A 126,327-nucleotide genomic window follows, 5' to 3' on the forward strand; every position below is an offset into this window, starting at 1 on the left:
GGACTGTGCTGGTCTTTAAGCTACTGTCAGATAACTGTAAACACTGTGGGACATAAGGGACGTGTTTGTAATATACTGTATGCCAATTTGACTTTCTTCTTCTCCCAAGGACAGACTACCACCTGCTGAAAAAAAAAAATCCTATTTTATGCATGTTTATAGACACCTGGACTCAGGAGACAAGACTGATTGATGGCTGAGAGCACTAGGGAAAATGCCGCCCTACCCACAGACACGCCTCTGGATCCATTTATCACAATCACTCACAGAAAGATGGAGGCATAGGCAAAAAAAAAGTGAGACAGTGCTCTACGGACAAAACTGTGACCGGTCGGCAGGAGTGCATCACAGAGGGAGGCTGAGAGATAATTGGACAGTTGGTGGGAGAGAACACTCCATCGGAGAGACAGTTTGGACAGGGAACACGGATGGACAGATGGATGGAGAGGAAACTAGCAGACGAAGAGTATCAGAAAGCCTGCGACGAGTCTCTGTTATTTTGGGTGATCACTGCCATTTCTCATTTCTCTTTCTCGTGTTCAGATGTCACTTATCAAGGTGAGCCAAACACTCTCTGACGCATCTGAGCGTTTTGATAGTTTCATCTCTTGGACATCCCGATCGTTTGAAATGCCATTATGCTAATGGAAGTGGAGTTGAGGGTCAGCGCGGCACTACTCCACAAATGCTCTTCACCCTTGGAATAATGAGGCTTAAAAGCATACCATCCCCGGTCTTTATTAGATGTGAGGTGGACAGTTAGCAAGGCCCATGTTGAACAGAGAGCTTTTGAAAATGTTTACCAGTTTACCAGGTGTATATGGGGTGACACAGATACACACTGTACAAAATAAAGGTTCCAAAAGGGGTTTTCAGTGATGCAATAGAACCATTTTTGGTTCCTCAAAGAACCTTTCAATGAACAGTTCTTAAAATAAAATTTTTTTCTAAATGTGAAGTACATTGGGAGCAACACAACTACCAAATTCAAGATCCAGAACGGTAGGAAAAACATCATTAAAGTGCTCCATGTGACTCCAGTGGTTTAACCTAAATTTAGAGCGTAACTGGACATATGAAGAGTAAATGTTTGTTTTGAGCCCTGAAAGTGTGTACATTCTCCACCACTAGTGCCACATGTTTTCAAATATTCCCACCTCAAGCTTCACATTTAATGTTTCCTCCTAAACATCCGAAACTCCGTTCATGTTTTCCTTCTAAAGTTCACATATAATACTAAGTAAGGTTCCATGCACAAGAACAGTTGTAATTTAGCATTACTTGACCATTTCCCACAGATACCAACATGGTCCAGCTTATTTTGGCCAGAGTTATTATAATATTATAATTTTTTTATTTGCATTTTATTTTCATTTAACATAAGTATTAGATTTCACTCTGCCATTATTATTGTTAGTTTTAGTTTACTTTTCCACAACTTTCTAGCTGCAGTTTATGTAGTTATTATTTCAGTATTTTAGGCTGCCAAAATACACTGAAACCACTAATCACAATATTTAATTTGCCTTAAATTTCTCAGCACATATTAGTGTTACTATCATGTTTAATGCAGGTAGATTAAAAATGTTTCACATTTCATCTTAACACTTCTATATGTAAATGGACTTTTTTATGCATGGCTGTCCCAATTTGTCTGTGAAATGAACAACACCCTCATTATAACACATGGATTTTATTTCTAACTGGTCAATATACAATGCCACAGTCTAATTATAGAATTTAAATTTTTCTATTTTTTTCAGTTGTTGAGCTCCAATAATGTTCATGCATTGCTGGTTTCTCTGTTTTTATAACCTGCTTTATCTTGTGGTTCAAGTAATTAGCTACAGTAAGTGCGAGAGAACAAATATTTACTCGCATTTCAGTGCTCTGCCTGTCTGTGGCACAGTTCGGCTGTGCTGAGCATCACAAAATACTCTGAGTGTCAGTTCTTTAGAGATTAGCCATAGCCTTCCTCTACATTACTCACACATCTAAAGTAGAGGAACCGGCCCCCTTAGGGGCCCACTGTGCTCACACAGCGATAATTAGCTTCAAGTGTTCTATTCTGGGATAATAGAGCAGCGTGTCACACCAGACAAACCTCGACAGCCAGCCAAAACCGCACCCCATCGCTGTTTGAGTCCTAGCTTAAATAAATATATACAAAAAACAAAGCAGCCTTCGATCTATCTCCATCCATCTTTTTCCTCCCTGCTAAGTCAACTGAGGTCGATTCTGAAATAATGTTTAATTGTTCACCGCCGAAGGATGTTAATTAAGGAATTTAATTTGATATGATATCCACAACCCTGAAAGCAGGCTAAAAGTGGAAGGAATGTGGATTTTCCTGCTAGAGAAGCCAGTTACGGCGTATAGCACGATCAGATCGAACGGCATTCTAATGAAGCCTGAAAACGCAGATGGTGACAATTAAAAGACAGCGCTAGCTTTTGTCATCGTATCAACTGCCTGACAAGACAAGGTTTTCACAGAGTACTGTAGTGTTGAGCTGAAGTGCATGGAGGAAGATGGTGTGCCCTCAGTCAAGCTCTTTTGTTCGGTGGACCAGGCACGTGCACAGGTAGGGCTCAACCTGTGCAGAGCACATGCCCTTTTTGCCCTTACACTCCGAAGTGCCCTTTTTTTGGTGTTTTTTTTTTTTTTAATCAATGCTATTGGTCACCCTTTACGTCTGTCTGTCTGTCTGTTTTTAGCAAATATTTAGCAAATGAAAGTTCTTAAAACGAGCTTGTGTAAATCTTATTCGATCCTCAAGCTGTCAGTAAGCTGATAACTCCACCCCCTCTATATTCATTGAATCAACTGAAGTTCCACAGCAGCCGCACAGTAGACAACAGCTGAGCTTTTGCTAAGGGTAAATAAATATCTTGTTGTTTGAATAAGTACTACTAACAATATGTCTATAAAGGCTAATATTTTATTTATTTGATGTCTGACTGACTCACTGACTGAGACATGTGGGACGTCGCCTGAGAGAGAGGGCTAGCATTTGCCATCTAGTCATAGCCAATACATAGCCAACACTTAAATAGCCTGTGCATACAGTAGCATTTCATCATTTATAAAATGCGATTTTGGCCAAATGCATTTTACCACAGGAAAAACTGAGCACTCCGTCTATATAGCTACAAAAACCAGTTTAGATGAAAATGTAATGTGAGGCACCGTCGCCGTTTTAATGACGGACAAAAAAACTAAATTCACATTTGCACACATTCGCTGGTCAAAAACTATATATTGATAAGTAATACAACAACATATAATTTGTTTTTTACCATCGGAAAATCATAACAGGTGCGCCCCCGCGCTTTTTCGTACTGGAACTTACACAAAGCGATGAGTGATCCTCGTCACCTAGATAACATATATAAGAAATTTCTTCTTTGATTTATGATTGCTGATACACTTAATTTATTAACATTTAGGCTAATCATGTTATGGTATACTCTCCGCTCGTCCTCACATGTATAAAATGTAGTAAAACATGGTTTTGCTACAGTAATGTAGTAGTAACTAAAAAAAATTACAGAAGATCACTGTGAAATCTTTGTATTTTATCATGCAGAATGTAATTCATGATTCATTCCAAGGCTTCATTTATTTGATCCAAAATACAGCAAAAACAGTAATATTGTGTAATATTTTTACAATTTTAAATAACTCTTTTCTATTTGAATATATTTTAAAATGTAATTTATTTTTGTGATCAAAGCTGAATTTTCAGCATCATTACTCCAGTTCAGTACTCTTCAGTGTCACGTGATCCTTCAGAAATGCTTTTCACTGCAACTGTACTTTCCACACTATTTTTATTTATCTTTTCATTGCTGGCTTATTTTGGGGAAAGTGTAGTGAATAAGAAACCTTCAAGAGACCAACATCCCTGGTCCACCACAGTATCAAATTTTTTGCCAGGTAGGCGGATACATGTTGGATATGTTATAGTAACGGTATGGCTATAGTTTCTTATAATCTGGAATTGAGTTGGACATAATTAATAAAAATAAATATAAAAAATATAATTGTCAAAAATACTTGACTCATTGCTCACCTTCCCCTCTTCTCAATGTCATTCATAATCATGTTAACCAAATAATACAAATTAGCTTATAAAAAAACCAAACAGAATAGCTAAAAAAGAGAATATATATAATTTTTTTCTTTCAAAAATTCATAAAAAATACAAAAAAGTTCAATAAAAAAAGATTTTGGTTTCTGTTTGGTTTTATAAGCTAATTTGTATTATTTGGTTAACATGTTTATGTATGAGTCAAGTATTTTTTTTCTCTATAAATGCAATTTAAAAAAAGAGGGAGTACACAAGAGCAATTCACAAACACAGGACCCTACAAATAATACTGACAAAAAAAACTTTTTTTGCACTTACATAAATTTTGATTACTTGGTGGTTGCAGTGCAATGCCCCGTAAAGAGAGAAATAAGAAAAAGAAGGAGAGGGAGCGACAGCAGGCAGCCAAGGGTAGCAGCTCACTTACTTCATGGATCAGGCCAGTTTGTAGCAGGGAAGAAGAAAAGGAAGGAAGTAGTAATTCAGATGTAGAGAGTGAAGCGATAGATGATGTACAAGAATTTGGTGGTGAACAAGATACAGGAGCCTCTGCAGGAGAGTTACCAGAAGGAGATGCAAGAGAAGAAAGCCAGTATGGAACTTGCTAGTGTAGATCAAGAGAATGTGATGGAGACCGGTGCGGGGGGGGAATTACCTCCAGTCGAAACAAGAGAAGAAAGCCAGTATGGAACTGCTGCAAATAAAGAGGATGTAATTGCAAAACTAGTGGCTTTGAATTGCCCTACAGATCCTGCCCACATGCAGACATTTAATATTAATTATAGTGACAGATATATTCAAATGTGTGAGAAAGTCGGACCTTGCCAGCCTGTTATGACATTCCCAAAAAACACAGATGGACGTTCTTTCCAGAGAAGATGGTACACGGATCGCCCATGGTTGGAGTATTCAGCCAAAAATGATGCCATGTACTGTTTTAGCTGTCGCATTTTTCTAAGAGAAGAAAAATTCAAGAACAAAACAGCCTGGAAGACAGTAGGCATAGATACATGGAGGAGTGCCACTGGAAAAATTAAAGAGCATGCCAGCACAGAGGCCCATATGATGAGTATGGTGAGATGGAACATATACTCCAAAAAAGCTCTACAAGCTGCTTTTGATACATCGGATATTCAGGGGAGAGCAACACGAGAGAGAGAAAGACAAAGGAACAGGGAAATCCTAACACGTTTGATTGATATTACCTTGTATCTGGCACGACAGGGGCAAGCTTTTAGAGGAGATGATGAGTCGAACTCAAGTGCAAACCAAGGCAACTTTCTTGAACTTGTGAAAAACATTGGCCCTGTATGATAGCGTAATGAAGCTGCATTTGGATGCCATCCAGGAAAAAAAAAGCCTCCATGAAAAGACCCCAAGTGTCCCTTCTCTCAAACAGGAGCCAGAATGACATTATAGCGTCCTTAGGTACCTTCATTAGGAGGGAAATACAGAATGAAATCAAAGATGCTCAAATCTTCTCCATCCTTCTAGATGAGACCACAGATGTCTCTCACAAAGAGCAAGTTTCCTTTGTAGTTCGCTACGTAAGTGACATGGAAATTAAGGAGCGTTTTCTCCAGGTCTGCACTGTTGAGTCCACAACAGGAAAAGAGTTGGAAAAAGTTGTCATCTCTCTCCTTCAGGAAAATGGACTTGACTTGAAGAACATCAGGGGCCAAGGATATGATGGGGCTGCAAACATGAGTGGAATGTACAAAGGTCTACAATCCCGGATACGTACACTCAATGAAAAGGCTCTGTATGTTCATTGCCAGGCACACTGCTTGAATCTGGTCCTGGTTGAGAGTGCAAAGTCAAATGTTCACTTTGTGACATTTTTCTCCTTGGTGGAAAAACTGTATGTTTTCTGCACCGGCTCCACAAAGAGGCATGCAGCATTTTTAAAATGCCAGCAGTCCTTGTATCCTGGTCAGCGTGTTGTTGAGCTGCAGAAGTTGTCTGACACTCGGTGGGCCTGCCGAGAAAGATCCCTGACAGCCCTCAGTAAAGTTCTGAAAGCTTTAATCAAGCTGCTGACAGACATCATGGAGTCAGACCCACCTGACACAGCTGCTGGAGATGCAAAGATGTACCTGAAGGCTATCGACTTTGAATTCCTTGTTTGCTTAGAAATCACCACCCCCGTATTCCAGGTAACTGGAGTGGCCTCTGATGCTCTGCAACAAAAAGATCTGGATCTCTCCACTGCCTACACAGTAACTGATGGTGTGCTGGACACAGTTAAGAATCTGAGGTCTGAGGAGGAATTTAAAACCATATTCCAGAAAGCCATTGAAAAGGCAGAAGATGCAGGTATCGACATTCCCACAGTACCTCCTGGCCAGGAAAGGAAAAGGAAAGTGCCAGCACGATACCTGCATAGTACCACAGCTGCTCAAGACAGCCATACTTTCCAAACTGTTGAGGAGTTCTACCGGGCCAAGGTGTTCTTCACTTTCCTGGATACAATCACAGAGGAACTCAGAAGAAGATTTAAAGTAGATGGGACGATGCCAACAGGGAAAAATACTGCAGTCATTCCACAGCCTGACAGTTCATGACAACTGGGTGGGCACACCAAACCCAGAGGCTGTCCAAGCCATACACACACTGTGTGACTTTTATGGTGTTGAGGAGGAGCAGCAACTGAAGACAGAGCTGAAGGTTTACCATACCACCTTCAAGTCAAGTGGCATGAAGAGTATGCTTTCCACTCTAAAAGAAACCAGTGGCCAGCACATTTTCCCTACACTGGTAGAAATGCTTAAAGTATATGCCACCCTACCTGTATCAACTGCAACTGTGGAGAGATCCTTTTCAAAAATGAGGTTAATTAAGAACAAACTCCGAAGCCTCTGCTCAGAGGAGAGACTCTCAGATCTTCTCCTCATAGCCATAGAGAGGGACATCCCAGTGGATCACAGTGAAGTCATAAACATCTTCAAGCACATGGCTCACAGAAGGTTGCTGTTGTAATTAGGTTTAGAGAAGCCCTTTAAAACCCTGTTTATCTATATTATCTAATTATCTAATATTATTATTATGGTTGTTATTAATCGTGAATAAATCTAAAGCTTTTGAGACTATTATTTTGTGTTATTGAATTTGTCATGAAGATGTGACCATTTCTTCCTTTTATGCAGGCTTACTAAATAATCTTGCTATAAAAAAAGGGAGGGGGGTGCCCTTTTTCAGTTTCAGCACATGCCCCTCAAAAGGTCTGTGCACTGTGTGTGTGGATATATATATACCAGCACACAGCAGCCCACTGCACAATGCAGCTGTTAAAGGAACAGAAATCCTACTTAGTTATGAATTAGTTACTATGGTGGCCGAGAGAGCTCAACGTGCTGCAACTTCAAAAAACACGTGCAAATAGAAAAAGCACCAGCAAATCAAGAAAACATCTTCATCAGTTTGACAGCAGGTGCTGCATTTGCATTTGTTGTCAAATTGATTAAGTTGTTTTCTTAATTTGCAGGTGCTTTTTTCTATTTGCAGTGCACTGAGCTCTCTCTCGGCCGCCGTAAGTTACCCCCAAATGGTGTGACTGGACTGCAGCTGCTAAAGTTCTCTGTAGAGGTTTGCTGTAGGTGTCCTTGTTTTGCCAGATCGATCGGGGTCAGGCTATACCCGGCGTCAAGCCTTCCCAAGCAGGCACGTGCACAGGTAGGGCTCAACCTGTGCAGAGCACATGCCCTTTTTGCCCTTACACTCCGAAGTGCCCTTTTTTTGGTGTTTTTTTTTTTTAAATCAATGCTATTGGTCACCCTTTACGTCTGTCTCTCTGTCTGTTTTTAGCAAATATTTAGCAAATGAAAGTTCTTAAAACGAGCTTGTGTAAATCTTATTCGATCCTCAAGCTGTCAGTAAGCTGATAACTCCGCCCCCTCTATATTCATTGAATCAACTGAAGTTCCACAGCAGCCGCACAGTAGACAACAGCTGAGCTTTTGCTAAGGGTAAATAAATATCTTGTTGTTTGAATAAGTACTACTAAACACTATGTCTATAAAGGCTAATATTTTATTTATTTGATGTCTGACTGACTCACTGACTGAGACATGTGGGACGTCGCCTGAGAGAGAGGGCTAGCATTTGCCATCTAGTCATAGCCAATACATAGCCAACACTTAAATAGCCTGTGCATACAGTAGCATTTCATCATTTATAAAATGCGATTTTGGCCAAATGCATTTTACCACAGGAAAAAAACTGAGCACTCCGTCTATATAGCTACAAAAACCAGTTTAGATGAAAATGTAATGTGAGGCACCGTCGCCGTTTTAATGACGGACAAAAAAAAACTAAATTCACATTTGCACACATTCGCTGGTCAAAAACTATATATTGATAAGTAATACAACAACATATAATTTGTTTTTACCATCGGAAAATCATAACAGGTGCGCCCCCGCGCTTTTTCGTACTGGAACTTACACAAAGCGATGAGTGATCCTCGTCACCTAGATAACATATATAAGAAATTTCTTCTTTGATTTATGATTGCTGATACACTTAATTTATTAACATTTAGGCTAATCATGTTATGGTATACTCTCCGCTCGTCCTCACATGTATAAAATGTAGTAAAACATGGTTTTGCTACAGTAATGTAGTAGTAACTAAAAAAAAAAATTACAGAAGATCACTGTGAAATCTTTGTATTTTATCATGCAGAATGTAATTCATGATTCATTCCAAGGCTTCATTTATTTGATCCAAAATACAGCAAAAACAGTAATATTGTGTAATATTTTTACAATTTTAAATAACTCTTTTCTATTTGAATATATTTTAAAATGTAATTTATTTTTGTGATCAAAGCTGAATTTTCAGCATCATTACTCCAGTTCAGTACTCTTCAGTGTCACGTGATCCTTCAGAAATGCTTTTCACTGCAACTGTACTTTCCACACTATTTTTATTTATCTTTTCATTGCTGGCTTATTTTGGGGAAAGTGTAGTGAATAAGAAACCTTCAAGAGACCAACATCCCTGGTCCACCACAGTATCAAATTTTTGCCAGGTAGGCGGATACATGTTGGATATGTTATAGCAACGGTAGGGCTATAGTTTCTTATAATCTGGAATTGAGTTGGACATAATTACTTAAATTATATTTCAAAAAAGTTTGTCAAAAATACTTGACTCATTGCTCACCTTCCCCTCTTCTCAATGTCATTCATAATCATGTTAACCAAATAATACAAATTAGCTTATAAAACCAAACAGAATAGCTAAAAAAAGAGAATATATATAATTTTTTTCTTTGCAAAGTTCATAAAAAAAAGTCCATAAAGTTCAATAAAAAAAAGATTTTGGTTTCTGTTTTTGTTTTATAAGCTAATTTGTATTATTTGGTTAACATGTTTATGTATGAGTCAAGTATTTTTTTTTCTCTATAAATGCAATTTAAAAAAAAAGGGGAGTACACAAGAGCAATTCACAAACACAGGACCCTACAAATAATACTGACAAAAAAAAACTTTTTTTGCACTTACATAAATTTTGATTACTTGGTGGTTGCAGTGCAATGCCCCGTAAAGAGAGAAATAAGAAAAAGAAGGAGAGGGAGCGACAGCAGGCAGCCAAGGGTAGCAGCTCACTTACTTCATGGATCAGGCCAGTTTGTAGCAGGGAAGAAGAAAAGGAAGGAAGTAGTAATTCAGATGTAGAGAGTGAAGCGATAGATGATGTACAAGAATTTGGTGGTGAACAAGATACAGGAGCCTCTGCAGGAGAGTTACCAGAAGGAGATGCAAGAGAAGAAAGCCAGTATGGAACTGCTAGTGTAGATCAAGAGAATGTGATGGAGACCGGTGCGGGGGAATTACCTCCAGACGAAACAAGAGAAGAAAGCCAGTATGGAACTGCTGCAAATAAAGAGGATGTAATTGCAAAACTAGTGGCTTTGAATTGCCCTACAGATCCTGCCCACATGCAGACATTTAATATTAATTATAGTGACAGATATATTCAAATGTGTGAGAAAGTCGGACCTTGCCAGCCTGTTATGACATTCCCAAAAAACACAGATGGACGTTCTTTCCAGAGAAGATGGTACACGGATCGCCCATGGTTGGAGTATTCAGCCAAAAATGATGCCATGTACTGTTTTAGCTGTCGCATTTTTCTAAGAGAAGAAAAATTCAAGAACAAAACAGCCTGGAAGACAGTAGGCATAGATACATGGAGGAGTGCCACTGGAAAAATTAAAGAGCATGCCAGCACAGAGGCCCATATGATGAGTATGGTGAGATGGAACATATACTCCAAAAAAGCTCTACAAGCTGCTTTTGATACATCGGATATTCAGGGGAGAGCAACACGAGAGAGAGAAAGACAAAGGAACAGGGAAATCCTAACACGTTTGATTGATATTACCTTATATCTGGCACGACAGGGGCAAGCTTTTAGAGGAGATGATGAGTCGAACTCAAGTGCAAACCAAGGCAACTTTCTTGAACTTGTGAAAACATTGGCCCTGTATGATAGCGTAATGAAGCTGCATTTGGATGCCATCCAGGAAAAACAAGCCTCCATGAAAAGACCCCAAGTGTCCCTTCTCTCAAACAGGAGCCAGAATGACATTATAGCGTCCTTAGGTACCTTCATTAGGAGGGAAATACAGAATGAAATCAAAGATGCTCAAATCTTCTCCATCCTTCTAGATGAGACCACAGATGTCTCTCACAAAGAGCAAGTTTCCTTTGTAGTTCGCTACGTAAGTGACATGGAAATTAAGGAGCGTTTTCTCCAGGTCTGCACTGTTGAGTCCACAACAGGAAAAGAGTTGGAAAAAGTTGTCATCTCTCTCCTTCAGGAAAATGGACTTGACTTGAAGAACATCAGGGGCCAAGGATATGATGGGGCTGCAAACATGAGTGGAATGTACAAAGGTCTACAATCCCGGATACGTACACTCAATGAAAAGGCTCTGTATGTTCATTGCCAGGCACACTGCTTGAATCTGGTCCTGGTTGAGAGTGCAAAGTCAAATGTTCACTTTGTGACATTTTTCTCCTTGGTGGAAAAACTGTATGTTTTCTGCACCGGCTCCACAAAGAGGCATGCAGCATTTTTAAAATGCCAGCAGTCCTTGTATCCTGGTCAGCGTGTTGTTGAGCTGCAGAAGTTGCCTGACACTCGGTGGGCCTGCCGAGAAAGATCCCTGACAGCCCTCAGTAAAGTTCTGAAAGCTTTAATCAAGCTGCTGACAGACATCATGGAGTCAGACCCACCTGACACAGCTGCTGGAGATGCAAAGATGTACCTGAAGGCTATCGACTTTGAATTCCTTGTTTGCTTAGAAATCACCACCCCAGTATTCCAGGTAACTGGAGTGGCCTCTGATGCTCTGCAACAAAAAGATCTGGATCTCTCCACAGCCTACACAGTAACTGATGGTGTGCTGGACACAGTTAAGAATCTGAGGTCTGAGGAGGAATTTAAAAACCATATTCCAGAAAGCCATTGAAAAGGCAGAAGATGCAGGTATTGACATTCCCACAGTACCTCCTGGCCAGGAAAGGAAAAAGGAAAGTGCCAGCACGATACCTGCATAGTACCACAGCTGCTCAAGACAGCCATACTTTCCAAACTGTTGAGGAGTTCTACCGGGCCAAGGTGTTCTTCACTTTCCTGGATACAATCACAGAGGAACTCAGAAGAAGATTTAAAGTAGATGGGACGATGCCAACAGGGAAAATACTGCAGTCATTCCACAGCCTGACAGTTCATGACAACTGGGTGGGCACACCAAACCCAGAGGCTGTCCAAGCCATACACACACTGTGTGACTTTTATGGTGTTGAGGAGGAGCAGCAACTGAAGACAGAGCTGAAGGTTTACCATACCACCTTCAAGTCAAGTGGCATGAAGAGTATGCTTTCCACTCTAAAAGAAACCAGTGGCCAGCACATTTTCCCTACACTGGTAGAAATGCTTAAAGTATATGCCACCCTACCTGTATCAACTGCAACTGTGGAGAGATCCTTTTCAAAAATGAGGTTAATTAAGAACAAACTCCGAAGCCTCTGCTCAGAGGAGAGACTCTCAGATCTTCTCCTCATAGCCATAGAGAGGGACATCCCAGTGGATCACAGTGAAGTCATAAACATCTTCAAGCACATGGCTCACAGAAGGTTGCTGTTGTAATTAGGTTTAAAGAAGCCCTTAAAACCCTGTTTATCTATATTATCTAATTATCTAATATTATTATTATGGTTGTTATTAATCGTGAATAAATCTAAAGCTTTTGAGACTATTATTTTGTGTTATTGAATTTGTCATGAAGATGTGACCATTTCTTCCTTTTATGCAGGCTTACTAAATAATCTTGCTATAAAAAAAGGGAGGGGGGTGCCCTTTTTCAGTTTCAGCACATGCCCCTCAATCTATAGGTTTTACAAAAAGAGGTGGACCGAAAGCATAATGCCATCTGGAGATGAGAGGACTAATAATTTGGCAGGCCAAAGCATAATCAGGAGAATGATGATGATGCTTCAGTAGGTCACACACAGTCTGGCTTCACAACAGGGTCTTAGTTTCATTAGATAGTTCCTCCAATCAAAAAATCTGATTATCTAAAATATTTGAATATGTTTTGGGGGTATTTTTTATAATAATGGGTAGACTAACATTTTAAAATTATATAATATTACATTTAATAATAATAATATATTATTATTATACTAAGAATATGAAGTAATACAGTTTTAATTCATTGTAATAATTTAATTATTATTGTTGTCACCATCATTATTAATAATTTTTATTATTATTACATAGATTGATGTAAAATAAATATTTTTACTTTGTAAGATTTATTTTTCAAATAATTAATTTAATGTTCTGTTTATTTAATTTACTAGACACCGTGTCTACACTGCAAGCGAGTGGTACATCGAAAGATAACTCCCATTCTACTGAATGAAGCTGTCTACACAGCAAGCGACATGGCGTCTTTAGAGGTTTTGTCATTGCATGTTAATTATGTTGGTAAACAAATGCTTGTCAACACCAAAAAAATAAAAAATACAACAACTTTGAATTAAAATACTTTTGAAGAGAGCGTTTTGGAAGAGAGGAAATGTGATAGTCAGAAAACAATATGAAAGTAACTAATGTGTCACTTTCTATTAAACCCACCAACACAATATAATTACTCTCAATTATATTAAATGGTAAGTATGTCAAATTATAATTAAAATGATAAATTGACATGCATACTATAAATGTTTCCTCAGTTTTTACAAGCACGCTCTTTCAGAGGCACCACCAGCCATAACGTTAAGGACATTGGAAGGACATCTCAAAACTTAATTCTCAGTTTATGGCACTCATTTCTTGATCCTCTCCCTTCCTCTCTCCCTTTGTATTTTATATATAGTTTCATGTACTCCTTAGTAAAGACTGTTAGATGTGATCTAGCAGTTCAAGAGTGAAGCCCAGATAAAATCTTATTAGCGCAGTTGTCCTCACTTTACCCTCAATAGAAGTGACATTGCTGAAAGGAAGTGAAACATGGGTCAGTATCCCGCAGCAGGAATTGGCCATTAATCCTCAGCAGCCAATGAGAAACGCCAATAAAGCAGCTTAACTTTACAAGACTCAAGCTAACTTTTACACTCGCTGACTAGGAGGAGCTAATGAGATCCAGAAACTTGTGTAACTGCAAAGGATACTTAACTCGATTTCATTTGACGTCACTTTCATCTGTCCGTTCTGCTAGGCTTGGTTTGCTGATGTGAGGTTTAATGTTGTGGGTGGCAGGACAAATTGCTAGCATTTGTGCAATGTGAGAAATGAGTTATCTTTCATTTTGCTTTGATTAAATCGCCCCTGTGTTCATTTAATTTGGGCTAAAGTAGCTAGTTAAATTACATGTCTTCAGTATGTGCACTTACAGCAGCTGTGAGCATCTTCTCATATGTAATTATTGTGCTAATAATTTATCATTTACATGAGTTGTCACTCTGGAGGTTATTGAATATGCATTGACCAGGTTGTGTATTAAAGTCTAAAATTAATTTGAGATAATATTTGGCTCCAGAAGTAAAACATTGTTATTGTATGGGAGTAGCATTGTGGGGGGGGGGGGGGGGTTCATGGGTGTAAACTTTAATGGAAAATTCTACTTTATCATTTTGAAAACATATGTGCAACATTTCAAAAAGACGAATGTCCAACTAAAATGTTTCAGAAATAAAATGCTCCATAAATAATGTGTAAATACTGTTTTTGAGAACATTATTAAAGAACAAATAACGTTCTATTACTTGAGTAATTTTTTTTTTTTTTTTTATAATTTTGAGAGAACATTGCCAGAATGTTACCCAAAGTTCTGAGAATGTTCCATGTTAGCATAAGTCTGCTTCATGATTCTTCTATGGCTTTGTTGCGAAATCCCCCTTTTGGAACTTTTATTAGATGTGAAACGAAGCCGGTTGGGAGAAGCAGATGGAATTGAACTCTTGTTTGGAACGAGCAAACTAGTGCGAATTTACCAGACACTCTTTTGGGACTGGAAGGAACGATTTCCCTTTGCAGTAGACATATGAGGGGTATTATGGCCATGACGTCCCAGGTCAGGCTGAGGGCAAGGCGGTCACCCAGGGAAGGATTTAGCCTCGAGCACTCTCCAGCCTGCCAAGAGCCAATGGGACTTCAATATTGGGCTTCAGCACAGCTGCAGAGAGCTGAATGGCCTTTGAGAGCCCCCAAACACTAATCCTGACGAAATCTCACTATATGCAGACAGATAAATATTCCGTAATTTAATACACACAGAGAACATGACTGTACGAGGCCATTTAACCATGACTGATTGTTATGTTTCCGTGTCAAGCGCCATTTTCTTGTGTTACCTCCTTTATTATGTTTATAGTGAGGTAATGGACACTTGATTGCATTCGACATGGCATCATCAACACGCAATATTACATCTGACATGCCGTAAATCAGAACCAACCTCCAACAAATGATGGCCATTTCTCCATCTCCTGAACCTCCATCTCCATCTCATCAGCAATGATGAGTACGTTTAATTACTGTGATTTACAACGCAGTGTAACTCAGTCGTCATCGCGGGGTGTAAAGTCGTTAGAGGCGAAGCCGTTTGGAATGAGCTGTGACCGGCTCAAGTGTTAAAACATAAACTGGCAATTAGAAAAAGATAACATATGGCTCACGGGGAGCGCCAGGGAAGTCTCCAGCCATCTGGGACAAATGGAGCATCCGGAGAATGGCCGCTGAGTTTGTGCTAAGTCTAAAATGGAGCCCTCTGGGTTTTTTGCTGGATTAGAATGGTTTGTTGTTGAAGGGAAGCACCAGGCATGCGGTGTGTCTGGAGAAATGTGTATTTCATCTGATAAAGTGTTTTTACCGGATTGCATTAGTAATGCACTGTTGCTCATGCACTTTGGTACTGGAGAATACAAACTCTCAGCTTGGAGGAATGAAAACGTTTTTCATGCACGGAGGCAAATCACGGCTTAAGCTTGATAGAATTCAGCAGTTTAAAGCTGTACTCTTTTTTTTAGATTTCAAAATCACTTCCCAATTCTGCCATTGTTCAAACAAACACGTAGTCTCACGCCAAACAGACAATAATGCTTCTGTAGCTAACAATGCTGCTAATAGCAGCATACGAATCAGTAATCTTTCTTTCCACTAGATTATTGACTCCGTAAATTGAATTTGCAACATCATTTTATCATAAAGTGTGATTCTTCCACACATACTGTACATTTACTATTTTGCATAGACAGTATAACATGCAAAGTGAGTTACTGACAGTATTTAAATGTAAATCATTTACGTTTGAACGACTTTACAGACACTGTACACAGTTTCCTTATTTATAAATATTGAATTCATGGAATTATTTGCTTTGATACTATTGTATTTGATAATTGAGTTGTTGTTTTTCTTCAGCTGAAGTTGTTTAACACAGTTGATTTATTTACTTTGCTATACTGAAATTATAGCACGTTAAACAAAACCACTTTAAAACCTTAAAATTAATAACTTCTCTGTAATCATTTAACCATTACTTTCATGCGATTTTTATGATCCATGATATTGCTTTTTTTATGAGAAAAAGAACCAAATTCAAGCCTTTCTTCATCTCTGTTCATTCAGCAGTGACCACAATAGCAATAATGTTTCCATTTGAGATGTTGTCAATAATGCATCCATATTGTACGTCTTAGTATCTATCCAAACATACCAAAAAGTAGCCTATGTTTTTGCCAGGTAATGTTAGGACAACCAGAATTTGATAACCGGAGCAGCCTGATTTATGAATGATTCATTCAGAATTGTTTTGTGAACCAGATCAAATGAGACATTGAAAAGATCTGACTTAAAATAATAATTCACAAATCTGACATTGAATGCATAAGTCACATGGACCGCTTTAATGATGCTTTGATCCTTTTGTGAAGGCTTTTTTTATGTACCTCATGAAAATAGACTTCAGAATTTGGAAATGTAAGCACATAAATTATTTATTTGAAGGGTAACAGTTTCTTTAAGATGGACTAGAATAACATGACCACCATTATACTGGATGTAGCCTTGCTAGCAAGCTTCTTATGAAAGTTTTAAGAAAGGAAGTCCACATCGAATTAAAAATCAAGCGCCATGTAGTCAGAGAAATAAACGCAAAAACTAAGAAGAGAGATGTAGCAGCAAGCACTTTGATTTGCACAACTAGCATGTAGCACGTAGCTGATGAACTCTTCCAGCCGTGTTCGAAGCTACTGGGATTATCTTCACAGCTATTCTCTTTAAAGGAACCTCTCACAATCTGATTTCCCATGTGTAGCTGCTTAGTATTCCATCTGAGAAAGCCGCAGAATGTTAATAAAGGTGCATAGACCTATCCGAGCCTGCAAGCGTAATTTCTTTTTTTATGTATCAATGGGTTTTTTAAAAAGTCAGTCTGTCGCGTCTTAATAGCTGCGGCTCCACTTCAGAGGTCCTTCCGCAAAACCTTCTAAAACCTCTTAAGTCCCTTTTCCCTAGTGTTGGTTTTTAACCATTGTTTCTATCTTTGAGCGAGTTCCATAGATGTCGAATTGATGGGATGAAAGGCCAAAACCTCAGAGAAGAGTGCTGTCTCATCCTTCAGCCCTGCAGCGATGGCTCAAAGGGGATAGTATCATTCATCTCCTAGACTTGACAACATTAATTTATCTGTCAGTCGTTCCAGGAGCCCAAGCCACTTTGATAAACCCCTGAGTCTCAAATCATTAAGGCAGTGTCTCACTAAACTTTGCAGCATTTAGTGCATAACAAGACCACATCTCTAAAGTAATTATCCTGGACAATGGCACTTTATCATGCCTTTGTGCAATTACACTTTCAAAAACACTTTGAGGGGGCATCCCCTCCACGCTCACCTTTCACTCATGTTGTACAGCAAATAAATCAAACATATTGTATTTGAGTACTAGAAATTCAGAACTAGATTATTACGTTGCTCTTGTCAGAATGTTGCTATGTGTTTTTGGTGTTGTAAGTTGTTTTGCCATGCAGTTGCTAGGTAATTGCATACTACCATCTTGCAGAAAACTACAAATATTTAAATATTAAATATATAAGTCAATAAATATAGCTGTTACACTCTTAAAAATAAAGGTTCTTTACTGGTTCCATGAAAAATCTTTTAACATTCACAGAAACCTTCCATTCCACAAAAGAATCTTTATAGTGCAGTCTGATTCATGAATGAACCATTTAGAATTGTTTTGTGAACTCATTGAAAAGATCTGACTATGAAAGAATGAATCGTTTATGTTGTACATTACTTGCATGAATCATATGGACCACTTTTATGGTGCTTTTGCATCCTTTTATGATTTGAATGCTTTGTTCCCCATTTGATGTGTTGCAATGTAAAATAGTCTTCAGAACTTTAGTGGTTCCATGAAGTACCTCCATGGAACCTTTCCATTCTACAAAAGGTCTTTATAGTGCAAAATGGTTCTTAACATTCTTAAAAATCAAATCAAAGCAACTTGCATTGCATTCACGGTATACATTTTATCTGTTCATGTATTGCCTGGGAATCGACCCATGACCTTGGCGTACAGTCATGCTTTACTGTTTGAGCTACAGAAATGCTTTGCAATACTCTATGTACAGTGGGTATAGAAAAGAATCACACCCTTTAAAATAATCACATGTTGTTGCTTTGCAACCTGAAATGGAGACGGACACAATTTTTGTTTTATAATGCTGTTTTTACACATAGCAACTTATAACATCCAAGTGAAAGATATAACATTAACATGTCAGAAAAAAAAAATCTAAATAAAACACCAGAATCACTGAGTTAGAAAAAGGATCACCCCCTTGTGTCAATATTTTGTTGAACCACCTTTTGCTTTAATTACAGCCTTCAGTCTGTTGGTATATGTCTCTACTAACTTTGCACATCAATATTTACCCTCTCTTCTTTGCGGAACTGCTCAAGTTCAGTTCAATTTGATGGTGACTGTTTGTGGACTAAATATTAATGGCTAAATATTGGCTAAATATTACTAAATATAACTATAACTTTCTTAATTTTCACATTCATGAATGCTATGCTGTTCACTTGCATCAGTCAATGAAAAAAGGGGGGGAAGTGTAAAACTGCAGTGTGTCTCCATAAAAATGACTTGGCATGAAAATTGGGCTCCATTCCTCAAGGGCTCTGGCCTGTTTTAGATGATAATTGAAAATGATGTAAAAATAGTGGTCTGCTGCAGACCAAAGGTCATATCTCAGAGGAAAGGGTTGGCATTTGGCCTCTTGTTTGAATTTCTGTATAATTAACTAGACTTTTACATTTCCTAGCCAAAATATAATTGGCGCTTGCCTGCACAAATCTCTCCGCCACAGTGTTGGTGTTGGCAGGGAATTGCTTTGTGGTCGCGAAGGTGTTCTGAATATTTTTTTGCAATTAGCTATAGGTTGCTAGGGTGTTCTTGGTGGGTTTTAGATAACTGGGAGTTAAGCATCAATATTTGATAGGTAGTGTTAGTTAACTCAAAATCTGACCTTTAGTAAACATCACTAATTTCATTAGAATTTAATGTAGCATATTAAAAGATGTCTTAAAATGTTTTGCCATGTTCGGGAAACCGTCTTCACCTCAAGTGAATGCATTTATAACCTGTGAGGAGGACTCATAATTTTTCAGTGCGGTGAAAACTGACAGCTGATGTTTTCCTTCCACTTCACTGATGATAATCAATTCTCAGGTTCAAATCATGAGAGGAGTAAACGCAACATCAGAGCGCTATCACCAATCAGCTGTCAGCGCCGCAGTAGATCCTACGATGTGCTTGGTTGCCATGGACACAAGAGGAGAGTGCACCGGTATGACACATGTCAAAGCTGGAGCAGACTGACTGTAACGGGACTCCTCTCAGACATGCATCAGTCATTGTTTTACACGACTGTTCTTTTAAATATTTCTTAAACAGACCCCTGATCCTTCGCGTAAGGCCACAGAAAGACAAGTCAGCTTTGATTTTTGAAGTGATCGCGGCAAGGTGATTGTATCAGCGCTTGTTGGGATTAGTGGTAATGAAGAGGATCAACAAGCATGTAATCTTCTCTGTGTTGTAATTCAGCTGCAAGGAAACACTTGATACTGGGCTGTTGGGTTAAAGATGCAATTAACATCATATGACAGTCAGTAAAATTTGAAGTGAGTTTTTTTGCTCAGAGGTTTTTCTTTCATAGCTCAGGAGTTGTTATGTGATTTCTAGTTATGTTCCGTTCAGTGGGATAGTTCTTCTAAAAACTGCCCAAATTTACTCACAAATATAACTGATATTAAAAATGTCTCAGTGTCAGTCCATGCTATGAATGTCAATGGGGTCCAATGTTGTTTTGAACTCCATTGACTTCCATTGTGTGACAAAAACTGTTGAAACATTCTTCAGTATCTTGTTATTGTGTTTCAGAGATGAACAAAAAATAATAAAATTTCTCCAAAATTTCAAATGAGACGGTTGACATATTAAGAATGTATAAATATAAAATTTCTACTTCTGTTCTTTGGCATTGTGGCATACAGCATTCATGATTCTATACAACATCACTGCCTCGTGGGAGTTTGAATCAAACTATACACTGGCAAAATCGTATCATTTTGCTGTTGTTTGTGAGTTCTGCCGTCTGCTCATAATTGTTATCATCAAAGATGAGATGTTTGATCACGTGGGAACGCTTCAAAAGAAAAGAAGGTGCAAAACCACCTGAGACCTTACAGCCGGACCAATACTCTGGTGTTTCAGGAGCTTTTGAAAGTTTTTTAACAGGATGATTTCAATGCTGCCTGCAAGATCAGTCAAACTTTGATGTCGGAATAAAGTATCACATCAACAAGCTCTGTAATCTCCAAATAAAACAGCTGAGGCTAACTGGGGATAAAGCCAGAAGGAATTTCTCGAGCGACTCCCATTTGTCAGTCCACGCACAGTGCTGGTCGCAGCAGGGACGCCCATCGAAGAGAAGCTTGTAGACAGGAAACAGAGGGTTCAAACCACATGAATCAGAATGATTATTTTCTCTGGCTCTTACTTAATACAAACTTCAAAATTATTCACCTCACCCTCAAGGGGCTTTCACTCTCATTCTGCGGTAAACTGAGTGAAATGGCAACCGCAAATGTTCTCAGAAGAGATTCAGTTAGATGAAGTGACCTTCCTGGATCCAAACGTACTCGGCCAACGTCTCAATAGAAGTTAAGGTCAACATTGCATCACTTAAGAGTTTTCTATTGACAGAAGCAGCCTTAATGTCCAAATGCAATAAAATAGCCCTTTAATTCTCAGTTAACCTGTGGGATTGGGTTATTTATTACGAGCCATTTAACCAAGCACTGAGGCCTCATCTATCTACAGATCATTTGATTCTGCAGTCGCTCATTAATTTGAACGTATAGCATTGTAAGCAAGTCCAACTGCGTGTGAAGCTCAGTAAATGTGATTATGGCTTGCGGGGAATGCAGTGATAGCTCTTTATTTTTTATGCTCCATAACACAGAATTATGTGCTGCTTACTGAAATCATTCACCAGGATATGAGAACATCATCTCGACTCGAGCTGTCTCTGTTTCTTATTATTAAAGCAAAGGTCAGAGCTGGAGCCGGAAAATTGTGACAATGCTGAGAAAGTACACACGTGTATGTGTGTGTGTGGTGAGCTATTGGATTTAAGAGTGTGCTTTCGAACTGTTTGCTGCGTGTGCTGATATGAACCGCAAACACTCGTCAGGCCTGGAGAGGCACAAATCAGAGATGTTGGGGAGACAGTTTTACTGCTGCAGTAAGTCGCACACATCAAGCATGAAGCCAGACCACAGCGCACAAGTTGCTAGGCAACACCTTGAGGTCGCTTCCCACAGCTGCTGTCCTGATTAGTTAATTGTGTAAGTGATCAAAATGTTGAGTAAAATCACCAAAATCACCATCCTGCACTAAAAAATCAGGCAAATGGTACAAGCACCTGGCACCACAAACCCATTTCTGGTAGTGAGGAGCGGTACAGTAAAATGTCTTCATTAAAAAGTAGTTGAAACCATTCTGAAGTTGTTTGATTGGTTTAGGTGGTTAAAGCCGGTCCAGCTGGTCTTCTAAGGTGACCAACTGAAAAGTGCCCAAAACCTCTGTAAAATCAGAGACTGTTTGCATTGTCCAATTTTCTTTCATGTAATATGTTACATATTTAATGACTTATTGACTTATTTGTGATTCCCTTCATTTGCTTTTTTTCCATTTTAATTTTTAATTTTTTTTTACTGTAATGCATCTTTCTTTCTCATTTATTTATTTGTGTATGTTTTTTGTTGTTGTAGTTGTTTTTAGTCCTTCCTTCCTTTCTTTTTATTTATGATTCCCTTTACTTTCCCTTTTGCTACCACAAACACTTTGCTATTTATTAATACTTCACAATTTAAATAATTTGCTTAATTTAATATAATAATTCATTTAATATAATAGACTATATAAATAAAAAAATAGATTTATTTTCCTTTTTTTAATTTTCCTTTTTTTGTGACAATTTATGTGAATTTTCGTCCCAAAATCCTCATTACTGTAATGCTTCTTTCATATTTATTCATTAATTCATTCAATAATTTATTTATGTCACCCACCCATCCCCCCAATCCTCTGCCCAATCTCATCAGCACTCATTGTTTGCACCTGTGTCTCATTAGTATAGTTAGGTCACCCTATAAAAGCCTGATTATCTTTGTCAAACTTCAGTCACTCAAAGTTGAGGTGCTGCCCACAAAGACTCTTGACAGGTTTTCTACATTGTCAGATTACACTTAGTCTATTCAGACCAATAATTTCATGGCCGGTGTTAGAAGAGCATAATATCCTTGTAATTTGAATGAAGAAGCTTTCAGCTGGTGGCAGCCAACAGTCCACTGTAATTTCACCTGCTAAAGGTCTTGCCTGTACTGCAGCGTGGCTCCCTTGAGGAGGTTCTCCATAGCAACCGGCCTTTGTAACTCGCAGACATGTAACAGTTCACAATGAGAGCAAATGAGGAATATTCAAACAGCAAAACAAGGCCGGCGACAGCTCGCCGTTATCTGATGTTCACTCTCCGAGTAAAACTCCCGTTAGTGTGACTGAATCAGAGCGCTGTGGTAAGAATAACTAATGGCCAGATGGAGCAGTGTTGATCATCGCAGTCTGTTCGCTTCCCATCATAAAGACAAACTCAGAGCTTTCAAGTATAAATGCATTAATCACATGCAAGACAAATGCTGTCGATGGCGATGTCTTCATATACCATTTCTTGATTATATCGCAGCAGGATGGCGCTAATGAAAGCCGTGTCTCAAAGTTTCTCATGTGTGTAAGACATTACGCCTGCTGTTTGTTTGATGTTATTTATATATTTGTGTTGCTGCAGATATATGTCGTAATTTTACCTTACTGTAAGATGGACCTTTCATAGCAGGATGTTAAACCTGACATATTAATAATATGGACCACATTCGTGACGCAGTTACATGGGAACTATTGACAATTGAAGCAGTTACCCTCCCAGTTTATCTGCATCTGTGGTTCCATGAGATATGTCTGCATTTTCAGATATATATATAGATTGTGAGATAACATTTAAGATGAAGCTAGATAAATAGTGTGATGACAAATGTTGATGTTAGCTTGACAAAACCAGGTCTGAACGTTTAAAGTAGCTTTGAAAAGCTGTAAGTTTGAAGGTATTACTCAGAGAAGTCATAGAAAGTAAATAACATGTTTTAGCAGATACTTTAGTCTGATTTAGCACTTTGCTAGCATGATTTAATACATTACAAGCATGTTGCTAGCATGATAAATACAAAGCTACCATCTTTTAGTGAGTTGCTACAAAGATTTAGCACATTTGCTAACATGATTTTCCATGTTGCTAGCATGTTTTAACATGTTGTTAGAATAATTTAAGTTTTAAGTTTGTTTAATTAACCATGGTTAAATTGCATAAGGGTAACATTACTAAGATGAATTAGGATGTTGCTAGTATGTTTCTATGTCGCTATTGTGTTTTAACACTGTTAGCATGTTTAACATGTTGCTAGCATGAGTTAGCTTGTTTTTTTAATATTTTTAGCATTTTTATAATGTTTTAACATGTTGGTAGTATATATTTCTAACATCTTTTAGCACATAGCTATCATTTTTATCAATCTTAAATAGTATTTTGATCAGTTTTGAGATATAAAGACTCCTTTTGGCATTTAAAGTCACTATCGCAAGAAATTTGAAACGTGAAATTGTAATTGCGAGATATGACGTTCACAGTCACAAGTTTTTTTCAATATCTATCTATTGTTCTTACAGAAATAAAACTACTTTTCCTGAAATCCATTTACATTTAATATAACATTTCGTCCTGTGTACTGTAGATGTGACAGTGCTTGGTATGAAACCAAATATCTGTCAAAGTGTCTTGACACATGACCTTCCTGGTGGTCAGGCATGATTTGGACATGAAATTAACATGAGAGTGATTTATCACTTGATATTTTATTGTGACACGCCTAGTTAGAACACGTGAGAATGACAAATCGACATAGTGCTCATTAGACTCCATCATGTTGAATTTTTTTGTTTTGTTTTTTGAATTTCGTTTTATGCTCTTCTGTGTCCTTAGAACTGCTATAACACTCATGGATCCGAGACCAGTGTTTTATTTAGCACAAGATCAGTGATGGACGGACAGACTCCAGCAAGACAGATGGGCAGATGTGGCTTCACAGCAGTATGTTCATTTTGTTCTATATTTCAGTTGAAATTAGCTTTTCATGTTGTTGTTGTTGTTTTTTTGTAGATTTTTTTCAATCTTACTTTTTGAAACTGTGTCTGAGCTTCACATCTGCTGTGAGAACTTGAGAATATTCAGATTCCTTATAGAACAGACCCAGGCACTCGGATTCTGCTGTTCGCTTTCAGGCTTTGAGATATACACAGCACAATGCTTAGATTAAAGTCAATATCGTCTAAATTACTTTATAAAGAGTACAGAGTAAGTTAGAGCCAGAATGAAATTGCTTACGACAGTATTTCATAATCTGCACGCATTTTCTAAAGATGAGGTGCGGGAAACTGAGTTAATGTGATTTGTTTTTTCTTTGACAGTTCTTTCATCAAAGCAGCATATCTAACAAAGCGTAGAGGAGGACGTATGCGTAAATTAGCTTAGCGGATGTTTGCATAAACGGCTCTGTCCTCTCTCTGCCTCTTTCACACTTATATCTGTAGTTGTATTTTGGCCAAAGACTATTCCTGTCTGCCTGGACTTTAACTTTAGAAATGTCCATTTCACCTTTGAAGGGACATCTTGCTCTCATATAAGGGACAATTGTGACTATAATCCTGTGTTGACCTTTTGTACATAGATTGTCTCTATCTCTAATTCATTTTTTTTTCACTCTGTGGTGGAGTTACTGGGGGCAGGGGGTTGGTGTGGGTTCATGGCCAGTGAATATGGTATATAAACCAACTGAAATGGAGAACAAAAATGGAGAAATTGTTTTATAGGTTTTATATACAGTGCAACTATGTAACCATGACTTTAAAGAAACGATCTAGTTTCAATAAAAGTTTAGCTCAACTGACAGCACTTGTTGCATAATGTTTAATAAAATATAATGTATTATAATATAATATAGATTTTATTTTGACTATTTGCTTTAGTGTGTGTGTGTGTGTGTGTGTGTGTGTAGACATAATATTGATTTTATTTTAATTTAATTAGATTTTTTGATTATTTAAACTTTATTTTATTGTGTGTGTGTGTGTGTGTGTGTGTGTGTGTGTGTGTGTGTGTGTGTGTGTGTGTGTGTGTGTGTGTGTGTGTGTGTGTGTGTGTGGTCATATATTAATGATATTTAATCTCAAGACTATAATTTACTTATAATACATATTATTATATTATAATTTAATATGATGTAATATAAGTATAATGTTAGTATTTTGTATTTTGTGTATAAATGTATACACACAATTGTCTCATGTGAACACTAACAGTATATAATATTTAATCATATTTAATGTAATATTTAATCTTGAGACTCTCATGGTAATGCTTAAATATATAATATTTAATCTTGAGGCCATAATGCATATAATATATAATATAACATTTAATCTTGACAGTAATTTATTTATTATAAACAATATTTATAATAATATAATATAATGTAATATTAATTTTAATATGTTATATTTTGTGTGTCTATGTATATATCTCATGCTAACGCTTAAAGTATATAATATTTAATCTTGAGGCTATTTATTTATTTATTTTATTAAGCAACAAGACATTATTTTCTAATTCAACATTGTGCTACAAGTGCATTCAGTTGAGCTCAGTTTGCATTAACGTGCCTTTAATATGCTTGAATTCAACACTTTATTTTCTTCAGTCACTTCAGATTGTTTTAACAATGTTTGACTTGCGTTCCAGTTCACTGTTTCACCCCCAAATTGTTTTTCTACTGCAAATGACAGGCAGAACAAACTGTTCTTACTCTCGCCAAGCTCAGCTGGAGGGATGTCGCTGATACCCATGATGCTTTAGGTTACTACTGAGTGACAGATGCTGTAACACTTGCAGAGGTTCAATGAATTGGAATAGCATTAAGGACATTCGAAGCTTCCTCCTCTGTTTTAATTAACAGCAACCTCTGATAAGTATTTCAAAACCCCTGGCAATGACAGTAAGCTCACAAGGAGATGCAATAAACTTGTGCACCATAATGTTACACTGGCTATAGGGTAAACTTGCACACATGAAAACAAAATGTGTTTACTGACTGACTGTCTGATCTCAGATCTCAAATGTAGGATCCGTAGGCTCTGCTTATGCTGTTTTACTCTGCCACATCTGAACTCAAGCACGTCGATGGGTCAAAAGGTGCAGCAGAACCAAGCACACAAACTGTCAGCCGTGAGAAACATGCCGAACGCTTCCTCACCTCCTCAACACTCTCGGAGAGTTTCAACATCTGTATTCTGTGTTAATTAACTGATTAATCCGAATTGAGAAAGGAGATCTCGTCTTAACGCTTACCATGGTGCCAACTGTCAGCGCCGCTAGTCAAATGGGCGCTGGAGATGTTTGGACTCTCTGTCACTGTTGAAGCTTGAGTGGATTTTAATTAGCACAAGGATGATTGTACTGATTATGACATGGGTGAGAAAAATCGCTTTTCGCTTTTATTGTCATAGAAATTGTAGTGAGATAAAACAATAATTGGCAGATCCCCTAAAATGTTAATGTAGGACAATGTGAAGATCAAAAATCATAGTCAAATCTCCTGCTGTTGTAAAATGTTAATGGGTAGTTGATATGGACATGAACTTTTTGTATTTATATTTATATTTATTTATAGTTATATATGTATTTATATATATATATATATATATATATATATATATATATATAGTGTATTTATATTTATTTTAAATTGTGTTTGTTTTTATTTTTATTTACATTTACAATTTTAAATTGAAATATATAATAGAGCTGTCAAATTGATTAATCACATCCAAAATAAAACTTTATGTTTATGTAATATATGTATGTGTACTGTGTATATTTATATGTATACATAAATACACACACATACGTGTGTGTGTGTGTATATATATATATATATATATATATATATATATATATATATAAATAAATATATATATGTGTATATGTATATATATATATATATATATATATATATATATATATATATATATATATATATGTGTGTGTGTCTGTGTGTGTGTGTGTGTGGTATTCATATTTAGAAATGATTTATATATATATACATATATATATATACATATATATATATACATATATATATAATATATATATATATATATATATATATATATATATATATATATATTAGGGGCTGTCAAATGATTAATCACGATTAATCACATCCAAAATAAAAGTTTTGTTTACATAATATATGTGTGCATACTGTGTATATTTATTATGTATATATAAATACACACACATGCATGTATATATTTAAGAAGAATATGTTATGTTTATATATTAAATATATTTATATATAATATAAAATATAAGAATATAAATATATAAATGTATATACATGTAAATATTTTCTAAATATATAATTTATGTGTGTGTATTTATATATACATAATAAATATACCCTGTACACATACATATATTATGTAAACAAAACTTTTATTTTGGATGTGATTAATCGCAATTAATTGATTTAACAGAATTTATGAACATAGGATCTGTATATTTAAGGGACTTGAATATGGGGATTATTTTTTAGGCAACATACATACTGTGCATTAAAGCATCTGTCAAATGCTTAAATGTAACATTTTTCTGTTTTATTAATGCATATAGTTTTTATTTAATTTTAGTTCACACCAGAATTTTAAATTAAAATAAACAGAAGAGGTCACAATTTTTAGTCATGTGTTCCATTTCCAGGATTTTTCTCTATTTTTCTCTATTATCCCTCTATTTTCTCTCTCTTTTTTCCTGTATTCTATCTCTATTATTTGTTTTATCTAAGATTATATTTAGATAATAAATACATTATGTATTTATTTATTTACTTATTTATTTGTTTGTTTTATTTTAAGATAATTTATTTTAATTAATTTAATATTTATTTATTATTTCTTAAGTGATGTTATTTTTTATTTATTGCTGTTATTATTATGTGCTAAAATATGGTCACTATTTTTAGTCATGTGTTTAGTTTCAAGACAACACCTATTTTAAATCACCTTATAAATTTTTTGTAGTTCATAATTACTCCTTTAGTGTGACAAATTAATTTAAATGAATTGTCTGTAGCACAAATTTTTCATGTAGACCTTCAATTAATATGAGGTCATAAAAAAGCATGAATAATAATAAATAAATAAACATTAAATAGGGTGAATTTGGTTATATTGTGCCACCTTTTGAATGAGATGATTGTCTAAAAGTTTCCTAATTTACCTAAATTCACTCTAATAAAAAAAAGAAACAAAAGAAAAGAAATGTCACTGCTTGGAATTGCAAAGTTAATTCTCTTAATACAAACCCACACACAAAAATCTTATGCACGTAGAGTACCAGTCTAGAAATTCCTATTCTGAAACCTGATAAATCTGAAAACCAGGCACTATTAGTATTATGCACTGAATTTTAAGCTCACACATTAACCGTCAGTCACTCTTCCATTATAATGCAGGTCCACACTTCCCCTTAATCTAACTGAGAAATGAAACCATGTTTACTTTGGCTTAAAAACTAACTTAGTCATTTTTTGTTCCCACTCATTAGTGATGGCAATTTCCTTTGTGCAGATGAGAGTGAGAGAGGATTGATTAAATTCTGCATTAAAAATGAAAAGTGTGTGAAAAGAAGGTCACAGAGTGACTTAACCTGCTCTGAAGGGCTTTATAACTTTGTACAGTAAGAAGATAGAATTCTGTGCATGTACATACAGTACCATCATATAAATCAAACAACTCTTGCTTGATTTCTCCCATGATGAAAGACTATGAATAAAATAAATCTGTCATTGGATATCCATCATCATACTGTCTAATCAAGTTTATTGGGTTAACAAAACTTAAATTAATCATACAGTATCTCTACAGAGATATCTTATTCCATCTCTATATCTAGAGAAAGTCTCTACAGAATTAATCATATCTTTATCCTAAAGCACCAGATGTTACATAAGTGAAAAAAGCACTGGCATCTGTAGACAGACTTGAGGAGAAAGCATCCTGGGAATCTGGCAAATTTAGAAATCTGAGCTTTGCTTTTATCACATTTCTCCTGCTATACTCAAGTCTTCTCTCTAAGCATGTTAACATGATTATCGCGGCGCACACATGAGTGATCTGTCTTTATTCAGGATGTCTCTCGGCAAGGTAATTCCCTCGAGTTTCCCGTGATATCGTGACATTTGTCCACTCTCCTTTCAGGAATGACCAATCATTTCCTGTTGTGACAGGCATTTAGATGAATGTGATCTTGTGCTTTGGTGATATGTCACCCCGCTCGAACGGAGTCACAGTAATCATTGTGCTCTGGGGAACTTGATGTATCATCAACAGGACTCTTGATATGCTGTGAAGATGCACCCTGCATATAGAAGCTGAGGTCAGGCCATTAAAAAAGCATCCAAAATGTGTATTAAGACAAGTTTGGGCTTTGCTATACACATGTTGCTTAGGCAGTCAATTATCTTAGGGTCACAGGAGTCTAATTCAGCATTTAATTGTAGAAAGTGCAAAAACCCTGATTTTTCCTTTGAGATGACTGAAGATTTTACTTGTTTTACTTGTTTTAGTCATTGCACCAACACTGTTTATCCTCCAGAATTGAATTTCAATAGTTCCATGCCTCTGGCGTGGCAGCAGCTAATTTGCCACAAAAACACATTGTGGTCTTTGTCTGTGATCCTGTTTTGTTTCTTTTAACTTGTGGTTTTGTTTTCCTGTTTTGCAGGATGAATTCATCTGATGAACCTGTCCACAGCAGCATTTGTCTACATTGACTATAGGCTCTGCCTTGTAATAAATTTGTTTGCACCAGAAATGCAGCCTTTGACTTCAACAGGAAAAAAATGGAGAGCATCCTCCACTGTTAAAGCTAGTAAGTCTATTTAATTTGTTATCATTACCATGCATGGTTATACAGCTAGTTACAATTTATTATTAGCGTTTAGCATCGTTTTTCCCCCTGCTGTCCAGAATACTTGCGACTTACTACTTTTTTGGGATTAATATAAAATAAATTAGCATTTTTGTATTTTGGTGATAAATGCTTAAATAAATTAATTAATAATAAATGCAATATAAGCATGTAAAATAAAATATAATCCATGCAAGATTATATGGCATTTTATTATTAGCATTGGGTTTTTTCCCACTGCTGTCCTAAACCTCTCTCTCTCTCTCTCAAACACTAACTCTAAACATTAGTATTTTCACCAACCAAAAAAAGAGGATTTTACAGAGCAAGCTGGCCAGCAAAGTGAGGTGAGTATTCAAGCTCAACTCTTTGAAGGAGCCATCCGACATCTCGACTGAAAAGAGTAACTTTAAACGCTAAGCCCGTCCAGGAGGCCTCAGAGCCCACCTTCTAAATCCCACCATTAATGTACACGGATAAAGGTAACAATGATTCACGCTAGAGCCGATAGCATCAATCGGCAGCATTCGTCACCGGTGGCAGTTGGCTGTCAGCGCAGGTGATTCATTATGCTCAGATTATTTTAATTAGCTTTCCTGCCACACAGCTAATTGGTCGCGGATTGTAAGCAGAAAAGAATCTGTGCCTCGAGGCGAGGTGTTAAGACGACGAGAGTGCTTATATCAAATCTTATTTAAGTAATAAGCATTTTCAAAAGGCCAGCTGGCTATCAGTGCCAGGTACATGTCATGTGACCTTTTTAAAAGGCATGCACAGAAATGTAGCAGTGAGGCAATAAAGCATGTGTTAGCGAACGCTGTTCTAGCTCCCTGTGTACCTCATTTCTGTTGCCTCAACTCTTCTCTTCCATGAATTCAGATGAGCTAGATTTAGCTTTTATTGTGAGAAGAAAGCAATATCAGATCAGAGGCTTCTGACAGCTTCAGGAAGGCGAGTTATTTGTGAGTATTTTATCAGCAGCTGTGGCAGCAGACGTATGGCATGACTTTATCTGTGACAAAGGAAGGAATCATGCACAAACACACACAAACAGACACATGACGGAGGAGGGTCTCGCACTCTTCAGACTTCAGTGCTTCAAACACGTGTGCGCCTTCATATGCCGCGTCTGCCACACGTATCACCGCTTGGATCTGTTTACTTACAGGAGAACATGGAAGGAGGAAAAATGCTCAGATCTTAATTTTGAGCGCAAACGTGTTTGTTACAAATAGCAGTTTGTTCGTAGCTTTTAAAATTCCAAATGGCTCAAGACTGTGCTCAAAACCTGACTTTTTGCATGTCTACACATCATTTGATGTGTCACACACTTTATTGTCCAGCACTGCATATAGTAATGGAAATGCATACAGTATTGCTCAGAGATTGCTTTTTCATAGCTGAGGGATCATCATGAATAAAAAATAGTAATAAATAGAAAAAAAATTGTTGGTATAGTACAAGGACAGGCCAAATGCTAGGTTTATGCAGTGTTGTGCTGAGTAGCCCTGCTCACGGTGAAATCTCACTGGTCCAATATCTCACTCCACATAGGTGTTGATATTAAAAAGATCTCAAATAGTGAGTTTGCCTGAGATGCTTTGCTCGAAGCATTTTCAACAAAACTATCGGTGTGCTTTTAAATCGTATAGCCCTGGATATCGCTTGCACCATTTACACAGCGGTACAAAACTAGAGACTAGCTGTGGGTGTCAGACTCGCCTTCAGCCTGTCTGCTGTCCCTGCCTACGTAGCTCCGAGAGATGGCAGGCGGAGTAAATTGAACTGATCTGTGTTGATTAAGGTTGAACTGAGGGCAGAAGAGAGCAGGGATGCGAAGGTCACCCCCTTTATCTATAATCACATCACTGCGGAGCTCTGCTGGTGGATCAGCGTCTCATAATTACTCATTATTCATGAGTTGGTCAGAGAGACATTCACATTATGTACGGGTCCCTTGCGATCCTGAAATGGCAGCTACAGGAGATGTTTAGTTAGAATAATGACATAAATGTTAATCCTGATGTTCAGATGGGTAATGAACCACCTGTGTTTGTTCCCCGCAAAACATGGTGAACTAAAATGCAGAGATTAAAGGTTAAAAATATCCTTGCTCATCAAAACATGTTCGGCTTGTCCTGTGGCCTCTTTTCTATGTTTGCCGGATCATGCGGTTTTAGGGGATCAATATCCAATCCTTCTTATTACAGATTAATCTCTGAATATCCCAGCTTCATTAAAACTATATCTGACTGTTGCTATGTTCAGAATGCAATGCTTTTTTATAGTGCAGTAAAATACTCTGCATTCTGAACTAACCATAAAACAGTTGCATGCAATTCAGCGAGTGGCATCTCTAAAAATAAATAGAGATATTTTGTCAGTCTAAGCACATAATAAAATATGGTGACTCTTGTAGCCATGCAAGAACCAATGAGGTTTAGTTGTTGATGTTCCGCCAAATTTGAATTCTCTAGATGGTGCAGGCTGATGTGTTTTTTTATATGTAATTTGTGACATGGCAGTCCTGGCATTGTGTATTACAAGTATTGTTTGCTTTGTTTCTCTTTTGTAAGTCCCTTTGGATAAAACACCAGTTAAACGCATAAATGTAAATATGCTAGCAGTCATACCATTTACTACATGGCACAAGCTGATTGGCCTCTGCTGATTCTGCAGCCAACGAGCTTGCTTGATTAATGTTTAAATAGTCTGGTTCAGTGTTTGTGGTAAGTTTCTCTGAAACCCTCCACCTCCTCCAGCACCACCTGTCTAGTTCTGCTACAGGATTTGTTTATTGTCTGTTCATGCAGCAGCACCATGTTTTACATGCTCACAGCAGCATGTCTGTGTATCTGTTTTTGCAGTAGCAAGTCCACCCAGCAGCAGCAAATATATCTAGTCCCTCAAAACCAAATATATTAACATGCTATTCCAAGAGTTGTCATAATTGAAATGATTTCAAAGTTTTGATTTGTTTTGCAAGTGATAACCTCTTATATTTTGCTTAGTTCATCATGAAGTAATCGCGTTATTATTCTGGAACGTCATCAGGGTGAGTAAATAGACAGAATTTTTATTTTTGGGTCTGTCCTTGTAAATCTTTTTTGTTGTACAGTACATTTTTATAAGGGATATTAATATTATATCAGTTCATTGAACATGCTTATCTTATGATGTGAAGTATCATCTGAATGAGCTTTCAGTGTGGAAATAACCCCAAGGAATTCTTCTTTGTACAACCGATTTTGTCAGTGTTTCCCACACTATGGTCCATTATGAGACCCGATTCTCACTGCAAAAGAGACAAACCAAAAGACCACAATTAAAAAAAATAAATAAAAAAGAGTCCTATTTATCCTTTGATAAATCCTGTCTCTTTCAATCAGGACAGCCAGATAGCAGTCAAATTCATCATCGCTCATATCTCATATAGAGTTCTGCTACAGTGCACAGAGTTTATTACAATGCCTCATGAAGCTGTCTCCTCAAAGTGTTCAGAGAGAATGAAGCTCATTCAAATGGCTTTGATGCCGATCTGAAATTCAATTGCATTGTGTCAAAGAAGAGCCAAATCCCAAGATGCCCGCTGCTTGAAACACCATCCTTCTTTGTCGTTTTTTTCTCAAACCGTTTAAGTACTATAGTTAGCTACTGGGAGCAAAAACAGTTTTCATTCCTGAAAAAAAGGAGGTAATATGGAGGTTAACACAACATTGCACTTAGTTTAATGAAGAACAGACAGAGAAACGGCACATTATGTCACTGCTCCAGATTCGTGTTGCTCACCCACCTTAAGCGTAGCTCTTTTAGAGAAAGCAGAAGATAAAGGTGACAGCTAAAGATATACATTGGTGTGATAAAAAAGTTAAGTCGTCTTCTTCTAAGACACATTTCCTTTGGCACCGTGGCCCAGACTGTGGAACCAAGGCAGTCATTATGGGTGAAAAACTGTCCCGGTTCAGGGCCCTGACTTTATTGGAATTGCTCGCAAGTGTCACTACGTCACACTTGTCCCCTGAGGTGTATTTCTCCATGGTGAAATAAGTGCTGGGTGATAAAAGAAAATGCTCTATAAGACGTATCGATGCCAGAGGGAGCCCGCAAATGCAGAAACGGCACTGCACAGCTGTACGGACAATATATTGGCAGAAATAAAACTGGCTTTGAGCAAGCCCGAGGAACACAGGTTCTCTGATCAGATAATGTTTGAGTTTATGATTTTTATCAACTACATACAGTGCAACCTGTGTAGTCCGATTCCCTGAATGAATGATTCTTTTGCACCAATTCTTTTTAGTGATTAAAAATCAAACCGCATAACTAGTCTCATGAATAATTCTAATGAGTTGGTTCTTTTTTAGTTTATCAAACACATATAGCTTACAGCTTACTATGTTAAATGGTTGATCATATGACAAATGAGCTTTTTCAGTAATAGGCTGTTTATACAAAAAATAAATCAATTAATGTTTTGTTCGTACAGTATTGGTAAAATCATAGGTAAGGCCTATTATTGCTCTTTGTTTTTGCTGCCTCCAAACAAAACTGTCTGAAAACATCTGTTTAAACAGATTTTGCAAGAATTGTTTTAAATGTATTTATCATTGAAAGAATTGTTCATTATTTGTTGATGTTAACAAAAGGAACCTTATTATAAAGTGTTAACATGAGGACAATTTTTTTTTTTTTTTTTAGTAACCTGCTTTTAAGGGGGGTTCTGTATTGTGAAATAGGAAGAGTCAGAATTTGTCCCATGAGTTTTGTGAACATGGAACTTTCTTGGCTTTAATAAAACAGTGTTTGGAGTTTCTTCTCTGACAGGTTGAAGGAGACAAATGAGGAGATTCGCAGCCCACCTGAAGCCCTGGAGAACGCTGCCCGAGCAGGCATGCCAGCGGAGGCCCCTACTAATTATCAGGCCTCCTCATGACTGACATCTGCCTCCTACCCCTCTATTAGGACATCACCAGCAGCTTGAAGGGGGGGAAAAAAACATGGAGAACCCACACAACAACGAGGGCTACATGCTATGTAAGCACGACAATGTGACTTTGTGAAGGCGGTATCTGATTTTATTTTACACGATTATTGATGTATTTTTAGTGCCTAAAATCTGTTGTGGGTTTATGGGGTGATAACTAAAGGTCCATCTGATGATAGATGCAGTCTGGTTTATGATTAGAAGCTTTCTAATCAGCGAGATCAATGCAGAAAGTAATTTATTCAGGGTCATAAGCTAATTGGTGCCAATTTAACCCTTTCTTGATGATATAGGAATTTCCCAAATATGCTTTCAGATTTGTTTCTAAAAAAAATTAATTCTGTTAGAACATTCTGTTTTTGTGTTATTTAAAAAAATACAAAACCTTGTGCAAAACTGTGTTTTGTATTTTTTTTATCTCTTAGTAATAACAAAATATGAATTGAAATCCAAGTTCAGCTTATTTAATTATTTATAATTATTATTTAATTCAATTATTTCAGCAAGGTGCCTAAACAGGTGATTAAGTCTACATTTTCTGGCCTCCTGTTGTGAGAAGTAATACTGATGTCGACTCTGGAGAATGGAGGCATGGTGAAGGTTCCTCTGGTGAGCGCCTGCCCTTTGGTGACCTTGTCCATCTGAGGCATCTGCGGCTCAGTGGAGCGTTTCCTGGCCGTCTCATGCTCTATCAGTCCCAATGAAGGAACACAGCACCAGACCGGACCCGCATGGCAATAAGGGGTGCTGGAGTCAACCCGATCCGACAGCCTAGCTCACCCCTCTGGTCTAAGGGTCAACGCTGGGGTCATTCAGCACCTAGAGTCACCCTGGGTAATTCTGGATGCACTCATGATATGAAGACTCCCTTGATGTCCTTTCGATTGGCATTATATGCAAGGACAGGTTTAATCAAAAGGTAATGCAAAATATCCATTGAAATCCAAAAAAGTAGTGCATACTATTTTAAGCACAAATTAAATAGCAATACATGCTACTTGTTGTGCATTCTTGAAAGTATGCATTCTTAAATATATTGTGTATATACTTACGTATATACACTGAATATACTTTCAGTGTTTCATACTAGTTATATACAGCACATAGTAGATATTAGTACATATGCATGCTACAATGATACTAAAGCATGCATTCAAAATGGTGTATGCAGTACATGGATATTCTACTAAGGATGTGAATGTGTGAATGTAAGTGCGGTTTCTTTGACATCTCCTAAATGTTTTGCAGTGCAGGGAACAGGAGTCATTCTGCCCTCGGTTCCTGCTGAAGACAGCCATCAGACACAACAGGGTGATGCTGGGTACAGTTGCCATGGAAATCCAAGTTCGTAGACCACATGCCACAAGGTTCAGTGGCTCAAAAAATCTCAAATGAACTGATGCAACAATCTGCACACAATTAACTCTCACACTGCTTTTTCAGCTGTTTGCTTTGTAAATGAATGCCTTCTATTTCAGTTCTGTTCCCCCTAGTTTACTATATACTTTTCTAAACTACTATTCTTGAGGCATACAGCTGCATTTTATGTTACTGTACACTAAATCTTGGTTATATACAGATGTTATTTTAGTTGAACTGTTTCTTTTTTCACTGAGGTATCAGTGTTCGGCTGATGAGCTGGTATGTAGATGTCCACAGCCAAAAGTAGCCATGCATTCTTAAAATATTAAATATTTTGCCCAGTAAACATATAAATCATTATTTCTTTATACTTTAGTAGATGACTTATATTTGACGTCACAGCTCAGGATAGTTGCTAGTGAAGGGCTTGGGATGAGACTGAGATAAATGGGAATGTTATACTGTAGATATACAGTATAGAGGTTTTATTATAGAAGTTGTTGTCCTCAGTGCACAGTTGTGCAAATATGTCAAACTCTGCCCCCTAGTGGTGGACTGTGATATGGGTGTTAATGTTTGAGAAGAGGGATGGTTCACTTTCACTGCTGTAATATGTTATGTAATTTAAAACACTTCGATTGATCGATTGACTTCGACTAATTGCTCTAAAAGACAAACCTTGAGACTGTATTGCTTTCGGTGATCATTTGTGCTTTTTGATTTGTTTGATGTTTATTTCCGCAAACTCCATGCAATATTTTTGCACAGTGAGGTCAGGCCCTAATTATTAGAGTGAACAAATGTTATGGTGACCATATAAAAAAAAAAAAAAAGGAAATCTTGGACATTTCCTATTCGGTGGTCAAAATATCAAAATGCACTTTTGTATGTATTGTATTTAATATTTTCAATTTCACACACTAAATACACTGTAAAAATGATATGATCAATAAGTCATGGTAACATTTTTTTTTCTCCAATACTTTAACTCATTAAAATAATTTAACCAATTTCAACTTCATTTTTTAAGTTACAAGGAATTAAACTCAATTGTTTTAAGTAAGTTTAATATAATTTAAGTTTAAATGACTTCTGTGGCCAATTTGATTATACTTTGATTATACTATTGAAGGTGGCACCTTTTTAAGTTGAAGTAGGTTGGATTGTTTTTTCAGTGTACAGGTTTTTTTTATTTATCATTTATTTATTTATTTTGCTTTTGTAAATGGATCTTTATTAACCCTGATTAGACTTTTTTTTCAGGCTCATTTTGAGATTACGTTTGTTTAGAGAAGTATAAACACATATACCATAGTTCAGTACAGTACTACATTTACCATTTTCATTTTAGAAATCAAGTCACCAAACTTCAGTTCATAAGGTATAACGCTCCCACTTATAATAAAAAGCCATTGAAGAAGACTTGATTTGTATTTGCAGATATCGTAAGGTAAAAGTAAATTTTCTATCCACATTTTTCTCAAAGCTACTCTCCGGAGCAGCAGTGAATCAAGGGCAGATGTTTCTCTCCATAGCTCACATCCCTTTAGCATAATGATCAAGTGCGGCTCCAGCTAAATATTTGATAGTCGGGCCCAGTGCATATAAATGTGTGTGCTTGATGTTTGTTTGGTCCTGTCACACTGGGGCTGTTTGAGGTCAGATAAAGGCTGTTCCTGATTCCACAGGGGGGAAAACACAACCCCGGATGCTCCTCACGATAAGCTGGGAGATTGTTTGAAAAAGCCCCAGTTCAGATAAACACCCTGAATATGAGTTACAAAAAAAAAAAGCATGTCAAAACACAGCAACAAGTTCTCGCTTCTGTCTCCTATCAAGAAAAACATGTTCTCTCTGCCCCAGGAACGGGTGCTCTCATCCGTGTTAAACAGTCGACTCCCTCCTGAGAGCTGGGGTGAAGACAGAAACCGAGCGAGTATCCTGAAGGATAACCACTCGCTCGCGTCCCGCAGAGCAACGACGCCATCCGCAGCTGCTGAAGCTTTCTCTGATCATTCGAGCGTAATGCAATGGATCTCGCTAACCATAACCCATTTTTCAGCAGCGCTCCTGAGTTAAGTGATACCACCGGGTGGCTTTCCCTTGGCCGAATGCTCACCTTGGGTGTTTGATATGCATATTGACTCACTGCTGTTCGGATGTTTCACCCACTGTGTTTGGAAAAAGCACATTTTAGCTACATAGCCTACTATACATACTGGAAAGTATAAGTTTTATCCTTTAAAAAAACCATGGTTGTAGTCAATATTTGTCAATATTAGTCAATAAGTCAATGTTTGTCTGTATTAGTCAATAAGTCAATATTAGTCCAAATAGCTACATACTATACATTCTAGTATAAAAGTGTAAGTTGTTTCCTATGGAAACCAACTTAAAACAAAAATGCTACATTTGAAAATGTAGTGCACACTATATTTAGCGCACACTAAATAGCAGTTATGCTGGTTATAGTACCAGTTGTTTTTTTTTTTTTTTTTTTGTATCATTCAGATACTATTATAGTTTTTATTGATATTTTGAAATTGTTTTTCTTTTTAGATTTTGTTTTCGTTTTAGTAATTGTGTTGTTGTTGTTTTTTATGATTTTTTTTAAAAATATATATTGTTGTTTGTTTATTTTTATTTTTTATTTCAGTTTTTAGTCATTTTAGTATGTTAAACTAAGTGAACATGTTGCTTTGGCAACTAACTGAAATAAAACAAATTTAGATTTTATTTTATTTCGGTAACAGTGTTGATTTAGTAACGTTGAGATACTATTACAATTTTTATTAATATTTGTTTTTATAATTTCCTTTTTTATTTTAATTTTGGTTTTAGTTTAGTAATTGTGCATTTTTGTCATTTTTTTAAAATGTGTCTATATAGTTTTTATTAATTTTCAGTTTTAGTAATTTTAGTGTTTCACAAAAAACTAAATGAAAATGAGAAATTTTGCCTTGGAAAATAGCTAAAATAAAATAAGTTACTTTTAATATTTTATTTTATTTCAGTTAATGTTTAGTTTATAATGACTTTTTATGGTTTTAGTTATAGTTTTATTTAATTATACTGTGTAATACATGATAAGTAGTCAGTAATTTTAACTTATAAATTGCTAGTAAATATCACAAATAATTACAAAGAAACTGCAAATAACACATTGAGTTAAAAAGACTAATATTTTCTTCTAAAATGCACTCTAGTAATCTTTATTTTACTTAAAACTTTGCAAAAAAAATCTTTTTATACTGTATAGACACTACTGGCTGGCATTTCCTTGGCAGAAGGCCAGACTCGGGTATTTAATATGCAAGCCTATGGACTCGCTGCTGTTGCTATGATTTACAGGCTGTTCAGGATTTTGCAAACGATTTGTAAAGGCACACGCATTAGAAGTGGATTTATCAAGACCTCCTGCATGCTGACATTTTGGAGCATGAAAACCCTCCTGTCCCATCCACATCTAAACCTGTTCACTTACAAGTGATTAGCGACTTCATTACCCATGAGCCACTCCATCACTCTGGATAGGCGTGTTTTCGGCAAGTTGATGCCGGCTGTGATGGACGGGGAGTGACGTCAGCCTCGTTGCTAATAAGGTGGGCATTTGAGAGCAATTTTCCCAATCTGTGTAGGGTCACTGGGGAATTGCTTACTGGGAAATCGTTATGCAAATCCAGTGTAATTAAAATGGAAACCACATGACTCAGAACCTAGTGTGTGTGTGTGTGTGTGTGTGTGTGTGTGTGTGTGTGTGTGTGTGTGTGTGTGTGTGAGAGAGAGAGAGAGAGAGAGAGAGAGAGTGGGTGTTAATTTACATCATTAAGCAGGCAAATTAGCAGTAGCCGGAATGAGCAACTGATTATTTTAGGTTCATGTCTGATAATGTGTTGGTAGGGGTAAAAAGGGCCATAACAATTCCAGGACATTCAAGCTTAACATTATTCGTGAAATATACTTGGCAGCGAAAGGGCCCTTATTTTGGAATCACTTAAAAGAGAATTATTTCATGCATTAATGATAGTTTGGATGGGTTATTATGCTGTTGGTTAAGAAGCCACGCACAAAATGATCATAATGAGGGGGCAATCCCACAGTGGGCTTGTATTGACATTATTACACAAACCAAGAGTAAGAAATCACTTTAATGCACCGTAACAACATTTCCTGGAGCACAATATTGTTTCTGCTGCAGATCCGGTCACTGCTGAGGTTTTCTGTTGTTTGTAAATGAAAAACACAATGGCTTTTGCGAAAAGTAAAATCCGGGAAAATGCATATAAGAGCGAATAAATGAATGTAAACAGATCTGAGGTATGCTATCTACATTAATTTTACAACTCTATATTCTGACTGTATATTTTAGCTCTTCTAAGAAATTGATACTTATTGATACTTATAAAAACATTCACAAGTTTAGGGTCAGTAAGATTACTAATGTTTATGTTATGAAAGAAGTCTCTTATTTTTACCAAGTCAGCATTTATTCGATCAAAAAAAAAACTGTAAAAACAGTGATGTTGTGAAATATTATAACAAGTTAAAATAACTTTTTCTATTTTAAAATATTTGAACATGTAATTTATTCCTGTGATCAAAGCTGAATTTTCAGCATCATTACTCCAGTCTTCAGTGTCACATGATTCTTCAGAAATCATTCTAATAGGCTGAGTTGCTGCTCAAGAAACATTTCTCACTATTATCAATGTTAAAAACAGATTTTGAAGAAAAACATTCATTTGAAATAGCATTTTTATGGCACTCAGCGGGTGTTGCATTGCTTCAGTCCAAAAGATGTAAAATAAAAAGCGCCCATCCATAAAAAGTTCAGCAGTTCCGGGGGAATGACGTATGAGTTCGGCTTTGCGCATGCGCCGCTCAGAAGTGACGCATGCGGAAACGCAGGGGACAGATCAAAACAAAACAATGGTCACTAATACATTTACATTTACATTTACATTTAATCATTTAGCAGACACTTTTATCCAAAGAGACTTACAAATGAGAACAGTAGAAACAATCAGATCAACAAGAGAACAACAATGGTATGACAAGTCTCAGTTAGTCTAGCACAGAACACGTAGCCAGGGTTTTTTTTTTTTTTTTTTTTTTTTTTTTAAATGAATATTATAGACAAGAAAAAGAAAAGGTAAGTACTAGTATTAGTTGGTTAAGTGCAGGCGAAAAAGATGAGTCTTTAGATGTTTTTTGAAAAAGTGTAAAGACACAGCTGTTCGAATTGAGATCGGGAAATAATAAGAAGTACAAAATGAGGATTTGTAAAGAAGAATTTCAGAAGAGTTCAATATAAGCCAAGAGGAGACTGGTTTTCCTTTGCTAAAGTAAGGAAACTTTGCTTGCTTTTGATCGTTAAACAAATGTTGGTTTTCACAAGACTCACCGGCATGTGCCCAACGCTGACCTCATACGTCATGCTCCCGGAACTGCACAGTTTACAACAGTGATCACAAGCTAAATTAAAGTGATTATTATGCTTTGAATATGGATATTTTTCTTACAAAAATGCATCGATTCACTACAAAAGGCCTTTGTTCACCCTCTGGAGCTGTGTGAGACCATTTTTAATGGATGGGCGCTTTTTATTTAACTTCTTTTGGACTGATTAACTGAAACACCCCTTTGAGTGCCATTTAAAATTTAAATTAAATTAAATTTATGCATTTAGCAGACGCTTTTATCCAAAGCGACTTACAGTGCATTCAGGCTATCAATTGTTACCTATCATTTAATAGCTTGAAAGATCAAAGACAATTTTTAAAGTCACTCCGACTGGATTTGTCTGAAAGAAGAAAGTCATATACACCTAGGATGCCTCTGGGGTGAGTAAAACACAGCCTAATTTTCATTTTTGGGTGAACTAACCCTTTAAGAAGTTTCTGTCATACAGCCAGCTTCTGAGTCATACTATTCTCCTCTGGGTTTGTTTAGAAATTAATTCAATATAAAGCAGTAGAACTGATGACTGTAAATGAGTGCATTTCTAGCAGGAGCTCAGAACACCTTAGCAACCGCCTAGAAATTCCATAGCAACCATCCAGACCACTTTAACAACCACCCAGCCGCTACAACTACAACTTAACTAAGGCCCTGTTTACACCTGGTTTTAAAATGCATTTTTGTCAATCTGATCACGAGTCCAATCAAGGCTTTGAAGCCAACATTCAAACTATGTTTTGACATTCTTATTTTCTGGATTATTAGCTCAATTCTTGCATTGTCAATCTTTCAGTTGCCAGCTTAGGTCATTAACCTGTATTATCCTCGAGAGTTTCAGGGCTGGGGTCGTGTTATCAGTGATGACAGTGAAGAGCATGATAGCTTTGAGTGAAAACCAGTCCTCCTAAAAATAAACGCGATCAGAGGCTTCACTACACCGCAGACAAAAGCACATGAGTGATGTGTCATGGGACGCTTGTGTTCACTCCATCTCTCAGTGCCTGTCGACAGCTGCCACTTTCATACTCCAGATTCCACTAAAGGTGGATGTCCTTCCACCGTCCCCTCTTTATGTACACAAAAGCCAAACCAGGTTTGCCACGTAGTCTGTTGCTGAACCATAAAAACCTTTTTCAATGCATTATGGGGTCATGTGTTTATCGATCTGAGGCTTTTAGACCAAAAGTTGCCCTCTGAACCTGCCTCAAACCCGATATGGAGATAAATGTTTTCAGTGTGCCTCTTTCCCCCGTTTTTATGACTTAAATGCTATGATCCATTTTCACATTTTTCCCAGCAGTCTCGAGGTGATATTCACCTGTAATTAATGCTACACTCGACTGAACACTAGGACTCTCTTTAGAAATTCAGGCCTCCGAGCATTGGTGAATTATAGCATGAGACTATAAAATGCTCAATTAAACAATTATGTGCATTTATATTTGACCGTAGGACACCCGGAGCACTTTGTTGTCTTTGGGGTGGCCGTGAGAATCTTAATCACCTGAATATATGAATTACAAGTCATGGGAATTTTTAAAACCCGAAAAAGCATTTTCTGTGCTAGATCAGCCATTAATTTCATTTGTCCAATTCCGGAACAATGGTGTAGCAAAAGCTGGCATTCATGGGAGGCGCTGGGCTGAGTTATTTTGGTTGGCCATTCACATGTGAGAGGAGAGGCATGGATCAATCATTGAAAATCACACTACACCGTCTCTCTCTGTACCATCACTCCTCTTTTCACGCTCCTGGTCTCCTCTTCAAAGGTAAGAGCCCTGTATCGATGCTCTTTTTTTATCATGTCTAACAGTCTGCCGTGGAAATCAAAGGTCCACTTCAGAGGTCTTTTAAGTTAGAGAGCAAAGAGCGGTTTAAGAGTCTTTTGATTTGAGCAAATGGAAGGGTTGTTCACTTCCTTTGCTTGAGTGTTTGTTTATTTTTGCATGTTTTCGGCATGATTAATGACACTAGGGGATGCAGTCTAATAGTATACCGTGAGGTGAATGACAGGGTATGTTTAGTCATGACTGGAATGACATTCTGGATGGACTTGTTGGTAACTATATATTGTTTGAGATGCTGCCAGTGTATCTTCCCATTTGTCTTTTAGAAATAACCAAGTGTTGAGGCTTTACACCATCACAAACTTGCTTGTTTACTTATTTATTGTTAGACAAGATGCTAATTTGTATTTAATTTTTTTAATATTATTATTATTAAATTATTTAATGCCGTATATTTTGGCAGGGATGTCTAAATAAAAAGTGAAGGTATTATTCAATATATTTCTTAAATGTATTTATTAATTATTTACTTAATGTATTTACTCATTTAAAAATGAACTTAAAACGTATTATTAGAATTATTTTAATGCATATATTGTCAGGGGTGCCTATATAAAAAGTGAAACTAGTTAATAAATGTATTATGAATTCTAAATTCTAAATTAATAAATTACTAATTAAAATTAAAATGACAGTTGTGGTGACTTACCATAGTGGTGGCCAGTTACACTTATTTTCTTATTTAAGGGGTCTTTATAAAAAATCAATAATATAAAAATAATTTTAAAAAAAGTTAGGCAAAATGTAAATATATGTATGCATTTATTTATTTTTTACAAATCCTCCAATTTTATTCCATTTATTTTAATGCAGGATGTATTGTCAGAGCTGTCTAAATAAAAAGTGAAGGTAGTAAAATTCAAATTCAAATCTGCGGTGAGTGATGAAACTGACCATAATGGTGGCTAATTACGTTTCACATTGGAATGGACTTAGTTTAAAATTAATTTTAAGTAAAATTCATAGGAACATCATTTGACTTATAATCCAAGTAAGTATTGTAGGAGGAAAAATTTAAGACACGGCGACCAGATTTCTGATTTGTAGTTCAAAATGAAATCCCCCCCCAAGCAAATGCTAAAGTACTGTTCACTCCAGTGTATTGTCATACATAAGTCCTGAAGAATGACAAACAGAAATGTCAGGTCAATGACTCAACTGTTTCTTTCCAAAGTCATGGCAGTTATATCAAGGACGTTAACATTAGCAGGACCCAAGCCAACAATCTGTTGAGTGTTTGTCATTTACTGCCCGTATTCCAAGTGCCTTTGTTCCCCAGCAGATTATATAATTTAGATGACATATTTCACTTTGAAAGTGAAATCCAGATTTGCTGGATCCTTCTTGATTGTATTGCATCTGATTCATTCCATGCACTTTGTGAGTGGGTAAAGTTGTGCCAGATTTATCCTCACTAGATGATAGTTTTCAGACTTTGTGTTGTCAGTGTTTCCCATAACAGGGTTGAATTCACATTAAAACAGTGTGTTTTGTCCACACTTCCTATCCACCTCTAAATGTCATCCCTCATCACCATTTTTCCAGAGGAACCCCATTAACCCCTGCTCACAGCATTTAGTGAGACTGTCAAGGTCACTGTTTCTCCACGGGCCCAAAATGTCGAGACCCCGATCTCTTTGAACTGCAAGCTGTAATGAATGTATCTTTGAAGACGCTGAGAAAAATGGTTGATCCACACAGAGAGATGGTTTATTATATTGTCAGTGTAAAGGTCATCATTTTTCCATGTTAGAGTCGCTGCGTTGATCGGTATTAAAGCCAAACCCAATGTCCGGTAACTATGAATGCCACAGCGTGGTGTACCGTCTGCATATTGGCATTGCATTAGTGGATCTGTAGCTTTTGATGTCAATGGACGGTGGGTTTATTTAATGCATTTAAACGCTTTTTTAAGAGCAACCCTTGACTGTGGCATAACTCTTAATCCATGACAGTTGTTTGGCATTTGACTAGTGATGCCTGACATGTGCAGAAATGAATGATGAAGTGCTGAATAGTGACTACAATTATTTTGGCTCTCTTTCAGGTCACATAGTGTATTGCAGCCATGTCTGAAGGGTAAGTGTTATCTTTATTAGACTTTTGACCCTGTCAATGTCATACTCATCCAAAATGGCTTATTTACACAAGGTTATTATTATAAACTGTGAGTCAGAGTTATTATAGTTAACTAATACTAAACTGAGAAATTAAAAATTAAAACCATAAAAAATTTTACTTAAATGATAACTGAAATAAAATAAGATATAAAACAACTTATTTCACCTAGATGCCAAGGCAACATTTCTCATTTTAATTCAGTTGATGTACTAAAATTACTGAAACTAAAACTGAAAAAAAAACTATATAGACATATTTAGAAAACTGTAAATACTTAAAAAAAAAACTGTTTAAAAATGACAAAAACACAACAAAACTACTAAAAATGTAACTAAAATGAAAATGGGAAATATAAAAATAAAATATAAATATAAAACTGATTTAAAATCTATTTTTAAAAAAACAGTACAATTTTTCAGTTTTTCTGTTATTTTTCCTAGAATTGAAATCTTTCTAGTCTTTCTTAAACTCATAATTAATATAAATAATGCTCATTTCTTTCATATTACAACCTTATTTATTTATTTATTTACAATGGAATACTATTTGCTGCTTGTTTATATAATTTCTAAAAATGTAATTAAATTTAATGAAATTAATAAAACACCAAATTATGATGAATAATCAGTTTGTTTTTTATTCTTTTTTAAATACTATGTAGCAACTGAACATTTGTGCCCTGGCAACCACTCAAAACACCCTAGAATGCCATAGCAACTGCATAGCAATGTGATAAAAAAAAACATTGCATAAACACTCTGCAACTGCATAATAAAGCCCTGGCAACATCTAAAATTAATTTTAAGCAACACTCACATTTTCTGTAAAATACACAAGTCTAGTTGCTGTTTAATAGTTGTTATTTTTTTTATATATATATATATATATACATGCAATGACGTCGTCACAGACCGGTAAGTGTATTCCCATTGCATTTGTCATGAGAGTTTTATAATATGTCTCGCTTTGCTCCTAATTGTTTCCCTTTTTAATAGTTTACTTAATGATTAGCAACAATTGAAAGTACCAGTGTATGTGGTGGCGTCTCTATATATTAAAGTCCAGTGACTGCTGGAATCGATGACCCTAATCCAGCTCTAAATGGTTCTGAGTTGCTCAGTAATTCTGTAAGGACACCGAACAGCATGTTAAAAACTAATCTGCACTGTACGTTTGCTCTGCTCTGCTTAAAACTACACTGAGCCACTGAGCCCTAAATTTGGAAATTCCAACAGTAATCAGGTCAGGCAGTTAATGCATGCACCACGGCGCGTGTAGATCAGACCCACGCGCAGCACAAGCACTGTCTTAACAGGACTGCAGACTATAATGAGCTCGGCTTACCTCTTACTGTTCTTGCAGAAAAAGGCCAGATCCAAGTACTCAGCAACACGCAGACTTCTGCTGAAGGTGGGTCAGAAACAAAGCTGAACTTTCCAGTATGAACTAAAACGGTAGAAAAAAAAAAAAAACTAACTGTTAACTGAAACAAAATAAAAAAAAAAAAAAAAAAAAAATTAATGTTTTATTTCAGAGCTTAACTTGATGTACTAATATAACTAAAACTGAAATAAAAATAATAAAAACTATATAGAGATATATTTAAAAGAACTAGTACTAAATAAAATGACAAACACAATGAGAACAAAAAAAATACAAAAATGAAAACCAATGTTCAATATACTGTATATATACTATGTACTGTAAATAACAATTGTGCCTCTGAACTGGTTTTATGTGTGCTTTTGTGCCATCATTAGGGATTTGCATTAGTGAATCAGGTGCTAAAATAACTCTGAAATCGTGTGCAAATATTCTGTGTGTCAGTGGACACAAGTGAAGAATGCTGTATTTTGTACTTAGCTGACACGTCTCTGACCCTCAGAGCAAACTGCTGAAAAAGGCAGAAAGCTTGCTGGTGAAAGAAAAAGAGGAGAAAGAACTGGAGAGAGAAAACATCCTGAGGGAGAGAGCGCCGCCCCTCAACCTCTCAGGCCTGTCTGCCCAAGAAGTGAAGGTGCAACACTTTACTATGACAGATGTTTATATTAGGAGCTGTTTCTGCAGCCAGATGGGCGCATCCCAAAACATCTCTCAACATACAGTATCATAAGCACTCGTGTTCATGCCATTTGAGTTGATGTATCATCATCGGTCTTTGCAGGAGATTTGTAGAGATTTGCACCAAAAGATTGACATTGTGGATGAAGCACGATATGACCTCAATATAAAAGTCGCCAGAAATGATTCAGAGGTATGTAAATGAAAAACAAGGTACTGTATGAAAAAATTCTATACTATTCAAAATAATGGGGTCGGAAGGGGGGTTTTATTTTATTTTATTTTCCCAGATTTGAAATCTTTCTAGTTTTAGACCTTTTAGTCTTTCTTAAACTCATAAATAATTCTTACCTTTTATTTATTCATTTATTTATGTTTTAATTGATGTTTGTTTGTTGGTTGGTACCATATTTTTTATGTTTTTGAAAGCAGTCTGTCTGCATTTCATCAAAAATACAATAAAAATGGCAATATTGTGAAATATTATTACAATAAAAAAGCTGTTTTCTATTTGAATATATTGTAAAATGTAATTTATTCATGTGATCAAAGCTGAATTTTCAGCATCATTACTGCAGTCTTCAGTGTCACATGATCCTTCAGAAGTCATTCTAATATGCTGATTCGCTACTCACGAAACATTTCTGATTATTATCAATTTTGAAAACTTTTATTTGAAATAGAATTCTTTTGTAACTTTATAAATATTTTTACTATCACTTTTGGTCAATTTAATGTGCCCTTTGCTGAATAAAAGTATTAATTAATTTAAAAAATAAATAAAAATCTTATCCCAAACATTTGAAAAATAGTGTATACTTAAGAAAATTAAAAAAAAAATTAACAAAAGCATGATATATTTGTTCATTTCCAGATTCTCTCATTAACCCAGAAGATCTATGAACTGAAAGGAAAAATGAAACGGCCGAACTTGAGAAGGGTGAAGAAGTCGGCAGATACCATGCTGGGATCGGTCACAGACACCAGAGTCGACTTCAAAGCCAAACTCAAAACTGTTAAAAAGGAAGAAGAAAAGGTAACACTCCAGCTCGATGCTTTAACAAGTGTGTTTGAGACACCAGGAGCCCGTCTGGCTGTTTTCAGCTCATTTGCTCAGATGTGCTGTGTCTGAAATCAAGTGATTTCTTTAAAGGCCCCGGTGCTGATGAAATGCTGGCATTTAAACCGCCCCGTCTGTCTGTCTGATGCGTGTTGCCACGGTCCACCGCGGCTGTGCAACCATTTGAGTTGCTCTCATCTCTGTCTTTCTGTCTCACTGAAGCATTTTCTCTCCATCAGAAGGAGGAGGTTACAGACTGGAGGAAAAACGTAGAGGCCATGTCAGGCATGGAGGGCAGGAAGAAGCTTTTCGATGCCGGACAGTAGACAGCAGCGAGTGTTTCCAGCTGAAAAGAGGTTGCAAAGGATAAAGGGTTATTGTGATGCAAAGCTCATGTTGCTTGTTTGAATTTAAACACCGTCAACATTTTATGGTGAATTACTCACCATCAGGCATCCAAGGTAGATGAGTTTGTTTCTTCATCAGAACAAATGTAGCATGATGTTACATCACTTTCTCACCAATGGATGCTCTGCAGTGAATGGGTGCCGTCAGAATGAGAGTCCAAACAGCTGATAAAAACATCACAATAATCCCCACGTCTCCAGTACAAGTGATGTAATGCTAAATTTCTCCAAATCTGTTCTGATGAAGAAACAAACTCATCTACAAATTTTTTGCCACATTTTCATTTCTTGGGTGAACTCTTTCTATAAAAAGCGATTTGCCAATCAAAAATTTGGCGTTGGTACAATTCTTTAAATGCTTTTCAAAAGAAGTCTCTTATGCTCACTAAGGCTGCATTTATTTGATCAAAAATGCAGTAAAAATATTAAATTTAAAATAACTGTTTTATATTTGAATATATATTTTAAAATGATAAAGGGGCATCTTGATCCAAATCTCATGTTTGTTTGTTTAAATTTGAATCATCTTGAACATTATTTTATGGTTAATTATTCATTGATTTTGTCAGCCAGCTGTGGCTCGCACGTGATGTTAAATTGTGATTTGCTGCGATTAAAATGTGTAAGCGCTCTGCTGTCCATAGAGAGGGATTAAATAATAGAGCAACCTCATATTCATATCATATCAACTGTGTAAATATTTGCTTCATAGTCAGTGTTGATTGAAACCAATAAAGCTATTGAAGAGCTTTATTATTTTATTTCCTGTTTGTAGTTTACAAACAGAAAATAGTTTAATTTTTAATAAAAGCTTATTGAGTGAATAAGAAAGTTTGAGTCCTTCATTAAAATAATCAAATATTTGATTAAAACAAGCTGTAATGTCAATGGCACAGGAACTGCTTGTCGAATACCCAGTTTAAAGCAGTTTTAGGTGTTGACCTACAGATGGCGCTCTGCATTTATACTACATTGAATGATCTGGCATTAAATCAACACCAGGGGGAGACAAAGTCACACAGGCGTCTCAGCAGGCCTCAAAATGGAGCCTTAAATCAGTCACAAGAATATCATTATATAAAAAGATATGCGTCAGCTGTTATACTTTTTATCTGAAATGCAATATTTTGTGTGTGAACAGATGTGGTGGTGTTTAGAGGAGGAAGTACAGGGAGGTAAAGGGAAGGAATTTGGGTGGCACTGTTTCCTCTATTACCAGAAAGATGGCAAACCGGAACAGATGTAACATCAGTCATCAGACATGAGTCAGCACGTCCACTTCAACACAGCAAAAATATTTAGGTCATAACAGACTCTTTAAATCAGCAGAGCAATGCAAATCTGTGAATTCTGCTGAACTAGATCAATGAATCGATAAGTGTGGATTCTGTAACATCCTTAGATCATAGTTGATAACAGAGATGCTGCATACTTCTTCTGCATATTAAAATCAACAGGTGATACCTTGTACAGTTCATTATTTATAGCCCAAAATGTAAAAGTGTCTTACTTGGTAAGTTACTGCAGTTTAAATCCTCAGTATCCATAATCACGAGGCCATTGGAGATGAATAGTCATGTGAAATCACATCCTGAAAGATATAAAGCAGAGCAGATATTAGCACCCCGGGGTTCACCTACAATTCTCTGTGATGTTAAACTCTCTATGCTTCAGATGTCCTGGTTAAATCAAGTTCATGTACTCCCATAGAGAGAGACGATCTTTAGATATTCCCTTTCTTAGAGCAAGTTAAGGCAAGCGGCTAATATTTTCAGGAACTCATATGAATATCTGAGGTCAGCTGAGGTCTTCCCTGATGTTAAAAACCAAAGCACATTATAAAAGTAAACATCTGAGATCCTCAGGCAAATATAGTGCAGGCAAAGCCCTCGGATCAAAAGGCCGAAAATGTCTGGCAGCTTCTACTGTGTTACCAAATTACAGGCAAATGATCGACATTTGACTGCTCTCAGTTTCCAGTTCATGGGAAAATACTATAGGAGATATTTTGCTCGCAATTTGAGGTGAAGCACTTGAGCACTTCTGTTTCACTGGAGTCATATATGTTGAACAAATAAATCCTTGTTTTCCTTCGATGGTGTTTGCTTGATTTATTTGCCAGAGTTCAAGAACGCAATTTTCAGCCATTCTTTTTAATGTTGCCAAGACACACATAAACACACCGAGCTCAGGTCTGATACTCTGGTCTGATTCTCACACTATACGCTTACACACACATTTCTAGCCAATTGAATGTACCTCAGTATAGAGGCTCAGCATTTTAATTTGGAAATCATATTTATTTATTGAGGTAATTACTAAATGACCTCATCAAATAAACAATAAAATTAGTGCTTAATCGCGATTAATCATATTCAAAATTGACAGCACTAAATAAAATGTAAATACAGTTATCATAATCAGACTACAGTTACTTTTTATTAGTGCTGTCAAATGATTAATCGCGATTAATCGCATCCAAAATAAAAGTTTTTGTTTATATAAAATATGTGTGTGTGCTGTGTTTATTTATTAAGTATATATAAATACACACACATTCAGTATATATTTTGAAAGTATTTACGTGTATATACATTTATATAATTATATTATTAGATTTTATATTATATATATAAATATATTTAATATATAAACAACATATTTTTCTAAAAATATATACAATACATGCATGTGTTTATATTTATACATAATAAATATACACAGTGCACATACATATGTAAAAAATTTTTTGATTTTGGATGCGATTAATCGCGATTAATCGTTTGAAATCACTACTTTTATTGATTATATGATTATTTAATTATGATTTGCATTATTGAAGAATTAATATGGTAGGTTACAGGATTATTCTATTTAATGTGATAAACGAGTTAGGTCAAAATTAATCTATCAAAAAGTAGTCCAGTTATATTACCTAAAATGTGTAACGTAATATGTTACGTTACTAACGTTACTATTTTCATCAGGTTAATCGAAACTGGCGTTACTTTCAAGTCTCTCGTATCAAGCCGCGCTCACTCTCGCAAATAGAGTCTCTTTTAACTATTACATTAAAATTGCCTCCGATGACTTCAGTATCAGCATATTATTGTAAATAACATCCTTGGAGTTTTCCTCTTGTAGCTAAAACCGCTTGTTCACTGTAATGGACTACTTTTCTTCGCAGAAGCGTTAAGGTAAGATACAGGTAAGTATTTAAAACTCAAATCAATTTATTTATTTAGTGAGTGTCAATTTAATAAGCTGCATAATATATAGTACTATAATATAACGGGCTTTATAGCTAAATAAATGTGGCCATTGAAGGTAGCTGTCAAATAGCTGTTTTTTTTATTTCAGCTGCAGTCATATATAATAAAACGGGATGTGTTGAGTTTTAAAGTAAGAAACTTATATTATATATCCTATTTATGATTTAACTTTCTACATTTAATAATTATTTAATTAGAACAATGCAATAGTGTTATTGAATCACCAGTGCATTGAACTGTCCTCGTGAAGTGCGCGAGAAGGCGGAGGTCGGATGGAGTGAAAGGCTGCTAAAAGGGAGGAGCTTCAAAAAAACTCAGAGTCCTGTTACTGAACGCCGGAGATTTTGGGAGTGAAGGAACAGCTCAAGTCGTTTTGTCTTTGCAGGTTTCTTCGCACATCTAAAGGACGCATACCTCGGTGAGTTTTATCGTCACTGCCAGGTGTTTGGATGCGAGTTTACTAACTCTACAGCGCTTTTTACAAACTCTTCCTCCTTGCTTGATAAAACATTAACCATTATGCGTCAGTCTCACTGAAGGCTTTGTTGAAAAGCGTGGCTTATATTACATGCATTTTATAGTATGTTGAATATTATATATTAGTTTGCACTTTTAGAAAGTTCTAGCTCTAAATCTGTGATTCAGCTTTGGGATACAGACAAATAGCCCTGTTTTTGCACTGATGCATGTTGATTGTTTTTGACAGTTTGAGAATAATGTTTATTCAGGTCTCTTAATCCTATTTCTTGTCCCCTTTCTTTTCACATCCACAGTTTTACATACTTCTTTATCTTACTTACGAATGAGCCTGGATTTATTTTACAAGCCAGTAACTCTAGAAAAAGGCCTGGGTTAATTGACAGCTGCTAAAACTGTCTAAAAGGCCTTTTGATACTCTGTTGACCTGATTGAATTGGTTTTAAGTGTGCTTTGCACATAGTGAAACCTCTCCTAGGTTTATACGCAGTATTAAACCTTTTATTGCATTGAACTCTTTTAGGGATCTTAATATTGTATCTTTTTTTAAGGGAATTTTGTGTAAGTAACATCTCTATTGTCCTTCAGCATCCTGCAATCTATATAAACAGGGCACTACTGTGTACTGTCCGATGCCTAGGTTAAGGGATGCTGCTGTAACCCATTAAGATTTTCATTATCGTCCAAAATGGATTTGGCATTTTCTTTGGCTGGCAGCATCTCTGCACTCTCTTCTCAAAATATTTGTGGAGTGGAATCACTGGGCATGAACATTTTTATATTGTTTAATTTATATCTGGTGTGGGATTTGGGACGAAGCTAAAGGGATGGGGGGTTTAGAGTGGATGCTTTGGTAAATTTCTCCTCTGGGAACCACTGAGTGCTTGTTTAACTAAAGCGATGCTGCTTGCGTTTTGGCAGCGAACCCGTAAATCCCGTCTGACAAAGAATGCAAGCTCTGTACTTATTGCAAACTATTAAATTAATTTTATGGCCCCGTTTATTAACACAACTGCACAGGTCAGGCTTCTACGGGAGCTGCGTATTCAGCTGATTTAGCTTTTAATGTGTGTGATATAATCTGTCAGATTGTGACTTGGGACCTTGTTTTATTGCTCTGACCTTTAGTTGTATGAGTTTGAGCATGAGGGAAGATCTGAACGCAGAATGATGGGAGTGATGTGCTGTCAGAGTAGCAGCACGCACAGTGAAGCGTGGCGCTCGCAACACTGTGGGCCAGTAATTGGCCATGAAACGGGATCTGATAACACTGTGGTGTTTGGAAAATATGTGGGGAATGTCCTCGCCTTAAAAGGAACAGACTGAACGTGGTGACATATGATTGGAATAGTCTCTGGAATGCAAAACAGCACTGTTTTCCCCCATTTTGGAGTTTTTCTCAGTTTTGGCTCCCTCTTTGTTGGGTTATGGGAACAGGCTGCCTGTAGGGGTCTACAGTGTCTGTCTTACAATAGAACCGTTCAGAGCCACTCATGTAAATCATGTTGAATAAAGTCACAAATGACCTGAGAGAACTAAAATTCTTCCCTTGTCATAAACACTATCTACTGCCAAAAGGATGACACAGTAATCCAAGGAGAAAGACTGTATTTTTACACTGTGTTTTCCTCCAATTAGAAACCCAAAGACATTGGTTGTTTCTCTATGGGAAAAATATGACAAATGTGAGATGTAAATGAAATATGGTGTTTCAAGGCACATTAAACCATGTAAACATTTATAATGGTTTACAATAAGGGCCAAAACTGTAAATTGTGGGATTATGGGATCTTCCTTTTGTCTATAGACATTGTTTGACCACTAATGTTTGAGAGAAAGTCTTTGTCACGTATATATTAAGCAACTGTTGTCATAAAATGTCAAAAATAGTGTCTTCTTGAATTAAGGTGGCAATCTTTTGGCAGTAGATGTTTGCAGTGTTTATGACAAGTGTTTAGAGAGATTAATTCTCCATGGTTATTTTAATACATTATTTAACATTTTTTCACCTGCTAATGTGTCTATGAGTAGTTTGGTATTATATGATTAGTTTTATATCATGGTAACAGTATCTATAATGTCTATAGTTATTTTCCTGGGGAGAAAAAAGTATATTATGCAGTCGTGTAATGCCAGAAAAAATCTTTTGTAACAGTATAGCCTACATCACCCTTCAAAAGTTTAGGGTCAGTAAATTATTATTATTATTAATTAATACTTTCAGCTAGACTTTCAAAGAATCCTGAAAAAAGTATCAGAGGATTCAAAAATATATATTAAGATCTATATTAATCAGCACAACTGCTCCCAACATTGATAAATCAGCATATTATAATGATTTTTGAACGATCATGTGACGCTGAAGACTGGAGTAATGGCTGATGAAAATTCAGCTTTGCATCACAGGAATAAATTATATTTTAAAGTATATCAAAATAGACTGTTATTTTAAAATATAATAATATTTTTCAATATTACTGTTTTTTTCTGTATTTTTGATCAAAAAATGCAGCCTTGATGAGCATAAGAATCTTCTTTTAAAACATTAAAAATCTTAATCCCAAACTTTTAAACAGCAGTGTATATATTTGGAAGCAACTTATAAGATCATTCATAACAAATTAATAAGTTGAGCATTACCTCAGAAACAGCTGCTTAATATATATATAATATAATAATAATAATAATAATAATATAGTAATATAGTATAAATACGACTGGATGAATTCTTGTTAATATGGCATGTTGTGATGTTGCTTGCCACCTGTAAATAATCTAAAGTTACAGATTTGTGTTTCTCAGATGTGAGTGGCATGTCACATCAAAACTACATCGCTCCCACAATAATTGATGGAGCTGTCTACATTGGAGGCAGCCGTATGTAAAACAACATGCTGAGTAGATTATAGTTTTCTGTTTGGTGTTATACTGCAGGTATAAAAAGTATAGCAGAATCTGCAGACACATTTCTGCCGTCACATGGTTTACAGTCTCATACAGCCCAGCCCTATTTGAGCATTCAGACACTCTAGATTGATGTCCTCCTGCTTCTTATCTGGTTTACATTCACAGCCGTGTTTTATCAAGTGCAGAACATTTGCCAAAGCTCTATTTGGATCCCTCAAATGCATCAAAACATGTAATTATATTGAGTTGAGCTGACAATTTAATTAGCAAGTTTGCATTATAGAGGTTCTCATTAAATATGTGCAAAACAATTTTGTAGATGTGAAACTCCCATGACTGTACTGAAATCACTTTTGGTTATCCACAAAAAGATTTATGCACATAACCATGCGTCATGCATTCTCTTTCTGTTTTTATAGCTCATTTGTTCTTACACTTTGGAAATACAAAGCATCCTCAGAGTCGTAATGTAAACTAGAGCTGAAATAATGATTATATTAGATGACTCTTGTGAGGTGTTCAATTAACTTTTGTTAGCATGATTGACGTGCAGCAGAAAACTCAAGAGATGCAGCTCTCTAACCCAGCCCCCTTCAAATGTTCAGCTATTCCTCTGCCGCTTTGAATCTGATAGCCTGTAATTTTAAAGCACTGGATCCAGGAACCGCATGAGCTTTTTCAGAACTGCTGGATTCGCTGAGCTCCTGACGGACGGCGACGATCGGGAAACATGGCGAAACGGAGGCATTCCTTGATTGTGAAGTCAGAGCCGTCTGAAACTTTAGCTTGTGTTTATTTAGGTCCCCGCAAATATGCAATAAGTGACCCAGATGTTTTGTTAGTAATATATAAATCTGAAATAACTTCCGCCATTTACATTAAGTCATTCTGCAGCAGGATTCCATTTTTTATTTTTTTATTTTTTTTGCTGTAATTTGACTTTGTGGTTTGTTTGTTGTCCTTTTTTGAGACGGCAGGTTTCAGTGGAAAAGTCTAATGGTGCCTGGCCTTGGATTTTGAGGAGATCTTAAGTGCACTAGGCTTGCGCTCTGACTGCTGGTTTGTCAGGATTTTTCAGGGGAAATGATGGCTGATGGATGTTTTTGCTTTTCCACTCTTCTGTCATGGAAAGAATTGGATGTGGACTTAAAGGATTGTTAAAGGATTCAGTTGGGAATAAAGATAACAACTAAATACTGATTAATTGTCTAAATATGGCCAATTTTAGAATTATGGAATGTTTACAGTTTTAGGGACATAATCATTGTTTTTGCTTGGCTGCAATGCAAAGAAAATAACTGTAGCCCAGTCATGTAAAGGTGTGATTTTAAAGAACTAATTCACCCAGAAATTAAAAATTGTTTACTGATCTTCATGCTGTTTCAAACTTCTATGACAAAAATAACTTTTGAAAATCAATGTACAAATGTCATACAGGTTTTAGCATGAGGATGAGTTAAATGATGACCAATTTTTCCAATTTTCATATCATTCTTACATCCCTGGTATATGCCATCCTTCAAAAACCATGTGGCGTCAAGTTTTCAAAATGACCATAATAGTAACGTGTAGCCAATCTGAGTTAGTGAGCTGATTCTCATCTGCAAAAACATGCACAGGAAATGTCTCGGCGAGCCCATTTTCCCTGTCCTCTGCCTCAACCGACCGCTAAACAAACAAAACTAATCAAGAGATGTCCAATGCATTCCATCAGAAATCACTCTGTGAGAGGGAAATGAACAATTTGGAGACATATTTAGGGTCAGCCATGATGCAGAAGTGAAAGAACGCATGAAAATTGACGTTGACTCCAGCATGAGGTCATGTCGATGTAGCGGCTTAGTTGAGGCCCATGTTGTGAGCACGAATGCGCGCCAACGCTCCCATAAAGGTGTTGAGGGAGAGCCAGCGAGCTTTGATTTGACAAATGCCGATTCTTCTGAGGTAAGGAGCGCTTAAGCGAGCTGCTAGTCAAACTGTCCTGAACTCCTGACCTAAGAAAACAAGCACGCTTCTCTTTGCCGGCTCGCTTTGTGCTCTTTCAGCCTTACATGGTCAGATCGTACATGTATCCTTATCACGAGCCAAGCTGGGTCAAAGAAAAAGCCAATCTTGTGAGACGATGTTACTGCTAGCATGATGAAGTTGAGCGGTATTGAGTAACAGATGACCTACACCGGTTGCCAAAGACAAAAGCTGACTGATAATGTTGGAATGATTTATAAAAATAAAAAAAAATCCCAGAACAAAATCGCCTGAACACCTCAGTGGTATGATTCAGTGCTAGTCTTGTTTCCCTCTCTGTTAATTCTCTAATAGACCTCAGTCTTTATGTGTGCATCTGGTAATGGTAGCAGGGGTAATTGTTTAAGAGAGCCTTTATAGAGTGAACTCTTTCCTTGTAATCAGAAGCATATTTACGTACTAGTGCACTCGCCTCAGAGGGATCCACAGGAATGTGAGGCAGCATCGCGCGCACGCACACCCGCCTCCTTTTCTTTCCACTTCACATGTCATTGCGTCCTTCTGAGAGAGCCAATTAAAGCTGATTAAAGCCAGGGATCAAAGTCGCCGGCATGGCTATCACTCAGGATTCCCTCTTCGAATGTATATTTACCTGCGCGTGTTAAATGAAATGCATCCTGACTGCTGTACATAAGCGGAACTGTATGTCACTTTGCGGTATTGTGGCCTGGTTTGTATTTGTAAGTCCATCATTCTAAAACTAGCGGAGATGCTTGCCTGCTGTACTTTGCAGGGGTTAGTGATAAGTAAGCAGAAAAGGCAGGGATACATGTCCCAGTAGTCAGTAAATGTATTCAGAATGGACCATATGTGATTCAGAGGTGCTAATCATAAAAATATACACTGCATTTACAGTAAGTCATTTGCATTGATTGTTGCTCCAAGTCCTAGTGAGCTGCCTACATAGACAGCATCTTAAGGCATCAAAGGCTGTTCCAAAAGGTGCATAATGTTGTTAAGAGACCATATTCTGACTAAATTCAAAGTCAGCGTTGCACTTATCCTTCATAAGGAAGCCATTACAAAAATGCATTATGACTAGCTTTATGAACAAATACATTTTCAGTTAATTACTGACTCTTTACCCAAGTGTTTGTAGGCTATGGATTTTTATGCATTTTTTTTTAATAGTGTGTCTTGTTATTTTAGCAACATGCTAAAAGCAATCTCTATTGTAATCTGATGTGTCCCAATTCTTATACTATCCATCCTAAATAGTATTTGAAATTGGAATTAGTGTGTCCCAAATTGTAGTATGCTGAAATGAGTGTACCATAGGTACCCAGACGATCTGCTATTTCTGATGGAAAGTTGTAAGTTTGCCCACAAACCATTGCACTTTGCAGAAGGATTAATTTCAGTATTACAAACATGAATAAAAAGTGTTAAAAAAAAAAACCTACAAACATGGCGGATATGCACAAACAATGACTAAGTCAAGAGGTTTAGGTAAAGGGGTTTGAGTGATTAATAATGTGTATCAAGCCTGATGAAAAATATTTGTCATTGCAACAACATTTTGAAATGTGGAAACCCATTTCTGCTACTGAATAAATAAAATAAAATAAAAAAATTGCAACTTTTTATCCCAGAGTTCTGACTTTTTTCTCGCAATTTGCGAGTTAACATCTCACAATCCAGATTTTTCTCAGAATTGCATTATACAAACTCCCATTTTTTTCTTAGAATTGTAAGATATACAGTAAACTCGTAACTGTTATAAAGTCAGAGTTATAGAGTTATAAAGTCAGAGTTGTGAGATATAAACTCTAAAAAATATCAGAATTGTCAGTTTATAACTCGCAATTCTGACTTAATTCCGCAGAATTGTGAGTTTGTATGACGTAATACTGAGAAAAAAAAAGTTTATGTCTCACAATTCTGACTATATCTTGCAGTTGCAAGTGTATATCTCAGAATTCTGAGAAAAAAGTCACAATTGCAAGTTTAAATCTCGCAATTTTGAGGAAAATAAGTCACAATTGTGAGATTGTAGCAATTACCTTTTTCAGGGGCGGAAACAGGCTTCCATAGTGAACTTTTATAAACGTTCACAGATACGTTCAACCATGCATAAAACTTTTAAATGCATCATGCAAAAACATTAGACAAGTTCTCTACATGAAAGACTCATGACTAGCAGTACTACTTCTTTTTTTTTCCAGTATGGTAGGAAGAGTTGTTAAGTAGTGCATATTAAATTAACTGAAATGTGTGTGTGTATCAGGCGTTACTGAGACGAAATGATTGACAGGCCAGTTTATGGGGACAGAATGCACAAAATATTTGTCTTAAAATTGCTTTTTGTGTGTGTGTGTGATCTTTTTTCCACTATAAAGAACCTTTTTGTGCAGTGAAAATGTTCCGTGGAAGTTAAACGTTCTTCACGGAAACATCAATGCCAATAAAGAAACTATATTTAAGAGTGTAGGAAAATAATAGTTCTTTTAAGAACTGCTCAATGAAATGTTCTTTGGGGAATCAAAAATTGCTATAAAAAGAAAATCTGCAACATTTCATTCAGTATCAAAAATTTGTAACGTAAAAATGGATCTTGTGCACTGTTAGCTGAGCAACATGCTAATATAAAGCGCTGTTGGTTTCTTAAGAGATTCAGTTTCGGTTAGGATTCTGCCTTAAAAGCAAGTACCTATATAGACAGTCTACAGCAAGGCATGTCTTGGAACAGAGTCAACAACCAAATTGCAAGAAATTAGCATTTGGTGACGCTGAGGCCAAAACAATAGCAGCAGCAAACAAGCCCTTTGTTTATTTCTTCCTGGCCTGATGCAAACAAAATGGGGGACGCAAATTGATATGGAGTCGGCCGTAATTACAGACTCGTTATTGTTAATCACTGACGCACAGAGCATTCAAACATGTCTTTAAAAATGGGTAAAAGCAGTTGTGCGTGTCTTTTTGAGTGATGAAATACTTGAGAGGTTTTGATGAATGTGATGGAGGTCTTGAGTGTGTGTGTATGTAAGGTCTGCAGACCTCATTAAGGTTTGCTTTAATGAACACGGCCTCAGTAACAAGAACAATGGGCACTTGTTGCGATCACGTCTGCTGTGTGTGTGTGTGTGTGTGTGTGTGTGTGTGTGTGTGTGTGTGTGTGTGTGTGTGTGTGTGTGTGTGTGTGTGTGTGAGAGTGTGTGTGTGTGGCTGCAGTGCCACTCAAGTCTGTGACAGGCGTCTACGAGACCACCGTGTATAATAACGGGCCTTCATTAGTTCAGGTTAGACTTAATGATCAGGAACTGATTCACAATAGCGAGTCATTCAGGATCTGTGTCAACACAACCAGTGTCAGCACTCTGAATGGGTGCTTGTGTGTGGCACAGGTGTGTAGAAGTGAGGAGGGGCCAAAGTCGTTTTGGAGTGGCTCCAGTGGCGCTTGGGTTTGTGGATTAATTTCATTTCCAGTTCGGCCATTAGCTATGATGAGGGACCCTCAACCTGGGAACGTAAACCGCCCCATAGCTCCAATATTCAATTATTTACAATTTCATGCCTGCCTGAGATTGGTGTTTTTCTTGTAAATGTAAAGATTATGCAGCAGGAGTACTTTATGTTGAACTCTGAGGTAATGATTTATGCAGTTTTTTTTTCCCTTAAAAGGCTTTGTACGCTGTTGCGGAGTGGAAGGGTACATTGGGTTGAGCTGCATGACGGAGTGCTTGCACTCAAACATTTCTAGTCTTAACTGCAGTAATATTTCACTCGACTAAAATAGAAGAATTTATCATAAAGCTCGCAAAATCGTCCAAAGCCGAGTAAATATAAGTGACTGCGTGTTTGCTTGAGAGAGAGAGAAAGAAAAAGAGAGATTTGTCTTGGAACTGGCAGTTGCAGCCACAGTGAAAGAAAGATTTTTTGAAGTTTTCCTGAACGAACTGCACAGCCCTGTGGCACTAAACATAGCCACGGTGAAGTTAGCAGACAATGTCCTATACACAGAGACGTGGCAGGTATGAGTGATGCTCAGTGTGCGTGTGTGATATACCTGCGTCTTTGCAGGACGAGTTGCCGTCTCTTAAGTGTCTGTGGGGGCCACACAGTGCTCAGCCCCTGACAACGCTGGCCTGGAGCCACGCTAATAATAACAGCCAGCAGAAATATGCACAGAAGAGGGGAGATCTGGTAGCGTAGAGAGAAGAGGGGCACGGGAAAGGGTTCTGCACTCACAGGAATGTGTCATCTAAGGAGTCTCAAAGTATTCTGCCGTAAACATGCATATCTTTGTACTTATATATATTATATATCATATATAATTGTATTTAAATATGTGTGTGTGTGTGTGTGTGTGTGTGTGTGTGTGTGTGTGTGTGTGTGTGTGTGTGTGTGTGTGTGTGTGTGTGTGTGTGCAAATTATAATAAATATTATTATTTATAGGTATAGTTTGTAATATACCGATGGCGGTGACTCAAGCATGTTATTTCTGTCGAAGAGCTTTTAATAATTACTCCCACCTCAAAACTTGATGCACATTGACAAACAGTCTTGGTGACCATTTGTTAAAAACGCCAGAGCTTGTGTTCTGCGTGTTTGCTCACAAAATATGGTTCCCTCTCTCCAACTCCCGAATGATGCATCCTTGAGTAATGCCTGCCAGTAAGGTCATCCAGCCCATCTTATAATCTTATTTCTGCTATCTCTCCTGAGGAATGCAATGCCTTTCATTTTTCAGAAAATTCTTGTCAATTAATACTCTTAAAATCTTGTGCACTGAAGAAAAGCACATTCCATTGTCTGAGTTCTGGCCTATATAACAGCCACATTGAGGAAGATTAATACTGATGGCATGGAAAACTGGATGGAAAAATGTCACTAGCCGTGCCGATAACTCCTCGGGGAGTGAATGTTTTCGCACAGAGACTTACGAGGCATAAACAAACAACATGACAGAAGCTGTTTCTGATGATGGAGGACAAGGGGTACATGTTGCACACACGCATTGAGTGTAAACGTCATGCTTTTGGCTTGTATTGCTACCTTGTAAGGCACAATGTGAAGATATTTCTTGCATATTCCTGTTGAACAAAGCCACTCATATATCACTCATATTTTTTGCTTTTAGTCTTGTTGCCGTACTTGTGCGCAGGGTTTGAAAGACACATTTTACAAGACACATCAGGAACTTCTTAGTTTTATGAGAAATACATTTTTATGTTCCAGCTGTTATATATATACCTGAGAGTGCTGGGTTATGTTAATTGTGAAAGAAAAAGTGAGCAGCTAAATGCAGCTTCGTCCTAAATGAGGCCCTCATGTTAGGTCAAATGTAGTATGTAATTGATATTTAGCAAAGCCTGATGTTTTGAATACCTCAGTTTGGTGTTCAATAGATTGCCTATATGCAGAAAAAAGCTTTAAAGGATAATTACACCCAAAAATGTAATTATGTGCTGCTCTATGGAAATTAAAGCTAATTATCTGTAAAAAATTGATCTGTAAAAAAAGCACATTTAAAACCACAAAAGTAGTCTGAAGGGCTTGTGTGTTATAAGTCTTCTGAAGCCATACAATACAGTAGCTTACTGTGATGAATAGACCAAAACTTTAATTCCCCTCTCAAATAAAAATGGATGCATTGGGGTTAAAGACAAAAAGGGGTTTTCAAGCATCAAAACAATAAAAAAATTGTGCCGTATTTATTTGTCTTTATTTGTTTATTTATCTGATGGTTTTATTTTTAAATGATTTTATTTTGTTATTTTTTGCAAGCAAAAAATATTATTGTATCAATATTGTTTATTATGGTATCGACTAAAATTCTGTAGTTTTTAGAAAATAATTTTGTCAGCTGTGGTTGCCAGAATAATTTTATTTAAAAAATAAAACTGTAAATACGTTTAAGAACAAACTGTAATTTACAATCATTAAAATTTGAATGTCAACCAGTAAATTAAACAGTTCACACTGCTAAAATCTATTTTGCACCTTTAACATTTACTGACAACCACCATAAAAACATGATTGTTTCTACTGTTCTCATTTGTAAGTCGCTTTGGATAAAAGCGTCTGCTAAATGATTAAATGTTAAATGTAAATGTAATAATGGTGCTTCTGTACAATTAACAGCATTTTACTGTAAAATTATAAAATGTCTGTTTAGATCTTTTACAGTTTTTCCCAGCATATAGGCTAGTACGGGAACTTACTGTTAATCTATTAACAATTTGTAAATTCAAAATTAAACATTTTTAATTTTAAACCTTCACTGATTATTGCCACTATCCTTCAAATCACTAGTTTTTACCCATAAAATAAGAAATACAATAAAATGTAGTATGATCACATTTTTTATATCTAAATATTTTTTAAAGTACAGGTCAGCATAATTATGTTTTATTTTTACATAAATATATCTGTTACGCTGAATGAAGAAGGAACATAATTTCACACATATTTTGATATTTTATTTTCGAAAAATTATTGACATTAAAATAGTCACTTTACTTGCATTTAATATGCTTTCTATTTATATAAAAAGACTTGTCACAAAAATGTGACGTCTTGTCTTTGACATCTTTGTTGTTTATAGAACTTTAATAGTTTATAACTTCTGTGGAGGGCAAGATTATGAAAGAATAACACATTAAATTTTGGGCTAATTCATGCAACAAAGTTATCATATGACTTCAGAAGATTTGCAATGCACAGGTTGTATGGACTACTTTTATTATTATTTTTCTGATTATTTTTTTTTTTTTTTTAGCTTGACAGACCCAGTCCCCATTCACTTACATGGAAAAGAGCAGCCAGTTTCTTCAGAAATTCTCCTTTTGTGTTCCAGGGTAGAAAGTCATAAGGGTTTTTAATGATATGAGGATGAGATCATTTTGCAACAATTTTTCAGTTGTCAACATATGATGTAATGTACCCTCGCTTTTATAGAACGGTATCTCGCATGTTCATCACACTGAGCTCATCAGATCCAAACCTGGAAGAATTAATGATTAAACACTTAAGCGCTGGCAAGCATCTTCTCGCGTGCTTTCGTGATCTGAACTAGTCATGAAAAACATTACGTGTCATGATAAGGATGCTAAATGCGTTTTGCTTCATTTCTTTTGCATCACGTGCAGCATAGACTGTGAAGCAGTCATCAAAAGCTTGATGCGATACGTTCTGCTTCAAGGCGTTTTTTGTCACGGCCATCTCCATGGCTGGATATTTGGACAAGAATCTTTTTTTCCACTCTGGTCTCTCGCAGTTATGTAAGAAGAGGCCGCTCAAAACCGCTCAATCTTGGATAAAAATGCTGGGAGGGAAAAGTTTTTTTTTCTTTTGTGCCGCTGTTTTATTCCTCAGCAAGCTGAGAATAGTGTAGAAGAGGGATTGTATGTGGTTTGGGACAGCTAGTATGCTAGGTATGTTTTGTTGTTTCTGTGAGTAAATTTGTGTGATGCTACTCAGACGTCACATAGAGCTATCATTCTCTCTGCAGAGTGCAGATAGAAGTCCCTTCACTCTCTCTCTGTGGTCAGTGTGTTTGAATATGAGGCTCTATCTGTCTACACAGCATGTGAAACCCTTGGGTTTTTCTTTTTTTGTGCATGTTGCTTACGGGAAAGAGAGCTTTTTTCCTACCATATTTGGTCATGTGGAGCCAAGCCAATAAGCAGCAGACGTTTGATGCCGTACAAGCATCTCAATTTGGCCTTTTCCCTCTTGCTCTTTCTTTTTTTTTTTTTTTTGAGGACCTTTCATGCCGACTCTGGCTGATAGTGGTGCGATGTTTGGACCTGCATGAGAGGACCATTTAAAATCAGCATTTTAAAATGCATAGCATGAAGGCATCTCTGCACCTGAAATGCATTTCCAGAAGCACAGCTGCTGTTGTGCAGAAATAAATGGCCCTGGGTTTAATGAGTTAATACCTATGAAAATTGCCCATTCAGAAATGGAAACAAAACCTTTTTCCGACATCCTAAAACCATGTGCTTGTGTTTCTCTTGTTCAGCTCTTTGTGCAGGAAAAAGAAAGTGAACATTTAAGACGATTGATTTTTAGTGTGGCTAACTAAATCATTTTACATATGTAAATATGCATGTATATATAATAAGTCAATTATAAATAATTTTTTTTAACATATGTTAATATACATATATAATAATAATTATATATATATATATATATATATATATATATATATATGTTTATTATTATTATTATTATTATTATTATTATTATTATTATACCCAGCTTGTGTATTACAGCTATTGACATTTTCTCTGTATCCCAGAGCCTGTAATTGCATGGCATTGTGGGTAACTGAGCGGTTTAAGACATATTTGGTGTTTGAGCAGGTAACTGTAGGCAAACTGGCCGAGAGTGATTCACAGGACATGCAGACGTGTCGGGGAATGCGATCAATTGTCTGGGAATGCAAGAATCTCCTTTTCCAACCTCAAGTGGAAATTCAATGACAGAGGCCTATTTTTGCCCATGCTTGAATTTTTGATCCCCTCCTTCCCATTTTAAAAACCTTAGGTATATTGGACAGTCAGTGAGTCATTATCGCAAAATAATCCCTGATGTGGTGATCGGGTTCCCGACACAAAACCAAGGTGCCTTGCATCACCCTGGAAGGGTTTATTTTGTGATACTGACTCGCTGATTTATCCTGACATTTATTCTGCTTATTACATGTACAATATTTTACCAGATGCTTTATCCAAAGCAATTTACTTTTCATTCAAGATAAATATGTATTTTTTATCAAGATCATGCATTCCCTGGGAATCGAATCTGTGACATTGTCGATGTTTGAGTGGAGTGGACATGTCGAAAGTGTAGAAATATCCTGTTCACATGAGATTCATCATGAACAACAAATTCAGTGTCCAAGCCTAGGTTAGTTAGGTAGCGTACCAACCAGTTTTTCTTCTCTCTCCTCTTTTCCCAGTGACAGCCTTGAAAAGTAGTTGCTGCTCTTCCTGCCAAAATCTCTACTGGATTTATAGCGGCACATCTTGCTCTTTTTCTGTCTGTGCCTCGCTTACATACTCTCTTATTCCTTCTGTTTCTTCTTTAAGGTCCTAGAGTCATAAATGTGCTGATGCATTGGAGAGTCCATACCAAGCTTTGGTTACTTGGAACCGGTCTTCAATAAGCCACTGATTAAATTATTAATAAATAAATCTAACCAGCATTTGGGCCTAATACAGCTCACTTTCCATTAAGATTACTATTGATATTGTTGGCATTTTAGTGCTAGAGCCCTTGTTTATGATTAAGGTAAAGATTTTGAGAAATGTTTGTAGTTGAATTTTTATACTTAAAATCACCGTATAGGTAGTTTTACGAGAATTAACAGTTTCATCTGTGCGCAAATTATACAGTGGCTTGAATTGATGTTTTTAAATACATTTTTCTAAGTAATTTCAGTTTACAGAATGTTTACAGAATGTTACAGTTTGTTTTGATCAACCCAAATTGTCTAAAAAAATTAAATTGTACTTAACACAAGCTAGGCTTGTAAGCATATATTTATTGGCCATTTTGTATTCTGACTAAGTTTTGTGGTTAAATGTTGTTTGAAAATGCTGCTGAATGTATATAAAGTACATATAAAAATTATATGTACTTTAAAGACCCCTTCACCCTCACTTCTCTTGTATAGCTTTAATTACGGAGGCCGTACCTCTCAAACCCCCCATAATTTGCACACTTTGTGTAATCTTCTTTCAGAGAAGTCAATATTTAAAGGCAAACAAACCTACATGTCAAATATTAAAGAAAATGCTAAATGATATCCAATGTAATAGTAAAAAATAAGCTTTTTTGGTTTGCTGTTGATGACTTGAAGACAGAAAGTCCAGACCATTTTTTTCCCTCTAAAATCTCTGAAGCACAGCATGTCGTCTGACCTTCAGCACATAAACACAACTGTGTTAATGGGGATTGTTGGCCCATCACATAGTGTTGTTATGTTGTACATGAACCAGACCTGGTGCTGGACTCCTGCCATTGCTGTCCTGACACTGTCCTGAGATCTGTGGTCGTGTGCCGCCCAATCAATCAGCTGGCTTTATGGGACAACTCCGGCTGGCCTCCAGTCACTTTTATTGGTGCTCTCAATTTCCTGTGCATCTCACCGAGCGCACACTCGCATATTTCAGCAGTGGGTCTGTAGGTTTGTCATCACGGATGCAGACAGACAGACAGAGGTTCGCTGACTGTGCAGCAGTGATGATTTCATTGATCTGGCTCAGGTTCGAGATCTCTTTATTTCTTTATGTTTGTAGAGTGAACAAAGAGGATAGAAAGGGAATTCGATTTTCTGTCCTCTTGTCCGTCTTGGTTTGTTCCCGTCCGTTCAGTGACTTTGATGCTTGAATTTCTAAAGATGTGTATTTGTGTGATTTTTAAGAGCATTAAGGAACATTGAGGGTTAAATTCAACCTAAACTCCCTCCCTATTTACCACGGATAGCAGGGTTTCTGTGAGTCTTAAAAAATCTTAATTCACCCTTCCATGAATTAAGGCCTTAAAATGGTCTTAAAGACCTACTGATGAAGAAACATAACCTTTTTTGCAGTGTGATCAGAAGCTGTAGTTAAAGTTATTTCCATATTATAGTTAAGGTTTTTTTTTTTTTTTTTTTTTTTTTTTACACAAATTAAAAAGTAGTCTTATGGAAATCTGTTGGAAGTTGTATTTTTGAACTGTTGCTAATGCTACTCATTCTGCTTTCTAGACATTTACATTTAGAGACAATATTGTGTTCCTTTTTATGTATTCCTTAAATTGTCTTTATTTGGCCTTAACAAAGATCTTTCAAAAGTCTTAAATTGACTATAATCACAATCATCTTAGCATGTCCAGACCTTACAGATCTAATGATACAAGATACATTAAATGGTATATATACACATCAGATGATCATCACTTAAGACTAATGTAATTCACAGTATTCAATTAAGAACAGGCTGTGTTGGTTCGATTTAAAATCTTGTTTAAATGATGCATTTATATACAGTACTGCATGTGCTAAAATCAGCTAAAAATTTCTAGAAACACTGTCAGATCAATAAATCACTCTAGTATGTAGCGTTTTTGTAGTGTAGAACTAAAGATTTGGATTTTCATTGAAATTGTTGAGCAGCTGTCCGTGAATCCAGATGGAAAGTCAGACTGCACATATCTGGCATACCTGCAGCGTCTTTAATGAGGTGTGTGTCTGAGGCTCTGATAGGCTGCTGACGCTGCAGATTTCTGGGATACCATTCTGCACCTGGCTGCAGTTGCACAACCTCTAAAACTTTTCCCACTTTTTATCAAAGCTGAGAAGATTTATGATGATTTATTCTGCCTTAACTTCAAAATTTGCTAGAAATGTTGATGCAGTGCAAATGTCGAGTCTTAATCCCTGCTACAGCACATTATTCCACAGAAAAAAAAAAGGTTTTCTTTGCATCAGAATCCAAAAATCCAAAACCTAATTTTCTCACACATTTCACTTGGAAATACATTACATTACAGAATGGGCTGTGAAAGCCATGTTGACGTTGAAATCAATTTGGAATTGTCCCATTTGTTTGTTTACTTTGGCTGCACTGTATAAACATCTTCCTATTATGAACTAATAGTGCAGTCAGTATAAGTGCACATCATGACATTTTGATGGTTACACATAGATTTACTTTACTTCTTCCTGTAAGGAAAATGCCATTTTATGTGGTACTTAATATCACTTTGTTTCATGGTGAAATATACACCACATTACAGTAAAACGCTTTTTAATGCAACATGTCTGCGCAGCTCATCCATTTGTTAAAATCTTGGCCAGAGAAGACGGTCTGAATCGTCCTCCTACGCCAGACTCCTGCTGCGGCCGCGGAGAGTGTGTTAGCATAAACTCTGATAGCGAAGCCAGTCTATGTTAATGGACCTATATTGACAGACATGCAAATAAGGGTGATGGTTTATGTTGGCAACGCTCCACTCTCTTCTTGAGCAATAAATTTAGTCTCTCTCAAGTTGTCCAGAGTGGCTGGGGTCCAAAAGACGGCGGGTGGTAGATCCAAACATTTAGTTATTTAATCCTTTTGGCAGAGGGGTTGTGGATCACATCAGCTTTGGCTCTGGTTATAAAGAACGCTCTTTACCTCAACATTTATCTCGGCGAACTACGAGCATCTTACTAATAGTAGATTGTTCAGTCTTTAAGTGTGTTGACATTAATGAGTTTGTAATTATTTTTTATTGCAAAGGGGGTACGAGGAATTGCCTGCGGTGAGGTGGGTTACGCTTCAGACTGTGAAAACTGCTACGATACGTGAAACGTCAATGATTCATCAGCACACAATATTATAAACTTTTTAAAAAAAAAATATTTATTTATTTATTAGTGACATTACCAAGCCCTTTTATTTTATTTTATTTTATATAAATAATAAATATATAAGTTTTAATGAGAATTCAAGTGGAATTATGTGCTTTAACAGAAATAGTTTTCTGTAAAACATCTGGTATGATCAGCTCATACCAGATTTTCATTTGTACTTTATTTTAGTTTAGTACTGTATATTATGTAAATAAAAGAATTTACAACATTAATGATTCATCGGCACAAATTATTATAATTTTTAAAAAATGTTTGTATTTTCATAATAAATATATATATATATATATATATATATATATATATATATATATATATATATATATATATATATATATATATATATATATATATAGGCTTACATCACCTAGCCATTTTATTTTGTTTTGTTTTGCTTTGCTTTAACCTCACTCCTTTCACAATCCAGTCAATTAGGAATAAATACACAATATGCAATAAATCCTTTCTCGTCTCATTACATATGCAGTTTTATACAGGAAATCAAAAGTAAAATGGGTTACATGCATGGGTTTCATGTTACCATCTTAAATTTCAAGAGCCATTTGAGCAAAATCCCACGTAAACTACACTAAGGATAATTTTCCATCTGTCTTCATTTTTAGTTTTCTTCATCAGCTGCTTCTGTTTCCCTACAGAGTTTAAAGAGAGCCAAAATCTGAATCGTTCACGTGGTTTGGCACAGGCATCTGTGTGTACATTCACAACCTAGAGAACATCACAGACGGAAGCTCTAAGACTGCATTCCCATGGGTCACTGCAGTGATGAGCTTTGATGAAGGGTTAAGCACTACTTACGAGGAACATAGTAATTTAGCAGGTAAATGTGTTATTACAGCCATTACAGCACGTGCTCTCTAGACAGGAGGCGTCTCCCTGCTTGCTGGGGGAAGCCAGACCCCCGTTATGAAACATTCAAGAGGGAAAAAGTGCTGCGACATGAAGCTAGGCACACGGGTGGTCCACGAGAGGAAGAGACAAATCCATTTCTACATTCTTTCTCAGAAGACACAGCCTTATTGTCAGTTAACACATCCTGAATTTCAATCATAAATTTAGCATGGTCATCGTTTGTAGTCATCGCTGCGAGAGCGTGATTCAATTTGAGTTGATCATACACAGTTGTGACAGTTATATTGAGCTGAGTCAGTGCTGTTTGCTCAAGGGGTCCGATATGAAGGACAGCCATGCTCCTGCAAACAGAAGATCCAGCTAAAGATAGACCGCATTCCTGCGGTTTGTGAATGCGGGCGCAGTGGTTCTGCCTGATAAGGAAGATCGGCTCGATCTCTTGCTAGCTGTTTCTTGCTCACATTCCTTGCTTCCCCTCTCCCGTTGTTGTTTTTGCTTTGTCCATTTCTCTCTCTCTCTCTCTCTCTCTCTCTCTCTCTCTCTCTCTCTCTCTCTCTCTCTCTCTCTCTCTCTCTCTCTGCATCCTTCTCAGAGTTATGTGAAGATGGAGGAGGGGTTAAGGAGAAGTGTTTCCTGTTCTCTTGTGTCTGAGACCCTCTTTCTCTCTCCATTCTTGCACATTTTGTGTGTGTATATTTGTGTGTCAAGCGGTGTTAGGAAACCAAGAAAAAGTGACGTTGCTAACTTTTTCAGTAGCAGGACAGTAGCTAAGCTGTGTGTTGGTTTTCCGACAATAAGCTGCTTTTTTCCCACAAGAAGAATGCCAAATTGTTGGTTTTGTCACCAAGTGAGCTGAGGCAATGATCAAACATTCAAACATTGTGTCAAGTAGTGTTTTTGCTGGTTCATTCATGTAAATGAAATGACATACAAATGTGTGTGTATGTAATAATGTTTTTGCATTTAATGTAAATGTATCTATTCTAGTTTGATGATGTCACCCTAATATTCCTGATTTATTCAATTAATTAATTAATTTTGGTGCCAGATGAATTATAATAACTTGATGAGAATAAAAAACTTTAATCTTTTGTTTAAAAATATATTTAAATATTTTTTTTTGTGTGTGTGTGTGTGTGTGTGTGTGTGTGTGTGTGTGTGTTTTGAGCTTATTTAATTAAAATAAAATAGATATTTTTCAATCGCTTATGCTTGTTGATTTTCTGTTGTAGTGATTAAGTCTTTGATGATTTATATTTTTCACATACATTAGCCTTTAATTATGTTATATCGTGACTGCAATACAAAATATCATATTGCACAGTAAATAGAAGAATATATCAGTTCTGCTAATGTGTTTTGGATATTCAGTATGTCTTTATAATTCCAGGATGTCCAAACCCAACCCCAGTTAGCCTAATTAATTGAAAGCTCTGTTCTGGCATCGATGGTCCATGAAGAATCTTTCAATCAATAAACTTTCCATTGCATAAAATCTTCTTAATGTTCTTTCCATTGCACAAATGTTCTTCACACTAATAAAAAAAAAGGGTTATTTTAAGAACTTTTCAGTTAAAGTTTCTTTGGGGAACCGAAAATGGTTCTTCTGTGGCATTGCTGTGAAAACCACTTTTTGGAATCTTTATTTCTAAGAATGGATTTTCTCCTTTTTTTTTGTAATACTTATAAAATGTTGCTCCTTTAAATAGATTTAATGTAGCTAGATACCTTTTGTTAGACACTTGTTGTGTAGCTAACTACTCTTTTAAAACTTACACTTTCAAACAAGTATCAAGCAAGAAGTCTGCAAACATTTGCATTTTTAAACACTTTCTAAAAGTGAATTCAAACTAACCAGCAACAGCTCCATGATCACAAAAGAGAGGGAGGGAACTAGCAAAAAAAAAGGGAAAGGAATGGAATGGGCAATAATTGGAAGTCGGGAAGGGAAAGAGAGAGAGAGGGACAGTGTCAGAACAGGAGAGAAAGAGAGAGAGAGAAAAGGGGGAGAGAGGGAGGAGGCAGACCCGTCGGCCGTGATTGAGAGTTTGCACCATAATGGGAGGGAGAAAAATGGAGGAAAGTAGGGAGGGTGAAAAAATAGGAAAGGAAGAGGCCGGCTTTGGCCCTTTCTGGTAGCTCCAGCTGCAGCGAGAAAGAGAAAGAGCCTGAAATACTCTTTGTGTTGGAGCGTTATCGAGACAAGAGAGCGAATTTCTGCTATGTTTTGAAAGCTAAAACTTTCCAGAGGTTATCATCACTGAAGTGAAGGTAGGGCGGTCTCGAAATGGCCCGTCTGTAGTGTCACAGAGCTGGGATTAATGACAACAGCTCTGTATCTCCTGGGTGGGCTCGGTTCCTTCGCCGTGTACCCCGCAGTATATTTAGTCAGAGTCTTTCTGCTTGACTGAGTGGATATCCTGTGCTAACATCCTTTCCTCACTCATTCTCTGTCTCTCTTTTTTTCTTCATTCTTCCCTCTCTCTCCCCCACAGTTTCCATTTTAAGTGGTATTATGAAAACAAACTTGTGATCTGTTTGATGTCGGGCTGAGAAAAGATCGACTGTAAATGTCTTGCATATGGGAATGCGTGATTTTTGTGTAAAGGTTAACCAAATGCTCACAGCAGCTGTGGAATACCATATTCAGTAACGGAGGGGATCCTGTGAGTTTATGTAAGGTTCGTGAGACTAAAGGACACACATGTTCTGTTGTTTTCCAGGGTCACGCTCTCAGTATTGAAGCATGGATGATGATTTCGAGCGGCGCAGGGAGCTCAGGAGACAGAAGCGGGAGGAGATGCGTCTGGAAGCCGAGAGGTAACGTGGACATCATTATTGCTCACTCTTTCTTCTTCAGTTGTTTTGCTCCATAAACTGATGGCTGTTAATGTGGAGAGATCATCAGATCCATTGCACTGCCGCTGCTGGTAAAGATCGTTCACCTTGCAAAAACATGACAGCTTGCTAATTGTCCGTTACTGTGTGGCCAAATGAGTCTTTGTGCAGGATTTAAAAATGCTTATTGATGTTTTTGCAACATCTCTACTCCTGTTTTTTTTTTTTTTTTTTTTGGACTTGGTGAACATCAGGATCAGAATCAGAAAGAGCTTTATTGCCTGGTATGTCCTGTATAGTTTGTCCCTAATTTTAGTTATATTCCTACAATCAGTTTCACCAGGGACGAATTGTTGAGCATTTGGCAGTACACACTAGGGGTTGAATGACTTCTGATTTTTTTTAAAGTCCACTTTTATGTGATGAAAGTTGAGTCGAAGTCGACTGGTCGCTGATGACGTCATTAATAAACAAATAAGTCTGGAGCTGTGACAAACCCCTTCTGCACAGCTATGGCATTTGACACAGCGCTGCCCACATGGCTATTGCTCCTATAACAGCTCATTTTTATCAGTTCTTTTGCCTTCGGATCGTTTTATTTCTCACAGATTTCTGCTCACTCTAAATCAGATACAGATAAAGTAGCACAGTAAAGATTACATTTATATGAATGCATTAGTGAGAGCGATTGCATGTGTGAATTAATTCTACATGGCAGCGTCTCTCTAGTAGTAATGACGCTGTGGGATTTAGTTATTCAGAAACATATGATTGAACTTTTCAGTTTCTAAGGTATTTTATTGAGAATTCACAGAACAGTGTTGACGGTACATTTCCACGCTGAATGTTTCTGTGTGTGCGCGATCTGCGCGTGACGTACGAGCTAATGTCTGTAGCCTATGTGTGTGCGTTACAGTGCAGCAGTGCATTAGATTAGAACAGCAATTAACTTACCTGTACAATAAGCTGTTTAGAATGTGCATTCTCCCATTCAATTTCGACCATCCAGTAATATAAACACATGTCTTGTGGAGCTTTCAGAGTATATATTTATTTGTCATTTTAACTGTTTGGAAACAGAGCGTAAATGTTGAAGTCCTTCAAAGATTTCTTATCTTGTTGCGCCCTCTATAGGACCAGCCACTTCAAGCTTAAAGTATCATGGCAGAACATTGAAGTGGACTAGTCAATTAGTCTGTGCAACCCCTAGTACACACCACTCAATATTTCACAGTTTTTTGACTATTCTGATGTTTTACTGGACAGAACAGCAGCACTTTTCAAGCACTTTAAGACACGCAAATGTGAGAAACAGCCAGTACACTCGGCAAGCTCATACAACGCGTCTTTAGAACGTCTGGCGAATCTCTGCTCTCTACCCAACAAAACGGATGAACTACTTCTGCTCTCCCAGATAAATAAGGACTTTTCCAAACTCTGCTGCTCTGTGTTTCAAGGAAACCTGGCTGAATGAAGCCATTCCGGACAGCGTGCTAGAACTGATGGGTTTCCTGTTGTTCAGAGCGGATCGCGACATAGAATCAACAGGGAAATCATGTGGCAGCGGGACATGCTTCTATATCAATGAAAGGTGGTGTACAGATGTAACAGCGCTGAAGAAGATGTGCTAATCTAGAAGCGCTTTTCATCAACTGTATTTCTTTCTACTCGCTGTGGGAGTTTTCTTCGTAAAGCATGTGTGAACGCAGCATTAAAACAGCTGGCTGATCAGATCACAGACACAGAACAACAACACACAGACTCTGTTATAATCATTCTCAGTGACTTCAATAAAGCAAATCTCTCCCATGAACTGCCAAAATTCAGACAGCACGTTACATGTCCTGCCAGAGACTGTAATATACACTGTGTTGAATCAATAACTGGCCAACAATTTGAATGAGTTCTCTCGCAGGTTTGAAAAACCCTGTCTCACACCCCACACCCATTCTGACCTTCTGTCCATGGATCCATTTACACCTCAAGCAACCTCCCTCTCCCCGCTCCTGTACTTCGGATCAGTGAAGATGATGTGCGTCAGGTCTTCTGGAAACAGAAGACAAGAAAAGCAAGAAGAGTACCAGGCGCAGACAGTGTTACACCAGCCTGTCTGAAATACTGTGCTGACCAGCTGGCCCCTATCTTCACACAAATCTTCAACAGATCACTGGAGCTATGCAAAGTCCCTTCTTGCTTCAAATGCTCCACCGTCATCCCAAAGAAACCCAAAATGATTTCAGATCTGTTGCTTTAACTTCTGTGGTCATGAAGTCATTTGAAAGACTGGTGCTGGCCCACCTGAACAGTATCACTGGACCCTTGCTGGACCCCCTGCAGTTTGCTTACCGAGCAAACAGGTCTGTGGATGATGCAGTCAACATGGAACTGCATTATATCCTACAACATCTAGACAAAACAGAGACTTCTGTGAGAATCCTGATTGTGGACTTCAGCTCAGCTTTCAACTCTATCATCCCCAACCTCCTCCAGTCCAAATTAACCCAGCTCTCTGTTCTAACCTCTATCTCTCAGTGGATCACCAGCGTCCTGATAGACAGGCACCAGCAGCTATTGAGGCTGGGAAAATTCTCATCCAGCACCCGCACCATCAGCACTGGTGCCCCCCAGGGATATGTTCTCTCCCCACTGCTCTTCTCACTGTACACCAACGACTGCACTGCAAAGAACCCCTCTGTCAAGCTCCTGAAGTTTGCGTATGACACCACACTTATCAGCCTCATACAGGACGGTGACAAGTCTGCTTACAGACAGGAGGTTGAGGAGCTGGCTGTCTGGTAAATATTAACAACCAACACACTCAAAACAGTGGAGATGATTTTGGACTTCGGGAGAAACCCCCCTGGACTTCCCCCAACTCACCATCATGGACAGCAATGTAACAACAGCGGAGTCATTCAGATTCCTGGGCACCACCATCTTTCAGGACCTGAAGGGGGAGTTCCACACAGACTCCATTGTCAAAAAGGCCCAGCAGAGGCTGTACTTCCTTCGCCATCTGAGGAAGTTCAACCTGCCACAGGAGCTGCTGAAACAGTTCTACTCTGCAGCCACTGAATCCATCCTCTGCACTTCAATAACTGTCTGGTTCAGCTCAGCTACCAAAACTGACCTCAGAAGACTATACAGCGGATAGTCTGGACTGCTGAGCGAATCACTGGTACAACCCTCCCCATTCTCCAAGAACTGTACTCATCCAGAGTGAGTAAAAGAGCTGGCAAAATCATTCTGAACCCCTCACACCCAGCCCTTTTTCTATTTGAACTATTGACGTCTGGTCTGCACTACAGAGAGCACTGAGCATCAGAACGGCCAGGCATAAGAATAGTTTCTTCCATCAAGCAATTCACTTTACAATAAACATCTAATATACAACACTATTTATACATTTATTTATTTAACACACCATTCTTTCTATTTACATTTCCTTGCATTTGTACATAACACATAAATACAATTTTTGTCTATTTTATACATTGTGTTTGTCTTCAAAAATGTGTTGTATATTGCTATTTCCTATTACTTATTATATTTTGATTGTGCTGTTGAAGCTTCTTTCACCATAACAAATTCCTTGTATGTGTAAACATACCTGCAATTCTTTCTGATTCTGAACATTCAGTGTTGGGGAAAGTTACTTTTAAAAGTAATGCATTACAATATTGTGTTACTCCAAAAAAAGTAATTGTGTTACTTAGATACTTTTTGTTACCTGAGCTGGGCTTGCTTAAGTGTTTTTTAATAACAAAAAAACCCCAAAAGTTATTTTTTTGGCAACTGTAAATGCCCTTTCACCCCAAAAGTGAAAATAAGCCTCATGCTGAAGGAAGTGCCTCAACCTCTACACCTCACTCACAATTTTTATAAACAACAGACAGGAGAGGTGTCAATAAATAAATGAGAAAACAAAGTAACTTACATTACTTATTTGAAAAAGTAACTTGGATATTTTCTTGTAAATTTAAAAGTAATGCATTACTTTACTAGTTACTTGAAAACAAGTAATCTGATTATGAAACTTGTGTTACTTGTAACAACCAAGTTTAAGTTCTTAAGTTCAAGTCCCTATTTTTACACACTGTTCACACTTAGTAACAACTTAGATGGCAAATTATTGGTTATTATTGTATCGGGGCCCTCAAACATCCATGGCTTTTATAAATTGCTATTTCTGTGCTGTCTAAAATGCATCCAAATTTGAACACATTTACAGTAGTTTCCAGTATTCTTAACTTTAAACTTTTTAACTTTTGTCCAATTAGCTCCATACCCATTGTTTCTAAAGAGATAATGAATGTTTCTCATTGTGGGGAAATGAGAAGAAAAAATTGCCTGCTGATTTTTGAGCCAGAGGTGAAAAGAAAGAAATTTCTGTTTTAATGCTTTTGTGGTCTGAAGCTTGCACTTTCAGCTCGTTTTTCTTTTTCTGTGATGATGGAGTCTGCTATTAAAGCAGAAAACTGGTGTTAAAGTAACAAATGTTAAACATCAGTGGATTGGCACATTTGCGAACCGCTTGACCATTTAAGGCAAAGCAACACTCCCATAAACACTGGAGGCACTGACAGCTGTTTCTTGAACATTTATGCCGCTGTCAAAAAGAATTATGGGTAATGGCTAATGAACATGCAAATCGAGCTTATTATCATTCCAACAGAGCATAGGATGGCATAAATCAGCTCTAAATCTGTCTTTCAGCCACAATTATTTCTATTATCATTGGCTAGGATGTTAGACCAGAGTTACATGGTGTACAGTTCGCTTTGACTGTCAGCTTCCCGTCTACAATGGCCTTCCTGTTTCCTCCAAGCATGTTACCATGAAGCAGGAATGTTTTTCTTTTTCATGATTTAAGATATATGGGATATTTGTCACCTAATCGTAGGGCGGAAGCGCAAAGCTGATGACGCACAGATTAGGGGCCATTATGTTTTACAGCATAGCATAAAACGAATGCTTTTTTTGGCTATATGTTATAAACGTCTGAAAGGCTGGAATTGTGTTTTCTATGCCAAGTATCACATTTGGCTGAAAGCTACCAGTGCAACCCGTTCAGCTGTGCGACATGATGTGATCTTGTGTTTATGTTTATGTGGAGTCGATTCAATTTGGCCTGCTCTTCTTCTCCTGCTCGAGTTAGTGATAAAAGATTAAATCACTCTATTAAATTGCTGGAATTATGCAAAGATGCTGTAACAATCAATATTTACTCTTTGCCGGTAATTGAACTAGTCAAAACCATGTGTTGTCTCACTGGCCCCGTTCATTTCAGCCATCCTCGCGATGCATGGTGGACACTAAAGTCAGTTTTCGGTGTACATATGATGAGTGCTGTCACTCTGCCAAATGGCTCTGCATTAGAAGTGTTTACTGGCAGAGATTTGCGAAGCTCTCCGTCCTCTGTGCAAAACAGGCAGGCAGAAGTTGGCTCGGCGCTGACGCGGAAAAACAACGAGAGTCCGATAAAGTTCATGCATGCAGGAGAGGCTTGACATCCGAATCCAGCTGCATTTATATCAGGCGATGATGGCTTGATGTGCGCCAGTCCTTTTCATCTGGAAGACTTGTCAACATTTCAACTGCTGAAATTGACAGGAGAGGGAAAGCGTGTGAGAGAGTGAGGCTGTGTGCTCTGTCTTTTGTCTGTATGTATTATTGTAAATTGCTGACAATCTAAAATGTGGCACTCTTTTACTTTAGATAAAACGCTCAACTTTATATCTTTAGATATAATGTCCACAGCATTGCACGCAAGCCCATTTTAAACAGAAAAATGATAACAGAAAAAATATAACATCTCACAAATGGGGGGGGGGGCGCAAGTGTGTTGTTTTTTTATTTAATTTTTTTGTCAGAATTCTGAGTTTGTCTCAGAATTCTAAGTTTTATCACACAATTATAAGTTTTTACATTTTTAAGAGTTCATCTCGCATTTCTGTTTCTTTTTTCCCATGACAGTAAAAATAAAAAAAGTAATTGACTTTTTATCTCACAATTCTGACTTTTTTTATAGTGTACAATTCTGCATTTATATCTAGCAATTCTGAGAATTGCAAAAAAAAAAATAATAATAATCTGAATTGTAAGCTTATAAACTCAGAATTGCGACGATTACCTTTTTTTTAATCATGTGAGGGAAACTAGCTTCCATATCATTCCCAGAAACAAAACTGTATTGCATAGAAAATGAATTTCTCAAAATCACAAGCTTCAATCTGATTGGTTGATTGCTATTTAAATTCAACATGGTGTTTGAAAACATTACTGCAAAAAAAAAGAGCATTTCAGAGCAACATATAGTCACTGTATTTTGGATAAGTTTACAAATTCATAAATATATGATGATGTATTTCCAACATGTTTAACCCTATAAGCTCCAAACAATTTTGTCTGTCTAGAGAGATAGTGAACCGGAGGTGAAAACAAAATAATCACTTTATTAATGCTTTTGTGGCCCGAAAATTAAACATCAATGGACTGGAATATTTTTGAGCCTTTTGACCATTTAAGGCAAAGTTTTACAGTGAAGCTTTCAGTCATTTAGTAGCAACTCAACTATGTATTCTGCCTTGTTATATCTATCACATAACCAATACTTATTACTTTTGAATGGACATAAATTTTGCACACCCCAAATTTCTGCTAATTTCTTTGAAGCCATCTGTTTTGTAGAGACTGCTCACCCACTTTTTGAATTACTGCCTGTTTGCTGAATGCTGGTCTTTTGTGGTATCACCCATTTCCAATTTATCTGCCCCAAAACGTCATCCATAAAGAATGAAATGCGGTTATTCATTTTACATGAAGGTCAAAAGAGCCCTTCCTGTTTAAGTCGGTGGTTCATGGCCGGAATAAGCCGCAAAGTGAATGAGACTTTGCCGATAGTCAAACATCTGGCTCTTTGAGACTATAACGACTAGATCATAGATCAGGTCTGCTTTGTATTTGGTGAATAGCTGGTCAGAGCCGCTTCTGAGATGACTGGCACGGTTAAAGGGTCAGAGGGTTTGTGCTGTATTTAAAGCACTATGTATACACACACACACACAATTCTGTGTGACTTCATTGGCCTTTCCCGAGACAGGTTGATGTGTTCCAGTTCGGGTCACTGATACATACACACACAGGAATGTTTTGACTGCTGGCTCCGTGTCCTCATTCACCATGCTGACGGAATGTTCTGACTAATGATTACCAAAACCTGCCATTCCTGTCCAGTCCACGGGTTCTGTTTTAGCATCAGCTGCCGAATAAATTCGTGTTTTTGACATTAGCTACGTTTCCATCCAAGCTGAGAATTTAATTTATGCTGGAAAATTTGGAACATTGCATTTTAAGCAATTTGTGACTTAAGTAGCGTTTCCAGCTGCATTGTTCAACAGAACAAATTCGTCACTTCTGGAGAAACTGCTGTAGAAATGGAAATGGCAGTGATCGCTGGCAGATGCTTTATGTCTGGGATCGAGCATGTCAGACAGATCTGGGAGGTAATAATAGTCAATCATCTGAGCTTATTCAGTCACCTGACTTGAGGCGAAGTCACATGACTTGTGTTTCCATCATAGTTTATTCACAAATAAATAAATAAAAATCCACATAAAGCAAAGCTATAAGAAAATAATTTAAAGACAGATATATCATTTATACTAGCCCTTGCTAACCCTAAAAGAAGGCATAATTTAAAATATGGGTAAATCCCTGTACATTGGGCCGTATTATTTTCTTAGAGTGAAGCTTTTTATATTTTATGCACATCTTGGTGTCTATTTATTTTTCTTTTATTTACTTTATTTTATTTTGACTTATTCCCTAAAAAATGCTGGCCGGAAACACCAAAAAAAAAAAAAAAAAAAAAAACATAAATAATAATTTTTATTTCAAATAAATGCTGTTCTTTGAAACTTTGTTCATGAAAGAATCCCAAAAAATATGGATTGTGATTTCCACAAAATGTTAAGTAGCTGTTTACAACATTTATAATAAGAAGAAATGTTTCTTGAGCAGCAAATCAGCGTATTTGAATGATTTCTGAAGGATCATGTGACACTGAAGACTGAAGTAATGATGCTGAAAATTCAGCTTTGCATTACATGAATAAATGACATTTTGAAGTATATAAAAATAGAAAACTTGTTTTCTTTTGAGCAGTTTTAGCTGCTTCCATGTAGTTTTCTCCATGGAGTGGCGGCCATCTGTGCTGTTCCCATGAGAGGCCAGGAAGAGCTCAGGAAATAACACCCATCCTCAACGAATGGCCCATTCCAAACACACTTTCTGGCTGGTAAAAGAAAGGCCCGCTTGAGGGTATACATGTGTTTTAGGGATGCTGTTACAGAAAGCTACAAGGTTATAGGCAGAAATAAGAGCAGATGATCTTCTACTGTGGTCAAATAAGGAATGGATGGATCTGTGGCGTTGGAGGCGACTGTGGGGTCAGTAGGTGGAGGAATAGAGAAGGCCGAGCGTGGGAATAGAACAGTTATTTGGCAAGGTCCATATATTTCTCTCTCACAAGTTACCCTTGTGGAGTGTCTGTGATTGCTCTCCAGAGCCTTTGCCCTGTGCGCGATGTTTTCTCTGACATTTCTGAGATGTTTGGACCAAAAGAAAATACTCGTCAGCTGGATACATCCGTCGCCTGATTGTGTCCGAATGGGCTCGGCATGCTGTGAGAGCAAAGTAGCTGCAACATTAACTGCATATCAATTTAATTTCCCATAATACTTCCTTTACAGTCTTTATGAATCCAATAAAACGTGTTGCTCTCTGTGTAGCTCTCACCACACACGCTATAAAGTAATTAATGCTACATGGCTGAAAGATGTGGTTCATGTGGAAAGCATGTTCGCCTGATGTCTTGGTTTTCATCCCATATCGCTGCAGGTACCAAAGACATGCCAGAATGTTATCTTTACTGTAGAGACCCTACTGAATGTTATTGCAGAAGGAAGTCAGTAAGTTTGTTTTCTGATTTATTTTTGTGGTTATGGAACCAGGGAAGCTTCACACAGTCAGTGCAAGATAGGCGGTGTTCCCTGGATGGATATCAGATCAGAGAGAGTCCGGACTCGATGGGCTGGAATGTTAAAGCGGATTTGAAGGCATTCTCTGCTGTTTTGAAAGCTCCCTCTGGATTTGATTCATTTTTAAATTGAGAGAAATCACTTTTTTTCTTAATCTGTTGAAATAAAAGTTTGACGTGTTGTGAAAACATACTCATAGCTTTGTCTAAAACCTGGTCCAAAAAGATTTGGTTTTTTAGTTCGTCCAGAAATCCTTGAATTTCCCATGTCAGAAAGCAGCTAACTGTAATTATTCTATTCATATGATGCCATTGAAGGTTTTGTTTTAAGTTGACCTCAGAGGAACAAATTGAATATTTTGATATGTTACATACTTCAGTGTAAATGGCAAGAAAGACAGAAAGAAAGAACAACAGAATCTGCAGGAATCCGGCTCTCTATATGATTTCACTCTCCCCAAGGTTTTCCATGGGCGTTAGCAGAGCTGAACACATTCCTGATCACAGCACAAGCTGAGGAAGGGCTTTTTGTCGAGATTAAGTCTTTCACTCTAAAATCAAAATGGAAAAGAGAGTATATTTTGGTTAAAGAAAATAAGCCATTTTTTGCATTGTGACTTTGACAACTGCTTTTATATTGAAATATGATCTGAACATGTTCTTGACAGACATAATATTCTATATATTCTATATCTATCCGTCTGTCTGTCTATATATACATATATATATATTTACACTATATATACAGTAGAAAAAAATTATCACTTATGTATTAAGCAGCATAACATTGAAATTAATAATAAGAAATATTTCTTGAGAACCAAATCAGCTTATTAGAGTGATTTCTGAAGGATCATGTGATCACTGGAGACTGGAGTAATGATGCTTTGCATCACAGGAACAAATTATATTTTTTTATATATTAAAATAGAAAACAAGTTATTTTAACCCTCTGAGGTCTAGGGGGTTTTGGGGGCCTGGAGAAGTTTTGACATCCCCTGACTTTTGTGCTTTTTTCAGTTGCTTCTAAACGATTCATACGCGATCATGAACTGAATAGATAGACAGTTGAAAGCCATGCAGTCGTTCTCTTAAAGTAAGAATAGAGTCTGCATCTGAATGTGTGAGAATTTACAGCTATCAGTCTAAACTGGGTGTGTTGAATCAGTGTGGTCAAACTCACCGTGTTCTCACACTCTGTAGTAACATGTTTCTAAACCTCAACAGTGAGTACACAGCTCTGAGAATAATAGTATAAGTAAACTAGATTATTTAAAAAATAATAATAATAATAAATAAAAAATAGACAAAAGATTGCTGAACTGTTATAGAGTGGATCTCACATCTGATATAAATATATTGTTATAAATACAAGATATGAATATATATTGAGAGTAAATTTACATTTAAGTCATTCAACAGACTCTTCTCCAGAGCAACAAACTGCTTTATTTTTAATACATGAGGCTCTATTCATTATAAACAGATGGCAAACATGATTTTCTTTCTGAATTATCAGCTGTGAGGTACTTAATAGAAAACAAGTGCAATGCACTAATGGTGATATACTGTGTAAAATAATAATAATAATGTATTTTCTATTACATTCCATTTTTGGAGAAACACAACAATTAAATTATGATCTTTATACTATAATTTTAATTCATAATTATTTTTTTTCTGAGGTTTGGGGATTTTTTTTTAATACAGTTTTTTTTGTTCTAGTTTTCCACTTTTCAGTTGGTGTATACATTTGTTTTGCTTTGCTAAGTTAGAATATGAACCAACATAACTGCTACAGTATATAGAGTATAGATGATTTTTCACATCAGTATAGTGTGAGGACAAAATGTTCAGTTGGTGAGATCAGAGGAAGTTAATACCCACAGGTTGAGGTGATGCTGTTAAAAGGAAGAGCTGTAATTATAGAGTGAAAAGAAAGACTGACAGAAACAGAAAATGGCTGATAAGCGTCACATGTGTCTGCTGGGACTGATTATTCTCTGTGCACTTCTCACAGGTAAAGAATAATGTTAATGACCTATAATACAGTATAAAAGATCTGTAAAACGTGAACCATTTGAAAAATAATTTAATTTGAGATTGTGTATGTCAGAGGTTCTCAGCTCTGGCCCACGAGGTCCAAGTTCTTGCAGAGTTTATCTCCTATCTTGATAAAACGGTCTTTCTACCCACATAGCAAACGGACTTGGCCCGAATGTGGCCTCAAGCTGGCACCGCTGGCCTCCTGTCAGCAATGGCATGTACCCTTTCAGCCAGAGCTGGGCCATGTGTGGCAATGACGGAATGGCGTGGATCCGGCAAACAATATCCGGGCCGATTGTTGGTAGGAGGAGTGTGGCCCAGATCAGTCCAGTGATATGTGGCCCAAATCAGGCTATGATCTGGCAGCGTATTATGTGACCCATGATAAACAAGATAAATACAATATTGCATTATAATGTTTAAATGATCACATAAATTTTAATGAAGTGTAGTATTGTTAAAATGTAGTCTTTGAAATGGCAAGTCAAAACAGAATGAAACATTTTCATTTCAAAATTAAGCAAATCAGTCAAGTGCATTAAACTGTACTTAATTATAATTTTATTAAATTATATATATATATATATATATATATATATATATATATATATATATATATATATATATATATATATATATATATATATATATATATATATATATATATATAATGCTGTCATGCACAAGCATTAAATAAAATGATCATGAAAGTATTTTATTTTTATTTAAATCCTCTGTATCCATGTGATGCTTGATGTGAGGAACAGATCCAAATTCAAACCATTCATCGGCGATGTGTATCTCCTTCCACTGTAGCTATAGTAACAAATTTAAAATGTGCCGTTAAGAAGTTTTATAACAAGTTGATGCATGGATTTCTTGCGGGCCAGATGTGGGCCGGATCTGGGCCAACACTGTTGCTGTCTGGGACCAAAGCATGTCACAAAATGAATAATGGCGATTATAGTAATACACAATGCAAAAATATGAAATATTAAGATTATGTATTCCCAGGTTGGGTCTGGGCTATATAAGGCTCAGGTGTGGCTCAGATTTGGGGATTCTGGTTTACTTAAGGCTGAGATTTGGCACCAATAATAAAACCTGTTTTGGCCCAGTTCAGGGCCAGTTAAGGGTGATTATCTGGCTGAGATTTGGGCCGGTTATGGCCCATGTCTGGCCCTTGTGTTTAATCCAGTTCTGGGCCACTTCAGGGCCGTCATTCTTTGCGGTACTTAGGCCGAGGGAAAAGTGATTGTTTGGCCCGGATCTGGGCCTGAAGACATTTGCTATGTGGGTAGTAATCCTGAAGACCTTGATCAGCTTGTTCAGGTGTGTTTGATTAGGGTTGGAGCTAAACTCTGCATTAAAGTGGACCTCGAGGTGAGAACCCTGTTGTATGTCATACTGTTACACTCATAAATGTGATGCAAAGGTCTGCTCAAGTTAAAGGGGTCATCGGATGTCCATTTTCCACAAGTTGATATGATTCTTTAGGGTCTTAATGAAATTTCTGTCACATAGTTTGGTTACAATTTCTCAATGGTAGTGTAAAACAACACCGTTTTTACCCTGTCAAAAACAGCTCCGTCTACAGCAAGCCGTTTTATTGCATACCACTTAAACCCTCTGGGGTCGACAAACGCGGATACACGTTTTGTGGCATCTTCTCCTAATAACACCAGAAAGAACTTAACTTATTTACATATTATTGTAGCCCAGTTTGTACCGAATATAGTGTTTTCAGACTTTAGCCATGTATACGTTTATAAGCAACTGAAAAAGCACAAAAGTCAGGGCATGTCAAAACCCCCTTAGACCCCAGAGGGTTAAATGCAAATGAGCTCTGCTGACCCTGCCCCTCTCTTTCTGAGCCGCTCTCTGAGAGATGGCAAACTTTAGCCACATTCATAATGAAACTTGTTAACTAGCACATTATTAGGAAAGACACATTTTGCAAAGATTCATTAAAAACCTTACACTCGCTTCTTCTGGAGGTGAAGCTGGATCACAAATGAATTGCGCAAACATAGATGCATTTATGTAGATCGGGGGCACATTCCCTTCAAAATCAAAGTTAATCCACTGTGTCTTGAGTGGCTCAGATGTTGGGAGTTAATGACAACTGCTGTGTTCATTATTACATCCAACAACAGAACATCTCAATGTCTTAGGAGTCATTCTTGTCTACTCCGGCGGTGAAACAATGGTAGACTGATGACAGTCACTCAGGGCCAGTGTTGCCAACTTCTTTCAATGGAAAGTAGTTAAAGCAAGTTTGAAAAGTCGCTAAATGTCGTTAGATGACATCATACGCTAATTAGCATATTAAACATCAGCAGGAGACATGAGAGATGAAGAAAGCTTGTCAGAGAGATGTGAAAACTTTTTAGGTTACACGAAAGTCCCCTGGCTGTCATGTGGGCTGAACACCACACTGCTGTCTGAATCCTATTATCAGCTGCCAAAGCTGACACACACATACACACACAGCTGACAGCCAATGAAAGTTCAACCTCAACATCAACAACAGCAGCAGTAGCAACTATGACTGTGTGTGCCAAGTTGACATGAGGCCTCACTCTTATCATCTCTTCCCAGCGTAACATCTAACACTCTCTGTGTGTAGGATGGCGTATCACCGGAATGAGGAGGATGAAGAGGAGGCTGCTCGTGAGCGCAGACGAAGAGCGCGGCAGGAGAGACTGCGCGGTAAGGACAGCGAGGACGTGGCCTACCAACCCGAGACCCCGGAGCTCAACAACAGCCACAGGTGAAACAGATACTTTTGGAGTATGACGTGATGGGAATACTGTGGTACTTTGATATGTAGGGCTAACCGTTAACTGATGTTTTCTCTGTAACCCGCAGCTTTAGTGGGCAGCACTGATAAATAACTTCCTGTAACAGGTCAGCATTGCGGAAACAGTGACATGTTCAGACACTGAGGCTTTGTGCAGTGAGTGGACATAGAAGACGGTTAAACAAGACCAGAATTGTTCTCGATGTGTTAGCAGACATTGCTCTGTCTATTGTCCGTAGTGCTGACGCAGGGTAAACGTTTGCCAAGTGGTGCCGTCAGACTACATTAACCTACAGTGGCAGGCATGTGGCAGTCCATGCTGCTCATGCAGCCCTAGAGAAAGGAAAAGGGAGTGCACATCCACTTTAGACCATAATTCCTCGCTATCATGTTGCATGTTCAGGCTTGCTGACACTTTGGATAAGAGAGGAATTTACGTTCTTTAGAGTTGTAATGTTGTATAATGGCCTAATATTAGTTTATTATTTGGTGCTGGTGTTAATGTTGGAGCTAATACTTCAGATTGGTTATTATATGCAATTGATACACTACTGCTCAAAAACTTTTAGATTTTTTTAAGTTTTCTTATGCTCACCAATATGGCATTTATTTGATCGAAAATACAATAAAAACTGTAATTTTGTGAAATATTATTATGATTTAAAATAACTGTTTTATGTTTGAATATATTGTAAAATGTAATTTATTATTGTGATGCAAAGCTGAATTTCCAGCATCATTACTCCAGTCTTCAGTGTCACATGATCCTTCAGAAAACATGCTAATCTGATGATTTGCTGCTTTATGAAACATTTCTTATTATTATCAATGTGGAAAAATAGCTGGGCTGCTAAATATTTTGCGGGATCTGATTTTTGATGATTAAACATTGCAAAAGAACAGCATTTGTTTGAAACAGAAATCTGTTGTATCAATGCAAAAGAATTTACTTTACTTTTGATCGATTTGATGCATCCTTGCTGAATAAAAGTATAAATTTCCAACCCCAGGTTTGAATGATAGTGCATGTTTACGTTAAGAAAGAAATATGTATACATTATTTAAAAATGTAAATAATAGTGTTGCCTGCTTCATTTTGCACATTATCATCAGCTAAAAATGTTTTTTTTATATTTAGGCATTATATTAGCCACCATTTCTAATATCAATCGAGCACTAGTCATATATGCAAAGATATAATTTGTGATGTTATATATTTTGTCTTCCTATGCTACTTCTTTGTAGCGTGACGGTGACAGAGAGCGTATCCACCTCAGTGGTGTCCTCCAGCGGGATGGGAGAGGGGGACGATGAGGAACAGGCCCTGCTGGAGCGCCTGGCCAAGAGAGAGGAGCGCAGGCAGAGGAGGATGATGGAGGCGCTGGACAGACAGCAGGAGCTGGAGAGCAGCCAAACCTCCCACCACAGCCTGGAGGAGAGCCGGAGCTACGAGCCTGAGGAGGAGGAGGAGAAAGAGGAGGTCAAACAGGTGGAGGAGGAGGAGGAGGAGGAGGAGGAGGAGGTCATCCCTAGAGAGGAGGTGGTGGTGGAGGAAAAGCCAAGGAGGTCTTATTTGAGAGAAGAGGTGTGTATTTCTATATTTTATGCTTTGTTAGACCTCAAGAACCTGCGTTTAAGGTTTGTTTATGGCATTTAACTTTATTCACCTGTAGGAATCCGTTGAGGAAGTATCTAAAATACCTGAGGAGGTATGGTGACGATGAGTGTTTTTTATTTTAACATAGCATTTGTTTCTCTCATTTAACACAACAAAGCATGTGACTGCAGTTCCATTCATAGGACAGTAATGAGCGAGATGCTGTGCCTTCTTCTGAACTACATGAGGTGGTTATAAATGAAGACGTAGATGATTCTGCATTTGTTTCGGAGACGGAAACTGGCACCGCAGAGCTCGCTGCAGGTGTACGGGAGAAAAAGAGTGAGATAGAGGGATTGACAGAGAATGGAGTGAATGAAATGAGAGAGGCAGAAAACTTTGAGAAATATGAGGTTTCAGAAAATGACGAGTCTATGGTAAGAGTTGAGTTGCACTTGAAGGACGGCAAAAGGATGGATGGTTTAGATTTTGGGTGAGAAATTAACAGAAATGTGACCCAGGACCACAAAACCAGTCTTAAGTGTCAATTTTTTTAAATTGAGATTTATACATCACCTGAATGCTGAAAAAATAAGCTTTCCATTGATGTATGGTTTATTAGGATCGGACACTATTTGGCCGAGATACAGATATTTGAAAATCTGGAATCTGAGGGTGCAAAAAAATCAAAATAGTTAGAAAATCGCCTTTGAAGTTGTCTCAGTGAATTCTTAGCAATGCATATTACTAATCAAAAATTAAGTTTTGATATATTTACGGTAGGAAATTTACAAAATATCTTCATGGAACATGATCTTTACTTAATGATTTTTGGCATAAAAGAAAAATCAATAATTTTGACCCATACAATGTTTTTTTGGCTATTGCTAAAAATATACCCCAGCGACTTAAGACTGCTTTTGTGTGTCCAGGGTCACAAATGATCATTTGCTAAGACCTCATGAAATGCAAAGTTGCTTTTTGTGACATGTAAGCCATGTGCTTGTACTTTAAAGCATAGTGCACTTGACAAAGTAAACTTTTAGCATATATATGCACTTAAATTAGTCTTTTGCTGACTTTCAGTCAAAATCAAATGTCATTATTCGCTTAAAATGTATTTTTTTTCATTGACTGTGCACATGACCACCATGTTCTCATGACATCATATGAACGCTACGGTCGGGTTAAAAGATTTCTGCCTTCCAAATTTGATTTCCAAGTTGAAAGTTCAACTTCAGAAATTTTTTTGCAATGGGTAATTGGGAACTTTCCAAGTTGAATGGAAAGCAGCATTTCTATTTTCAGACTCTACTGATAATATGATTTTGTTCTCACAGGCATGGATATTTTAGATAAACCTTATGCAACCTGCCTCCAGTAGCAAATAGCCAATCATAAACTTAAATTAAAGATTATTAGCTATTTGAATAAAAAAGACAAACCCTTCAACTTCCTGTTTCAGTTGGAAATATGCCAAAAACCACATTCATCAAGCCTTTTCATGAGGTCTTTAACAGCTTTGGATAGACAAGTTGATTCATGACTTACTGTTTTCATTGGAGCTATAAACTTTTCCTCCCCAAAATCCTAAATCACTCCAGGCACTAGTTTGAGCACAGTGTATAGTGTTTTCACCGGAGTGCATTTCACATTCAAACAACGCAGGTTGTTATCAACGGTCAGCGGTTACACACCGTGTGTTCACTGCTTGCTGCACCCCACACGTGTTCTTTTCATCATTTATCCAGCGAGTGTACCAACAGCACCCACGTTTTTTTCTTTCAAAACTCTTCCAGCACACTGTCTCTCTCTCTCTCACACACACACATGTGCATGTCACATCCACACATCACTCAGTTCTGATTGTGTTTCTGCAGATGGAAGATGAGGATGTGATGAGGAAGAATAAACAGCCCAACGGAGGAGTGTGCGAGGACAGCACTCCCAAACACAAGAAAGCTGAGAGGACTTTCAGGTCAGTGCTCATATAAACAATTAATGATTGTGTTAGGATGGTCCAGGCTTTCTTTTTCCAAACAATTTACAGTTCCCAGAATTCCACATTTGGCAGCCTGTGATCTGTAAATCACAGCATGAAAACGTCTAGGAAGTATTTTATTTTATTTTAGTATTTCCATATATTTATTTTTGTTGTAGCAGTTTGATCACATAAATCATATTCAATTTTCTCCACATTTTCCTAATTTCTCCACATTTGTCTTCACATTAGCATCAGGTATTTTCAGAAAATAGCAAATTAATATTTAAAACATAACAACATTCAAATATTATAAAAAAAAATATATATAATTTATTATTTTAGTTATTTATTTTAAATTTTTTTATGGATCCTTCTTTAGAACATAATTATTATTTTTTTTTTCATTAAATAAATCTCTGTGGTCACATCTAAACATTTATGTAATGTAATTTTTTTCTAAAAGTACAGGACGTTGAAATGAATACGTATATAGACAAAATAATCACATTCCACATGTCTGTGTTTGTCTGTTTTTGGCCTTTGTTGAGATAAAGTAGGTCATTTATATGTGTTTAGCTATATTTGCTTTGCGTGACAGAGTATTTGACTCTAGTCACCTGATCTGCCGTGTCCTGAGGGCTGTTCTCAGCTGTAACTGGAGACTGTGTTACCTTAGACAGGGCTGTGCTGATTCACTAATCTGTGTGTGTGTGTGTGTGTGTGAATAGGTTGGGTTTCGTTTACATGCAAAGAACATGGACGTGTAAAGCTGTTGACAGACCTTTTAACCTGTGTAAGTAACGAAGAGTGCACTGTTTATCTGTTTGTCTGTGCGACAGCCGAGGCAGCTTGCGCTCTCCTGAGGCTCCGGAGGCAGACGATGCAGACGGCGAGGATGCTCGCTTGGAGGCCGAGAGAAAGCTGGAGGAACTGAAGAGGAGAAGAGATGAGATGGAGAGCGAGGAGTTCGAGAGGATGAGGCAGAAACAGCAGGAGGCCGAGGTGGAGCTGGAGGAGCTGAAGAGGAAGAGGGAGGAGAGGAGGAAGGTGCTGGAAGAGGAGGAGCGGCGGAGGAAGCAGGAGGAGGCCGAGATGAAAGCCAGAGAGGAGGTGTGTTCGCTTAGCGTCAGGAATTTGCTTTGCAAAGCTTTTCTGCAACCGAAAATCTTGATGAGGGTCCTGTCAGTAAAATTAGGTCACTTCTGTAAACACTACATTTTAAATGCTTGGATGTTTTATGGATGTTCTTTCAGAACTTAAACCTTAAAAACAGTAAACTGATCTTAATCTTGTGGCTAATCAAAGATATTAGGCTCTTATTTCAGTCTGTAAAACAATCAACAGCTCCATCTACCATGGTAGCTTTATTCCACACAAAAATACATAGCATACAGAAATATTGGGTTAATTATTCTCTCATTTTGCGTAACAAATTTTAAGGCAGCAATCTTGCAAATTCTTCACAGAAAAGGCAAAGCTCATAGTGCATTGTGACAAGTTTAGTGACAGAAAACCAACAGTTCAAAAGAGAATGAATCAAATGAATGCTTTTATTCAGTCAGGATTAATTAAATTGATAAAATGAGACCATAAAGACATTTATCTCAAATAAATGATGTTCTTTTGAACTTTCTGTTCATCAAATAATCCTGAAAAAAAGTATCACGTTTTCCACAAAAAATATTAAGCGGCACAACTCTTTTCAACATTGATAATAATCACTGTTCTGGGTGTGTGTGTTCACTACTGTGTGTGTGCACTTGGATGGGTTAAATGCAGAGCACAATTCCGAGTATGGGTCACCATACTTGGCCACTCATCACCTCACGTTCTTTTCTTCTTTATATTATTCAATCTGTGGCTGTGGTGTCAGTTATGAAACTGTTGAACTCTCAGTATCGGTATTGAACCCCCGTCGTAATTTAAATGAATTCCACATCATTTACGTTAACATTAGCGTGATCGCACTCAGTGTGAGTTCCACATAACTGCACATGAGTTTCAGAGTCCGGCTTTCTCAGCAGCGGGCAAGAAACACAGGCGTCCCTCCTCGTGGAGGCCCGCTCCTAGCTTTGTAATGCAAATATGTTCCTTGTTCCTAATGAATAGAAGCAGTAAATGAAAAAAGACTAATTAGAGATTAGAGGGCCCTGAGCTGATGCTAGCGGGCCGTGCCAAAATCCGTGGTGTAAATAAAAAGGCTTCTTTATGATTTCCCAGCTGCTGTGGAAGGCAGGCAGCTGCCAGTTCACGTTATGCTTCCGCAGAGAAACCGTCTTGATTTTGTTGTTCTTTTGTCTCATTATCATCCTCGTTTATTGCAAAAAGGACATTTTTTTTAGAATATAAAGATCCTAGGTTTGTCTGCTGGTGGTGTTTTTGTGTGTGCCGTCTATCTGTTTGAGGTGATGAATGTGTGTTTATCTTATTCTTCAGGAGGAAAAGAGGAGGATGAAGGAGGAGATTGAGAAGAGAAGAGCAGAGGCGGCTGAGAAGAGGCAAAAGGTGGAGGATCCAGAAGAAGGAGAGGCCAGGAAGCCCTTTAAGTGTGTCAGTCCCAGAGGATCCTCCCTGAAGGTCAGCCGCCGCCCTCTCTCTCTCTCTCTCTCTCTCTCTCTCTCTCTCTCTCTCTCTCTCTCTCTCTCTCTCTCTCTCTCTCTCTCTCTCTCCACAGCTGTCAATCACCCAGCAGCACAGCGTCGGCTGATTCATAGGAACACGCTGTGCCTATGAAAAAGCAATTATCTGCCATATCTTGTAAACATAATGAGGAGGAGAACAACTTGATGATTGTGCATTAATGCAGCTGGTGTGCACTGAAGCTTGTATGTGCTAGTTTTCGGGAATAACCCCCTTTGTTACCGTTTGCACCAAAGTAGCATAGTCTAAACAGTTACTTTTTGTAAAAAAAAAAAAAAAAAAAGGTAACACTTAACAATAAGGTTCCATTTGTTAATTGTATTTAATGCATTAACTAACATTAGCTAACAATGAGCAATACATTTGTTACAGTATTTATTCATCTTTGTTAACATTATTTGTTCATTGTTAGTCCATGTTAGCTCATGTCTAGTAACTAGGATTAATAGAGGCAACTTTTGATTTTAATAATGTATTAGTAAATGTTGTAATCAACATTAACTATGATTAATAAATTCTTTAGAAGTATTTTTCATTGTTAGTTGAACTAGTAACTAATGTTAACAAATTGAACCTTATTGTAATGTGTTACGAAAAAAAGGTAATTTGATATTAGCCACCTCTGTCCTCAGAAAAGGTAATTAAGCATAAAAAACTTTCTGAATGTTTTTGTTAATGATTTTTATAATTTTTTTTAAATTCTTGAATAATTATTTATGTATTTTTAAATATACAAAAATTATATTATATTATTCTTGTTCTTGTCTATATAATATAATATAATATAATTAATATAATATAATCATTTTAATTCTTGAATAAGTAATGAACCTTAAATGTATGCTTTCTCTTATAAACGTAAAAAATATGCATGCACTAACCACAAGGCCATGTTTTAATCTGACAGATCTCAATCTGATTTATTTACTTATTAATTAATAAATATAGTAACTATGGTATTTTGGTGGAAACTGTGCTTATATTTTTTTTTTTTTTTTTTTTTTTTTTTTGTAAGGGACATACACTTTTATCTATTTTGTAATATCTGTGCTGAAAGAAAACCCTTTCCTGCTATTCATCATGCGCAGATGATACGTTCGGAGATCTGCTTTGTCATCATGTACACTGTATGTATTGCATGCTGTGTGATATATTTGTGTGATTTAAACTCCTATTTTGTGGGTAGACAGATTACTATGATATTAAACCACTGTAATTTCAGCCATAATATAGGTTATGGATTATATCAAAATAATAATTGGCTTTGTGTCACATCACATTTGTATCTTTTTTATGCCATACATCTCCTTACCAAATTCTTGTCCTGGTTCTCGCATGTTTGAATCCGGGTTTCCTGCTGTCAGTGGTTTCCAAGACCGTTCTCTTTCTTCTCTTCCCTTTGGAATCCATCTTTTAACAGAAATACAAAATGGCGCAGTTGTGTTTTTGTGAGATAAAGCTGAGCTGCGCTCGTCAAGACGTGAACTCTGGGGGGACACAGAAAGACCATTAGACTAATAGGATTACTGTAACCGCATTCTAACGGAGCTGCTTCAAGCGTGCCTGAGAATGGGGAATTTCCTGCTGAGGAGTATTTTAGGAACTCCCACATTCGGTTGAGGGGGGGAAGTGGATTTTTTTTCATGATGCTTTTGGGGTGTGTATGTGTGTTGTCTGTGTGGTTTCTGTTGTTGCTTCACAGGAACACGTTCCCCCCTCTTAGCCCTGTTGTCATATATCATAAACACAGGCCACGGTTCCCACAGAGAGAGAGTGGACTGAAAAGGGCCCTGCTTTTCCTGGCCCCGTGACAGTTTCATACTGAAAAGAGCAGGCTAGTCTCTTGCCTCTCAGAATAGCCAAGTCAGACATCTCACATCTGTGTGTGTGTGTGTGTGTGTGTGTGTGTGTGTGTGTGTGTGTGTGTGTGTGTGTGTGTGTGTGTGTGTGTGTGTGTGTGTGTGTGTGTGTGTTCCTCATGACCAAAGCAGTGACCTTTCTAAAATCTATCCATTGTTTGATTTCTCTTCCCAGATCGGTGAGAGGGCAGAATTCCTCAACAGATCCGCACAGAAGAGGTGATCGCTTCTACTTTTACTCCTTGCAGACCTTTCATGAAAACATGTTATTCAACTTCAATGCACAAATGTGTCCAAAGGGGTCCAAACAATAAGATTAATCACATCAATTAATAATCTGAAGTATTCAGAGCAATTTCGGGTTAAAAGAATGTTCTGCTTCCAAAACAAGTTAAGCTCTTCGATATCATTTGTGGCACGTTGTTGATAACCACAGACAATTGTTGATTCATCCCTCAGTTTATAAAAACAAGGATACATTCAATGACATCGAAAAGCAGCTGTAAACATTGTGAAAATTCCACAGGAATTTTGTTGTCAGCACATAACCATTCGCCTAGAACAGCAGCAGGACTATTTAGACAGCTTTACACCACATATAATTACTATTATTTAGTAATATTAAAGATATTTAGCAAAAATAGGAGGGAATCTGTCTATCCATCCATCACCAAATGCATCTATCTGAAATACCTTTAAATATTAATATACTAAAATATTAGTCCAAATCAAACTGTCTTTCTTCCTATCTGTCTATCTGTTTATCTGTCCGTCCATCCATCCATCGCAAACTATTTGTCACGCATGAACTGTTCATTTATTTTTACTTGCAATCTGTAATCATTGTGAAAGTGATGCTTATAAATACCAGCATGTGCTTATGTTTGTGTGTGTGTGTGTCAGTTCTGTGAAGGCGTCTCACAGTCCTGTGGTGTCTAAGATTGATAACCGATTAGAGCAGTACACCAGCGCAGTGCAGGTGAGTCCTGCATCGTCCTCTCTCAAACTCAACACAAGCCAAAGATAAATCTAAATTAAACACAGGACTCCAGAAGACAGCACAGTTTAATCTCTGCTTTTCTCTCCATTCAGAGCCAGGTCAGATCTCCCAGATCAGCTGCCATAGATCTTCCCGTGGTGACGGACGGTATTCGCAACATCAAGACCATGTGGGAGAAGGGGAATGTCTTCAGCTCTGGAGGGAGCCCAGCCTCCACCAACAAGGTTTGTGATGTTCATTCACACTGAAGGGTGATGAAGCAGACCCCGCTTTGGACGCATTTCCTGCCCAAGATCACATTCTGAACTTTAACCTTAAAGGGAGTGTTTTGTTCCGCCCCGTACAGGATGCAGCTGGGATAAAGGTGGGCGTGGCCGGCCGCATCAACGACTGGTTGAATAAAACTCCAGAGACGGGCAAGACGTCAGGAGGAAGACCTGCGGTAAGCCTTTGACTCTGTCCATCACAGCTGTGAGCTCTATGTGAATCTTGTTATCTGGCGCCACCTAGTGGTACTGATTCAACCCAAAGGAGAACTAATACAGAGCACTGAACTAAAACAGATGTTAAAAAAACATAAGAAAGAGATTCATGGGAGCATTTGCAGAGTATTTTCAGATGTTTATATGTACATTTGACTATTTCTGTCATGTAATCACACAGAAGTGATTAAAGGAGTGGTTTTATTCAGGCTTTCTCTTATGTCCTGTCTGCTCCGGCATGCCTGCAATCTTTCATCGCTGATTGGCTGTTTATTTTAAAACTCTGGCTTCATTGTTCAAATAGGGATGTAATATGAAAAGAAGCTATAAATATATTTAAATGCACAAATCTGTGTTAACTTAGAAAAGAAGTCTAGTGCAGCAGTTCAGAGTTCAGACGTTGATATGGGAATCAAAAGTTAAAAGACACATACAGTATTACCCTAACAAAATACAGATTTGTGCACTTTTTACTGTACCTGTTTTTTAACAGGCCTTTAAATTTAGCCCTAATTCTGTGATTAGAAAAAGCATTTTCTTGCCAAAGCATTGACTGAGCTCTTTGATCTAATGGTGTTGTTGAGCGCTCCAAATGCAAACTTTACATGCAACAGTCAGACAGTAATTGACAGTACTCTGATCCAATGGCATGTAGGAATTGTCAGATTGATAGTCCTCTAGCCCAATAGTGTTGGGGGAACCAGTGGGGGTGGCAATTAATTTTTCAAGGTGGCCTTTACACACACCCCTGCTAGAATGTAGTGCCAGATATGCACTCATTGACGCCCTCTCCAGCTGACGGAACCCTATGCCTAAAAATGGCGCCGAGTTTACACCTCATTTACACTTGCCTATAGCATTTAACATAATGGACCTTTGACCTGTTGCGTAGGTGCAAAACCTCCGGGGTACACGCTGGTCTTACTATCTTTACAGCTGTCAGTTTACGATCTAATAATTAATGATAATGGACAAAATTGACTTAAGCGTTTTTTTAAATGCCACTTTTGTTATTGTTGTTGTTTAAGGTTTTATTTTTATTATTTTTTGTTACATTCAGTTTTTTTATGATTACATTTATTAGATTAAATAATAAACATGCTACAATATGGCTCCAAATACTTCAAAATAAAACACACTCCTTCATAATTACTATATTTTAAATGTCATATACGTGTCATATTTGTCCAGTAGCATTGTCATGTGAAACGGTGCACCTCACTTGTACCTTCACAGTTTTTCTGTCATTCTCTCTTTCTCTTCCACTGTTAGATTTCCCTTTGCTTCTTCCCCTGGGCTTCTTTCCTCTGCTCTCTCTTCTGCTCTCTCTCTCTCTGCTGAAGATCAGGTATGACATGCAAATATCCCTCCCCTCCTCTGCCTTTAGGACACTGGCATCCTTTATGTCATTTCTCTCAGATTGACGTGCGTGTGTGTGTGTTTACATGAGCTGAGTAGTGATATTACACCCCTTCCCCTCCCGCAGGACCTGAAACCGGGTGACGTGACCAGCAAACGCAGTCTATGGGAAAACAAGGGGTCCTCTGCTACCAAGGTAACCAAACACATTTTTTTCCCAATCAGCCCGACTCGCCTTCTCTCTCTTAGTTATTTATACACATAACATTTTTTCATAAGCCCCTGGAGAATGAATTAATAAACAAACAACAGGCTGTGGGTTTTATAACCCTTCAGGCATGCCATTAGGACTTTGGAGACTGTTACAGTCATAACAGCCGCAGTAGAATGATATCTGCAGTATAATCGCGGAGAATAACATTGCAATAACGTTGCCTGTGTGTTTTGTGTTTAAAGCCGTCCCCTTGCTAATTGCCTACAGATCTGACCACCTTGACGAGGTAAATGTTATTCTATCGCACAGGAATGCACAGTGTTTGATGAGCCACACATAAATGCATTTATCACAGGATGGCTTAGGAACTGGCTTTTATCGTTTCTTCACAGAGCTTTTCTCGCACTTTCGCTCACTGCTGCGAGAGTAGGTGGTTGGTTTGCAAGAAGAAGGTGCTTTAAAGTCCCCAGGAGTAACTACTGTGGCACTAATTGACTTTTCATTATGCTCCGCCCACCTCAGCTTCCATTGCTCACTCAGACAAGTGCTCTAACGTGTCTAAAAGGAATGAACTGGAGAAAGTGTGATACTGCAAAGCATCCTGTATATGCCACTTTGTATATGTCATTGCAAGTTCTGCAAGTGAAAACCTTAAATAAATTATATATTATGCAGTAATGTGATCAAAAACTACGGAGATTGTGAATCAGAATCGGTCACAACAGTAAACACAGTAAATTGACGGTAAATTGAAAAGAGAAAAGCCTCTTTTCTAACATTTTTGCAATGACTAATGTAATAGCTCACAGTGGTACTGTGAACTTAGTCACTGTTGCATCTGCTATGACCTGAATCAATATGTAAATTAATTAACATAGATTGACCCTCAAGCGAATGTAGGTCAAGATTTATTTAAACATTGGGAAAAGGTAATATTTGACTATTTCTGTCATGTAATAATATTTAAATATTAAAAAAAATAATAATAATTTAATTAAATATATTATCTAATAAATATATAATTTAAATATAATAAATAGTTTTAAATGGAATTTTAAATATCCAAACAAACAGGACTTCCATAGGCACTTATTAAAAATGAGCAAAAGCTTGTCGGATTGGTCAGCAGGGCGGAGCTTAGCGAAGGATCAATTTCATTCTCTCCTCTCTCTTCCCTTCTCTCTTTTTCCCGTCACACATGGGTTTAACATCCATCACTCCTTAACAAAGCACTCTGCCTATTGTGAGAAGATCTATTTTAACGCCGATATGACTGGGATCCAGTTGACCAAACATGGCGGTAGTGCACACACACACACACACTCACACATCACATCGTCTGAACCTGAAAAGGCATTCCCACGAGTGCTGGCCTTCATATTTTTATATCCACAGATCAAACAGATAATAATGGTAGTCATTCGGAGCGGGCGGCTCTATCTTTGGAACGGGCACAATAGAATATACTTCTGGACTGTCAGCGAGGAGTCAAGATCAGGCCAAGGCTGCGGTTAGCCACAGACTGCAGTTCTGGCCCCGATCACTTAAAGGACTGGTAAATGGTGACGTCAAAAGCCTAATGAAGGGAAATCTGTGGTCATAACCGCGCTGGTGTTACCAAAACCAGCAGTGGAAGGAATGAGGGTTTCACTTGTTTGTGAATCTGGAAAAAGAGCGCTGTATGAAACCATGCTAAGCATGTTTCTGTCATTGTACACGCAGCATGTCGGCCACAAGCACTTTCACTGATGACTTTTTGGAGCACATAGGCACAAAAGAATTATGTTAAAAAGGAAATCAAATGTGAAGGCATAAGTGGAATAGCAGACGGTTGAGCTGGGAAGGGCTCGGCCACACTGATTAGCACATTAGCTTGTGTTTATGTCAATCTTATTCTTTCTATCTGTTTCTTTTTCTCTTTCTCTCATTTTCCATGGATTTATACCTCACCCAGGTCACAGGCAGAGGAGAGACCAAATCCGTCACCAATGGTAAGTGATGACAAAATAATATTTGTCGTATTTGTGTAACACAGTTTTCATTGTCCAACGAAAAGTGATTTGTCAATTCAAAACTGCTGCGCGTTCATTTGATGTCTCATATACATTTATGACGAGCAAGGATTTAGACCAATAAGATTTCACAGTGGGCGGGGTTTGCCAAGTGATTTCGCCACTGAAATGGACCCACTGAAATGGTTTCCATAATAATCTGTTAGTGATAATTCTGTTTAAAACTCTTAAAGAGGTCTTAAAACATCTAAATTCGCTTTTCTACAAATTAGGCCTTAAATAGGAGAGAAAGTCCTAAATTCGTAAACTCATGGCATTAAATGTTGCATGTATGCACTGCAGAAAAAAATGATATCTTTCTCTGTATTTTTCTTTTGTTTTCCAATACAAATATCTAAATATTCTTAAATCAGGATAGATGCGAATTGAACATATGAAGTCTTGTTTTCTGAGATACTGAATAATATTAAATGAAGAAACATCTGTCAACTGGTTATGAAAACTAGTTTTCCCTTTGAATTCAGTTGATTTTTCTGAGCACATTGGCAGATACCTGAACTATACTTGCAATAGTTCCACTTTAGCACAATCAAATATATTCAAGTACATCTTTAGTTGGGCCTCAGCACTACTTCCACACAATTAAAGTGCATTAAGCACAAAATTAGTTGTTTCAATTTAGCAGACTTCAAGTATACCAGTTTAGTATACCATAAGTACAATTGCATATAAATATGTAAATATATTTGTAGTATACTTGGCACAAAATAAGTGTATTTCAAGGGATAGCACTGTACTTTGTGTTATATAACCTTGGTATTGAATTACAGAAAACCAGTTAATGTTTTAGTTGTATTTGTTGTGGTTTCCTTTTACTAATATAAAATTTTACCCAACTATGTTTAAAGAAATGTCAATTGAAACCAAGCAATCGTAAACAATGTCCTAGTGGCTAGTTTGTATAGCGGTTCTACCTGAAAGAGATTTTAGGTTTTAGACCGTAAAAAAGCCCAAAGCTTGCTTGGTTAGAACACTGTGTTGGCTCTATTGTGCATGTGTGTTTGCATTATAGCTTGTTTCTTTTTCCTATACATCTTTCTGTGTCCTTGAGGGGTCAGTGATGTCAAAATAAAGTCCTGCTGTGAAGGGCAGTTTCCACCATATTGCACAACACCCACAATCCCTCGACCAGAAATCCCTGCCAATGATAAATCATCGCTGCAGGGATGTCGTTCACCGGCTGCAGCGTTTTAAAATGCCTCTTTGGCATTGTTTTCTATTTTGAATGCCAGCCATTTGTTCCTCTAGAAGAGGACGCAGTGGCCTTCAGGGGTGCCAAGCGGTTTTTGGGTTATGGGCGACAGGTTGTTGCTTTAGCCTGACCTGAACTGCACTCCCCCACCCAGCTCTGCTCGTCTCAATATCAAGCCGTGGATTCTGGGCGTCTGTCAGTGCCAGCAGGGCTAAAGCTGCATGTTTGTCACATTACTGCATGGGGCGGTAGAAGATTAGCGCGCCTGCATGCCGTATAGAGATGTCATGAAAACTTAAATCCTTCCAACCACTTAAAAATGGTCGGACGCCACACATTTAAGAGATTCTTTGAGCTGTTTTTAGCTCTGGAGCACAAGAAATAAAAGGTTGTAGATCACAAATACACACAGCTAAGTGTACAAAGATTTTTAATTGTCTCAAAAATGAAATGGCTTAATGAAGAACGTAACAAACACACACTATTTAAGCCTTCTAAGGGACAAAATATGACCCAGATCCCATACAGAACAGGCAACAATTATGTTTAAACATGTTTTGTATGATAATCATTCTCTAATATTTTGTAAATTTGGATAAAAATTGAAAACAGATCCACTTATTTTCACTGGTTCTTAGTGGTGAAGGCTTCATTTATTTGGTTGAAAATGCAGAAAAAACTGAAATAGTGTATAAAAAAATGCAATTACATTTATTATTATTTTTATTATTATTTTAATATATATTAAAATGTAATTTATTCCTGTGATGCAAAGCTGAAATTTTAGCATCATTACTTCAGTCTTCAGTATCACATGATCTTTCAGAAATCATTCTAATATACTGATTTGCTGCTCAAGAAACCTTTTTATTATAATTATCAATGCTGAAAACAGTTTGCTGCTTAATATATATATATATATATATATATATATATATATATTTTTTTTTTTTTTTTTTTTTTTTTTTTTTTTGTGGAAATAGTACTTATTGTTTTTTCAGGATTCTTTGATCAATAAAATGTTCAAAAGAACAGCACTTATTTTGTGGATTCAAACTTTTTATTTTCAAATTTTTAATTTATTAAAGCATGCAATAGTGCATATTCAGTTTGTATTAGATTTTAATTTCTCTTTTGTCTTTTAACAGGAATGGGCCATTAACCTTTCAAAGATGCCAGAGAGGCAGGGACCAAGAGAATGCACAACATTCCGTTTTTTTTATAACTTTTATTAATACCAAAAAAATACAAGCATTTTATACTGCCAGGAAGATCTATGTGAGTAGACACAGTATAAAAGAGAGAAAAAGAAAAAAAATATATATATATTTTATCACTGTATTCACAGGTCACCGTCTTGCACCATCATAGCATAAACGCAATGCCTTTGTATGTAACTTCTGTTAAACTGAAATCAAGGCTGTGAAAACAAGAGAGCAAGTAATTAGTTATATAACAGCAGCCAGCTACCTTGAAAAATCGGACGAGGCGTAGCAATCCGCTTCGTCTTTTGTCAAATCACATTTTTGCAAACATGTTAGTTACTCTTCTCATCTGTTAATTTATAGCTAAAGCAAAGCTTCACCTTGCATTTCATTCCTGTTCACCAGTTCCAGACCAAATATGAACACCCGTAGAGTAGCTGTATTTTGTACTTTTTGTCGTTACGACACTTTTTTTTATTGTCTTAATAATATATGTTAGCACATAGGGTAAGTTTTTGTAATTAACTATATATTTTACTGCTTGATACAAAAATGGTGCTTTTGCTCTCAATATTATTTTATATCAAAACAAGTTTTAATTCCGCAGAAGTCCATTAAGTCATACCATTTGCATTATTACATTATCTCTAGCATTTTTACTTCTGGAAACACTGGTCTGAAGTTGTGTGTGACCAACTTTTTGTTAGTGTTAATCATGTGGAATAATCGGTATTGGTTAAGTGAAACTGTTGAAGTCTAAAGAAAGGGAACGTGCACTTTTTGGCTTAAATCACATATTTGATGAGTACATTTTACACATTTTGCATATAATTCAAGACCTTGGTTAATCCAAAAACATCCAGCACGGACAACGAGAAGGACAAAGTCAATTCATGTTTATTGTTCAAGTGTTTCATTTTTCTTCTTTCTGTTGCCATCATTCATACTAAACTGCAACACAGATGTTGTCAGCTTTCAATACAGTGCTAGTTGGCAGAATGTTCGTAATGCTGTCATTTAAACGTGTATCACTTCTGACTTCTTTTGTCAGACAAAGAATATCCAGTTCTGCCACCATAGCTTATCGCTCATGTCTCTAAATGTTCAAAGATCCTGTATTCTGCTTGTATTTTTTGACAATCAAGTTTTTTACTATTTGTTTCAACACTTATGTATTGTTTCAGACTAACACTATGCAAGTCGCGCCACCTTTAGTTACAAATATGACCGTTTGTAGCCAATAGTTCCATACAGAGCAAATGTTTCAACTTGTATCATTGTCTCAGTGACCACAATAAAGAGACCAATGAAAAACAGCTGTGACTGTGCTTCTCAATACTCCAGCAGACATATATCACATAACTGAAATGCTTCACTCCCTCTGACAATAGGCTCAGCTCTGGCAGCCAGTCAGAGCAAAGCAGCGAGGTCACATGATCTGGCAGGTCTGTATTAGGTGAGCTTTGGGTTAGTTTGAAACTGTCTGCTGCCCGGACCCTCGAGATAAGACCCCATCTCTCGTTCTTCCTAGTGAGATCTCAGGTAAGAGGCTTCAGATTTTGTCATGGCATCCAAATGACAGTTTCTTTATAACTAAAATCAAACAATTGCATGCCTACCGGATTAAACTAATTGTGCCAAGTTTCTCATAATGTGTGAATCAGGTCTGAGGATCACCCTCTTCATTCCTTTGCGTGGCGTAGTCTGTGCAATCATCAATGCAATGCTCGTCTTGTTCGCCAGAGGGACTGGTGGTTTGCATGCTTTGGGTTTTTGCCTTAATGCTGCTTAATACAGACTATCAATGGCAACATTCCTGCCACTGTCAGCCTGTGACTTTCCAGCCTTTCAGATGGAGTATGACCGGCCCTGGCTTATTAACGTAAAATGCACCTAACTCCAAAGTGAGATAGTTAATCTGCTGCAAAGATTTGGTGGATTTGGTCATAGACGCTGCGCTCAGACCTCTGGCTGCTGCTGCCTGCTCTCATTATCGCAAGGACTCAATTCAAAATCAGCCTTTATCCAAGATGATCTCTTTGCAAGGGCCATTAGTTTGAGTGCCATCAGACTAGATAGGCTGAAGACCCCAACAGCTGTTGAGCTGCAAATATTGAATGAAAATTAGACTACAAAACATGTTTCAACTGGATGACCTGCTGACATATGGACCTTTGGCAACTACAGTCTGAATTTAGACACTTCAATACAATGAAAGAAAAAAAAGTGGTGTAGGATTTACTTTGAAAAACAAAATTCACTCAGAAATTGTTAGTAAATTTCACAAATAAATTCAAAGAAATGAGAAGCAACACTGAATTAAATGTTACATTTTCAAAGTAGAAAATGTACTACGACAACTTAAAAAAAAAAAAAAAAAAAATATATATATATATATATATATATATATATATATATATATATATATATATATATATATATATATATATATATATATATATACAGTGTGTGATTTGATGCATTAAAAGCAAATATTAAACCAAGTGGTGGAAAACTTAACTTTTTAGGCTTTTTGCAATTATTGTCAATCAGCTGGTGTTTTTAGGAGGTCAGTTCTCCTTAAAGGTGTCATTCATTAAGTTACGTAAATTACAAAATAAAACTGTTGTAAAAAAAAAAAAAAAGTGCAGAAAATTACAAAAGAGATGTAGAAATTGCTGTTAAATATAATTTACAAAGAAATAAAGTGACATTGAATTAACATGAAATTTGAAGTAGAATGGCTGAAATGGGATAAAATTAATAGACATGTTTTATTAACAACTAGAAGAAAAATGTTTACAGTGCATGCTCCATTTTTGTCTTAATTGTGAACATCATCTTTACTTTATTATTAAAAAATTGTTTAAAAAATAAAAATCATAAAAATGTAATTTATTAAATGTTTTGCTTGAAAAGCGTGCTTGTGCTATATTGATATTATGTTGCCTAATACAATGACATTCATGTAGCCTATTTTTAATTGTGACTTACAATGTAAATAAACAATGATTATTGCAGTTGGCCTATATTTTGCAAGAAATACTAGGTTATTTCAGGCTCTCTGCTTCAAAAGTTCATGTTTAATTTAATGCGAAACTGGTCATTTCTTTGTAATTATTTGTGAAATTTACAAGAGATTTTTGAGTAGATTTTTTTCCCCTGTGTGCGTTTTGGGACGACTATGTAATCGTAATGATTTGAGTTAAATCTGGACATGTCTTTAGCGTCATTAGAAGCTGTGGAACAATGTCCTGCACAAACAATGTGCTTCAAAAATAGACACCAAGGACACACGCAACTCTTGGTTTACACAGAGAATGAACGGCAGGCCTGGATGAGATCAGCCAAGTTCATTGTCTGGAAAAGTATGGAGCACCTGTTCCAAACCGAAGTTTATTACAAGCAAAAATAGCCTCCTGCACTCATTAATCACATGTTTGATAGTGTGATTTATCACAGTGGATAGTCTTCAGGACAGCGATGCTGCTTTTTCAAATCTTGTTAAACACGGTAGTGAATACGAATCCTTGTTATGGTCCAACATAAAGATTATTGCTCTCTGGGATCAGGGTCACTAGCAGAAGTTTAAAGAAGATTGGTTCTGCTGTTAGTAGGCTACATGCTGAAATAAACTGGAATGAACTCGTTAAACATGCACGAAAGGTCCCTTAATAACTTAAACTCATTTACTTTATCAGAAATCAACTAGTCATGGCTGACACAGAAGACGTCATGGAGGAAGTTCAGTACGTATGAACTCATTACTTTTTAACCATTTTAACTCATTGTATTCCAAATGGAATACTGAATACTTCAAAGTATAGACTGTTTAAACTTAAAAATAAAGGTTCTTTATTGGAATCTATGGCCGCTTTTCCACTGTCAGGCCGAACGGTTCGAAACGGTTCCACTTGAGTTAGGTTTGGCACAATTACATAGTGGAAAATGGTTATTTGGATTATTAAAATGTTCTCTGAAAGGTTCTTTTAAGGCAACACTGAGAAAACCCCATTTTGGAACCATTATTTTTAAGAGTGTTTTGTATAGGCTACTAAAATAATTGAAACAACAGAAGCCTATGGTGACATTGTTGCCACATGATAACAATACAGTGCATATGAGTATGGATTAGTCAATTATTTATCATAAATTCTCTTAAAGTTTAATTGTCTGATCATGTAATAGTGGAGTAGAAATTGCAGTTGTGGGATAATTCTGTCCTGATACTGCATGCACATGCTGTATACAGCAGAAAGAGTGAAAGTAGTGTGTAGTATGCTAGGCTATTCCAAACACAGCCTACCTGTACATTGTTCATATCCACACTCTCAAGGGGGGGAAAAGTGCATTGGGATGTTAAAAAGGTACATCTTTAGACCTTATTTAGCCCTAAATGGCACATATCAGTGCTTTTAAAAGTGCATACCTAAATTGTACATATTATTTTAGTTTTAAGTACATTTAATTATAACGTTATTTGAACATTTATTTTTAATGTTCTAAGAATGTTAAAATATCCAGTTTTCTTGTCATGATTAGAACACTAATTAAAGGTTCCTAAAACGTTCTACTAATTTTTCCCCCAAATTATTTTTTATATATCCTATCCTAAGAACATTATGAGTGTTCATCAAGTACAAATTGATTTAGAACGTTTTCTCTCAGTGTTATAAGAACATATATCAAATATTAATAAAGTTATAATAACAATCCATAAAAATGCTAGTGAAAGTTGTGAGAGTGTTCCCTATTGGGGTGACAGCTTTGTTTTCTGAGAGTGTAACTCTATTTCATGTATCATCCTTTTAATTGATTATCCAACTCAATGTCAACTGTTTATTCTTTTCTTTTTCTCTCTTCACCATGAAATAGTGAAGGTAAGCCAGTATGAGATGTGTACCTTCTGCTTAAAGCCTAAACATTAGCCATATTCATGTACTCATCACTAATTATGTCCTCATGGAAATTGGAGGCTGGTCCAGAGGAAGTTCTGCATGCTGTTGTTCTATTTTAGACTGTGAGCGTTTCACTTTAGAATAGCTTTTGTCCTCAGCTTCATGCCCAGTGGAGTTGAGTTACTCAAGTACTAATATCAGTATGTGCAGAGTGACATTTTAGTATCAAGTATGTCCTGCCCATGTCTGTTTCCTCTTGTTTTGGGTATCAGTCCCTTTATTCTGTCCATAACAGTTCATAAATCTTATATTTTGGGGCTTGTCCAGCGTGGTAAATACAATTTTGTATAAATGACATTGAATTCATTTAGCGCATCATTTGGTCCATTAGATTCTGACTATGAACTTTATCAAAATGTCATTTACAAGCTGTTGGGTGGATCTCAATGTTCTGACAAAGGTTAACGATGATCTGTCGACTTGATTCAGCATCTTGATCATGCAAATGTTCCTCTTATGCTTCTGAATGTATTTGCTACTAATCGTTATTATGTTCACACTGTAGTGGAGGAAACCGAAGAGGAAGGTAAAACCGTGTTGTTGCTGTGTGTTGTGTTGCTTTTCCTGCATGAGTTTAAATTTAAGATTAACTCCAAAAATATGATTCAATTAGAATTACATAATATTGATACCACATGTGACCTAAAACCATTAGAAAGACCAGTTTCGTCTTCCTTTATAGACTAGAGTCTTTCACATGCATGCATGCAGTTTATTTTCACAGTTAATTCATTCACTTACTCATCCTCGTTTATGCTGTTATTTATTTCTTCCTTCTTTCTTTCGTTTATTCTATCATTCCTCCTCCTGAAGTGGAAGGTAAATCTTTCACAATATATAGTAACTGTATTCAGTATTTATGCACCCATTATTTCATTTTTCACTCACTTTTAAATTGTTTTAGTGATATTACACCATAGTATGGAAGGCCATTGCCACCACACACAAATCTCAAAATTAAAATATATAAACTTAAAATAGTCACAATTCAGATTTTTTTTTTTTAAATAAAAAAAAAGTCAGAATTGCTAGATATAAACTCATAATGTGAGATTAAAAAAAATCGCAATTAGGGTTTTTTGTTTTCAATACCATGGCAGAAACAAGCTTCCATACTTTAGCAACTTTATCAGTATTTTGTGTAAATTCACCTTTTTAAAAAATAATAATAATTATAAACCTGCATGATATTAAATACACATTGCATTAGACTTATCTGCTGTATCCAAATTAATCATTTCTCTTCAATAGTGCCGCCTCCATCAGAGGAAGGTAAAGCATCAGTCTTACCTTTATTTTGTGATTTTCTGCACATACAAATTTGCAGTTTAATATTTCATGTTATATTTTCATATTAGAACCAGCCCCTGAGGAGGAAGGTAAATATTCCCTCGTTTGATTTGTTAATTCAGTTATTTAAATGGTTGTTTTTTTTATTATTATTATTATCATAGATACAATATCTTTAAACCACTGCAATTTAAACACATTTTATTTGCATAATACCAAATTCCTCAATTTCAGTATTTGAACCAAAACCTGCATTCAGGTAACTCACAAGTTGATTATGAACAAACGTGGCTTTCAGTTACAAATTTTTAACTGCAATTCAATTGCTAAGAGAATTTCTTGTCATAAACTGGCATTTGATTTCTCCAAATTCCATGCATTTTATCCAAAAAAATACATAAAAGAATATCTGTTACTAAACGCCAGGTCTTATATTATGATATGTTTATAATTTCTCAAGCTGCAGTCTTTATAAACTAACTGATGTGCTGTTCTTATAATAGAGCCTGTGGAGGTAGAAGGTAATTATTTCAGTTTTTATTAATATTATGGGTTTTTTTTATATCTTAATATACAAGTGTCTGTAAATCTTCATTCTTTAACCACTTATAACTATCTCATACCTGAACAGAGGAGCCAGAACCTGAACCACAAGGTAAAGCTCCTCGGGTTTATATTCATTCATAGAATATAGATTATGAATAAATCATTTAGCAAGAGTTTCCAGATATTCTTGGCAGCTGGTTTTGTAATATGGATTGATGGGCTGTTGTGTATAATGTGCTCTGTTCAATAGTAAGAAATGTCAAAATTATGTGTCCACTGATGGACGGCTCATTTTCTTGTTAATGAATTCAAACTGTGATGATCTGAAGCAAAATTGTACCATTATTGCAACTGCATGATGTGTCATCGTGAAGGCTGGAGGACAGAAACTGTGTTTATTTGTAAGGTTTGTATGTCATGATGCAATAGAGCGGCTCATTTCAATCGCATGTGTGATGATTGTGACCGTCAGAACATTGGGTCGTCACATTCAGCCGAGCATTTGTTTCAAAATCAGAACATTTCTCTAGTCCTGGATCGTTTCTTATTCCCAAATATTGCTCATTTTTCCTTGAAACATTTCAAATGTGTTTATGCGAGTAGTCTTAATGTGAAATTTTGTCTGTTGGTCTGTCTTCTTCTGACAGAAGCTCACGTGGAGGAGGAGGCCACAGGTAATCGCTCTTTAAATCACACACACGTACGCTTTGACTGATTCTCTGGGAGTCTGTAATGTACTTTGTGCGTCATATTAATAGCGATGATGTATTTTGTTTATTTGTATCCCCAGATGAGACAAAACCAAAGCCGAAGTATGTTCTTCATCAACATCTTTCTTTCTAAAGAGGCGTTTATCTCCATATATTCACATGTAAAGACTCTACACCCTCAGTCCTCATGGGTAACAATTATTTTACAGATTCATGCAAAATATCAGTGCTCCAAAGATTCCTGAAGGAGATAAGGTGGACTTTGATGTGAGTTTGGATTTGAATTACATCACTTCCTGTATTCGCTTCAAGTGTTTGGAATGGAATACTAGCATCTTGTTTATAATACATCAAATTTTGCAAACCTGCAATTTTTTCAATAGTATGCTATATATGAAGTTACACTTGTCTCCTGACTTTATTATGTAAATGTTTAATTCTGCAAGTATTATGTCCAAAAAAAAATTTAAACTGTTAATTTCCATTTTGAATCCAATCTAAAATGTCTTAAAGGAATAATTCACCCAAAAATGAAAATCCTGTCATCATTTACTCACCCTTCTAAACCTGTACGAGTTTCTTTCTTCTGTTGTGCAGATATTTTGAAGAATAATGGTAACCGAAGAGTTGGCGGTAGCCATTGACTTCCATAGGATTTTTTCCATACTTTGAAAGTGAATGACTACTGTCAACTGTTTGGTAACCATCATTCTTCGAAGTATCTTCTGCTGTGTTCAACAGCTGAAAGAAATTCATGCAGGTTTGGAACAACTTTAAAATTACAAAAACAAAACACAAAAACTTTAAAGGGGTCATATGATGAGATTTAAAGTTTTCCTTTCTCTTTGGAGTGTTACAAGCTCTTCGTGAATAAAGAAGATCTGTAAAGTTGCAAAGACTAAAGTCTCAAATCCAAAGAGATATTCTTTATAAAAGTTCAGCGTCAACCACACCCCCCCCACAAAACGGCTCGTTCTAACACGCCCACACATGTCCACCACAGCAGAGCTGTATATTAGTGTAAACACTGCTTTCATGTCAGTACCTCTGTGTGTGTGTGTGTGTGCAACAGGACATCCACAGAAAGCGTCAGGAGAAGGATTTATCTGAGCTTCAGTCTCTGATCGAGGCTCATTTCATCCAGAGGAAGAAAGATGAAGAGGAGCTGATCGCTCTGGTCAACAGAATCGTAAGTCATTCATAATCTGGGTGAACAGTATATTCTAGAATAGCATTAAACGGCTAAATAACGTTGAGTCTTGTGATTGACAGTGTTGTATCTGTGCAGGAGAAGCGTCGCACTGAGAGGGCGGAGCAGCAGAGAATCCGTGCAGAGAAGGAGAAGGAGAGACAAGCCCGTCTGGCTGTGAGTGGCACTCCCTTCAGCACATAGGAAGCAGCCGTAACTCTGAATGCTAGAATTAAAATAAGTGGAACTCTTTCCATCGCTTCTCTTCAGGAAGAAAAGGAGAGAAGAGAGCAAGAGGAGCAGAGAAAGAAACAAGATGAAGATGCTAAGAAGAAGAAAGCACTTACCAGCATGACACACCAGTATGGAGGAATCCAGCAGAAGGTTTGAATGAAAAGATTTCTATGCATTGTGAAATACAAAACTACCGCAGCAGTACCAAGTAAAAGTGAATCAAACAGGGCGAGGGCCGCAAGGGGGCGAAGAAACAGACGGAGAGAGAGAAGAAGAGGAAGATCCTGGCGGAGAGGAGGAAGCCACTCAACATCGATCACCTGTCTGAAGATAAACTGAAGTAAGTCACCGCCGAGCATGATCTCATCGCAGTTAGATCCGAAATGGCCACTGACGAAGCTTCTGATTGGTTCTCGCAGAGAGAAGGCCAGTGAGCTCTGGCAGTGGATGATGCAGCTGGAGGCTGAGAAGTTCGACCTCAGCGAGAAACTGAAGAGACAGAAATATGACGTAAGTGCTGACATAACCTAAAAAATATAGCATAAACGTTTATAAAGTTACAGATTTGAATCAGCGTCATTATCGATTTTGTACATTGGATTTTGGTTGCAAACAACTATTTTCTTTTGCTCTATTGCCTTAACTTCAAGAAAAAATCTTTCTTTCTTTATGTCGGTGTCAGATGTGGACATATATATTAAGCATGAGTCATAAAGTAGATAAAGTAAATTATTGTAAAAATTCTGATAGTTTGACAAGACGTAAATCACTTAAAGCCAACATGAAATTAACTTAATTTACAAAAAAAAACAATTAATTGGTTTTCAAGCCAAAAATGACAACATCCAAGCCATATCATATAGAAATCACTTTTTCACAATTCAGGAAATTCCCAATAAATATATGTGACCCTGGACCACAAAACCAGTCTTAAGTGTTTTTTTTTTCAAAATTGAGATTTATACATCATCTGAAAGCTGAATAAATAAGCTTTCCATTGATGTATGGTTTATTAGGATCGGACAATATTTGGCCGAGATACAACTATTTGAAAATCTGGAATCTGATGGTGTAAAAAAATCTAAATACTGAGAAAATCACCTTTAAAATTGTCCAAATGAATTCTTAGCTATGCATATTACTAATCAAAAATTAAGTTTTGATATATTTACGGTAGGAAATTTACAAAATATCTTCATGGAACATGATCTTTACTTAATATCCTTCTATCCATCTATAATTTTGACCCATACAATATGTTTTTTGGCTATTGCTACAAATATACCCCAGTGACTTAAGGCTGGTTTTGTGGTCCGGGGTCACATATTTTTTGTGAGGTAAAAGTCCTACCTTACACCTTTTTTCTTTGTAAATATTTTTTTTACTCTGAAATATGTCATATGATGTGTTCAAGTCATGTCAGAAAAATTGCATTTACGAGTTGAACGCACATGAATATCAGCAGTCGTAATTCTAAGTGTTAAACTTTGGATTTTCTTCAAGCCCAGAGTTTCTGAGTTAAGAAAACATGCCAGGTGCAATAGATGCAGCGTCTGTATTAATGACAAAATTGTTAAAATGTATTAAATTGTTTTAGAATAATTATATAATTTAAGCAATTATATAATGTTAATTAAATTATTATTTTAATGATAATTATATAATTTCACAGTAAAACTCATTTGCATACAAAATATAGTATTGTACAACTACAATAAAATACGTAATTCAATTTACAGCACCTTCTTAAATTGGATAAAAACATAAATGAAAAAAAAACACCCAATGTGCATACTTTAGTAATAATTTTATATATGCAGAGTAAAAAAATGTTGAATTTTATACAGAAAAGGTGCATTGCTATCTTGCTTCGATCCAAATTTATTTGAAAACACCTGACGACGTAATTACGACTTCGTAAATATGAACTTCCCTGGAGGACTTGAATCCACCAATATATTCACATTGCGGAATTAAAATAATTTGTGAATATTTCATGTTGACTTTGAAAGATTTAGCTGGTAAAATAGTTCCCACTTGGGCGCTGTGAAAACAGGCATCCATGGCCTGCCTGTCTAAAACTGTGACTTGCTTCCAGATGAATCTTCTCCAGGCCCGAATCATTGAACAACAAAAGTTGTAAGTAACTGGCTGTGTTGTGTAGCCTGCTGTCAGTAACCGTTGTCAGTCAGATTTGTGTCGGGTCTGGGCTCTCGATCGGTCAGTCGATGCCGTGGGTGAAGGCAGGTGATGTGCTTGTGGCTGTAATCAGGCAGTGGACGTCTGCGAATCCACAGGTTTCCCCATCAGCCGGTCCTGTTGAAATTGTTTTTTGTGCTTAGCAAGGCTTGTATGTGTCCCTTACAGATCACTCAGCTACTGGCTAGAGTCAAAGATCACCAGAGGTAAGTACCCTGAGCCACACTGGTCACTTTCCCCTGGTTTCAGCGAGGTCTGGTTCAGAGGAAGGAAACAGAGGAAGAGTTGCTGTTAAGCAGACCAAGACAAAGCCGTTTTGGTTTGATCTGCTTAACAGACCATGCTCCTTTCTGATCCCAGGCCCGATGAAACCGTACCCTCTTGACCAGAGCGAGATTGGAGCATGTGGTCCAGCTCAATCCCAGCGTCAAACGGGGAAACGTTTAGGATTTTTACACTCAATCCTAATAGGACCAGTTCAAGGGGCTCCTTCAATTCATACTTAACTGTCATCACCAACACATACAGGACATGAATTTGCCCACATAAACTGACAGAACTACTTATATATGCAGATCAATTATTATAAATGTTCACCCAAAAATCCAAGATGTAGATGGGATTATTAGATTTAGAGAAATGTAGCATTCCATCACTTGCTCACCAATGGATCCTCTGCAGTGAATGGGTGCCGTCAGAACGAGAGCTGATAAAAAAATAATCCACAAGTAATCCACACCACTCCAGTCCATCAATTAAGGTCTTGTGAAGCAAAAAGCTGCATGCAACAAATCCTTCAAGGCATTTTAACTTTAAACCATCACTTCTGGCCAAAATACAAGTCTACATAATGCATAATAAGTCTTCCTCCAGTGAAAAAGTCCATCCACTCTCACATCAAAATTCAAAAAAATAAATAAATAAATAGTGTTTGATCTTTGCTTGTTTCTCTCCTGATTCAGGGAAGATAACTTTTTCACTGGAGAAAGCAATATTATGGATAGAGGACTTGTATTTCTGAAAGCAACAGTTTAAAGCGTCTTGATGGATTTGTTTTTTTGTTTTTTGTTTTTACGAACACACAGCTTTTCACTTCACAGACATTAGATGATGGACTGGAGTTGTGTTGTGGATTATTGTGGTGTTTTTATCAGCTGTTTGGACTCTCATTCTGACGGCACCCATTCACTGCAGAGAATCCATTGGTGAACAAGTGATGTCATGCTAAATTTCTCCAAATCTGTTTACATAAAGAAAGAAACTCATTTGCATCTTGGAAGGCCTGAGGGTGAGTACATTTTCAGTAAATTTTCATTTTTGGGTGAACTGTTCCTTTAATACATTGGTTGGACATAGATGAGAGAGACTCCAATGGAATGGTAAGTTCAAAATGAATATTTTGCCTCTTGAGATGGAATCTGTAGGCTGAACGAGATGGTAAGAAACACAATAGGGCAAAACAAGACTGAAACATGGACAGCATGCGAATGAGTGGTGCTTTTTTCTTGCATGTTTATGAAATGTGTCTCTTCTGATCTTGTGAACTGACATTCCGATAACAGTTTTTTTTATAATCATGTCTTATCTCATTAATTATAATTAGCTAGGAATCATTTTTAATTTGGGGGTTGTTGTTTCAATTAATATTCATGGCTTAGCGGATGAATATTAATTAGGGTATGCTCAGAGTCTGTGATCTGAGATCAAGTCTGGAATTTGCAAATGTAAAAACTGAAATGCATTATGATTAGAAATAAAATATGCAAAATCATGTAAATAATTTCAATAGCATAATGCTATGTTCTGATTTAGTAGATGATGAAAGGAATTCAATTATCTCAAAAGTTTTTGTTTTGATATGCAGCCACATTTAATGATTTAATGATTTGATAATTATTTTTTCTCTTTTCAGTGCCAAAGGTCGTGGCAAGGGCAAGGTTGGCGGCAGGCTGAGGTAAACGTGCAGCGAATCGAGGAGCTACAGAGATTTAGAAGACTTTGTCTCCTTCTTCACATATGCATTTGTAGTCGTTACAAAACCATCTTTCTGTTTGATTGCACATGTAGAGACAGTAAAATCTGTCATGTTTTATTCCTGCTTTTTTGACTTAGACACACAATTATTCTGCAGTCATCACTAAACTATTTCATTCATTTTATCCCTGCAACATTAAAAGAGCCAAACTGCCTACAAAGTGTCCTGGTGACTGCTTCTCACATACTTATTTTACATTATTTTCCAAAACCTCCATTTTTTTGACCACTACACCCACACATGAAAATGTAAATCATCAGCAGTGCAAAGAAAAAAGGGTGCAGAGCCAATATGATCTTAATAATAAACTCATTTCAACATACTATGAAACCAATGCAAGTCATAATAGAAAGAGGACCTGGATAAATAAACAAAAAGCATTGACTGAATGTATTGTCTTTCTTGAGAAATGTATATATATATATATATATATATATATATATATATATATATATATATATATATATATACAATATATGTAAATCAAAAAATATATATTATAAACTATGTATATATATATATTCTATACAAGCAAAATCAAAAAAATCTATTTGTTTCATTTAAAACCTGAAAAAAAAAATCTGTATTTCATCTGAAAGTCTAAATTACCCTTAAAAAAAAACAATTTAACATATCCTCCTTTTCTGAGGCTCAGTTACTTATCACTTGTTTTTGTTTGGTACATGAAAGTCTTGGTTCAAATCCCACAGTTACTAAAGTATGTTTCATCATTTAAAACAAAGCTCCCAATAAAACCTCATCCATATCAAGTTGAAATCCTGCAGGCTTGGATTTTCAATCATAAAGAACCGAGTTCAAATCCTGCTTTTACATGTTACTTATCATTTAAAACAAACTCTCAATAAAACCACATCCCAAAGCTTTCACAACTACTCAAGAGGTGATAAAGTGTTTTGTTTTAATTGTGGAGACCTGAGTTCAAATACTGCTTTTGCAAACATCAAGTTCTTGCTATAATTTATGCTGTAGCTTAAGAAAAATAAAAAATAAAAGCACATCCAGAACACAGGCTCAGTGGCCCAAGATATGATGTTCTGAGTCCTAAATCCTCAATTCCCAATGGGGATAAACTGTAAAAGTCTCATCCTCAGTTTGAATCACAACTTCAATTATTTCACATGTGACAGGCTGGGTTCAAAGTTGATAACTGCTTGTCTTTCACATGTGACAGGCTGGGTTCAAACCCAGCACCTGTTAAGTGTTTTCTTTATATACAAAACAACTCTCAATAAAACCCCATCCAAATCCAGTTCACCTCCTCAGGCTCTGTAGCTCAAGTGGTAAAGTGCTGTGTTTTAATCATGGACACCTGGGTTTGAATCCCACTATTGCTTATGTTAAACTGTTGATGTTACATCCAGCAAAGTGGCCCAAATGTCAGCAGTTACTGTGAAAGCCACAATGGCACTAGTGGCTAAACACACGTTGGTTGCGGACAAGATTACGGTAGAGAAGTGGTTTTAAATCCCACCTCGGTATATGGAGATCACACCTAAAAGAGAAATCTAGGGTGGTGAATAACTGAGAGTGGTGGTGAACTGTGGTGAAACAGAAAGCTGGAGGCGAACTGGCTAAAAACAGACTGTGTACACAGCCCTGAGAAACATGGGTGGAGAGGAGGAGTCAAAGGAGAAACAGAATTTTTCTTTATTTTTCTTTTTTGGGGGGCTGCAAAATGGGAAAATGGGCTTCCTCATGCATATCCACAGCAGACAGGGGATTTGAACCCACATCTCCAGCACTGGGTTAAGTTCTTATGCCATGACTGCTGACCACTCAGCCATGCCACCTCACACATAACTAAGTATTTATTTACTGTAAGAAATAAACACATTTACAGACATTCAAAAAAATTATTAAAACGTTTTTTAATTTAGTTAATTTAGTTTAGTTTTTTTTGTTTTAGGTTTTTTTTTACAAAATTTTGAAACAGAAAATTTAAATTAGGATTTTTGCAAATATTAATAAATACAAATGTTAAAAAAATAATAATCATTTTGTGTATAAGCAGAAATAAATACAGAAAATTTTATATTTCCAATATAATTTGTATGCCAATTGTAAATACAATTATATGTAAATAATAAGTAAATATTTAGAAATAGAATACTAAAATCAGTTTTTTTGCATTAAATATATTTTATTCTTGTTAAAAATAAAAATATTTACATGTTTTAAATAGTTTGTGACTAGGTACAATTAAATAAATCTTAAATTTAATAAAGCTAATAAAAATTGAATACTATTTTGATCTAAAATATTAAAAATTTGTAAATATATAAAATGATACATATTTGAAAAAGTATGTAAATATTTGTAAACAGAATAATAAAATCAGGTTTTTACAATAAATACACTTTTTCTTGTTAAAAAAAATTACATTACACTACGTAAAACTGAATCTTGACAATAATAAAACTATTAAATATTTAGAATTAGAACATTCAAATGAGGACTGTTGCAAATGTTCAGAATAAATACATTTACCTATATCTGAATTAAATTATTGTTCCTTTGTACAATTAAATAAATACTAATAATACTAAAAAAGTTTTGTGTCTTAGTACAATTGAATACACTATTGTATTTAAAATACTTAAAATAATATGTAAATAACATTTAAACAATAATAAAAAATACAAGCAGAACTCTGCTTCAGACATCCCTTAATCACTGTCTGTCCAGTTCCTTCAGACATCCCTTATTCTGTTAAAAGTGACAAATTCAGCCAAGTATGGTGACCCACTCAGAATTAGTGCTCTGCATTTAACCCATCCGAAGTGCACACACACAGAGCAGTGAACACACACACACACACTGTGACACACACCCGGAGCAGCCATTTATGCTGCGGCGCCCGGGGAGTAGTTGGGGGTTCGATGCCTGCTCAAGGGCACTTAGTCGTGGTATTGAAGACAGAGAAACTGTACATTCCCCCCCCCCACAGATAGACTCGAACTCACAACCTCATTACACAATGTTTGTCCCAGTTTTATATGTAAACCCTCTGAAAACATTAGATATGTGTTCATTACACAATGTTTGTCCCAGTTTTATACGTAAACCCTCTGAAAACTTACACTCAGCACTGTTTTCTAGAATCATTTACAGACAGCGACTGGGTGACACTGGCGGAGCAGAACCTTATTAAACTGCCCACAAACTTTAAGATGAGTGTAAATAATTCCAAATAAATATAATACGTCTAAATAAAAATAGTTAAGCAATATCAGATGAGCAAGAGTGCTGTTTTCCTGAATATCAGCATGACTGCGCAGTGATACTGATTTTATACAATTCAACAAACAAGAAGTTAATATTAACTGGCTCACATTTTAGACAAAATATTGTATGTTTTATTTTTTTATTTTTTTTGCCAATGAAAATAATTCAAAACACATCCACAACAGAAGCGCACGTTTTGTTTCTGTATGAATGCATATTGAAGACAGCTTCTGTGCCACCTCTGCAGTGCAAGCATGGATTCTGTTGATGCTTCTTTTACTTGAATTACTTCAACAACACCATCAAAAACGTCAAAAAAGTTAAACAACTAAAAAATCCAAAAAAACATATCAAACATATACAAAAATTACTAAAATAAAAACAATCACAGCTAGAATTAGGCAAAGACGTGAAGCTGCAGAAGAACATCAGAGCTTCACAAAACCTGAATACAGTCCATTACAGTAACACCACAACAATATGAGAATATATTTGATAATATGAAAATAAGGGAACAATACTTTTAAGCTTATAAAGGTAACACAACAGCCACCCAAAAATTAAACATACACAAAAAAAAAACATTCATAGTCAAATATGTGACTACCTTCATTCGCTATTAAAATATGGTAAAATAACAATTTTTCTCATCTACAAGATTGTATAACTCCCTGGAATCTATAATACTTCTATTAGCTTTAAAGCCATTTATATACTAGTGAAATTATGCTTTTCAATATGCACACAGATCTGAATTTTTTTGTGACTCATATTGCGCTACACAAATTTTATCCAATCAAATACCTTCTAGAGCAAGTCCCTCCTCCAAACACCATCTGAAAGCGACTAACAGCACAGTGTAGCTCTGTGAAGTCTCTCAGTTGGAGATGTAACAATAACAGATTTACCTTTACAGAAGATCTGAACCGCTCTGAATGTGAAGAAGTGTCCTGAGGAGCAGCAGGTGTTGAGCGCAGGTGAGAGATGTGCAGAAACACCGCGAGCAAAACAAACACAACAGATCGCAGTATCACTCACTGACAGCGCGACTAACATCAGTGTAAACCTACAGAATTACTTCAATGCGAAATATAAGGACTGAGGATTTCATGCGGAAAGTTACTTACAGGTGAGTCGCGTTACACTCGATTCCTGCACTTTATCGCAGTTTATGTCGCTTTGTTTGCTGACGGGCTGCAGTTGAGTCTGTCACTACAGAATCTGTATTTGAATGTGATCAAGCGTCACTGTGGTGAAGGTGTTCATGCTGTAAGTGACCCGTAGTCGTGTACTTATCTTTGCGCACTGCCTTTATTTGTTAACTTGACTCGCACCGTTCAGAACACACTGCTGCAATCAGATCAGTCCAATTCACAAATGAATCACTTAGTGCTTGTTGTGAACCGGCTCATATTTTATACTCACAATGTAATAGTCTACTGTATTCCTCCTGGCTGGAGTGAGATCTTGATCACATATAGGCTGAATCAATCGCACACCCAAGTTGATGTTTAAAAGATCCAACAATTAATGTTTTATTGATGGATAACTGGTGACTCCTTGACTCTGTTTAGAAAAAAAAAAAAAAACGGGTTTAGATTGTGTAAACTTTTTTAGATTGTTGTGAAAAAACAAAACCTGAGATACTATTTTTTTCTGTAAAACTTATATGAGGAAAGAGTCTATTTGAATATAAAACTGATAAAAAAAATGTTGGAATTAATTTTTTTTCTTTTATCATTTTATTAAGTAATTGTAATGACTTTATCGTAATATTTTTGTGATTTTGTTCTGTCCTAAAATGATTTGAGTCCTCCTATGGTAAATTCTGAATGACACCCATGCAGATTAAGTCTAATGAACTTAAACAGAAATACATTTTCAGAAATAACAAATGTAACATGTTGAAATATATTTACAGATATCAAGAATTAACATTTCGACTAGTGACAATTAAATTCTTGATATAAGGAATTCAGTAAATGTACTAAATGTACTAGTAAAAATGTAATGATTGATATCAAAAATTATATTTCTACTAGTAAGAAATACAAAGCTAATATGTGTATTTAGAATTTTAACTAGTAAGAAATGCGGGTAATAAAGAGCATTGCAGTCATTTTTTTGACCCGAGTTCAATTCCGCTTTCTGCCCAACTTGTTCTTCTCACTTTTCACATCACATATCACATCAGAAAGGCATTTATTTTCAATAAAAATTAAGGATATATTCAAAACGTGGAAAATAACATGCCTCACAGGTGTTTATTGGTTAAGGTTAGGGTAATAGATGTAGGGAGGGCTTTATTGTCCCAAAGCGGCATCCATTTAATAATTTTAATAAAAATTATCATTTACACTCAATATGTTATTATTGCATACTGTTTTATAATACTTGCACTAAGTAGTAGAAACAGCATCTAACTACTATCACAAAGAAAATTCTCCTATTTTTAAATAGTGTAAATATAATATATTGCTATTTGCACTTAGTGTAAATACCATATCATTTAAAAATACTGCTGTTTTCACTTTGTGTAAAAAGTCTATTGCAAAATCAAATCCTAAACTATCAGCCATTTCGACTGGAAGATGAAGGCTGTGATATAAATCTTATCCACTAGAGGGAGCCGCAGGATAAGGAATATTTAGTCTTTTTTTCTCCATTTTATTGAAATTAAATATGTATAAAGCTAGTGTACTCACAGTAGTTTCATATTATTAGTGTACATAGAAATATGTAAAATATTCATAGGATTAGCAAGAATTTGCATTTTAACTAATGAAAATTGAATTCTTCTATCGCATATGCTGCGAATGAATAAAATTTAAAATGGCTTGCCTATTGCAATTCCCAGGATATAAATTCTTGATATCAAGAATAAAATTTTTTACTAGTGGAAATGTAATTCCTGATATAAAAAACCATTGTTACTAGTAAAAATCCAATTACTGATATCAAGAATTAGCCTTTTAACTAGTGAAAAATTAATTCTTGATATCACAAATTCCTATCCTGTGAAGGAATAAAAGTCAAAATGGCTTGCCATAGTCTAATGAATTTAAACAGATTGTGCCTTCCTGTAGAGATGTTTCTAAATTGCGCCACTGCAATAAATTAACTTAAATGGGTTATCCCCTTCTGTGGTTATTTTTGTCAATTACACTACTGCATATCTAATCATCACTAACCTGTCACTTTTTAAATTAAATATCATTCTTGATTACTGTAAGTAATGTTACTGACAGAAGTTGTCACAGTGCATCAACTATAAAAATACCACCTGACGTGTTTAATGGCATGTTTAGTGCCATGTGTTGAGGATAGAAAAACACCCACAACTGACATTTGTTCTCTGTGCAGCAGCTATATCTGTGGTAATCAATCAGTTTGAGGCAGAACCTTGCAAGGATATCTGTTTTAGACCAATTATTGAGCTTGTAATGGTGACTTAAACAAAACCGACCCCCGCTGTGATAAAGTGCAGGAATGGAGAGTCACTGTAAGTAACTCCACACATGCAGCGCTCTTCTCTCGCACTAAACATTGAAGCACTTACTCTTTACACTTAAATCGTTATTTACTTTAATAGCCAAGTATTTCAGTTTTGATGTGTCATTATTTCCTCTGATATGTTGTAGCTGTGCTCCGCTGCCAGTTTTATGTTATGTTATAATTTGTGTTATGATGAATTTCATGTGTTGTTTTTAATGTGTCTCCACGCAGACACTAAAGCACCACAGTCATGCATGGATTTGTTCATGTGTTGTTGTTTTTTAACCTAAAATCTTGTTTAAATAGACTACTTGCTATTTGACAGCTATGTATTAAGGCAGTTGTTTACACGCCTATGTTTTTATGTACTATTATTTATACTAACTCTTAAATTCTGATGGTTTAGATGTACTATATAAAGTAATGTCTGTGTTTATTTCTGTCTTTCCTTGCAGATTAAGGGATGTGTTTGAACAGAAGCAGAGCTCTGGACGTGTGCACAGACTTTCTCTGTAATGATGGACATCCGCTCGTGGACAGGTGAGACTTCTAACTTCCGTTCTTGTTTTTATTGTGCACTAAACATGTAGGTTACCATCATCTTCTTTTTGGAGGGTCACTCCTCTGGAAAGCAAATGATGGTAACCTAAACAGGCGGGGAAGGGACGGTGGAGCGGAAAATTTATACAGCTAAAATTTTTATTTTTTTTTCTGTCAAGAAGTATAACCCCTGCTGGACATGGTGCCGGGGCTCGGGGGGGACCCAAATCGTCCCCATCCCTTCATTCACACAACACTCACTCATATCGCAGAGATCTGGCTGGGATCGAACCAGCAACCTCTGAACCGTGAGGCAGCGCTCTTACCTGCGAGCCACAGATCTCTTGCTTAAACTTGTGAAGGAACTTATATTTCACTGTTAGCCTGTATGTGATTTTTACAATAAACCAGTTAAAACTCTGGCATTTTCAAATCATCCTTACCCTTCAGTCACATCTGGCTGGGTTTGAACCAGCAACCTCTGAACCGTGAGGCATCAGTTATCTGAACACACACCAAGCTGGGATTTGAACCCATGCCTCAATTCCAGCCTCATCAGTCAACAACATGTGCTTAACCACTAACCCATTGTGGTTTTCACAAGTTGACACAGCTTTTGTGGCACTTTGTTGAATGTAACAACAACAATATGAAATGTAGAATAGTGAGATTTGAACTCAGCTCTCTTAGATGAAAGTCCAGTGCTTTATCTGCTGAGCCACTGAATCTCTGGAGCTGTTTGGTGTTCTGGATGAGGTTTTATTAAGAACTTTGTCTGAACTAATGAAGAACAACAGTATTTCTGGGATTTGAACCCAGACGTTGGCAAATAATAGAGAAATTCTTCTTCACTGAGTTTGTGGCATTTTCCTAGTTTTCGATGTTTAGTTTAGCAACAACATCATTAACAATTTAATAAGCAATGGTGGGATTTGAACTCAGGTCTCCACGATTAAAACACAGCACGCAGTCATCTGAGCTACTCAGTCTGTGGAGCTGAAGAGAGTTTTGGACAGAGTTTTATTTAGGGCTTTTAATGATGTTATGAAAAACTGTAGATTGCGGGGTTTTAACCAAGGTGCTCATGTTTGAATGCAAGCGATTATCCTCGGCGCCACAGCGTTTGTGACATCAGGGTTTTATTGAGATTTTGACTTTGTTTTACATGACTTGAACTCAGGACTACAAGATCAATGTATTAACAAATCATTCAGATTTAAATGTACAAAAAATAATAAAAACCCAAAAAACCTTATTGATCCATCAAATGTCAAACTCCAACTGATAAACAAACACACAACATGTTAATAGCATCATTTGTTAATTTTGTTATTATTATTTATTTTAATAAGAAACATAGGGTCCAACAAACTTGCCTGGAAGTCTCTAGTGATCCTAAACACCTCGATTAGCTGCTTCAGGTGTTTTCAATCAGTGTGGAGCTAAACTCAGGAAAGCGGTTCAGCAGGAGCAGGATCAGACAGCACTGTTCATAATGCAGTTTTACAGATAATTGCAGATACACGTGTTGTCCACAAAGTGGTGCTGAGTGCTGATCTGATCTCATGCATGTGTCTGTTCTATTAATTATTAAAAATAAGCAAAAAACATTTCAATGTTTAGTCACAATATTACTCCTTAGTTTGTCAGCTGTCATTTTGATACCGGGTTTAATTAGCATTTGTTCAGATAACCTGCCAATCTTTGCTATAAGTGCATGAGTGTTCAGTCACTCTGACCAGAGTTTGCTCTGTGTGGATCAGACAGACTCACTTTACACCTGTTCTTACACACATCCGGGTAGTGAATATATCTGCCTGCTCACTGTCACCCTCCTCCTCCATCCAGAGCTTCAGACAGAGACTCGGAGCAGGATGTGGATTGGGAAGCAATGCTTCTCAAGGGGGAGCTGGAGAACACATTTCAGTTCCCCAAAACCAATCAAGCATTAAAATAAATACTGCTTCAGTCTGCAAGAAACACAGAGACAACACACAACAATCACTGTTTAACTGTGAAC

At 36.7% G+C, this 126,327-nt stretch overlaps 3 protein-coding genes and 3 long non-coding RNA genes across 18 annotated transcripts in view; all 6 read left to right on the forward strand.

Annotated features, from left to right (window-relative positions):
- Window positions 1–22,388: 22,388 nt before the first annotated feature.
- Window positions 22,389–26,980, forward strand: LOC122139227. Its single transcript, XR_006156098.1, has 3 exons — window positions 22,389–22,766; window positions 24,281–24,388; window positions 26,140–26,980. It is a non-coding gene; the product is annotated as an uncharacterized LOC122139227 (long non-coding RNA).
- A 7,749-nt stretch (window positions 26,981–34,729) lies between these two features.
- On the forward strand, window positions 34,730–37,456 carry LOC122139228. Its single transcript, XR_006156099.1, has 3 exons — window positions 34,730–35,359; window positions 35,813–36,228; window positions 36,558–37,456. It is a non-coding gene; the product is annotated as an uncharacterized LOC122139228 (long non-coding RNA).
- Window positions 37,457–43,755: 6,299 nt separating this feature from the next.
- On the forward strand, window positions 43,756–51,721 carry LOC109081421 (troponin I, cardiac muscle-like). Its single transcript, XM_019096409.2, has 8 exons — window positions 43,756–43,900; window positions 46,026–46,057; window positions 47,010–47,013; window positions 47,462–47,509; window positions 47,985–48,116; window positions 48,264–48,353; window positions 49,035–49,196; window positions 49,460–51,721. The coding sequence occupies exons 2-8, from the start codon at window positions 46,047–46,049 to the stop codon at window positions 49,544–49,546; spliced, it is 534 nt and encodes a 177-aa protein (XP_018951954.2). The 5' UTR covers window positions 43,756–43,900; window positions 46,026–46,046; the 3' UTR covers window positions 49,547–51,721.
- A 1,452-nt stretch (window positions 51,722–53,173) lies between these two features.
- Window positions 53,174–105,181, forward strand: cald1a (caldesmon 1a). 6 transcript variants are annotated; one of them, XR_006156465.1, is made up of 17 exons: window positions 53,174–53,317; window positions 74,258–74,354; window positions 88,088–88,231; window positions 89,507–89,846; window positions 89,935–89,970; window positions 90,062–90,106; window positions 91,739–91,836; window positions 92,682–92,952; window positions 94,279–94,419; window positions 96,517–96,560; window positions 97,245–97,320; window positions 97,434–97,565; window positions 97,688–97,783; window positions 99,310–99,378; window positions 99,639–99,682; window positions 101,351–101,387; window positions 103,809–105,181. XR_006156465.1 is itself a non-coding variant. In XM_042738507.1 (16 exons), the coding sequence occupies exons 2-16, from the start codon at window positions 74,281–74,283 to the stop codon at window positions 103,820–103,822; spliced, it is 1,806 nt and encodes a 601-aa protein (XP_042594441.1). In that variant the 5' UTR covers window positions 53,174–53,317; window positions 74,258–74,280; the 3' UTR covers window positions 103,823–105,181. The 6 variants fall into 6 exon arrangements, 5 of the variants coding, with proteins under 5 accessions (XP_042594441.1, XP_042594452.1, XP_042594459.1 ...); XM_042738507.1 differs by lacking the exon at window positions 99,639–99,682 and having other exon boundaries at window positions 90,062–90,295; XM_042738518.1 differs by lacking the exon at window positions 99,639–99,682.
- A 112-nt stretch (window positions 105,182–105,293) lies between these two features.
- On the forward strand, window positions 105,294–117,410 carry LOC109060308 (troponin T, cardiac muscle-like). Of its 7 annotated transcripts, none has more exons than XM_042738541.1 (19): window positions 105,294–105,407; window positions 107,567–107,614; window positions 108,741–108,745; window positions 109,329–109,349; window positions 109,637–109,642; window positions 110,075–110,095; window positions 110,182–110,202; window positions 110,617–110,634; window positions 110,745–110,768; window positions 111,307–111,333; window positions 111,450–111,471; window positions 111,579–111,636; window positions 112,442–112,558; window positions 112,658–112,735; window positions 112,829–112,942; window positions 113,020–113,132; window positions 113,212–113,302; window positions 114,891–114,931; window positions 116,904–117,410. In XM_042738541.1, the coding sequence occupies exons 2-19, from the start codon at window positions 107,580–107,582 to the stop codon at window positions 116,947–116,949; spliced, it is 858 nt and encodes a 285-aa protein (XP_042594475.1). In that variant the 5' UTR covers window positions 105,294–105,407; window positions 107,567–107,579; the 3' UTR covers window positions 116,950–117,410. The 7 variants fall into 7 exon arrangements, with proteins under 7 accessions (XP_042594475.1, XP_042594484.1, XP_042594493.1 ...); XM_042738550.1 differs by lacking the exon at window positions 114,891–114,931 and adding an exon at window positions 115,160–115,197; XM_042738559.1 differs by having other exon boundaries at window positions 111,310–111,333.
- A 6,209-nt stretch (window positions 117,411–123,619) lies between these two features.
- The window catches only part of LOC109066411, a 25,043-nt gene continuing 22,335 nt past the window's right edge, over window positions 123,620–126,327 (forward strand). The window contains exons 1-2 of one of the 2 annotated variants that reach the window (XR_006156500.1): window positions 123,620–123,774; window positions 124,223–124,307. This is a non-coding gene — a long non-coding RNA (uncharacterized LOC109066411). The remainder of the gene's footprint in view (window positions 123,775–124,222; window positions 124,308–126,327) is intronic. The other variant, XR_006156504.1, reaches the window with a different exon arrangement.

This window comes from Cyprinus carpio, chromosome A4, assembly GCF_018340385.1.
Source record: "Cyprinus carpio isolate SPL01 chromosome A4, ASM1834038v1, whole genome shotgun sequence".
Lineage (NCBI taxonomy): Eukaryota > Metazoa > Chordata > Actinopteri > Cypriniformes > Cyprinidae > Cyprinus > Cyprinus carpio.

Bases quoted from the DNA above. Each gene is read 5' to 3' on its own strand.
- cald1a (XM_042738507.1), top strand. From the start codon at position 74,281: ATGGATGATGATTTCGAGCGGCGCAGGGAGCTCAGGAGACAGAAGCGG. The intron at 88,232-89,506 runs GTGAAACAGATA...ACTTCTTTGTAG, and splicing joins GAGCTCAACAACAGCCACAG to CGTGACGGTGACAGAGAGCG. The intron at 99,379-101,350 runs GTAACCAAACAC...TACCTCACCCAG, and splicing joins AGGGGTCCTCTGCTACCAAG to GTCACAGGCAGAGGAGAGAC.
- LOC109060308 (XM_042738541.1), top strand. From the start codon at position 107,580: ATGGCTGACACAGAAGACGTCATGGAGGAAGTTCA. The intron at 110,096-110,181 runs GTAAAGCATCAG...TTTTCATATTAG, and splicing joins GCCGCCTCCATCAGAGGAAG to AACCAGCCCCTGAGGAGGAA. The intron at 111,637-112,441 runs GTGAGTTTGGAT...TGTGTGCAACAG, and splicing joins GAGATAAGGTGGACTTTGAT to GACATCCACAGAAAGCGTCA.
- LOC109081421 (XM_019096409.2), top strand. The intron at 48,117-48,263 runs GTGCAACACTTT...CGGTCTTTGCAG, and splicing joins TGTCTGCCCAAGAAGTGAAG to GAGATTTGTAGAGATTTGCA. The intron at 49,197-49,459 runs GTAACACTCCAG...TCTCTCCATCAG, and splicing joins TTAAAAAGGAAGAAGAAAAG to AAGGAGGAGGTTACAGACTG.